General features: G+C 44.3%; 2 protein-coding genes and 1 pseudogene across 3 annotated transcripts; all 3 read left to right on the top strand.

The window, feature by feature from the left end:
* Positions 1-67519: 67519 nt before the first annotated feature.
* ARPIN (actin related protein 2/3 complex inhibitor) lies at positions 67520-76260 on the top strand. Its single transcript, XM_032836937.1, has 6 exons — positions 67520-67665; positions 68955-69030; positions 71573-71705; positions 74551-74757; positions 75133-75296; positions 76227-76260. Exons 1-6 carry the CDS (start codon positions 67574-67576, stop codon positions 76233-76235), a joined length of 681 nt encoding a protein of 226 aa, XP_032692828.1. The 5' UTR covers positions 67520-67573; the 3' UTR covers positions 76236-76260.
* Positions 76261-82232: 5972 nt separating this feature from the next.
* On the top strand, positions 82233-133432 carry LOC116854778 (AP-3 complex subunit sigma-2). 2 transcript variants are annotated; one of them, XM_032836938.1, is made up of 6 exons: positions 82234-82370; positions 86810-86901; positions 87288-87399; positions 102636-102707; positions 130672-130779; positions 132457-133432. In XM_032836938.1, exons 1-6 carry the CDS (start codon positions 82302-82304, stop codon positions 132583-132585), a joined length of 582 nt encoding a protein of 193 aa, XP_032692829.1. In that variant the 5' UTR covers positions 82234-82301; the 3' UTR covers positions 132586-133432. The 2 variants fall into 2 exon arrangements, with proteins under 2 accessions (XP_032692830.1, XP_032692829.1); XM_032836939.1 differs by lacking the exon at positions 102636-102707 and having other exon boundaries at positions 82233-82370.
* On the top strand, positions 90804-90949 carry LOC116854808 (annotated as a pseudogene).
* Positions 133433-143495: the final 10063 nt, after the last annotated feature.

Raw genomic sequence — 143495 nt, 5'->3', positions numbered from 1 at the left:
GTACAGGAGGTTATTCTGTTGCTCCAGATTTGAGGATTACTGCTCTAATCATCTTTCACATAAATGAACATGTGGGTCAGGCATTTTATTGAAAAAGACTAAGGCACAGAGTGGGATGGGCTACTCAGGATAGATAATTGAACGAAAATTTTCGAAGAACAAGAGGCCGTCAAAAAGAGCACTTTGCAGCTGGGCAGTGGTGTGGAGGAAAGGCTGGTCTGGAATTAGGAGTCCAGGGTTCTCATCCCAGATTTGCCACCAATTTTGGGGGATGTTGGACACTGGTCAGTGCCCTTCTCTGTTCTAGGTTTCCTACCCATGAAGTGAAGAGATTGGACAAGACAGTCTCCAGAGTCCCCTTCCCTGCAGCTTTAACATTAGGGGATTCCAAGCCTCTGCTTTCCCATAACCCATCCATGGGCTTGTCAGTGTTTCTGAATGTTTGCCTCCATAGTCGTCGTTTCCTCCCTCCCTCCCCAAACATGTAGTGAGCTTGAAGTGTGAGTTGTATTTTCTGTGAAGAGCATCTGGAAAGGGGATCCTAGGCAGAGGGGTTAATGTGTGCATGGATACATGGAGGCAAGAAATAGCATGGCCACTCCTTGTAGGGGAGGGGCTGTACCTGGCTCAGCATAAGTACAATGGGGAGATTAGGAAGTGTGTCCCAGGCACCTGATGGGAAGTTAGGAGGGTCCAGGCATTAAGAGCCTTGTGAGCCAGTCTAACGAGTTAGGGCTCTGTTCTAGAGGCAGTGAGGAGGCCTGAAGATTTTATATTGGAGAGTGATTCCCTCTAATTTAATTTTAGGAAGACTACCCGAACATAAATATGGGAGGCAAACTGGAGGGAGGCAATACAAGCATAACGGAGACCAGGCAGGAGGCTATGGCTGAAATCTGAGCAAGAAATCCCCACAACATGAATTTAAACAGTGAACTTGATGGGTGCCTGGAAGGCTGAGTTGGTTGAGTGTCCGACTTAGATTTCAGTTCAGGTCACAATCTCGGGATCCTGGGACTGAGTCCCATGTCAGGCTCCATGCCCAGCATGGAACTTTCCCTCCCTCAGCCCTGACTTGGGTTCTCTTTCTCTGAAGTAAATGGATATATCTTCATAAATACAGAAATAACCAGCGAACTTGAAAGAGTAGATGGATTCAAGAGACAATAAGAAGAAATGATCAATGGGGTTGGTAACTGGTCAAGACAGTGAAAGAGATTTTAGTGATGCTTATCTTCTCTGAGCCTTTATGCCAGTGAAATCATCTTAACTATTAAAAAGGCTTTATGCAAAAAAAAAATGTTGATTCCACTGTTACTTAAAAAAAAAAAAGATTTTTTTTTCATTTATTTATTTGACAGAGAGAGAGACAGCGAGAGAGGGAACACAGCATGGAGAGTGGGAGTGGGCGAAGCAGGCTTCCCGCCAAGCAGGGAGCCCAATGAGGGGCTTGATCGCAGGAAGGCAGACGCTCAGCGACTGAGCCACCCGGGTGCCCGATTCCACTGTTGCTTTTGACAGAAGATTAGAACCATTCTGAGCTGCCTTTGAGGTATGTTCCCCCTCAGGCAGCCTGTGGGACTGACAGCTTGGAGGGGCAGTGACTCAGTGAGGCCCCCATTGCTGACTTCCAAGGGGGAAGAGAGCTTGAGGAAGATGGTACAGGGCCACCTAAGCTCTTTGAGGGTCAGAAACATGTCACCCCAGGTCACATGAAACATAATAAAATGCACCTGCCCCCACAATTCAGTATCATTTGAATCTAACTACATGAGAGTCGCATTCCACTTGCCTGTTTGACAAAGGTTACATTTTGCAGGCAAACATTTATTGTGATTATGCTATTTTTAGTCTTGGGAGTCAACCTCTTTTGTTTGCTTGTTGGTCGCTTTGTAGCTTGCAAACGTTTTGCTCAGCCTCAGCGATGCGTGAAGGGAGGCCAGCGGGTGGCAGTTTCGGGGAGCCCCGCTGCATCCACGGAAGGAGCTTTCTACTCACAAGAGAGCTGCTCCACCAGAAGAGCTGCCTGTTCCTGGACATAATTTTATTTCAGGCCAACTAACCTTCATTTAGCACCTGGTACATGCCGGGCACTGTCCCGCCATCAGACCTGTGGCAGGAAGGGTTTCTGGCCTTAATGGGGAACAGGAAAGCATGGTCTCTAGGGTCCCTCGTGTTTAATGATTTCATGGCCGTGAATGCACTGTCCAGCGGCTTGCCACTCAGCAGTGTGATTCCTGGTCCAGCAGCGTTGGCTGGGAGCTTGTTAGAAATGCGGATCTCAGGCCCTGCCTCGCCTCCCACCCCAGCCCTAGGAATCAGAATTCGCCTTTTCACAAGCTCCCAGGTGATTCGAGTACATGGGACTGCTTGAGACGTGCTGTCCTTGTGGCCTGGCAGGCTCCACTGGTCTCACCAGCAGTGGCCTGTCCTGGGCTGACCGCAGCTCTCAGTTTAGGAGCTTATTCGTGACATAGGGGCGTCATGAGCCGATGACCACACATGCATCCCCAGCCAGCAACTCTGGGCCCCTGTGGGGGTGGCTAGAGGCTGTGGGCTGTACAGAAGCTCATGGGGTTCGCTCAGGCAGTGGGGCCGCCGCCTGGGCGAGGAAGGGGCCTGCTGAGGACTCCCTGCCGGCCTCAGGGCCCCCTCCTGTACCCGCAGAAGCCCGTTCTGTCTTGTATGAGTCTCCTCGGCTGACCTGGGATTGGCATGGGGCAGCGTGGGGTTCTCCTCAGCAGGCGGGCCGAGGCCGCCGCTGCTATGAGGGGTCTGTCTCTGGGGAGGGCAGAGCAGTGCCTGAAGGCACCCTGGGCAGCCCAGAATTCTGATTTTCTGTCCTACCACCTGGGGGTTGGGAGGCCACTCAGTCCCTTACTCTCTAAGCATTTGCTAAGCACCCACTGTGTGCCAGGTACTTTGCCAACATCTGGTTAATCTGTGCCCCTCAATATCTCCCAATATCTCCCAAGGAGTGGCTGGGAGCCAAGGCTCAGCCTTGTGAGGTGACTGGCCTAGGCTGCCTGGTGGGCTCCTGTGCAGGCCCACACTGAGGAAGCCCCGGTGCGGGGCCTGGTCTTGGGGAGGGGGGGCAAGCAACGAGGGAGTTATGGGTCCGGTGGGGATTGAAGCGTACGGAGCCCAGCACCAGCACCCATGGGGTGTGCAGCCCTGGGAGTGTTAGGACAAATGCCCCCGTGACTCTGAGGTCGGGTAGAGGATCCCAGAAGGTGAAGCCATGGCTACTGGGTGGTCGCAAAGTACCAAGAACCAGCCACTCTCTTCCAGAGAGCCTGTGGGAAGCCCCGAGCTCACAGGATTATGATGGAGCCAAAGGCAGATGCTTAACCGACCGAGCCACCCAGGTGCCCCTGCCTACTGATTTCTAATGTCCTAGCTCGTTCTTTTTTTTTTTTTTTTGAGTGTATCCATTTTATTATACGGCCTTGTATTGTTCCCAATTATTTTTCTCTTTTAAATGGCCTCATTTTACCTTTTCTCCTCTCCAACCTTTTAAGCCTTCTGGTTTCCTTTCAGAGCTCCTCTTTAGTTATCTGTTTTTATTGTGGTATTTCCCTCCAATTTAAAAAAAAAATCATATTTTCCTGACTCGAAAGTGTAATGCATTTTTATTGCTATATGTTTGGAAAATATAGGAAAAGGGTATAAAGAAGAAAATTAAACTATCCCATTAAGCTCTCCTCTAGGGATAATAAGCACTGTTGCTTTCTTCTCGTCTCTTCAACTACCTTTCTAGCCACACACGCTTGCACATACTGCTGTAACCCTTTGTCCACCATTGCGCTGTAATTATTTTCCCACGATTTGATGTTTGTTGAAAAAGAGTCTTTATTTCCTCATAGCGTGAATGGTCTAGAGCAAACAGTGCACCCACCCCTTCCTCCACACCCACACCCCTGCGCCTCAGAAGACCAGCCCAATGTCAGGACAAGATGCTGTTCCTCTACATCCCTCTAGAATTTGAAAATGCATTTTCATGTATGTTTTAAGCAAGAATTGTATTAGACGCGCGGTTCTGTCTTTTGCTTTTCCCCTCAACAACGTGATAGGTGTCTTTCCACGTGAGCCCCGAGTGGGGCAGAGGTGGGCTTGCGGAGGCTCCACCAGGCAGGGTGGGGTTCACCGCCCCGAGTCAGATAACCCCGGAAGGCCACACTGGCCCATCTATCACCAGGGATGTTCCCGAGGGAGCTCATGTTTGCGGCCCATAAGCCAGAGAGGATCAAAGCACCATTCATTTCATTATTAGCAGAGCAAATGCCTGAAACTGGAGAGGCCTGGGTTTGAAAACCGGCCTGCAACGTGCCTCCTGGCGCTTCCCGGTATTCCAGCAAGTGCAGAGCAGGAGGCCAGCCCACCAGCACTGCTCGGCGGGCACAGGCCGGGGGTGTGGGAGGAGGTGGCTTCTCCAGTTTCCTGGTTCCCACTCAAGACGAGGTGCGAGGGTAGCCAGCTGTCCAGGCTGGAGCCCTGCCTGAGCACCAGCTTTGCTGTAGTCTGTTGGATTCCATCGTGATGATGCTAGCAACACAGAGTGACTGCAGGCCAGGCACAGCTCCGAGCCTGCTTCTTATCTCCTAACTCTTAATCCTTATGAGCACTCTGGAAAGCAAACACGATATGATAGTATTTTCGGATGATAATGTTTTTCAGAGAAGAAATCCGAGGAACAGAGTGGTTAAGTAACTCGTCAGTGGTCACACAGCTGGCTAGAAGTAGACTCTGGATTTGAACCCAGACAGTGTTCCTAACTGTGATGCTGTTCTAGTTTAGTTTCTAATGGCTCTGAGGTATTTACCTCATCCGGCATCTGGGTCCCTGAGTTAACCTCCTACAGCGCGATGCCACATGAGGGTGGTGCCCTCCCTCTCTCGTGGGAGACTGATGAGTAGACATTGAGGCAGTCACACTGCACCCGCGTGAGCACGTGTCCTCGTTCATCTTCTGGGTCAGGAGGCCCAGGAGCCACACCTCACACAGGACTCAAAGGTAGAAGTTGGTCTGCGGTGCATAGCCAGGCTGAGTCTGGGCATCTGGGCAGCCCCAGTGTAAGGGAACCTGAAGGAGATCTCCAGAACCCAGGGTGAGGGACAGCCAGGATGCCCCAAGGTAGCCCAGAAGCTATGAGCCCCCAAAGGTGAACATGGAGGGCAGCCTAGGGAAGAGCAGCCATGGGCGTGACCTCACCCCTACTAGACCAGGTCTGATCAAAGCCTAACAACTCCTCCTCCAGGCTTGGGGTGCGTTGAGAGGAAGTGGCAGAGCAATCTTCCCTGCACGGAAAAGTACACACCGAGCTGACACATTCTTTTTAACCACGGCACATCATGCTGTCAGGAGGTTTAACATACTCATGAACATTTAGCCGCGTGCTCCCTCTCTTTAAACATAAGCGAAGCTCGGGGAGTAAATTCCACTCCTTCTACCGAGTTCTCCATTTTCTCTGAGCTGCTTTTATGTCCTCCAGCAAAGTTGTATGGTTTTTGTCACATAGGAATTTTACATTTCTTGTTAAGTTTATTCCTGGGCATTTTATAGCTGTTATTATTTTGAACTTAGGGTGTTTAAAGCATACACACACACACATATATATACGTGTGTGTATATATATGTATGTACCTATATATATATATGTATTGTGCTTGTATATTGCCAAATATGCCCACCTTTTCCTTTGCACCTGCCAACTCTGATACCAGCCTAGAAAGGTCTTCCCCACTCCAAGATTATGGAGCCATTAGCTTAGATTTTCTTCCAAAACTTTCATATGGTTGTTAGCCAAATTGTTAGCCAGTAGAACCAATGTAATGTATTGAGTTACCCATCTTTCCCCCACTGATTCAAAATCACACCTTTATCACACATCAGATTCTTATATCTAGTGAATCTTCTCAGTTTTGTGTTCTGTTCTATTGATCGGTTAGTTTACTCCCAGGCCGATACTATGAAATGACTTTATATCTTATTAGAAAAGCAATAAAGGCTTATTACAGAAAGATCAGAAAATACGCAGACAGAAACAAACAAAAAACACTCACGATTGTATCCCAGGATAACTAACATTTTACTCTGGTGTTTCTCATTCAAGATCATTTCATTTATATAAACATGTGTAAAGATATATTCATACAGTAAAACTAAGACAACGTTGTACAGTTTCATAAACTTTTTTCATTGTATGATACTTCAAGAATGTTTCCTTGCTAATAAATACTTTTTTTAAGAGGGAGAGAGTGTGGAAGTGGGGGCAGGAGCAGAGGGAAAGAGAGAGAGATAATCTGAAGCAGACTCCGTGCTGACCGTGGAACCTGATGTGGGGGCTCGATCTCCCAACCCTGAGATCATGACCTGAGCTGAAATCGAGTTGGATGAGCCACCCAGGTGCCCCCTGATAAATACTCTTTTAAAAACATTTTTATTGAAAAGTATAACATGCATGCAGTATGGTACACAAAACACACACATTTAACTCAGTGATTTATCACAAAGTGAACACCCATTCTCTTTCACTATCTCAAATAAAAAAAACCTTTTAAAAAAATAAAGATTTTATTATTTTTTTTGAATGAGTGAGAGAGAACAAGGTGGGGAGGGGAAGGACAGAGGAAGAGGGAGGAGCAGACTCCCCGCTGAGCAGGATGCCTGACATGGGGCTCGATCCCTGGACCCTGAGATCATGACCTGAGCTGAAGGCAGACGCTTAACTGACTGAGCCACCCAGGTGCATTGAGAGAGAATCTTAAGCAGATTCCAAACCCAGTGCGGAGCCTGATGTGGGACTCGATCTCATAACCCTGAGATCACAACCTGAGCCAAAATTAAGAGTTGGATGCTCAAACAACTGAGCCACACAGGCGCCCCTGTTTTCCTCTTGTTAATTTTTTTTTTTTTCAGTCTCATTTGCAGAGTCCCAGCCAGTGAACCTAAGATGGGTAGAGGAAAAACTCTTCCTCTCCTACAGTGTGGGCAACTGTGAAGGGCCAGTAAAAGCCTGGGAGGCCCCACTGGTTCTGGAACCTACAGATGAAATCCTGGAACAATGGATAAAACTTGGCAAGAGGTAAGAATTCGTTTTTCATGTCAACCTCCTGGATGTCTGTTTGTGGTAGCTGGTTGCAAGAGGAAGGTAAAAATTCCTCCTTGTCCTCCCCCGCCCCCCAAATTTAGATTAATAGGAGAAAATATTTGTGTGAGATAGTTCTTTGGGTTTGTGCTGTTTTTGCTATTTGCTATTGATCTGATTCTCTCCCAAGGGTAGACATAATTTTTCTTTGTCTTGGTATTTTGTGTCATTTGTCATAGTGGGGAGAATCATAAAACGTAAGTCTAGGTCCTGTAAGCCCCTTGTTTGAGTTAGCCACACAGATTGGTGAGCTGACTTCTCCCCAGAATGATATCTATTTGGACAAACTTTGCTGTGGGTCACCAATAAAAAAAAGAGAGAGAAATGAAATTCTCCTTCTGTTTCATTTCATGTCTTGAGAGTTTGGCTTGGATCTCATGAGTGTATACTTTCCTTGTTTTCTCTGCCTCCCCAGGAGTACAGATTGTTGGGGGTCTGCCTTCATAGATGATGAGACATCAGGCTGGGCCTCTGAGACACTTCCTTACCAACTGTGCCAGCAATCAGGAGAATTTGTCTGGAGAAGGGGTCACAGCCTGTAAGAAGTCTTTGTTGTCTTTAACCCTCTCTGCCTTGGCAGTGCTGGGAAAATCCCATCTGAGCATTGCCTCCCTGGTACTGCAGGTTAGTGGGTCTGCACTTAAAGACATCTAACTTTTGTTGGATGTTGGTGTTTCCTTATTGCATGTGACAACAAAGGTCTTTGCTTTCTTTGACAATCTCTGGGAGTGACCTTTTTGGATCACAGGGGCTACACCATCTACATTTGTTCTGGGGACCCTGTTTATACCCATAGTAAAAATTTATTCTAAGCCTGGAAAGCTGTCTCTGGGTTTTCCCTTAAAAGAGTTTTCTGGGCACCTGGCTTAGTCAGTGGAGTGTGTGACTCTTGAACTTGGGATTGTGAGTTCGAGGCCCATGTTGGTGTAGAGATTACTTAAAAGTAAAATCTTAAAAAAAAAAAAAAAGGCATTCTTGTTTGTGCTACATTTAGAATGAGTATACCTTTGGGAGATCCTACCTATTGATGGCCAGGTAATAGGGTTTTTTTTTTGTTTTTTGTTTGGTAATAGATCTTTTGATTTGAAAACATTTTTATACATTAATGGATTTTTAGAGAGATCTCATTCAAAGTAAGTATCATATTGATACCTATGGAAAGATGGCATTATAAGGAGGGCACATGACACAAGGCTGTACCAATAGTCTAAGGGACTCCCTTAAATTAAAAGGCAAAAGTCAGACATTAGAAGTCAAAGACAGAGAGAAAACTTGGAAATCAGCCGGAGGAAAGTGACCTGTCACATATAAGGGAGAGCCCATAACTTCCACTACCCAAGATCCTGTGGTATTAGTGAATATATATCAATGAAATAGAATAGAGAGCCCCTAAACAGACCCATGTAAATCTAGTCAACTGATCTTTGACAGTGGAATAAAGATGATGCAATGGAGCAAAGATACAATTTCAACAAATTGTGCTGGAACTACTGGACATGTACACGCAAAAGAGTGATGTAGCCACAGACTTCATGCCTTCCATAAAAATTAACTCAAATGGATCACAGATCTAAGTGTAAAACACAAAATTATATAAACCGACTCTGTGAAAGACAATGTCAAGAGAACAAGAAGACAAGCTTCAGACTGGGACACAGTGTCTGTGAAAGCACATCTGATTAAGGACTGTTGTCCAAAATATACAAAGAGCTCTTAAAACCCAATGATAAGGAAAAAACAGCCTGATTTAAAAACAGTCCAAAACCTCAACAGGTACTTTGCCAAAGAAGATAAACAGATGGTAAATAAGCCCATGAAAAGATTCTTCACATCAAGGAAATGTCTCACTTTGATAAGACAACAGTGAGATACCACTACCCACATCTGTTAGAAGGACCCAAATCTGTTAACAGTGACAATACCAAACAGCTCCACCTGTTGGGGAACAACAGGAATTCTCATTTTTGCTGGTGGGAAAGCAACATGGCGGACTCCCTTTGTATTTTCTTACAAAAATAAAAATACTCTCATCCTATGATCCAGTGATTGTGCTCCTTGGTCTTTCCCCAAGAGAGCTGAAAACTTCTGTCCTTAAAACTCCTGAGCAAGGATGTCTATAGCAGCTTTGTTCATCACTGCCAAAACCTGGAAGCAATCAAAATGTCCTCCATTGGGTGAATGGATAAATAAACCATGGGGTATCTAGATAATGGGATATTATTCAGCACTAAATAAGAATGAGCTATCTAGTCATGAAAAGACATGGAAGAAACTTAAATGTATTGGGGTTCAGGATATACTACCCCCCAAATATGGCACACCTTGGGATGTTGAATATTTTAAGCTGAAGGAGCTTGAGAAAACAGCAGAAACAGGAAGGTCTCTGTGACCTCCGCAATCCCTTGTTCTTCTTCCTTGAAACACATCATAAAACAGTCACGTGAGAGGTACCCTCCCTTTAGGTGGAGGAAAGGAGCATCCTTATCTATAGGACTCGGAGAGTTCCTCCAGTTTACTACAATTAGTGGATACTCTTAACCTAGCATACTTTGCCCCTGCTGTCTTTTCTTCAAACCTACCATAGTAACACAGAAGTTTTCATCTCCTTATGAAGGCTCATGTGTCGGGTAACACTCACCTTAGATCATTTTGTTTACCTTTCTCTTAATAACCTGTCTTCGTTGGTGTAATTGTCAGACCCGGTCAGGGACCCTCAAGGGGGTCAAGGAATAACTTTTCTTCCCGTACAAATGCATATTACTAAGTGAAAGAAGTCGATCTGAAAAGGCTGTATATTGTAGGATTCCAACTATGGGACATTCTGGAAAAGACAAAACTATAGAGACAGTGAAAAACAATCAATTGTTATCAGGGGTTTGGAGGGAGGGAAGGATAAGTCATGAATGGCACAGAGGATTTTTAGGGCGGTGAAACTATTCTGGATGATACTGTAATGGGGGGAGCATGTCATTGTACATTCGTCCATTCATGCAGAATATACCATGTCAAAGGGGACTCTAGTGTAAACCATGGACTTGGATGACGATGATGTGTCCATGTAGGCTCATCAGTTGGCCCAAATGTACCCTCTGCTGGGTGATATGGATAATGGGGGAGGCCGTGCATGTGTGGGGACGGAGGCTACATGGGAAATTACCTTCCTTAATTTTGCTGTGAATCTGAAACTATCTAAAAAATAAACTATATTAAAAAAATTTTTTTTAAATGACCCAAATCCTCCTCACCAACTGTAGGAACTTTCTTATTTATCTTAGGACACTGCAGATACTGGAAAAAGCCATGACTTTGGAAAAACAATTGTCCTATGGGTAAGCATACAAGGGAAGGAGGATTAAGCAGTAACGGCCCTAGATTTCCGATACTAGGCCCCCTGAATTCTTTCTCAGAGAAACCCTACATCCTTTCTCTGTCCCTTTGAGATGTAAATTTTACTATACCTTTGAAATATAAACATCCAAGGAGATAACTTTTGGCTATGCAGCCACCTGAGTGGGAAGAAAATAAACATGGACAAAAAAAGAAGCATTTGGACATAAGTCTCCACTTGGTGTTTCCAAAAGGGTCCCTGGCCCAAAATGTAGTCCACACTCTCTGTAATACTGCATCTCGGGGCAAATAAAAATCCTAAAACTCTCCACAGGTATTGGTAAAAGCTTTAGCCCTCATTTAGCAGGTAATCTTAACTTGTTCTGTCTGCCAGAAACAACTCTGATTAAAACCAAAATAAGACTAGGATGAGAATCAACTCATAAAAGTTAGCAAAATTTATGTTTCTATTTTTATACCAAACTCAGCAAAAATTTAGAATAAAAGCTTTAAGATCTCTATTTGCATTTGTATGGTTAGGTATTTAGGTTGTGTACATGTGATATTATTCTAAGTCCGGATGGTATTGCCCAAATTAATTTGTAAGAAATCTCCATTAATTGACTTTTTAAAAAAAAGATGTATTTATATATTTATTTGAGAGAGAGAGAGAGAGAGACAGAGACAGAGCGAGCGAGCATGTGCGAGTGTGGGGAGAGGAGCAGAGGGAGAGAATCTTCACGAGAGCTCCTATCCATGAGATCATGACCTGAGTTGAAACCAAGAGTTGGAGCTTAACTGCACCACCCAGGCCTCCCTCTATTCATTGAGTTTAAAAAATAAACATGTGGGGGCACCTGACTGGCTCCATCGGTGGAGTGTGGGACTTTTGATCTCAGGATTGTGAGTTCAAGCCCCATGTTGGGTGTAGAGATTACTTAAAAAAGAAAAAAAATCTAAAAAAAAAAAAAAGTAAGTGCTCATATAAATTAAGTCTTTCTAACACTTTAAAAGAAAATAAAAATTAACCTCAGTGTTTTCCAAGTTTCCATGATGTGGGATAATCTTTGGTAAATAATTTGGTTAGTTTACAATTGTAAACTAATTGTTTAACTAAAAGTAAGTATGTCTTTAGAATTGACAGCATTAGACAGAATGTAGACATAAAATTTTATTCTGTCTGGGTTTACAAGTCAAGCTTCTCTTACATGTCTAAGATTATAAAATTATCAATTCAACCTAAGAACAAAAGAAACAATAAAGATGAAGGGCTTGATGTATGTCAAACATGGCAGTAAAGACAGAAACGGGGGAGAAGGGAGAGATATATGTTTAACTTTTAGGTTTTTTGCTTCTGTGGCATTTTTTTTTTATAGCTGGATTTATCAACAACCACAAAAAGTCAGGATGATTGTTAGCTTTATTTAATGTCTCATGGAGCTTTCATGAGCAAACCAAACATAGTTGTTAAGGCAAGCAAATTAAATAAATGTAAGTGGGGAAACGTATATAAATGAACATTTATTTATTTAAAGTAATCTCTGCACCCACTGCGGGGCTCAGACTTACAACCCAGAGATCAAGAGTCGCACCGTCCTCCGGCCGAGCCAGCCAGGTGCCCCAGAATGAACTTTTGTTTTTTTTTTAAGATTTTATTTATTTATTTGACAGACAGAGATCACAAGCAGGCAGAGAGGCAGGCTGGGGGTGGGGCGGGGGATAAAGCAGGCTCCCTGCTCAGCTTGATCCCAGGACCCCAAGATCATGACCTGAGCCCAAGGCAGAGGATTTAGCCCACTGAGCCACCCAGATGCCCATCTGTAAATGAACTTTTTAACAGTAATTATGTTTTATAATATATCCACTTAAAAATAGTTTCCAAAATCTTTTTGGTAACTTGAAACCTTAATGTTATACTTTTAGTTAAATGATAGATATTCAGTAACTATCTAGATCATTTAAAAAAAAATACTGAAACATTAATTGCTAAACATAAATATAAGTTTATCTACTTTGGCTTCTCAGTTTTTACAGAGAGGTAAAAGATACTTGGATCTGTTAATAAACATGTCTTTTTTGCCATACCGAAAAATTATACTATGGAAAATTATGTAGAAATTATGAAATGGCATATTAATAAATTTATTAATTTGAAGAATGCTGATCTACGACAATTCACAATTGCCTGCTCCCTAATTTTCTCCAGAAATTAAGGTCAGTAAGACTTAAGAATTCTAAACAATACATGTAAATGAGTTACAAGAATACTATGGGTAAAGGAGAAAACCCTATATGCACAGTGTGCAAGGAAAGTGAGACAGGTTTTTAAGGAAAGATGTAAGGAATGACAGGTGCATTTTCTTTTCTTTTTGGATTTTATTTTTAAGTCATCTCTGCACCCAACATGGGGCTCGAACTCACAACCCCGAGATCAAGAGTCACACGCTCCACCCACTGAGCCAGCCAGGCACCCCACAGTGGGTACATTTTTGTTAAGGGAAAAGGAGAGTAAATTTGTCCTCATTTAAAGGTTATTTAAGGTTGTCTCAGGATAAGAAAGAGGAAAATAGAGGGCAAAATCCTAAAGGGTATAGAAAGTTAAAAAAAGAAAGAGACAGAGAATATCTTACCTCGTGGTGTCAAGCTGGCTAAAGTTCATGGATTTATTATAAGGGTATAAAGAAGCTTTAATATCAATAGAATACCAATGCAAAAGTAGAATTTGATTTTTCTTTCTCTGTTAAAAAGATAGTTTCCTAGGATTATTGGTCTGTTTTTTTTTTTTTTTTAAGATTTTATTTATTTATTAGAGAGACGGAGATTACAAGTAGGCAGAGAGGCAGGCAGAAAGAGAGGAGGAAGCAGGCTCCCTGCTGAGCAGAGAGCCTTGCGGGGCTTGATCCCAAGACCCTGAGACGGTGACCTGAGCCGAAGGCAGAGGGTTTAACCCACTGAGCCACCCAGGTGCTCCTATTGGTCTGATCTTAATAAAAAATTATAAAAGCTGTTTGTTTTTTAATCTACGGAGTAATATGTCTAGGAAGCAGATTGCTTTATCAAAATAATTTCCCACACTTCACGTTATCTCTATCAAGTCTTCAATTAGGAAAGCGAAGTCTTCTCAATATTAACACAGCTAAATCTTTTTTGTTTTGTTTTTCTTTTCCCCTCAGCTATGTTACTTCCTACGTCTGTTTTTGAAATCTTTTATTGCCACGTCGGTAAATGAATAAGTAAGTATTGCTTCATAGTGATCTGTAATCCTATCTACAGATCTTCCTCCATTTACGATGGGGTTATGTCCTGATCAATCTACTGTAAGTGGAAAATCGTAAGTTGAAAATGCATTTAGTGCACCGAAACTCCTGAACCTCGTAACTTAGCCACGCCTACCTTACATGTGCTCGGAGCATTCGTATTAGCCTAAGCTGCGGAAGATCGTCTAATACAAAAAGCCTCTTTTTATAATAAAGTGCTGACTATCTCATGGAATTTTTGAATACTGCCCTGAAAGTGGAAAACTGGAATGGCTGTGTGGATAGACAACAGTTTTAAGTGTGTTTGTCTGTGTTCACCCTTGTGATTGAGAGACTGAGTGAAGCAGTGGCTTGCTCTCGCTGCCCAGCACCGTCAGAGATTACTGGGTATTACTAGCCCTGGGAAAAGATCAAAATTCATGATTTGAAGCATAGTTTCTATTGAATGCATACTGCCTCTGCGCCGTTGTAAAGCAGGGAACCGTCTGCCATCAAGGGCTTAAAACTTTCAGTATTTTCTACAACCTTTACGAAACCAAATTCTAAATAAAGTCTTTGACTTCAAGCTAACTTTGAGGTTCATTTGTTTTTGTTTTTGTTTTTGTTTTGAGGGTCCTTGGGAAATCACCAAGGATTTGTCCTCTCACCTGGTAAAAACAGATGTTAAGCTGATTAGGTTTATTTTATATGTTAAATTACACAGGAAGCATTGTCAAATAAAAAGTGGTTAAACTTTCTTTAGGTTGTAATTGTATGGACATATGTTAATAATGTAAGTGTTCTAGCAATTGCATGAAATTCCCAGAATTGTGTTAATGTTCTTATTATCCATGTACTCAGCCGTAATTTCAATTAAAATCTTGTATGCCACAGAAGTAACAAAATTTCCTTGTCAATTACATTACAATGAACTCTCATCAGACATTTCACTGTGACATTTTAAGCCTTTTGTCATTCATAGACAATTATTGTTTTGCTCTGACACTTCCCAGAGATCTTTTATAATAAGCAGCAATCCGAAAGTACTTACTCCTCAAAGTTCATGGAGAACCCTCTGACAAATTCTCTGGAGCAAAGGTTTCTGATAACTTTGAAAGCATACCACTTGACTGGGTAAGAATTTCCAGAACTCTAGTAAAGAAACAAATAAAACTGTTGGCTCAAGGTCGGATAGAACAACATTGTCTACAATGGCCAAATTATGGAAGCAGCCCAAGTGTCCACTGATAGATGAATGGAGAAACACAATATGGTGTGTATATGCAACGCAATATTACTCAGCCACAAGAAGAATGAAATCTTGCCATTTGCAAGGACCTGGAGGGAGCTGGAGAGTATAACGCTAAGCAAAATAAGTCATATATGGAATTTAAGAGACAAAACAAATGAACAAAAGGGGGTAAAAGAGGAGAGAGAGAAGGACAAACCAAGAAATAGACTCTTAACTGTGGGGTGGGGGGCGCTGCTGGTGACCAGAGTGGAGGTGGGCGGGGGATGGGGGAAACAAGGTGTTGGGGATTAAGGAGTGCACTTGTCCTGATGAGCAGCGGCGGATGTACGGAAGTGTTGAATCACTCTGTTGTACACCTGAAACTAACATAATACTGTATGTTAACTGACTGGTATTAAAGTAAAAACTTAGAAAAGATCAGGCAGAACAAGAATTAATTATATAAGATGAAGATGGTTATACATTTTTATGGCCTTTTTGTTTAAATTATTATTATTTTTTTAAAGATTTTATTTATGTATTTGACAGAGATGAGAAACAGGCACCCTGCTGAGCAGAGAGCCCGATGCGGGGCTTGATCCCAGGACCTGGAGATCATGACCTCAGCCGAAGGCAGAGGCTTAACCCACTGAGCCACCCACTGAGCCACCCAGGTGCCCCCTTTTTGTTTAAATTCTGGCTGGCTCTTTTAACGCTCTATTTTCTGGATATAGGAAACCCTTTTTCTCTTTTCTCATAAGCTATTTGCAACTTACAGCAATGCATAAATTGTATCTTTGTAAACAGAAATAAAATGTTAATTTTTCTCCCAACCTGAAAGACTGGGGTTCCCAGTATGCTGGTATATGGGGGTGAGTCCTCGGGTGGCGATCAGGTCATGAGAGTGGGGGCCTCATGAGTGGAACTAACTAGTGCCAGGACCCGAGAGAGCTCCCTCACTACTTCTGCCACCTGCGGACACAGTGAGAAGACAGCGGTCTGTGAACAAGGAAGACGCTTCTCCCCAGACGCTGAATCTGCCTGCAGCTTGAGCTTGGACTTTCCAGCTTTCAGAAAACTGTGAGAAATAAATTTCTGTTGTCTGTAAGCCTCCTAGTCCATAGGGTTGTTATAGCAGTCTGAATGGACGAAGTCACCGACTGATCCCTCCAGAATTCAGAAATTCTTTTTTTTTTTTTTTAAAGACTCTATTTGTCAGAGAGAGAGGGTGTACAAGTAGGTGGAGGGCACACAGAGGGAGAGGGAGAAGCAGACTCCCTGCCAAGCAAGGAACCCGATGGGGGACTTGATCCTGGGACCCTGGGATCCTGACTCAAGCTGAAGCCCAGACGCTTAACTGACTGAGCCACCTGGGTGTCCCCAGAGTTCAGAAATGCTTACTGAGCCTTGTAACCAACATACCGTGGCAACAGTGGAGTTGCAGGATTTCTGTGGTTGGGTCACGAGAAGGTTTGCCGTTCCTGCCTTTTTCCGTGTCTCCAACACACTCTGTGGCAGCTGCTGTAGGAGAAATCTGGCTACCCTGCAGGGAGGACGATGTGGAGGGACCCTGGGACTACACCTGAGAGGGAGCCGATATTTTCAGCTATTCTTCCCCAAACACTAGGCACATGAAGGAAGTCTTCTTGGGCCTTTGGGCCCAGCCCAGCTGCCAGGTGAAGACCATCCAGCAATGCTTGTCAATGTCATGTGGAAGCTGAAGAATCAGCCTTGCCCCAGTTCTTGATCAAAAATATTGTGAGACATTTAAAGGGCTTTATTATTATTATTATTTTTGATCACTAAGCTTTGGGGTAGTTTGTTACATGGCAATAGCTAGCTGAGACAATATTAATACATGCCAAATACCTTCATTCTCTTTATGTATTTTATCCCAGGTACACAAAATTCAGAGTTTCTTCCTCATTGGTCTGTGCAAATTCTCTTTTATTGTATGATTTTTTTTCTATTTTTCTGTCCTTGTAGGAATTTAATACAGGTATTTAACATGTGCTTTTCCAATCTACCACCTCTGTTTATTTTGATATATGTCTCTTCTTAAAAAATATAGCAAGACCCATTTTTTGTATATACCTTTAAAGTTACAGAATTGTACTATCAATGATGTTCTGTTTTTTACTTTTTTTTTTTCATTCAATTTATAAATTTCTGAGATCTCACAATATTGTGTCATGGAATCCAGGTTGCTTTTCCTGAGTGCTGCATAACCTTCCACCGAAAACACACTCTGTCTTCTCCTCACGCATCCTGCTGGTATGGGAACGAGCAATTTGTTATGACACACAGTTGCGTTGTTGTAAAGGTGACAAACTTTTGCAAGATAGTGTTTCCCGAGAAGTAAGGAGGGGAAGTATTGTTATGTTGCAGGAGTGTGTGTTCTTGTTTTCACTAAGTGCTACCGTGTGGCTCCCCGGAGAGCTGCCCTGCTTTAGAATCTTATCAGCAAGATTGGGGGGGGGGGGGCTTTTTTTCCCCCACCTTCTCCAGAACTTGATAACATCTCACTTCCTGGTTTTAGTGAAGTGGTATCTGTTGTTTTGATTTGCATTGTTCTCATTACTGGTAATGGTACCAGTCCCCTTCAGTGACTTATCTATCAAATCCTTTGCCCGTTTAAAAAATTGGGTTTCTTGTAAAAAAAAAAAAGAAAGAAAGAAAGAAAGAAAGAAAGAAAGAAAGAAAGAAAGAAAGAAAGAAAGAACTGTGTTTCTTGTCTTTTTCTTGCTGATCAGCAGTTCTTGAATGTTCTAGCTATGACTCTATTCTTGACTTTTTGTACAGATTTCGCTCAGGCTGTCATTAGTCCTCTCCCTTGTTGATGGGACCACTCTACTGAACTCAAATCTTTAAATGGTCAAATCCACTGATTTAAAAAAAAAATATGTAATTTAAAAATCTAGTTTAAAAGATCCTGCCTCCCTCCCCACCCAAGGTGATAACGTTGTTTTTCTGTTTTCCCCTGATAGATTTTATCCCTGAACCTGTCACAGTACCATCTGAGACTCAAAGCCTTTTCCCAGCAAATTCTCCAGCATTTTCAACCTTTCCTCCGAAGGCTGCCCTCACCCTCACCTTCTTGCTCTGGAAGAGTCCTGGCTTTCCCCAGGGGATCCTACTGAACTCAGGGTCATGGACTCAACTGTAGAGTGCTATGGGGTAAGTTAGAAAAAGGCAGCCCTTCTGGATGTCAGAGCCCCCAGGCATAGGGATGGTGAGGGGAGTGTGGACCGGGTCTCCTCCCCTGCTGGCACTTTCCCTGCACACCCCCTGCGGGGCACACTCCTGGCCGAAATGTGGTTTTATCCTTGTCCTCATCCTCTCTCACTTCATAAGGCTGAATTCTTGAGGTGCCTGGCTGACTCAGTTGTGAGAGCATGTAACTTTCTCTTGGGGTTGTAAGTTCGAGCTGCACACTGGGTGCAGAGATTACTTAACAATAAAATCTTGACCCAGAAAAAGCTCAGTTCTTAAGCACTGTCCTCTCTGCCCACCTCCTCCCATACTTCCTGTTGCATCAGTGCCCCAAGCCCTGTGGGAACCTCCAAAACACCGATGACCGCTTTCTCAGGGTGCACTCACCATTCCCTCTCTGGACTCCTCCCTCCCAGCTGCCCAGTGACACTGTGTAGCCCCCACCATCACATCATTATAACCATGCCCTTGTACCCCCAACTTGCCTGGAAAAACTCTGTCCCAACTTACCACCAACCTTCCACTAACTCTGTGGCAGCACCTGGACTAAGGGCTGAAAAGTTACGGTCATGCTGAATTAATCTCACTTCTAATTAATGACCAAACATCTCTATGTCCTATTGACTGTTTCTTCCACAAGGAATGGCCCGCCACCAGAGGTTGAATGGTTTTCTCCATTATTTAACTTAGGTCTCTGCTCGGATCACCTCTTTGGAAAGGCCCATATCATGTGATCTAGACTTCCCCTCCCCCAGGACTATCTAGTCCCTGTGACATGGCTTTATTTTTCTTCGTAGCATGTACCATCTCCTAATAATCTTTAATTATTCTCCTTCCCTCACTTGAATGGAAGCTTAGTAAAAGCGACTTGCCTATTCTGTTCTGCGCCATTTCCCCAACCCAAAACCCTCAGGAGGCATTTAATAAATATTTTTGAAATGAATGAATGATGGCTGGCTCCAGGATGGATGTCCCCAAAGTATTAAGAACACTGATATAGTATCTGACATATTTCATAGAATTGAGAGTTTTGGAGTTCCAGTAGAGAATCTGGGTATATATTAGTGATAGGCACCTAGAAAAGCAAGCAAATTTAAAGATAAACCAATTACTAATTGCAGGGGGATAAAAACAACAAAAGGTTGTTTCCAGAAAAGAAATATAATTATAGAACCATACAAGGCACAGCTATGAATGTTTATTTGGTCAGAGTAAGGTAGGCATGGAACAATAATTTAACCTAAAACTGTGACGTATTTATTTTGGCTCAATGGTGACTAGGGACAGAAGAGGAGGGACAGGCATCTCCAGGTCAGCATGGTGGGAGAAGGTGGCTGGGATCTGTATGTGTGCTTTGTGCTTAACCCTCATCTTCTGTGATGGGAAGTCGAATGACAATACACCAAACTGAAAAATCATGAAAGGTCTGTTTACAGATCCTATTGCAAGAAAGATTGTAGGGGAGGGAAAAGCTTTCCTTGACCCTCTTAGGGTCTCTGGCTGGGTCTGAAAATTAAGCTGACAAAGACAGATTAAGAGGAGAAAAGCCTACACATTTTGCTGAATTTTTACATGTACAAAGGAGCCTTCAGAAGAGAATGGATACCCAAAGTAGTGATCAGAGCATGAAGCATGAAGCTTTCATAACTTTTAGACAAACAAACAATATGTGAAGAATTGACAAGACAAAAGGGTAGTATATAATGAAGAAATGGCTAGGGAAGGTGCCTGGGTGGCTCAGTCGGTTAAGCGTCTGCCTTGGGCTCAGGCCATGATCCCAGTGTCCTGGGATCAAGTCCTGCATCAGGCTCCCTGCTCAGTGGGGAGTCTGCTTCTCCCTCTTCTTCTGACTGCTGCTACCCCTGCTAAGTTCTCGCTCTCTCTCTCTCAAATAAGTAAATAAAATCTTTAAAAAAATTTTTAAATAAAATAATAGTTAAGTCTGTTACAATCCAGTTGTACCTTTAATAAATTGGTCCCAGTCAAATGGTTTTTGTTTTTTTTTAAGTGGGCTGGCAATGGAGCCCAACACAGGGCTTGAACTCACGGCCCTAAGATCAAGACCTGAGCTGAGATTAAGAGTCAGACAGTTAACGAGTGAACTACCCAGGTGGCCCTCAAATGATAATTTTCTATAGACCTATAGAAATTTTCTACTTAAACTTTTTGGGTAAAGTTATTAAAATGTAATATTTCTCTAATAATTATTGACAGTATATTAATATATTATGTTTATATTTGCCTAATTTTATTTTTTGATCATCTTGTTTTGGAGATTTCAGACAAAAAACTGTACTGACTTTAAAATTATCTCAATTTAGGCTTCCTGGCTGGCTCAGTTGGAGGAGCGTGTGACTCTTGATCTCAGGGTCATGAGTTCAGGGCCCACACAGGGCATGGAGCTTACTTAAAAATAAAATCTTAAAAAATAAAATAAAATAAAATAATCTCAGTTTCTCCAAAGACTTATGAATAGTTGGTAACAGAATATTGCCTGTGACAGAAGATAAATGATGTCATAGATAAATGTATACACTAAATTTTTAAAATGAGTCCGTATTTACCTATACAACCTGAAAAGCAAAAGTAGAATTTTGCTTATACCTCAAAAGTGTGTATTTCTCTATATTCCAACTTTTATTACTCTTATTAAATTCTATCAACAAATAGGTATTCTCCCTAATATGTCCCTTAGTGTATATTAAAACTTCTTTTATTTTAAAAATAACCGGTGTTGTGTTCAGAATGGTGTTGATCATGAAAGTCATCTAGCTCTATATACTCGAAATCAGAACCAACATATTCAGCCTTAAAAGGAAAGGAAAAGGATTCATGGCCACCCATGGGATCTAACTCTGCATTTTTGTTTTATTTTAAAATATACAGGTTCTTCCTAAACCCAAGATGTTATTAGGTACTTAAACGAGTAAAACTATTAATGTGTTACAGGTTTGACATTATAATTTTACCACTTAAAATTTAATTGTTTTAAAATTATGATTTTTAAAGCTCTAAGTAAGATAATAATTCAATATAGATTGCTATAACAATCTCTCATACATATGTATATTTATATATGTGGGATATATATATATAGAGAGAGAGAGAATAAAATTACTTTGCATTTATTTCTTCCCATTTCCTGAACTATTAATTTGAAAAATTTCTGTTAAATCCCCATACATTTATAAAATTTAGTATACCATATTTCATATGTATGATTGTATACATATGTGAATCAGGATTGAAAGAAACAAGAAAAAGACAAACAAAGAACCTTAATAGTTCAGAATGGGAGGTGTGGCAGTGGAGATACATGTAAAATTTGTTGTTGTTGTTTTAAAGGTTTTATTTGTTTGTCAGAGAGAGAGAGAGAGAACAAGCAGTGGGAGCTGCAGCCCAAGGGAGAAGCACGCAGCCTGATTCGAGAGTTGATCCTAGGACCCTGGGATCACGACCTGAGCCTAAGGCAGATGCTTAACCAACTGAGCCACTCACGCATCCTTAAAGTTTGCTTTTATAAACAGTAGCCAAATGGAGATGATCTCACAAGAATTCTTTATTTTTTAAAAAGATTTTTATTTATTTATTTGAGAGAGAGAGAGAGTGAGAGAGCATGAGCTTGGGGGAGGGGCAGAGGGAGAAACAGGCTCCCTGATGAGCAAGGGACCAGATTCGGGGCTCTATCCCAGCACTCGATCCCAGGACTCCATCTCAGGACCCTGGGATCATGACCTGAGCTGAAGGCAGAGGCTTAACGGACTGAGCCCCCAGGCACCCTCACAAGAATTCTTATGTAGGAACTTTGCACTTGTAACCAGCTCTGAACCAGAGACAGACCCATCCAAGTTCTGTCCATGATGGTGGCCCACATTTTCCATCCATTTCTCTTCACGTTAGCAACTAAATACATCTGCCAAGTAAGAAGTATAAATTGTAACTTACTAGAGCACTATCACCTTTCATTTGAAAATAAATGTGAACAATTGGATCAAGCCAGGCACGTGTTTATACAATCACAGCTGAATGAGGAATTATTACCAATCCCTGTCACCAGGTCGATGGGTTCACCATATGGCTACCAAGGACAGCTATAATACTAAATTTCATTACGCATGCACTATTATATGATCAGTGCTGGGATTATAGTTCATCTCAGGATAAAACAAACAACCAATTATAGTTTTAGTCAAGAGTTTTAATTAAGGCTTACTACTTTATAAAAGGAAAAGGGTAACAAATTTAAACACTGGCAACAAAAGGCTTTGAAAGATCCCATCCCCCAGTGAGAAGGCTCTTGTTCATTGACAGTGTCAGGGCAACGAAGTTTACTGGCCAGATTAGGAAGGGAATCTGCATCCCTCGGAATTAGCAGGAACTTGGGAATACAAAAGAGGATTAAAAAAAAAAAAAAACGGACACGTTTTGCACAGAAACCCAATTCAGACGGCCAGATGCTTTTTCACTCTACAGTCAGCAGAAAGTTGAAACCCTCCCCTTGCAGTCAGGATAAGCCCCTTTGATATTCTCTGTAGACATTTATCAAAGGTAACCATATTCATTGATGTATTGAACACACTCTTGTGTTTTTGAACACACTAAAAGGTTTTTGTTGGGATGGATTGATTATATGTGAACATGACTACGTGCCCAAGAACTTTAAACCAACCCATGAGCACCCCCATCTGAGAAACATAGCATTCTTTAAAATAATGCTATAAATACACTTCCTATGCACATATTTGCCAAAACATGGAATAGATGAGCCACAAAATAAATAAAATGGATTACCTAAATGAGGGGAAGGAAACAAGATGGGAAGGGCAGGGGTAGAAGACGCACTTCTCTGAAACGAGGTAGTTTTGTAGACTTGACTCTAGAGTTATGTGACTGTTTGGCCTAATAGTAAAACAAACTTAAATCAAAATGTATTGGCAGTTTGTGTCTTCCTTTCTTTTTTCTTGATCAGTCTGTCTCCAGGTGGATCAATTTTATTGATCTTTTCAGAGAACCAGCTTTTGGCCTCATTGATTTTCTCTAATGTTCTCTAATGGGTTGATTTTTGCTCTTATCTTATTTCTTTCCCTCTACTTGCTTTGAGTTTAATTTGCCCTTCTTCTTCTAGAAATCTCTTCTTTTTGAATACACGTACTTGCGCAACTATCAATTTCCCTCCAAGAATGTGGCATGTGTGTGAAGATGTTTTTAAATTACAAATCCAATTTCTTTAACAGATATGGGGATATTCTGATCGTCTATTTCTCCTTATTCCAGTTTGGCAATTTGTGATTTTTTTTTCCGGGGACTTTTCAAGGAATACCCGGGCTGTTCAGCATGGCCCCTCCACTCAGGCTCCGCGGAGCTGAACATCTCTGTGCCCTGAATGGCTGTGGGCCTGGTTTGGCTTACAGCTCTTGGACAGTTGTCCCCTGTGTGCCCTGCAGATATGGACGCTAGGTGTGCACATAGCTTTCGGGGAATCACTTCTCCCAGGTCTTCTCAGCAGACAGGGTTAGGGACTATATGTAAGTGTGTATCTTTTTTTTTTTTTTAAGATTTTATTTATTCATTTGACAGACAGAGATCACAAGTAGGCAGAGAGGGAGGGGGAAAGAGGCTCTCCACTGAGCAGAGAGCCCGATGCAGGGCTCAATCCCAGGACCCTGTGATCACGACCTGAACTGAAGGCAGAGGCTTAACCCACTGAGCCACCCAGGTGCCCCTGTAAGTGTGTAGCTACATGCAAACATACATATGTCTGTTTCTTTTCTTTTTTTTCTTTAAAGATTTTATTTATTTATTTATTTATTTATTTATTTATTTATTTAAGAGAGAATGAGAGAGAGAGAACACAAGCAGGGGCAGGGACAGAGGGAAAGGGAGAAGCAGACGCTCTGCTGAGCAGGGAGCCCCATGCTGGATCCCAGGACACGGGGATCATGACCCCAATGGAAGGCAGACGCTTAACTGACTGAGCCACCTAGGTGCCCACGGGTCTGCTTTTATATAGTTAGTTTTAATAATATAGTAAATACTCATTAACACATTGCCTAAAAGGAAAGCAAGAACTGTGACAATATTTTATATCTAATATGTCCCCACCATACCTCTCTTCCAGACTTCTCCCAAGATAAGTATTACCATCTCATTATAGTTCATTCACCTGACTGCTACAGGTAGTTCATTCATAAGACTTAATCATGGTTAATTCGTCTACTCCCCTAGATGGGCATCTAGATTATTTCCAGGTTTTGTTTGTTTGCTTTACAATTTTTCTCTTTTTCTTGGAATTTGGAAACTCATCCTTCGGGATGTGATGGTGTGTGAATCTTTTTTTCACAGACTGTCCCAGTATGTGGAGGATGGTTTCAGACTTGGCCTCTTTTATCTCTTTCAGCATACAGACCCTGTCATGATTATTTGGAAGTTTTTGATATTTTCAATAATGCTGCTCTAAACATTTTTTTATGTGTTTCTCTGGTTGTGAGTGAGCCAGAGTTTCTCTAGAATATTTTTATCTAAGAGTAGATAGTAATGATAACTTTGTTGTTTTCTAAAGTGGTTACAACCATTTATATCCCCACCAGCAATGTTTAAGAGCAATGAGAGATTCACATCTTTTCTAACGCTTGACGGTATCAGACTTTCACAATTTTGCCAATCAGATATATGTAAAATAATCTGTCTATGTGGTCTTGAGTGGCATTTACCAGATCAGTTTTAAATATCTCTTCATAGATTTACTGATATATGTGGTTCCCTTTCTAAAACATCCCTTTTCACATCTTTTACCTATTTTTCTATTGGACTGATTGTCCTTTTTATATTATTTAATGAAAATTCTTTATCCATTTTTTTGTGATGTCAGAGAATGGGATTTTATTTTTTTAATTTTTTATTAACATATAATGTATTATTTGCCTCAGGGGTACAGGTCTGTGAATCATCAGCCTTACACACTTCACAGAACTCACCATAGCACATACCCTCCCCAATGTCTTAATCCATTTTTGAGCTGAATTCTTTGTCAGTGCGTGCCTGTTGTTTTCTTTAGGGTTTCCTTTGAGATAAAAAATCTTAACTTTAATGCAGCTGATTTGTCAATTATATCTTACTGTCAATGTTTCTTGTAGCTTGCTTGAGAAATTTTTCTATACTCCATGTTCCAAAGAGCCGGCCTCTGTATTCTCCTTTCAATCTTTCCCGGTTTGTTTTGAAATTTAAATTCTTAATTGTTCCAGAATTGACTTTTGTGTATGATGTGAGGTAGGGATTTTTTTCTTTAATTTTTTCCTACATAGATAATCATTTTTCTCCTTTCTCACCAACCTGACATACTATCTCTGTCATTTGTGTATTATACATCAATATCAAACAATTTTAATTATAATAAATTCATATTAAACCCTGATATGTGGTAGGGAAAGTCTTACTCTCACCTCTTTGTCTTTAGAAATGTCCTATTTTTGGCTTTTTATTTTTCCATGTACATTTTGGAATAATCTTAAGTTTTATGGCAAACTCTATTGAAATACTGATTATATATGCATCAAATATACAGATCAATCTGGGGAAGATTGATATCTTTATAATAAAACATTTTTCTTTATAATAACACATTTTCCTATCCACGAACATGATACGTCTCTGTATCTATTTAGGTCATCTTTAATATGTCTTAATTGAGATTTATTATTTTCCTTAGAGGTCTCAAATATCTTCTCTTGAATTACATTTTCTAGTTGTTTGCTGTTGGGATATAAAAATGCAACTGACTTTTGTATATTAATAATCTTACATGGGGCGCCTGGTGGCTCAGTGGGTTAAGCCCCTGCCTTCAGCTCAGGTCATGATCTCAGGGTCCTGGGATTGAGCCCCACATCAGGCTCTCAGGGAGCCTGCTTCCCCCTCTCTCTCTACTTGCGATCTCTCTCTCCTGTCAAATAAATAAATAAAATCTTTAAATTAAAAAAAAAAAGAAGATAGACCATACACTTTAAAAAAATAACAATAATCTTACGTTCTTCCATTTTGTTAAAAATCACTTATTGTTTCTGCTACTTACCTGTATATTCTTTTGGGTTTTCTGTGTTAATAATGTATTATCTACAAATAGTGAAAGCTTTGTTTTTTTCTCAATCATTATGCCTCTAATTAACATTTCTCAGATTGTTGCATTGGCTAAGATCTCATATACAGTGTTGAGTGGAAGTGATGACAGTGGGCATCCTTATTCCATGTCTGAAGTTAAAGGGAATATTTTTACATTTTAAAAGCAAGTTTGCTCTGGTTTTTCTGATTTGGAAGTTCTGTTTCTAATTTACTAAGACTTTCTAAAAAAAATTCCCCATGGGTGTTGAAATTTGCAAATACTTTTTTGTATCTATTGACAGTTTACATGGATTTTTCTCTCATAATCTTTTAATATGGTAAATTATATCTGTAGATTTTCTAATCATCCTTTAATTCCCAGGACAAAACTACCTTGGTCATTGTGCATTGTCTTTTTTATACACTTTGGATTTGGTTTGATAATATTTTGTTTAGAATTTTTGCATCAAGGGCACCTGGGTGGCTCAGTGGGTTAAAGCCTCTGCCTTCAGCTCAGGTTGTGATCCCAGAGTCCTGGGATCGAGCCCCCATCAGGCTCTCTGCTCAGCAGGGAGCCTGCTTCCCTTCCTCTCTTTCTCTGCCTGCCTCTCCGCCTACCTGTGATCTCTGTCAAATAAATAAATAAAATCTTAAAAAAAAAAGATGGCATTTTAAAAATGTTTAAAAAAAAGAATTTTTGCATCTATATGTGATTTTCCTTTCTCATAATCTTTGTCTGGTTTTAGCTTCAAGAGTATGTTGGCTCTGTAGAATGAGAGTACTAAATTGGTTTGGTCTGTTCCTTGAAATTTTAAAGTTTCTCTTTGAAGTTTATGGGCCCAGGGATGCCTGGCTGGCTCAGTTGGTGGAACACATGACTCTTGATCTTGAGGTCGTAAGTTTGAGTCCCGTGTCGGACTTGTAAAAAAATTGTGGGCCTAGTCTTTCCTTTGTGGAAAGATTTTTTTTAAAGGATTTTATTTATTTATTTGACAGAGAGAGAGATCACAAGTAGGCAGAGAGGCAGGCAGAGAGAGAGAAGGGGAAGCAGGCTCCCTGTTGAGCAGAGAGCCTGATTCGGGGCTTGATTCCAGGACCCTGGGATCATGACCTGAGCCGAAGGCAGAGGCTTTAACCCACTGAGCCACCCAGGCGCCCCTGTAGAAAGATTTTCAAGCACTGATTAACTTCTTAAAATAGTTTCAGGACCATTTAAGCTTTTTATTTCTTTCTGAGTTAATTATGATTAGTTCTCTTTTTCTAAAAAATCTGAATATTTTGTCCAAGTTCTCAGAATTGTTAATTGTCATCTCTTCTATACTTCCTCTGTATTTTATGTGTAGTTATATCTCTGTTTTCATTCATACTATTTTGTTTCTGTCTTATCACTTTTCTTGACCCAATATGGCTAGAAGTTTGTCAATTTTATTTGTTCTTTTTCAAAGAAACAATGTTTACTTGTTGATCAACTCTGTTGAATCTTTACTTTCTATTTTCTTGGTTTCTGTTTTTATCATCTTTGTCTTTCTAGTCCATTGCTCTTTTTCTAACTTCTTTTTTTTAAAATATTTTATTTATTTATTTGACAGAGAGAGATCACAAGTAGGCAGAGAGGCAGGCAGAGAGTGAGGAGGAAGCAGGCTCCCCACGGAGCAGAGAGCCCAATGCGGGGCTCGATCCCAGGACCCTGAGATCATGACCTGAGCTGAAGGCAGAGGCTTTAACCCACTGAGCCACCCAGGCGCCCCTCTTTTTCTAACTTCTTAACGTGATCACTTAGTTCAGCAAATTTTAAGGCCTTCCTCTCTCTTAATATTTAAGCAACTTGAAGCAAAGATTTGCTGTGCCCTGCACCATCTGAGATACAATGTTTTCATGTTATTCGTTTCTAGTTATTTTAAAAATGTTATGATGACCTCTTTTACCCATGAGTTATGTAGCAAATATGTTTTATAGTTTCCAAATATGTAGGGACTTTTAACCTACTTTTCTGTCATTAACTTCTGTGAGATGATAGAAAATATATATTGGTCTCTGCCCCCAGTTCCCATCACAGAGCTCCTAAAACTTGTCATTTCCTAAGTGACAAGAGCAGTAGGAGCCTCTCTTGTTCTAAGATTAGTCTTTGACCTCTCTCTGCTCCTGACACTGGGCTCCTGAAACCCTTGTGATTTCCTGGGTGAAAGGAATGTCTTATTTTATTGAGGTGACCTTGGCTGGGAGTTGGTCAACCAGAAAGCGCACGCTATGACTGGAAGCTTGGAATTTTCTGCCCCACTCCCCATGTTTTCTTGGGAAGGGTAAGGACTGAAAAGGGAGCTAATGATCAATCATGACCAGAAGGTGAAGGCGCCATCAAAGCAAAGTATGGGGTTGGAGAACTTCTAGGTGGGAGAATGTGTGCAGGTGCTGGGGGAGGGGTGTCCACAGACAGGACATGGAGGCTCCATGTCCCTCTCCTGTACCTCACCCCATGCATCTCTTCCATCTGATGTTTGTCTGTATCCGTTATCATATCTTTTTGTAATAAACTGTAAATGTAACTGTCTCCTTAAGTTCTGAGCCACTCTAGCAAATTAATCAAACCCACGGAGGGGGGGTGGTTGGAACCTTCAATCTATAGCCAGTTGCTTGGAAGCACCGTGACAACCGGGACATGTAGCTGGCCTCTGGAGCATGTGACATGGCAGAGGATGGGGGCTGTCTTGGGGATGGAGCCGTTAACCTGTGGGATGTGACCCTATTCCAGGTGGACAGTGACAGTGTCAGAATTGAGTTAAATTGTAGAACATCTGTCTCACGGCGCAGGGAATTGTATTGTTTGGTGTGGTACAGTGAAGATGCAAATGTTCGGTGTGTCTTTAAGCTATGCATCGAAAAATATGCTGAGGTTTTCTCGATCAGTTTTTGTTAGTGTTTCTCGTGTGACCGAGAAACGAGAATTGCATGCTTTCCTTGTTGGATGCAGGTCTCTCTCTAGACTCATTCGATCCCCTCTGTTTATCGTGTTGTTCAGATCTTTGGTACTTTGGCTGAGGGTTTTCTGCTTGACCTCTCAATAGTCAAGAGAGGGGTGATGAAATCTCCCACTGTGATGGAGGAACATTTAAGAATTTCTCTGTGGTGACTCAGCTGGTTGGGCACCCGACTCTTGGTTTCGGCTGGGGTCATGATCTCGTGGGTGGTGAGATCTCGTGGGTGGTGAGATAGAGCCCTGCCTCTGGCTCCCCACTCAGGGGAGAGTCTGCTTGAAGATTCTCTCCCTCTGCCCCTTCCCCCGCTCACATATGAATGTTCGCTTTCTAAAATAAGTCTTTTAAAAAAGAATTTCTCTTTATATCTTTACCAATGTTTTGTTGATATACTTTATTAGGTGCATACACATTTTAAATTGCTATGACTTCTTGGAGAATTATGTCATTTGTCCTAACACCTTCTTCACCTCTGATAATGCTCTTTGTCTTAAGACTATTTTATCAAACATTAACATGATTATTGCTACCTTTTTTTTAGTTTATATTTGCCTGAGAAGCCTTTTCCCATCCTTTACCTTTAATGTTTATGCCTCCTCATGTTTTTAGGTAGCGTTTTATATAAACAGCATATAACTGGAGTTTTTAAAAAATCCAATATATACCTCTTTATCTTTTAAAATTATTTAAATTATTAATATAATTGGATGTGGTCCTGCCAACTTAATGAATTACTTTAATTTTTCTGTTTCTTTTTATTTTTCTTGTTTTTTTTTAATTGATGCCTACATCTCCCTCCCTCATAAGACAAAAGCTCCCTCATCTTAATATTATAGGTATGTTTATCTTTTAGTTTCATCTTAAATTTTAAGACAAGCTTGATCAAGGACAACTGGGTGTATCAGTTGGTTAAGCGTCTGACTCTTGAGCTCAGCTCAGGTCTCTCTCTCTTTTTTTTTTTAAGATTTTATTTATTTATTTGACAGAGAGATCACAAGCAGGCAGAGAGGCAGGCAGAGAGAGAGAGGGGAAAGCAGGCTCCCTGCTGAGCAGAGCGCCAGATGCGGGGCTCAATCCCAGGACCCTGGGATCATGACCTGAGCCGAAGGCAGAGGCTTTAACCAACTGAGCCACCCAGGCACCCCCGACCCTTTTTTTAAGTAATCTTTACACCCATTGTGGGGCTGTAGCTTACAACCCCAAGATCAAGAGTCGCATGCTCTGTAGACTGAGCCAGCCAGGTGTCCCTCAGCTCAGGTCTTGATCTCAGGGTTGTGAGTTTGAGTCATGCACTGGGCTCCATGCTGGCTGTGGAGCCTGTTTTAAAAAAAAAAAAAAAAAAAGACAAGCTTAACCACATTCTGATTTTATATCTCTTGCACTTCCATTAGATTTGTCTCTGCTACTATTCAAATACTTTATGCAACAGTGTTTCTAGTGTGAACCTGCTATGGTGAATCTTCTCAGGCCTGGTTTACCTCATGAGTTTTTTTGATCATGCCCTTCTACTTGAATGAAACTTGGGCTGGATGTCAAGTTTTCTGTTTCTAAATCCTTTTCCTTCAATTGTTTGAAAAGAAGCCTCTTGCCATCTTGTATCCAGTACCAGTATTGAAAAGTTGATGTAAATCTGATCTCGGTTCCTGTGATAAAATCTGCCTTTTTTCCTGTAAATTTTCAAGTTTCTCTTTGTCTTTGACGTTCTTAAATCTCACTATGATTTCTCTAGGGGTGGGATTTCCTTATCTCTCTTCTGGGGCCCTCATGGCCCAGTTCAATCTGAAACCCTTCTTAGGGTTATTCTAGTAAATGTGTCTTTATTATTTTTCAATTATTTACTCCTCTCTGTTTTCCCCCCCTTTCCAGAGTTTCACCTATTTTTTCTGTCTAACCATGTTTTCTATTGACTATACTTTTTTTCCCATGGGTGGAATAACATCCTCCTGAAGACATTCACCTCCTAATCCCCAGAATAGGTGACTTATGTTACATTACTTGGCAGAGGGGAGTTAAAGCTGCAGATGGAATTTAGATGACTAATCATCTGACTTTGAAATAGGGAGATTATCCTGGATTATCCAGGTAGGGCCAACATAAAAATATGGGCCCCTAAATGTGAAAGAAGGAAGCAGGAGAGTTGTGTTGGTGTTTTGAGATGAGACAGACTCAGCCATGCTGACATGCAATATGGAAGAAGGGCCACAAGCCCAGGAAAAGGGGGGTGGGGGGGGAGTGGGGGTGGGGGTGGGGGTGGGGGTGGGGTGGGGAAGGGGCCTAGAGGCCAGAAAAGGCAAAACAATGGATTCTATCCTAGCGTCTCTAGCCAGGATTGTAGCTCTGCCCTCATCTTGATTTTAGCCTAGTGAGATTTGTTTTGGACTTTTAAACTTCTGGAACTGTAAGCTAACGAATTTGTATTGTTTTAAGACACCCTAAGTTTGTGACAATTTGTGATAGTAGCAAGCTAACACACTTAAAAAAAAAAAAAAAGAAGAAGAAGAAAACAACCTAAGGGCACCTGGGTGGCTCAGTTGGTTAAGTAACTGCCTTTGGCTCAGGTCATGATCTGGGAGTCCAGGGATCGAGTCCCACATTGGGCTCCCAGCTCCACGGGGAGTCTGCTTCTCCCTCTGAACTTCTCCCTTCTCATGCTCTCTCTTACTCTCTCTCTCAAATAAATAAATAAAATCTTTAAAAAAAAAAACCTAATACACTTAAAAATTATTTTTCTTGTTTCTTTTTCTTTCTTAGGGAAGCCATTCTTAAAATTTATTATGTATAAAATTTTAAATAAGCTCTAAACCCAATGTGGGGGGGCTTGAACTCATGACCCCAAGATCAAGAGTCTCGCACTCTACCAAATGATCCAGCCAGGAGCCCCTCTTATTTCTTTATCTACCATTTGTTGGCTTGATTGCATTTTACTTATTCCAGTTCTTTTTTCTTATGGATGGTTTGCCAGATCTATCTCCCATTTTTGTAATTTTGGCGGTTAACCGTAGCGTGTTCACCTTTTTTGCCATGTTGTATATGTGCTTGGTGTCAGAGTCCAATCACCGAACAAGTTTTGTTATGAAAAATAGCAGTCTCTAGGGACACCTGGGTGGCTCGGTTGGTTAAGTGCCTGCCTTCGGCTGGGGTCATGATCCCAGCGTCCTGGGATCAAGTCCCACATGGGGCTCCTTGCTCAGGGGGTGCCTGCTTCTGCCTCTGCCTGCTGTTCTCCCTGCTTGTGCTTGCCCTCTTGATCTCTCTTTCTCTCTCTGACAAATAAGTAAAATCTTAAAAAAAAATAAAAATAAAAATAGTCTCGTCCTTCGCCCCCCCTACCATTTCCTCCTCACCAGCGGAAACCACTTTCACTCCCGTAGCTGATTCATCTCGTATATACTTCTTTATCTCTGAATGTACTGCTCCTTCTTGGTTTTTCAGTTTTGGTCATCATCTGTTGACTTTCCACTGGAGAGGAGGAAGATGGGACACTTCCATCAGCGCATGCGCACAAACACCCGTTTCCAGTCCTCCCAAGCTGGTAGGAGGTAAGAGAAGGAAAAGGATAAACTTTGGTATGTTCACAAAGCTGTGGAGATGAACGAGGCATAGTCTAAGGATGAGAGGAAAAACACACTTCAGAGAACAACAGAGTGACATTCTTTTTTTTTTTTAATTAGATTGTAAACCAAGTAAAACAAAACCACCCATTGTTCAGGAACCCATCTATGCGAGAAAAACCATTTTTAAAAAAGCAAAGAATGATAAACACAAATTTCAGGATGGTGGCTACCCTTCCCTGGGGGTGCTGGGGGATGGGAAAAGCAAGGAGGCGGCAGAGTTGTTGGCTGATGGGTTTACAGGAGTTCATTATGTAAAGAGGAGCACACCGCATGCATTAGTGCAAGTCTAAGTGAATGGTATGAGAGAACGTGCGTGAGCTACGCAGTGAGATCGTGTCCTCAGCTCTTGGAGAAGTGTTCACAGCAGCGCTGTGCTTCATGGCACCAATTCTGGAACATTTCATCAAATTACATTGTTTTGTAGATAGTTTCCGCTCCTCCATTTTCCCAGTTTTCTCTGTGCAGGCTAATTATTGGACCACTGGATCTCCTGGATGGATCCCCTATTTTGTATCTTCTGTCTCTTTTTTATCTCTTGCTCTCTCTGCTGGGAGATTTCTTCTCCTGAATTTCCAACTCTCTGCTCCCACTGTTATGTTTTTAATTTCTGGAAGCTTAGTTTTGATTCCCCAAGTGTTCCTTTTCTATAGAATCTTTTCTTTTTTAGTTTTCAGTGGATTCATTTTTACCTGTCTTAGGATTTCTTTTTTTATCCTTGGTGTCTTGAAATATCACACTGGGTCTAGGTGTGGGTCATTTTTTTTCTTTCCCTCTTGATTGGTCTATTTTTCTGCTCCAGGCTTCATGTTTCAAGTGTGTCCATTCTGACTTTGAGTTTGTTTTTTAATTTTTAATTTATTTTATTTTTTTAAAGATTTTATTCATTTATTTGACAGACAGAGACCACAAGTAGGCAGAGATGCAGGCAGAGAGAGAGGAGGAAGAAGGCTCCCTGCTGAGCAGAGAGCCCGATGCTGGGTGCCATCCCAGGACCCTGAGATCATGACCTGAGCTGAAGGCAGAGGCTTTAACCCACTGAACCACCCAGGCGCCCCAAGTTTGTTTTTTTAGTATCCAATTTGACTTTTTGCCAAAATCTTTAATTATTATTATTCTTGAATACTAACTTCTCTTTTATCTATCTGAGCTTATTACATGTGAGTAATCTAAAGTCTTACTGTTTCTTCTGCTTATTGGGTTTGGGATCTCTGTTTCAAGGTGTTAATTCTCAAGTTTTTCTTGATTCTTTGTTGTGTGATTGTCTCTGTGTTCAAGTGCTACTATTAGCTTCTACGGAAGACTCTGGTAATGGGCTACAAATAGGTGTTCTTCACTTCTTGCTTCCTAACAGAACCTTGATTGTTTTGGGGCAGTCATATGCCCAACCAGCTCAAGTGACAGATCCTGATTGTACTAAATCAATTCTAATTCCAGTGCCTCTTTTTCCTAGCCTCCTCTGCAGTTAAGTCTGGCATGTAACAAACTTCTAGCCAATGAGAAAAAAGTGGAAACATACTGAGAAATTTCTGGGAAATCTTTTTACTTTATTGTAAAAGGAACACTTATATGAGGAAAAGTCAATGGTACTGCCTCTTTTCCTTTCTTCCTTCCTTTGACATGGATGTAATGTCTGGAGCACAGCAGCCATTATGTGACCATGAGGCTATACACTAATGATGTTGAAGTGCAGAGTATGAAATTGATTTGTGGATAGTTTTAATTGGGTCAAACCTGACAAACCTAAAACCACCTCTAGACATCCTATAGTGTGATTTAATGAAATGTTTTGTTTTTGTTTTTGTTTTTTGCTTGAGCACTATTAGTCACACTTGTCATTACTTGTTTAAAGATTTCTGAGAATTGTGGCCAGTGTGTGAACATTGTAACTGTTTCCCACATCCTGAATCCAGGGATTATGGTGGAAGAATGGAAGACTCCACTGGGTGAGGCGAACTAGGAGCTTGCCTTTGACCAAAGTAGCTCCTTGCTCCTATGTGTTGATGGCCTTTCCAGGCACTGACATTATTTTTAATCTCATGTGCTGTCATACGACTGACTGCAGGTGGGTGCCTCTCTTGTCCTCATCTTGACATAATCAGGGGAGGAAAACAGAGAGCCAGTGTCCTGTTCCAGCTGAAATGCCTCAACAAACCACCTTCAAGTAGCCAGACAGCTGTCTTTCTGCTTCCTGTATCTGCCATTTCTGAGCTTAGAACCTCTCAGCTGCTCTTGACTTCTGTGAGCCATCTTCTCTTGCATGTGGTTTCTACTGTGGTTTCCTCCTTCAGTCTAGCCTCATTCTCCTTCTGTATTTTAAGAGTTCCTGATCACTTCTGGTCTGCTGAGAGCCCTTATCACTGTAGTGGGCACATATACACGCACAAGCATGCACTTGTGTCCGCCCACCTCACACTGGATCTGATGGCTACGACTATATTCACACCCACAAAATAGCCAAACTTCTAAATATCTAAACCCTCTTCTAAGAATCTTTTTGAAGAAATAGCAGAAGTGTAGTCAGGGTTTTATACTTCAAGCTTTTCTTTCCGGCAGCATTAATAAGATGAAGAGGATTAGTATCTCAGAAAGTATTAGAATCTTTCCAAGAACATGACTTTCTTTCTGCTTGATTAGAAGCATCTACCTGCCTAGGGGTAGAAGAAGAGGTGTGGGAAGGAGAAATATTAAAGTTGACAATAATTCGTCATTTCTAAGACTTACATTTCTTTGAAATTGGGTGTGTCCCGTAATCGATGTTGGCTGACAGTAGCTGTTGGCTTGGCAACAGTCATGACACGGTTGTCATTGTCGGCATATATGCAAACGTGGTCTGAAAACCTTCTATTAACACCTTCTGTAAGGCTTTTAAAAGGTTGGGGAGGGGCAGCATGAAGACTTCCAAGATGAGTGTCAGCAGTTCGGAAGAAAATTCCAGAGGCAGTGGCAGATCTCTTACTTAGTCTCTGGGTTAAGAGATCCTTCGTCGACAACGCTCTTGATGCGCAGACAACTCTGAGTTGGAAAGGGATTCAGAGGAATCCTCTGCACCAGTCTCTTCTGCAAAGAAGTCTTAGGAACACTTTCCAATTTATTTCATTTCTATTTTCCTTTTTACCGATGCACAGGGGTGATATATGATAAAAACGTATGTCTAAATGAGCCCAAAAAGAGCTTTTTCAGTAAGTATACACCAAAATTCTAAACTGTAAGAAAGCATCACTCATAACTTAATTCGCAGCTTGTTTTTCTTTCTTGGGAGTACCTAAAATAACAGTGCATCTTACAACCCATGGCATTCATTGCAGTGAAATGCAAAATTACAGAAAGAATGAAGAGAGAAAGAAGGAATTAATACCCAGCTTCTGACATTCAGAATAGAATTATGCAGCACATTAGCCTTGCAAAACGGGTGTCTGTCTTAAAAGATCTAAATTATTTCCTTTTGATCCAAGGTACCCCTACAGCCCCCTCCCTCCTTCAGCATTTCAACAGCGGAGCTCAGAGAACTTAGCCTGTGGGGTCCTCCCTAAGTGGAGGAGATAATCCTTCCAGCTCCGGAAGGCAGGCCGGGAGGCTTGATCTACGCGGCAGGGATGGAGGCAGAGCCCAGTGGAAGCCCACCTGTGTCAGGCCCAGGGAAAAGCAGGAAGATGAAAGCAATGAAGGAAGGGGCAGAGGGAGGAGAGCACCTCAGGCAGAATGAGATGGGAGATAGAGAAGTCAGTAACTTCTGACACCCACGATGGGGGGTAAGGGAGCTCTGCCTCTCTTCCTGCTTGGAGCCCCTAGAAGAGGTCACCTCTGAGAAAGCCCTGTAACTAGTCCAGACACAGTCCCAGGTGGAGGGGCTCTGGGTCTGTCTCCCCCAGCCTCTGTTCTGCCCCCACATGGTGTCCAGGAGTAGCTAAGAGGGAGCCGTGATTTGCTGGAGGGGATCACTGTGATGTGGCATCACCTGACCCTCAGAAGGGACCTGAGGAAACCCACGCCCAAGGAACCCCCAGCCTCCCTCCCACCCCTGCCCCTGGGATCCCAGAAGCCACACTCCTTCACCTGCTTCCCAGCCTCCATCTTGGCAATAGTGGAAGATTGGCCATTTATCTTAGAGAGGCTGAGCTTCCCATATAAGGATTATTGACTAGGAAGAATATTTGAAAAGAACCTTTTTCTCCTGAGACTACCCAGAGAACAGGACATGTGGGAGACCAGTAAAAATGAAAGAGCTCCATTTTTGTCTTCATTTCCTAGATATAGTTGAATTTCAAGACCCTGTTACATTTATAAAAGTGAAAGCTGGAAACAATTTTGATGTCTTGCTATAGGAGGATGGTTCAGCTGGTCATTATATGAGCATCGAATGTAACTTTACATGGTTATCAAACTGATCTTTATGCACTATTTTAATGATACGATAATTGGGAATCAGAAGTAAATGTGTATATACTGAAAGACCTCAGTTAGATATAAAAAACAGATCAGAGGAAATTCACTAAAATGTTAAGAGTGGTTACTCTGAAAAGAGAAGTATGGGTAATTTTAATTCTTTATCCTTCACCATAGTTTCTGAATTTTCTACAATGAGTATGTCGAGCCAAAAAAAATAATAGCATTGAAAAACAAAATCTTACATAGCAAATGTCACAAATGGGTTTCTGAAGCCCTTTGCTCTTCTCAAACATAACTACCTGTGACAGGATGTGGGCGACTTGGCTGAGGGAGCGATTGTGGGAAATGATCCCTTTTTCCCTGTTCCCTAATACCCAGCCCAAGTATGACAGTTTCAGGGAAAAACTGGCAGGTTATTTGTATAACACTAACCTTCAAAACAAAAATACAGCAGGACAGTCTCCAGGACTGTCCCCAAACTCTCCCACCCAACACCACCCATTTCTTGATGAACACGTCAGTGATGAATTTCCCATTCATACCATCTCCAGGCTAGCAGCTCTCAGAGGACCCCTGAGTCTGGCATTCTAATCCCCAGCAATAATTTACTTCTCCGTAAGGACCTAAGACAAATAAAGATGTACATATGAACAAAATGTGACCAGATGAAGAGAGCCTATCTGTTTCATCAGCCAGAACAGTGTCTAGCGGTCAGCAGGGGAGCAGGGGAGTGTGGCCAGGGGCCCCTGAAAGGACACTCAGCCGAACCACTCAGGACCTATCCTGCCTCTCTGCTCTGTTAGGTTCCCTTACAGGCAGCATGACAACTTCAAATATGAGGACATTGATTTTCTAAAAGTCAGCATCTTGCAAATAGCACCAAGGATAAAAACACCAAATACCACGTGGGGAGTCTCCAACTCCACATCCCCCTGGGCAGGCCTATGCCTTAGTCTAGGGAAGAAGCAACTTTAATCCCTTTCTTGAAACAGGCAAGTTTCAGGTGCTCTGGGCACACCTGGGTGAGCAGCAGCAGACCGTCATTTGGAAAAGGACCCTCTTTAGCATTCTGGAATGTGAGACTGGCAATAAATGGGAATCCCCTTAACGATACCTTGCTTCCAGGGTTGGAGGACAGCTACTGTCACTCATACTGTGCCTCGGCATGGAGATTCCTGCTGGACAGAGAGATACCTGCTTGGGAGCCCAGCGCCACCACACCCTAAGCTTTGAAGGTCAAGTTTCACCCCAGGGGCTCTAATCTGTCTGGAATAGATCATACCCCTGGGAAAATTGGTGTCGGAGGAAAAATTCAAGGTCAAATGGAGAAGAGTGACAAAGGGAAACTTGCCTTATTGGTTATTGGAATATCTCCTGGAACTATAAAAATCAAAATGGTGTGGTACTACGCAGACAGTTCCGTGGGTCAGAATAAAAAGCCAAGAGATATTTGCAAGTATAGGAAAAAAAGAAAAGAAAGAAAAAACGGAAAGGACAAAGGTGGCATTGCAAGTAGGGATGTATTTAGCTCTGAGTGTAATGATAGATGGGGGAGGGGAGGGATATCAGGAGCTGCTACCAATGGATGAAAATCGGTTCATATTTAGTAACTGTGAACGCCGTAGCTCACATATTGGTAAGTGTACTCTTTAATCCCCACCTCCTATTTCCCCCACCCCGCACCCACCTCTCTTTTGGTAGCCATCAGTTTGTTCTCTATTACTCTCTAGCTCCATCCACGTTATTGCAAATGGCAAGATTTCATTCTTTTCTGTGGCTGAGTGATGGTCCATTGTGTATACACACCGCATCTTCCTTCTCCATCCACCAGTCAGTGGACACGGGCTGCTTCCATAGATCGGCTATTGTAGATAATGCTGCAGTAAACATAAGGGTGCCTGTAGCCCTCTGAATTAGGATTTTCATGGGGCACCTGGGTGGCTCAGTGGGTTAAAGCCTCTGTCTTCGGCTCAGGTCATGATCCCGAAGTCCTGGGATTGAGTACGGCATCGGCATTGGGCTCTCTGCTCAGCAGGGAGCCTGCTCCCCAGCCCACCCCCTGCCTGCCTCTCTGCCTGCTTGTGATCTCTGTCAAATAAATAAAGAAAATCTTTAAAAAAAAGAATTAGGATTTTCGTATGTTTTGGGTAAATACCTAATAGTGCAATTCCTGGATCATAAGATAGTTCTGCTTTTGAGGACCCTCCACGCTGTTCTCCAGAGCCGCTGTCCCAGTTTGCGTTCCCACCAGCAGTGCACGAGGCTCCCCTTTCTCCACATCCTCGCCCACACCTGTTGTCTCTTGTGTTGTTGGTTTTAGCCCTTCTGACAGGTGCGAGGTGATATCTCCTTGTGGTTTTGATTTGCATTTCCCTGAGGTTGAGTGATACCGAGCATCTTTTCATCTGTCTGTTGGCCATCTTCATGTCATATTTGGAGAAGTGACTATTCATGTCTTCTGCCCACTTTTTTAAATATAATTTTTTATTTTTTATTAACATACAATGTATTATTAGCCCCAGGGGTACAGGTCTGTGAATCACCAGGTTTACACACTTCACAGCACTCACTATAGCACATACCCTCCCCAATGTCCATAACCCCACCACCCTCTCCCTCCCTGCCTTCCCCTGGTTACCCTCAGATTCTCTTATGGTTTGTCTCCCTCCCGATCCCATCTTGTTTCATTTATTCTTTTCCTACCCTCCAAACCCCCCACGTTGCGTCTCAAATTCCTCATATCAGGGAGATCATATGATAATTGTCTTTCTCTGATTGACTTATTTTGCTCAGCATAATAACCTCTAGTTCCATCTACATCGTTGCAAATGGCAAGATTTCATTTCTTTTGATGGCTGCATAGTATTCCATTGTGTATATACACCACATCTTCTTTGTCCATTCATCTGTGGATGGACATCTAGGTTCTTTCCACAGTTTGGCTATTGTGGACATTGCTGCTATAAACATTCAGGTGCACGTGCCCCTTCGGATCACTACGTTTGTATCTTTAGGGTAAATACCCAGTAGTTCTGCCCACTTTTATATTAGGTTATTTGTTTTTTGGATATCGAGGGTTTTTTTTTAAAGATTTTATTTATTTATTTGACAGACAGAGAGAGAGACAGCGAGTGCACAAGCAGAGGGGAGGAGCAGAGGGAGAGGGAGAAACAGGGTCCCCTCTGAGCAGGGAGCCCTACATGGCTTCCATCCCTAAGCCAAAGGCAGACACTTAACTGACTGAGCCACTCAGGTGCCCCAAGTGGTATTGAGTTTTATAAGTTCTTTATATATTTTGGAGACTACCCTTTAAATTATCTTCCCCATTCAGTATGTTGCCTTTTAGTTTTGTTGACTGTTTCCTTTACTGTGCAGAAACATTTCATTTTGATGTGGTCCCTATAGTTTATTTTTAGTTTTTTGGGGGAGGGCAGTTTATGTTTAAGTAATCTCTACACCCAGTGTGGGGCTTGAACTTATAACCCTGAGATTAAGAGTCCCGTGCTCTACTGACTGAGCCAGCCAGGCACCCCAGTTTGTCTTGGCTTCTGTTTCCTTTGCCTTAGGAGACATATTTAGAAAGAATTTGCTATGGCTCATGCCAAAGAAGCTATTGCATGTGCTCTCTTCTAGAATGTTTATGGTTTCAGGTCTCACATTTAGGTCTTTAATCCATTTTGAGTTTATTTCTGTGTGTGGTGTAAGAAAGTGTTCCAGTTTCATTCTTTGTCTGGAGCTGTCCAGTTTTCCCAGCACCATTTGTTGAAGAGACTGTCTTTTTCCCATTGCATATTCTTGCTTCCTTTGTTGAATATTAAATTGATTGCATAATTGTGAATTTACTTCGGGGTTATGTTCTAGTCTGTTACTCCATGTGTCTATTTTTATGCCCGTACCATACAGTTTTGATTACTACAGCTTTGTAATACAACTGGGAGTCTGGAACTGTGATGCCCCAGCTTTGTTTCTTTTTCAAGGTTGCTTTGGCTATTAGGGGTCTTTCGCAGTTCCTTCCAATTTTAGTGTATGTGCTGCTGAAGTGAGCACTCCTTCTCAGTTCCATACACATTTTAGGATTGTTTGTTCTAGCTCTGTGAAAAATGCTTTTGGTATTTTGATAAGGATTGCATTAAATGTGTAGATTGCTTTGGTCATTTCGACATTTTAACAATATTTGTTCTTCCAGGGCATCTGGTTGGCTCAGTTGGTAGAGTATACAACTCTTGATCTTGGAGTTGTGAGTTCAAGCTCCACATTGGGTGTAGAAATGACTTAAAAATAAAATCTTAAAAAATTTTTTTGTTCTTCTAACCCATAAGCATGGAATGTCTTTCCATTTCTTTGTGTCATCTTGAATTTCTTTCATCAGTGTTTTAAGTTTTCCGAGTACAGGTCTTTCACAACTCTGGTTAAGTTTATTCCTAGGTATTTTATTTGTTTTTTGGTGTAACAGCAAATGGCATTTTCTTAGTTTCATTTTCTTTTTTTTTAAAGATTTTATTTATTTATTTGACAGACAAGAGATCATAAGTAGGCAGAGAAGCAGGCAGAGAGAGAGGAGGAAGCAGGCTTCCCGTGGAGCAGAGAGCCCGATGCGGGGCTCGATCCCAGGACCCTGGGATCATGACCTGAGCCAAAGGCAGAGGCTTTAACCCACTGAGCCACCCAGGCACCCCTCTTAGTTTCACTTTCTGCTGCTTCATTCTTCATGTATAGGAATAAACAGATTTCTGTACATTGATTTTATGTCCTGCAACTTTACTGAATTCATTTATTAGTTCTAATAGTTGTTTGGTGGAATCTTTAGGGTTTTCTATGTATAATAGCATCTCATCTGCAAGTAGTGACAGTTTTACTTCTTTCTTACCCATTTGGATGCCTTTTATGTCTTTATGTCATCTGATTGCTGTGGTCAGAACTTCCAGTAATATATTGAATAAAAGTGGTAAGAATGCACACCGTTGTCTTATTCCTGACCTTAGGGGTAAAGCTCTGAGCTTTCATCATTCAGTATTTTGTTGGCTGTAGAGTTTTCGTATATGGCCTTTATCGTGTTGAGATATATTCTCTCTAGACCTATTTGCAGAGGGTTTTTATCACGAGTGGTTGTTGTACTATGTCAAGTGCTTTTTCTGCATCTATTTAAATGATCGTATGGTTCTTATCCTACTTCTTATTGATGTGACATATCACATTGGTTGTTTTGCAAATATTAAATCACCTTTGCATCCTGGGAATAAATCCCACTTGATCGTGTAGAATGATTTTCTCAATATATTGTTGGATTCAGTTTGCTAATATTTTGTTGAGGATTTCAGCATCATATTCTTGTTCTCTTTTTCTGTAGTGTCTTTGTTTTTGGTGTCAGGGTAGTGCTGGCTTCATAGAATGAATTTGAAGCTTTACTTCCTCTGGTATTTTTCTGAGTAGTTTGAGAAGAATGGGTATTAACTCTTCTTTAAATGTTTGGTAGAATTGGAGCGCCTGGATGGTTCAGTTGGTTAAGTGTCTGACTCTTGACTTTGGCTCAAGTCATGAGCTTGGGGTCCTGGGATCGAGCCCCATGGAGGTCTTCCTGCTCAGTGGAGTCTGCTTGAGGATTCTCTCTCTTCCTCTCCCTCTGCTCCCCTCCTCTCTCACATAAGTGTGTGCGCTCTATCTCTCTCTTTTTTTTAAGATTTTATTTATTTACTTGCCAGACAGAGATCACAAGTAGGCAAAGAGGCAGGCAGAGAGAGAGGGGGAGGCAGGCTCCCTGCTGAGCAGAGAGCCCGATGCGGGGCTCGATCCCAGGACCCTGGGATCATGACCTGAGCCAAAGGCAGAGGCTTTAACCCACTGAGCCACCCAGGTGCCCCCTGCGCTCTCTCTCTTAAACAAATAAATACATTTTATTTATTTCAGGGGGTGCATAGAGGAAAGGGGAGAGAATCTTAAGCAGACTCCATGCTCAGCCCAACAAGGGGCTCAGTCCCACAACCCTGAGATCATGACCTGAGCTAAAACCAAGAGTGGGACGCTCAGCCACCCAGGAGCCCCTTACATAAATAAATCTTTAAAAATAAATAAATGAATGTTCAGTAGAATTTGCCTGTGAAGCCACCTGGTCCTGGGTTTTTGATTACTGAATCAATTTCATTGCTGGTGATTGATGTGTTCAAATCTCTTTCTTCCTCCTTTGGTTTTCATAGGTTATATGTTTCTAAAAATTAATCTATTTCTTCTAAGTTGTCCAATTTGTTAGAATATCATTTCATAATATTCTGTTAAAATTGTTTGTACTTCAGGGTGCCTGGGTGACTCAGTGGGTTAAAGCCTCTGCCTTCAGCTCAGGTCATGATCACAGAGTCCTGGGATCGAGCCCTGCATTGGGCTCTCTGCTCAGCAGGAAGCCTGCTTCCCTCTCTCTCTCTGCCTGCCTCTCTGCCTACTTGTGATCTCTGTCTGCCAAATAAATAAATAAATCTTTTTAAAAAATTGTTTGTATTTCTGTGGTATTGGTTATTTCTCCTCTTTCATTAGTAATTTTGTTTATTCAGGATTCCCCCCCCCCTTTTTAAATGTATCTTGCTAGAGATGTCTCAATTTTATTATTTTTTCCTTTTTTTAATTTAAATTCTAATTAGCTAATATGTAGTATAATATTAGTTGCAAGAGTAGAATTTTATTAATTTTTTCAAAGAATAAGCTTCTGGTTTTATTGATCTGTTCTATTGTTTTCTTTGTTGTTGTTTTAGTTTTTTTTTTTAAGATTTTATTTATTTATTTGACAGGCAGAGATCACAAGTAGGCAGAGAGGCAGGCAGAGAGAGGAAGGGAAGCAGGCTCCCCGCTGTGCAGAGAGCCCGATGCGGGGCTCGATCCCAGGACCCTGGGATCACGACCTGAGCCGAAGGCAGCGGCTTAACCCACTGAGCCACCCAGGCACCCCAATGTTGTTGTTTTAGTTTTTATATCAATTTTTTTCTGCTCTAATCTTTATTATTTCCTTCCTTTGCTGGGTTTGGGTTTTTGTTTGTTGTTCTTTTTCTAGCTCCTTTAGGTGTAAGTTGGCTTGTTTATTTGAGATTCTTCTTGCTTCTTAAGGTTGGCCTGTGTTGCTATAAACTTCCCTCTTAGAACCACTTTTGTTTCATCCCAAAGGTTTCAGACTGTTGTGTTTTCATTTTCATTTGTCTTCATGTAGTTTTTTATTTCTTCTTTGGTTTCTTGGTTGACGCATTCATTTTTTTAATAAAGATTTTATTTATTTATTTGGCAGAGAGAGACACAGAGAGAGAGGGAATGCAAGTAGGGGGCGTGGGAGAGGGATCAACAGGCTTCCCGCTGAGTAGGGAGCCTGATGTGGGGCTTGATCCCAGGACCCCGGGATCATGACCTGAGCCGAAGGCAGCTGCTTAACGACTGAGCCACCCAGGTGCCCAATCCATTCATTGTTTAATAGCATGTTATTTAACCTCCATGTATTTGGGCTTTTTCTAGATTTTTTTCTTGTGGTTGATTTCTAGTTTCATAGCATTGTGGTCAGAAAAGATACATGGTATTACTTCAGTTTTTTTGAATTTGTGGAGACTTGTTTCAGTGCTTAATATGTGATCTATTCTGGAGAACATTCCATGTGCACTTGAAAAGAATGTATATTCTGCTGTTTTAAGATGGAATTTTCTAAATACGTCTGTTAAATCCATCTGTTCCAGTGTGTCGTTCAAAGCCATTGTTTTCTTGTTGATTTTCTGTTTGGATGATCTGTTCATTGATGTGAGTGGGGTGGAAAAGTCCCCTACTATTATTATATTACTATTGATTGGTTCCTTTATGTTTGTCATTAACTGTTTATGGGTTTGGGTGTTCCCATGTTGGGTGCACAAGTATTTACAATTGTTATATCTTATTGTTGGATTGTCCCCTTAATTATTATATAGTGTCCTTCCTTGTTCTTGTTACAGTCCTAGTTTTTAAAAAAAAATATTTTATTTATTTATTTGACAGAGAAAAAGAGATCACAAGTAGGCAGAGAGGCAGGCAGAAAGAGAGGGGGAAGCGGGCTCCCTGCTGAGCAGAGAGCCCATTGTGGGGCTCGATCCCAGGACCCCAGGACCATAACCTGAGCTGAAGGCAGAGGCTTTAACCCACTGAGCCACCCAGGCACCCCTACATCTCCTCACTTTTAATCTGCAGGTGCCTTTTAGTCTGAAATTAGTCTCTTGTAGGCAGCTTATATATAGGCCTTGTGTGTTTGTTTTTTTTAATCCATTCTGTCACCCTATGACTTTTGATTAGAGTTTTTAGTCCACTTACATTCAAAGTAATTATTGATGGTTATGTATTTTTTTTTAAAGATTTTATTTACTTATTTGACAGAGAGAGATATCCCAAGTAGGCAGAGAGGCAGGCAGAGAGAGAGAGGGGGAAGCAGGCTCCCTGCTGAGCAGAGAGCCCGACTCGGGGCTTGATCCCAGGACCCTGGGATCATGACCTGAGCCGAGGGCAGAGGCTTTAACCCACTGAGCCACCCAGGCGCCCTGATGGTTATGTATTTATTGCTACTTTGTTACTTGTTTTGTGGTTGTTTCTATTGATTTTCTCTGGTCCTTTCTTCTCTTTTTGTCTTTCATTGTTGGCTTTCTTTCCTGATGTACTTGGAATCCTTTCTCTTTATTCTTTGCACATCTATTACTGGTGATTACCATTACATTTGTATTTAACATCTTCTGCACGTAGCAGTCTATATTAAGTTGATGGTCTCTTAGTTTAAGCCCATTCTGTATTCCTCTTCCTCCCACATTTTAGGTGTTTGGTGTCATGTTTTACAGCCTTGTATTTTATGAATCCCTCGACTGATTTTTACAAAACCATTTATTTTTACTGCTTTTGTGATTTTTACTTTTCATACTCTCACTTATGGTCTCCCTTTCCACTCTAAGAATCCCCTTTAATATTTCCTGCAGGGCTGGTTTAGTGGTCAGGAGGTCCTTTAGTTTTTGTTTGTCTGAGCAACTCTTTATCTCTCCTTCAATTCTGAAAGGTAGCCTTGCTGCATGGAGTTTTCTTTGCTGCAGATTTTTCCCTTTCAGCACCGCGAATGTATCATGCCACTCCCGTCTGGCCTATAAAGTTTCTGAGAAAAATCCACTGACAGCCTTATGGGGTTTCCCTTGTTCATAACGATTTTCTCTTCCCTTGCTGCTTTTATTTTTATTATTTTTTAAAAGATTTATTTATTTCAGAGAGAGAGAGAGAAAGTATGAGCCGGTGTGGGGCAGAGGGGCAGAAGGAGAGAGAGAAGCAGACTCTTACTAAGCGCAGAGCCGGATGTGGGGCTCGATTCCATGATCCTGAGATCATGACCTGACCTGAATTCAATTGTCGGGGGCTTAACCAACTGAGCCATCCAGGCACCCCTTCTCTTGCTGCTCTTAAATATTTTTCTTTATTTCTACTTTTTGCCATTATTTGTTTATTTTTAAGGAAACTCTATGCCCCATGTGAGCTTGAACTCATGATCCCAAGATCAAGAGTCACGTGCTCTACCAACTGAGCCAGCCAGGCACCCCACTTTTTTTTTTTAAACCATTTTAATTACGATGTGTCTTGGTGTGGTCCTCCTTTGGCTGAATTTTTGGGGCTATCTCTGTACCTCCTGGGTCTGGATATCTGTTTCTTTCCCCAGATTAGGGAAGTTTTCTGTTATTATTTTTTCAAATGAATTTTCTATCCCCATCTCTCTCTTTGTTTTCTGAGATCCTTATAATGGGGATGTTATTATGCTTGCTGGAGTCCCTGAGTTCCCTAAGACTATTCTTAATTTGCATAATTCTCTTTCTTCTCCTTTCCTCGGCTCGGTTGCTTTCCATTACTCTGTCTTCCAGATCGTTACTCCATTCTGCTTCATCTAGCCTGCTATTTATTCCATCAAGTGTATTTTTAATTTTATTTATTGCATTCTTGATCTCTGATTGGTTCCTTTTTGTCTCTGTGTTAAGGGTCTCACTGATGTTCTCCATTCTGTTCTCAAGTCCAGTGAATATCTTTATGATCATTATTTTTAAAATTTAAAAAAAATTATCTTTTAAAGATTTATTTATTTAATTTAGAGAGAGAGAGTGCATACTTAAGCACGAGCAGAGGGAGGAGCAGAGGGAGAGGGAGAACAAATCTTCAAGCAGGCTCCCTGCAGAGCACAGAGCTGGATGTAGAGCTCAATCCCAGGACCCTAAGATCATAACCTGAATTGAAACCAAGAGCCTAATGCCTAACTGATTGAGCTACCTAGGTGCCCCATGATCATCACTTTAAATTCTCTATCAGGCATATTACTTATATCTGTTTCACTTTGGTCTTATCCTGTGGTTTGTTCTTGTTCTTTCATTTTGACCATATTCTTCTGTCACCTTAATTTGTCTGATTTTCTGCATCTGTTTCTCTGTGTTAGGAACATCTGCTACTTCTCTTGCTCTTTCCAATAATAGCCTCATGATGACGAGGTCCCATAATGCCCTGCAGTGCAATAGCCCTTGTTCCTGAGGGCCTGGCCCTTTAGGGAGTGTCTCCTGCGTGTTACCTGTGTTCTACTGTTGAATCTTGGCCTTTTATTCCTTCAGTCCAGTTGTCTGCAGAAGTTCTGTTTTCCTGTTTGGACAGTGAAGTGTGCAGTAGTCTGCCTGCAAAACCAGTCCTGCCCCCACCACTGCTGGAACCGAGGTCCTCTGTATTCTCACAAGCACCTTCAAACCTTTTGTAGAACTAGACTAGGCATCAGTAATTAAGAGTCAAAAGTTTAAAAAGGTAGATACGGAAAGTACAAAGAACTATGAGCATTTGAGGGAGAAATCACATCTGCTTTTGGAGTTTGGAATAAGCACTAGGGAAAGGGTGGCCTTCCAGATGAGTCTTGGAGGTTGAGTCAAATTTTAGGACATGGAGATGTTGAAGGAATGGCATTCTTGGTGGAAGGAACAGAGAATCTGAAGACACAGAGACAGAAAAGAACTAGGTGTTGTGAGGCGCAGGGAGTGGTTCTGTGAGGAATATGTATTCATTCATTCACTTATTCCGAAATATTTATTGAGGACTTAATATGTACCAGATGCTTGCTCCTAGAGTTGGCTCAGTGGCTTGATTATATGACCAAAGACTTTAGTCCTTTATAGGTTTTCAGTTGTCCATATTCTGTGTATCAACAGCATTTCCCTTTGGGGACACAAAGGCTGCAACTGTCCCTAGCAGCAAATCCTCCTGTGATGACAAGGCAAGAAGGCAGTCTCCTCTCACTTGTCAGTTGATATTAAGGAGGAAAGCTCAGGGGCCACTGCAGACTTCCCTCAGCCCAAGGCCTTGTTTCCTTGCCCAGCCCTATTTATTGCCTCATCTGTTCCCTACCTCCTGCCAGGCTCCCTCCAATACTCACCAATAAATGGAGCTGGGCAAATTGATTGTCCAGATGGAAAAGAAGTATTCAATTGCCTCTCTTCTTCCTCAGCCAATATGAAAATTGATATATAATGGATCTAAGTGCCAGGAGTAAAACTTAAAACCTTTCACAGGGGCGCCTGGGTGGCTCAGTGGGTTAAGCCTCTGCCTTTGGCTCTGGTCATGGTCTCAGGGTCCTGGGATCGAGCCCTGCTAAGCAGAGAGCCCGTTTCCCCCTCTCTCTCCTTGCCTGCCTCTCTGCCTACTTGTGATATCTCTCTGTCAAATAAATGAATAAAATCTTAAAAGAAAAAAACCTTTACAAAGTAATATAGAAATATCTTTCTAATTTTAGAGCAGGGCAAGAGTCCTTAATCCAGATGCGAAAAAGAGTTCTAACTAGAAAAGATTTATACATTTAAAAAAAAGATCTTGTTTATTTGTCAGAGAGAGAGAGAGCGAGCACACAAGCAGGGGCAGGGGGCAGAGGGAGAAGCAGACTCCCACTGAGCAGGGAGTGTGAGGCAGGGCCCCATCCCAGGACCCTGAGATCATGACCCGAGCCGAAGGCATCTGCTTAACTGACTCAGCCACCCAGGTGTCCCCATGAGTCCATTTTATCATATTCTCATCAACTATGAGCTTTATGAGTTTTTCAATCCTTTCTAAAAAATCTTATTTCCCTGATGTTTTAATTTGCATTTCTCTGATTATGACTGAGATGGAATATTATGATGTTTTCAGAGTTTAAAAAATTAAGTAGTTTTTAATTGGAAAAAGTAATTCATGTACATGGTATAAATATCGAACAGCATAGAAACGTACCCTATGAAACATAAGTCTCCTTCCCGTCCTGGAGCTGCAGGCCTCCCCAGGCAGCCGCCGGAATCAGGTTCTTCTTTTTCCTTCCAGAAATATGTGCATAAACAAGCACTCACGCAAGAAAAAAAAATGCATCTAAGTATGTTTACGTCCTCTTGTATATAGCAAGAGCATGTTTTTAGAGGAAAATACAGATCCCCAGCTCTGCCTACGGCTCAGACCCCCTCTGGGGTGCCCTCCCCGCCAGTCACCATACTCCGACGGAACCGGCCATCTCTGCGGCCCTCAGTCTGAGCTCTTTCCTGCCTCGGGCTCTTTTTTCTTGTACCCTGCTGCCTCAGCTCCGAGGATGCCTCCGGAGAAGTCTCCCTGACCACGTGTTCTAAAGCAGCCCGGCTGCCCCCAGTCTGTCGCGGTCACATCTCTGTGCACAGTTCCCACTACAGCATTTACAACTCTCTGAAACGAGCTCATTTCTGGATCTCCTACTTGTCCCTTGCGCTTCTCCTCTGGCAGAATGTAAGCTTGGATCTGAGCCATTCCATGTTTCTCCATTTCTGCAGTGCCGAGGACAGACCATGGCGTAAAGCAAGTCCTCGACTAGTATCTGTTGAATGAGTGATGCTTGGGCACACTGTACTGGATTTTGCTGTTTTGACTTCACAGTGAGTGAAATAGTTCGGTATCGAGTGTGCACACGTATGTATGTTGTGTGTATATGTATGTACCATTCATTTTACTGCTTCGTAAATAATTCATAATTCATTGAGCCTGCTCCCCAGGGATGGACAATTAGCTCGTTTGTAGTATTTTGGTATTTCAAAACATGCTCACATATATGTTAATCCACACACATAGGAATATGTTCCTGGAACTAGAATTGCTGGATAAAGCGGTATGTGTGTTTATGGGTTTTTATATTTTGTTGAGGTGCAATCGACATATACCATTATTTTGGTTTCAGGTGTATGGTGTAATGATTCGTGGATACTGGGGAAGGATCACCACAGTAAGTCTAGTTAACATCCTCCACCACCCACGGTTACAAAATTTTCTTTCTCGGGATGAGAATTTTTAAGATCTGTGTCTGTGCTTTTAATAGATCAAATGCCCTTTCAGAAAAGTCACACCAACTCACATACATATTTCCCCCAAAGACGTATGTGTCTGTTTACCCATGTTGTAACCGAATTCGTATTACCAAATGTTCTGATTTTCCTCAACTAGGGGAAAATATGGACACAAGCAAAAATCAGCTTTCACAGAAAATATAAATGGCTCATAAAACATGTTAAAAAAACGCTCAACTCTACTCAAGCGGTTTTATCACATGACTTTCATGATGAATGAGGAGGAGCACCTTTTGCCGTGTTTACGAGGCAATTATAAATCTAGAGCCGTGCTCCCCCACCTTGTTTTTATGCCATTGGAACGTTGGTGCAGAACTCCTAATTACACGCAATTACAACCCACGCCCCCCTTTTTTTGTGTGGCCGAGATTTTAGGTTTTGAAAAGCCGTACCACTCTGAAGTTATTAAGCTTTTTTTTTTTTTTTTTGGCATGGCTTTTTTTTCCTAGTTTTTTTTTACAGTACTTTAGATTTTTCACTTTTAATTAATTGGGATTCAGTGGTCCTAATATCACTTGCTGATCTGTCCACCTCTTCCCTGCTGGTTTGCAATGGTGCCTTTATCATATACTGGTCTTCCGTTTGTCTACCACACCCTCCTTATGGGGATGTCAAGTCACATATGAATGTGGGAAGCCACCTTCCTAGAGATTTTATTTTGGGGAAGCCTAGGAATCTTGAGGCATAACGCTATGACAAGGGAAAAGAAGTAAGCACCTTTGAGAGCAGCAAGAAGGAGTACGTTCCAAAACTAGAGCTCTCAGTGGGGGGCACTCCTGGCCCTCTATCTCAAGGGCATGGGACAGGTGGCAGGGCCCGAGGGTGTTAGAGCTCGGGAGGTGGCTCAAGGGGAAATTTACAACCTTATAAACTGAGATTTCTAAACCAGATAGAATAAAAACAAAATGGATTTAGCGTTCAGTTCAGGACATTTTTAAAGGAATAACAAAATAAATGTAAGGAAAGCAAAAGGAAGGAAATCATGCAGCTGAGAGGAGAGAGAATAAATTCAATAACAGAAAAATGCCAGAACTGATAAATAGGGTTGGCCTTTGAAGAGAAAAAATTAAAAACTGCTAAACAACAACGAAGAAAACAGGGTAAAGCACACTCATGGCAAAATGCTGATCAGAGATACTGACAAATAACTTGTATCTATTTCATCTGTTCTAGGCTGAAAGAAGTAAATTAGTCTCTCACCTCTCTTGTATTTTTTTAAAGTTTTTATTGAAATTCCAATTAGTTAACATACAGGGTAATATTAATTTCAAGTGTACAATACAGTGATTCAATACGTCCAATACCAGGAGCTCATCACAGGCGCACGCCTTAGTCGGAATCACCTGTCTCCCGCATCCCTCCACCCACTTCCCTTCTGGTAGCCCGCACTTTGGTTTTTGTAGTTTAGCGTCTGTTTCTTGTTCATTTCTCTATTTCTCTCTTTTATTTTTCCCTTGCTCATTTGTTTTGTTTCTTGAATTCCATACATGAGTGAAATCGTATGGTATTTGTCTTTCTCTGGCTGACTTATTTCACTGAGCATGATACTCTCTAGCTCTGTCTGTGTCGTTGCAAATGGCAGGATTTTGTTCTTTCTTATGGTTGAATAATATTCCATTGTACATATACACTACCTCCTCTTTATCCATTCAACGGTCAACGGACATTTGGGCTGTTTCCGCAATTTGGCTATTGTAGATAACGCTGCTATAAACATTACTGTGCATGTATCCCTTTGAATTAGTGCTTTTGTGTTCTTTGGGGACACCCAGTAGCATGATTGCTGGATCATAGGGTAGTTCTATTTTTAACTTTTTGAGGAACCTCTATACGATTTTCCAGAATGGCTGAACCGGTTTGCATTCCCACCAACAGTACACAAGGGTTCTCCTTTCTCCACATCCTCGCCAGCATCTGGTACTTCCTGTGTTGTTGACATTAGCTATTCTGACAGGTGTAAGGTGATTTTGTGGTTTTGATTTGCATTTCCCTGAGGATGAGCTATTTTGAGCATCTTTTCATGTGTCTGTTAGCCATCTTGTATGTCTTATTTGGAAAAATATCTATTCATGTCTTCTGCCCATTTTTTAATTAGGGTATTTGTTTTTTGGGTGTTGATTTGTATAAACTCTTTATGTATTTTGGCTACTAGCCCTTTATTAGTTATGTCATTTGCAAAGATCTTCTCTCATTCAGTAAGTTGTCTTTTAGTTTTGTTGATTGTTTCCTTTACTGTGCAGAAACATTTCATTTTGATGTGGTCCCTATAGTTTTTAATTGTTTTTTTAGAAGTTATTTTTAAGTAATCTCTACACTCGGTGGGGGGCTTCAACTTACAACCCTGAGATTAAGAGTCCCGTGCTCTACTGATTAAGCCAGCTAGGCACCCCAGTTTGTTTTTGCTTCTGTTTCCTTTGCCTCAGGAGAAAAGAATTTGTTTGGCTCATGCCAAAGAAGCTATTGCATGTGCTCTCTTCTAGGATGTTTATGGTTTCGGGTCTCACGTCCAGGTCTTTAATCCATTTTGAGTTTATTTATGTGTGTGGTGTAAGGAAGTGGTCCAGTTTCATTCTTTGTCTGGAGCTGTCTAGTTTTCCCAGGACCATTTGTTGAAGAGACTTGTCTGTCTCCCATTGCATATTCTTCCCTGTTTTGTCAAAGATTAATGGACCATATCATTGTGGGTTCATTTCTGGGTTTTCTCTTCTGTTCCATTGATCTCTGTACCTATGTTTGTGTCTGTGCCATACTGTTCTGATCAGTACAGCTTTGTAGTATGACTTGAAGTCCAGAATTGTGATGCCTCCAGCTTTGCTTTTCTTTTTCAAGGTGGCTGTGGCTATTAAGGTTTTTTTGTGGTTCCGTATGCATTTTAGGATAGTTTGTTGAAGGTCTGCGAAAAAGGCTGTTCGTATTATGATAAGGATTTCCTTGAATATGTAGATTGCTTTGGGTGGTATAGACATTTTAACAATATTTGTTCTTCCAGTCCAGTCCATGGGCATAGAATGTCTTTCTAGTTCTCTGTGTCATCGTCAGTTTCTTTCATCAGTGTTTTATAGTTTTCAGCATACAGGTCTTTCACCTCTTGGGTTAGGTTTATTCCTAGGAATCTTACTATTTTTAGTGCAATTGTAAAAGGGATTGATTCCTTAATTTCTGTTTCTGCTGCTTCATTATGGGTGTATGGAAATGCGCTAGATTTCTGTACATTGATTTTGGATCCTGCAACTTTACTGAGTCCGTTGAGCAGTTCTAGCAGGTTTTTGATGGAGTCTTTCGGGTTTTCTATATGTAATATCGTGTCATCTGCAAATAGTGGAATTTGATTTCTTCCTTGCTGATTTGGATGCCTTTTATTTCTTTTTTTTAATTTATTTTTGGGGATGCCTGGGTGGCTCAGTTGGTTAAGCGGCTGCCTTCGGCTCAGGTCATGGTTCCAGTGTCCTGGGATTGAGTCCCAAATGGGGCACCTTGCTTGGCAGGGAGCCTGCTTCTCTCTGTCTCTGCCTGCCACTCTATCTGCCTGTGCTCACTTGCACGCGCGCTCTCTCTCTCTCTCTGACAAATAAATAAATAAAATCTTTTAAAAAATAAAATTTATTTTTGTTTTTATTTGTTTTTTTCTTTAAGATTTTACTTATTTATTTGTCAGAGAGAGAGAGAGCACAAGCAGAGGGAGTGGTAGGCAGAAGGAGAAGCAGGCTCCTCACTGAGCAAGACCCCTTCCCCCCAATCTGGGAATCAATCCCAGGGCCCTGGGATCATGACCTGAGCTGAAGGCAGATGCTTAACCCACTGAGCCACCCAGGTGTCCCTGGATGGCTTATTTCTTTTTGTTGTCTGCTTGCTGTGGCCATGACTTCCAGAACTATGTTGAGTGATGGTGGTGAAAGTGGGCATCCTTGTCTTATTCCTGACCTTAGAGAGAAAACTCTCAGTTTTTCCTCATTTAGGATGATATTAGCTATATTTCATACATGCCCTTTATTAAATTGAGGTATGTTTCTTCTAAACCTACTTTGTTGAGGGTTTTTTTTTTATCATGAATGGATGTTGTACTTTGTCAGAAGCTTTTTCTGAATCTACTGAAATGATCATATGGTTTTTACCCTTTCCCTTGTTGATGTGATGTATCATGTGGATTGATTTGCAAATATCGAACTACCCTGGCAACCTAGGAATAAATCCCACTTGATTGTAGTAAATGATTTTTTAAATGTACTGTGGGATTAGGTTTTCTGGTATTTTGTTGAAGATTCGTGCCTCTATATTTGTAAGAGATATTGGCTTGTGGTTCTTTTTTTTTGTGGTGTCTTTATTTGGTTTGGGTATCAAGGTAATGCTGGCCTCATAGAATGAATTTAGAAGTTTTCCTTCCTCTTGTATTTTTTGAGACAGTTTGAGAATAGTACTAACTCTTCTTTAAATGTTTAGAATTCACCTGTGAGGCCATCTGGTCCTGGATTTCTGTTTGTTGGGAGTTTTTTTGATTACCGACTCAATTTCTCTGCTGGTTTTCAATCTGTTTAAATTTTCTATTTCTCCCTGTTTCGTTTTTGATAATTTAAGTGTTTCTAGGAATTTACCCATTTCTTCTAGGTTGTCCAATATGTTGGCATACAGGTTTTCATAATACTCTCTTATAATGGTTTGTATTTCTGTGGTATTGTTTGCTATTTCTTCTCTCTCATTTGTGATTTTATTTGTTTGGGATCTTTCTTTTTGCTTTCTGATAAGTCTGGTTAGAAGTTTATCAATTTTATTAATTTTTTCAAAGGAAAAACTCTTGGTTTCTTTGATCTGTTTTTTTTTTTTTTTTTTTTTTTTTAGTTTCTAAATGGTTTATTTCTGCTCTCATCTTTATTATCTCCTTCCTTCCACTGGTTTTAGGCTTTGTTTGTTGTTCTTTTTCTAGCTCCTTTAGGTATAAGGTTATATTGTTTATTTGAGATTTTTCTTGCTTCTTGAGGCGGGACTGTATTGCTGTAAACTTTCCTCTTAGAACTGCTTTTGCTGCGTCCCAAAGGTTTTAGATCATTGTGTTTTCATTTTCATTTGTTTCCATGTAATTTTTAATTGCTTCTTTTGTTTCCTGATTGACACATTTATTGTTTAGTAGCAGTTATTTAATTTCCATGTATTTATGGTCTTTCCAGATTTTTTTCTTGTGATTGAATTCTAGTTTCATAGTGTTGTCAGAAAAAACACATAGTATGACTTTGATCTTCTTGAATCTATCGCGGCCTGTTTTGTGACCTAATAAATGATCTGTTCTGGAGAAGGTGCATATACACTTGAAAAGAATCTGTATTCTGCTCTTTTAGGATGGAATGTTCTGAATATATCTGTTAAATCCATCTGGTCCACTGTGTCCTTCAAAGCCCCTGTTTCCTTGTTGCTTTTCTGTTTAGATAATCTGTCCATTGATGTAAATGGGGTGTTAACGTCCCCTACTATTATTGTATGATTATCTAGTTCCTTGTTATTAGTTATTAATTGTTTTATGTATTTGGATGTTTCCGTGTTGGGTGCATAAATATTGACAATTGTTATACCTCCCTGTTGAATTGTCCTCTTTATTATTATTATTATTGTTTTAAGAGATTTTATTTATTTGACACAGAGAGAGAGATCACAAGTAGGCAGAGAGACAGGCAGAAAGAGAAAGGGAGAAAGCAGGTTCCCTGCTGAGCAGGGAGTCTGATGCGGGACCCTGAGATCATGACCTGAGCCAAAGGCAGAGGCTTAACCCACCAACCTACCCTGAGGTGCCCTGTCCTCTTTGTTGTTATACAGTGTCCTTCTTTGTCTCTTGTTACAGTCTTTGTTTTATTTTATTTATTTTTTAAAGATTTTATTTATTTATCTGACACAGAGAGAGAGAGATCACAAGTAGGCAGAGAGGCAGGCAGAGAGAGAGGGGGAAGCAGGCTTCCTGACCAGCAGAGAGCCCCATGCGGGGCTTGATTCCAGGACCCTGAGACCATGACCCAAGCCGAAGGCAGAGGCCTAACCCTCTGAGCCACCCAGGTGCCCCACAGTCTTTGTTTTAAAGTCTAGATTGTCCCTTATAAGTATTGCTACTCCAGCTTTCTTTTCACATCCCTTTGGATGATAAATATTTTCTATTCCCTCACTTTCTTTCTTTTTTTTTTAAGACTTTATTTATTTATTTGACAGACAGAGATCACAAGTAGGCAGAGAGGCAGGCAGAGAGAGAGAGGGGGAAGCAGGCTCCCCACTAAGCAGAGAGCCTGATGCAAGACTCAATCCCAGGACCCTGAGATCATGACCTGAGCAGAAGGCAGAGGCTTTAACCCACTGAGCCACCCAGGCGCCCCTATCCCCTCACTTTCAGTCTGCAGGTGTCTTCAGTCTAAAATGAGTCTTTTGCAGGCAACATACAGATGGGCCTTGTTTTAGTCCATTTACATTCAAAGTAATTATTTGTAGATATGTCTTTATCGCCATTTTGTTACTTGTTTCATGGTTTTTTCTGGAGACTTTCTCTGATCCTTTTTTATCTTTTTCTCTTGCATGGTTTGCTGATTTTCTTTAGTGATATATTTGGATTTCTTTGTCTTTATTCTTTGCATGTTTATTAGTGGTTTTACCACTAGGTTTGTATATAACCTCTTCTGCATATAGCAATCTTTTTTTTTTTAAGATATTATTTTTTTGCTTGACAGACAGAGATCACAAGTAGGCAGAGAAGCAGGCAGAGAGACAGAGGGGGAAGCAGACTCACCACTGAGCAGAAAGCCTGATGCGGGGCTCGATCCCAGGACCCTGGGATCATGACCTGAGCCGAAGGCAGAGGCTTTAACACACTGAGCCACCCAGGCACCTTTTTTTTTTTTAAGATTTTATTTATTTGATGGGCACCTGGGTGTCTCAGTGGCTTAAAGCCTCTGCCTTCGGCTCAGGTCATGATCCCAGGGTCCTGGGATGGAGCCCTACATCGGCCTCTCTCCTCGGCGGGGAGCCTGCTTCCTCCTCTCTCTCTCTCTCTGCCTGTGTCTCTGCCTACTTGTGATCTCTGTCTGTCAAATAGATAAATAAAATCTTTAAAAAAAAAAGATTTTATTTATTTGAGAGAGAGAAAGAGAGCATGAGAGGGGAGGGGTCAGAGGGAGAAGAAGACTCCCTGCTGAGCAGGGAGCCCGATGTGGGACTTGATCCAGAGACTCCAGGATCATGACGTGAGCTGAAGCCTTAACCAACTGAGCCCCACCAGGCGTCCCTGCATATAGCAATGTATATTAAGTTGACAGTCAGTTAAGTTTGAACCCATTCTTCTCTCCTCCCCAAATTGTGGTATATATGATTATATTTTCTATCCTTTTTTTTTTAATATGAGTTCCTTGAATGATTTTCTTACAGAAATATTTATTTTTATTGATTTTGTGTCTCCTACATTTATACTGTCACTTTTGGTCTCTACTTTCCACTCAAAGGGTCCCTTTTAATATTTCTTGCAGGCCTGGTTTTGTGGTCATGAACTCCTTTAGTTTTTGTTCATCTCTTTATCTCTCCCTCTGTTCTGAATGATAGCTTTGCTGGATTGTGTATTCTTGCCTGCACATTTTCCCCTTTCAGCACTTTGAATATATCACGCCACTCTCTCCCAGCCTGCAAAGTTTCTGTTGAAACTATCTCCAGCGACCCTTATGGGTTTTCCCTTGTAAGTTAATAACTTCTTTTGTCTTGCTACTTTTAGGATTTTTTTTCTTTATCACCATATTTTACCAATTTATTTACAATATGTCTTGGTGTTGGCCTGTTTTTGTGGATTTTGATGGGAGCTCTCTGTGCCTCCTGGATCTGGATGTCTATTTTCTTCTCCAGATTAGGGAAGTTTTTGGCTATTATTTCTTCAAATAAATTTTCTGCCCCCTTTTCTCTTCTACTTCTGGGATTCTTATAATACCAAGGTTATTAAATTTGATGGGGTCAGTGAGTTCCCCAAGTCTATTCTCGTTTTGCATAATTCTCCTTTCTCTCTTTTTTTCAGCTTCATTGCTTTGCTTACTTTGTCTTCTAGGTCACTAATTCGTTTCTCTACTTCTTCCAGCCTGCTGTTCATTGCATCAAGCATGTTTCTAATCTTGTTTATTGCACTCTTCATCTCTGATTGATTCTTTTTTTTTTTTTTTGACTCTTTTATTTCTGGGGTAAGGGTCTCACTGATGTCTTTCATTCTTTTCTCAAGTCCAGTGAGTATCTTTATGATCACGCCTGACATGAACGTATGTTTCACTTAGATCTCTGGTTGTGTTCTTATCTAGTTCTTTTATTTGGGATCAATTCCTCTGTCTTCTCATTCTCTTGTATTTCTAATATACTCATATATAGACGTGTACATTTTTACTTTTTTTTTTTTTTTTTTTTTTTTAGAATGGGGAGGGGCAGAGGGAGAAGGAAAGAGAGAATCTTATGCAGGCTTCATGCCCAGTGCAGAACCTAACACAGGGCTGGATCTCACAACTCTGACATTATGAACTGAGCTGAAATCAAGAGTTGGACACTTAACCAACTGAGCCACCTGGGTGCCCTACAGACATGTCTATTTTAAAATGACATTTCCCCACTAAAAATGCCCAAGGCTGTGGTATATTTAAACCTAAGGAGGGAGTTGCAGAAGACAGAAAATGAAAAGAGATATGTCATAGAAAATAGTCTGAATGATTGGGTCAGAAATAGTTCTGTTTTGGTGTCCAGCCAGTATGCTAACATACAAGGGAACGGGAAACATCCTCTCATTCCTGCATGAAGCAAGGTGTGGCTGCAAAGAACACAGGGCTACACCAGCCTCTCAAGAACTGCATTACCCCCACGGAGTCCAGAAGGGGCAGACATAACTGGAAAAGGCAGCAGTGGTTGGTATGTCAGGGTGGGGGAGGGAAGAAGGGTACCAAATGGCAGCCTGACATCAGAAGCAATGATAAAGTGCCTTCCAGATTCTTTACACACAGCAGGGGCCTCAACAAGAGACATAGAATCAGGCACACTGATCAGGAAAGGATGTCTGGGATGGACGCTATGTGATTGTTGAGGATGGGATTCCTAGAAATAATTAAGAGAGAGTCACAGGGACAATGTGGGATGTGAGGATAGGAATCAATAAAATATGAGTCTGTGATGTTATTACGAGCCATTTCAAGCCCCACACTCATATCCTTAGGAAGTATGGATTACCATAATATTCAGAAAATAAACACATTTAACTGTAAACACATAAATAGATAAAATAAAATGACATTTCCCCTCCATTCACTGTTTCCCCTCTCATTCCAACTCTGTTCCCCTGCCACTCTCATCCTCTAGCACCCACTTTTATGCATTTAACTATGTGTCCTCGGTTGGGTGTGCATCACCAAGTGACACGCAGTGTTATGGTCTGAATTGTATCTCCACCAAAGTTCCTGTATAGAAGTTCTAACCCCCAGAACCTCAGAATGAAGTCTTTAACGAGATAACTAAGTTAAAATGAGGTCTTTAGAATTGCCCCTAATCCAGTATGACTGGTGTGCTTTCAAGAAGAGGATATTTGTATGGACATTGGGGAGGGTTTTTTTTGCTGTGGTGAGTGCTGTGAAGTGTGTAAGCCTGACGACTCACAGACCTGTACCCCTGGGGCAAATAATACATTATATGTATTATATATAAAAATAATTTAAAAAGAAGAGGAAATTTGGACACAGACATGTATATGCACAAAGAAAAGATGACATGAGATGTACGGGGAAGATGGCCATCTACAAGCTAAGGAGAGAGGCCTTGGTAGGGACCAACCCTGCAGACACCTTGATCTCTACGTCTAGCCTCTAGAATTGTGAGGGGATACATGGCTGCTGTCTAAGCTACCAGTGTATTGGACTTTGTTATGGCAGCCTAGTAAACTAAGATACCCAGTGTTGGTGTATGCATGTGTTTGTTTTCTAATTTACATATATCATCTTAGAAATCTGTTTCTTTTTCTTCCCCTTAGTGAGTTTCTAAAAATGTTTTCTTTTTGCTTATCACATTTTCCCACAGTGCATGTGTACATTGATTTTTTTATTGTGGTAAAATATATTTAACATAAAATTTACCAACTTCGCCATTTTTAAATGTACACTTCTGGGTTGTTAAGTGCAGTCACATTCCTGTGATGTTTCCCTCTCCAGAAGTTTTTTATTCTCCCAAACTGAAGCTCTACACCCATTAAACAACAATTCCCCATTCTTCCCTTCCCCCAGCCCGTGGCAACCACCATTCTATTTTCTGTTTCTGTGACTTTGAGACCTCTAGGTATCTCCTATTGGTGGAATCACACAATGTTGTCCTTTTGTGTCTGGTTTATTCCACTGAGCATAAGGTCTTCAAGGTTCATTCGTGTTGTGATATGTGTCTGTATTTCCTTCCTTTTTTTTTTTTTTTTTTAGAGAGAGAGAGGGCACTACAGAGAGAGGGCAGAAAGGGGAGAGAGACTCTCAAGAAGGCTCGAAGCCCAGTGCAGAGCCCAACACGGACCTCGATCTCACAACCCTGAGATCATGGCCTGAGCTGAAATCAAGAATTGGACGCTTAACCAACTGAGCCACCCAGGTGCACCGCATTTCCTTCCTTTTTTAAGGCTGAATAATATTCTGTTGTATGTGTATGCCACATTTTTTTTAGTCCATTCATCCACTGATGGACATTTCATTTGTTTTCACAATTTATCTGTTGTGAATAATGCTGCTGTGAACATGGGTAGAGAAGTAAACGTTTGAGTCCCTGCTCTCGGTTCTCTTGGGTGTACACCCAGAGGTAGAATTGCTAGACCATATGGTAATTCTATGTTTAATTTTTTGAGGACCCTCCATACTGCTTTCCACAGTGGCTGCATCATTTTACATCCCCACCAACAGTGCACAAATGTTCTGATTTCTCTACATTCTCGCCAACATTTGTTATTTTTGTTTTTGTGTTTATATAATAGTAAGTTTAACGAGTGCAAATTTGGATCTCATTGTGATCTTTTTTGATTCTTATTTCATCCTGTAATGTTTTATTTTTGAATTCCAATCCTGCTTTATTTGTCATGTCGATATTATCGTCATTCTGTTACCTTGCGGACTGTAATTTCCAACACTATAAAACCCTATTTTAAAAAACCTGAGTTTATGCAGTTTGTGTTAAGTTCAGCCTTGTCTGCTATTCACGAGTATGACTCTGCCATTTTGGTTTGCATATTTCTCCTCTTTGCCAAGTCCTTTTATTTTTATCTTTCGGGGTCACTTTGTTTTAGAAAATTCTTGTATATGATTGTATTCGATTGGGTTCTTCAAAAAGCACAGCCTGAGACCAAATCTCCCTTGCCACTCCTTTATTAGGGAATGCCATTCCAGGAAAGCCAGAGGAAGGGAACATCCCTGAGGGGCAGGGAAGCAAGACAGGCAAGTCTAAGTGTGCCCTAAGCAGTGGGTCACCACTTGGACATAAGAGGGAGTGCACGTCTGATCTCATGGGATCATCTTCCAAGAGGCCATATGCCTTTTCAGCTGCTTTTCATCATAGTCTGTACAGGGAGAAAAAGGAGGCAGAATTTACCTGGCAGCTTCCATCCCCCCATATTCTCAAATGTTCTCTCCACAGGTATTAACTCTCCTGCACTTCAGGGTCGTGCAAGATTGGTGCCCAGAGGGCCCAGGTGTCTCCTGCTTTGGTATCAATATGGATGCCTCAGGGCGAGAGTGGGAGACACGCACAGGGAAGGGCTCAAGGCACCGCTGGGCCGTCCCCACACGAAGTGAGCTGATGCACGGAGGTTCCATCATCTCAGTGACAGCTGGAACTGAGCGAGCAGCTCTGTCACCCTGACAATCCACTACAGAGCCTGACTTTGAGCAGTTTGCCCTGGAGCTGCAGGAGACAAGAGTCTCCTTAAAGGCTACCTTACAGCTCCCCGGGGCACTTACAGATCCTGACGTGGGCTGTGGGCTACCCCGAGCCTCTCATCTTCTTTCCAGCAGGGTTTCCATTGTTGCTCATACAAAGCTGGCCCATTCCATCTTTCTCATAATTCTCTTTGCCCCCAGACCCATCCCATGCCACAGACATTCCATCTCCCAGCTGAATGTCACCTCCTACCCACACTTCGCCCCGTTGAACCACAGATGAAAACCCCAGGAAATCTGATGCCTCTTTGTGCCGACGGTGACCGCCACCCACTTTCCATAGCAAGCATCCTTCTTGCCAACAGACCTATAGGCAATTCAATGTCACAATCCTACACCCAGAGTCTTCTCCTAAGGGCCACCCTTGGGACCAATGGTCTTTGGAGGCAAGTGTTGAGACGCGGCCTCGAGGCGAGGCACGGAGGATTGTTGCTATGTGAAGTGTGTTGGTACCCAAGCAGGGTGGGTCATCACCGAGAGGCCAGGCCAGGACGGATCAAAGGCCCTGGAGGCGTGTGAAGACCAGCGGCTCTGATGTGGCGTGAAGAGATGTCTGATACAAAGGCACACCATAGATTTTCTTTCCCAACAAGGCTTGTCCTATTTGCATTTATTGATGTAATGTGATGGATAGCTTTAGTTCTCCTTCTGGCATCTTATTTTATATTACGCTTTCTCTCTTCGCTGCTTCTTTTGTTTTGCATCTTTTGCTCTGCGCTGTGTATGTGTTTTCTTCAGGTGATTTCACTGCATCACTCTCTTTCTTCTGGAACCCGCAGACTTTGTCAAGACAAGATGTGTCAGATATGCTAAGATGTGTTGTGATGCATAAAGCCTGAGACCACACACGTGGGCGCTTCTCGCCGGATTTACTGTTGTCTATTTCTGCTGTACAGAAATCCTGGTGAATTCAATTTTGCCCAATGCACACCAAATAGGACAAAAGGGTCGTGGGTTTATAACGACATGGGCGGTGTTAGCGAGAACATTCCTGAGAAAACTTCCATCTTGACTAGGGTTAATAAGACCCAGTCCTCCGCTTACGGTTTCCCCTGTCTGGTGAGTGGGAGGAGTTTCTGTGCACCAGCTTCTCATTCTTCACGTTCTACAGTTTGTTCCTTCTCCTCTCCCCACGTGGGCTCAGTGTGAGGCACTGCAGCACACATTTCTGCTGCAGTGGGACCCCTTTTTCTGCCCCTTCGAGCCCTCCCCTGGCTGAGTCGGCCCAGAGGCTTGTGGGGCCCTCCTGTACCAGGACAGCTTGCAAAAACTGAATGATAGCAGGAAAGACTACAGACCCCGTAAATCTATCCCACAAAACCCAAACTAAACATATCTCATGTCAACCGTTCTCTCATTCCAGTCCTTTCCAATATCATCTGACATGAGGCGAGGGAAAATTTAGGCCAAAAAAAAAATATATATATATATTGGTCTTGAGGCGGCTCAGTTGGTGAAGCATCTGCTTTCAGCAAAGGTCGTGATCCTGGGGTCCTGGGATCGAGTCCCGCTTCTCCCTCCACCCACCCCCGCCCCCCACTTGTGTGTGCACACACACACACTCTCTCTCTCTCAAATAAATAAATAAAATCTTAAAGAAAAAAGATATTGGTCTTAATGGACTGTACCCAAAACTGCCCTGTGAAAAATCTGTAAAAGCATATGCCCTATGAAACATTATTTGGGGTCCTCAACCCTGTCCTTTAAAGGGGCTGTTGAACTGAGGGGCCCAAAGCTTAAGCTGTCTCCATGTTGTACCTCATGGTTTATAATTTAATGTAGAAACATCAGTCACCTACAAATAGGTGTAAGGAAGTCCAACATAGTTCTGGTCTTTTCCCCATGATGATTGGTGTTCTTTAGGAAATACCAAAACCTTTAAAAAAATGTCTTCTTGTTTTTTTAGCTTCCTGTCTTGCTGGTGCCTGGTCTACCAGTTGTACTAATGGGGTACTGATGGAGCCCAAAAAGCAAGAGATTCCTCTTCCCAAGAACGGATTTACAGCAGCTCTGTTCCATCGAACTTTCTGCAATGAAGGAAGTGTCCTGTGTCTGTTCTGTCCAAGGTGGTAGCCACTAGCCACATGTTGCTAGCTATGAAGCCTTTGAAATGTGCCTGGTGAGACTGAATAATTGAATTCGATTTAGGTTTAATGAATTAAAACTAAAATTAAAATAGCCACATGTAGCTGGTAGCTGCCACATAAGGAGTGGAGATTTGAAGCCACCAGAGTTGGAAGTTGATAGAAAGGGGAGGAGATGGGGGGCATGCCATCCACGTGGCTGCAACCAGCCTGAGGTTTTTTGCTTGTTTGTTTGTTCATTTTTTTAAAAAAAGATTTTATTTATTTATTTGACAGACAGAGATCACAAGTAGGCAGAAAGGCAGGCAGAGAGAGAGGAAGAAACAGGTTCCCCACTGAGCAGAGAGCCCTATGCGGGACTCGATCCCATGAGACCATGACCCAAGCTGAAGGCAGAGGCTTTAACACACTGAGCCACCCAGGTGCCCCTTTTGTTTGTTTTTCAAACTATTTTATTGAGGCATAATTGACGTACAAATTGTTGTACATATCTAATGCATACAATTTGATGAGCTTGGCAATAAGTACACACCCAAAAAACTATTCACCATGATCTATGCCATAAACATACCTATTGTCTCCAAAAGTTTATTTATTACTATTATTAGTTATTACTATTATTTTTTAATGTGTCTTATAAGAACACTTAACATAAGATTTACCCTCTTAAGGATGCCTGGGTGGCTCAGTCGGTTAAGCAGCTGCCTTCGGCTCAGGTCTTGATCCCAGGGTCCTGGGATGGAGCCCTGTATCAGGCTCTCTGCTCAGTAGGGAACCTGCTTCTTCCTCTCTCTCTGCCTGCCTCTCTGCCTACTTGTGATCTCTCTTTGTCAAATAAATAAATAAAATCTTTTAAAAATTAAAAAAAATTACCCTTATAGTAAATTTTTAAATATATAAATCAATCTTCACTATAGGCACTACACTGTGCAGTAGAATCTCTAGGTCTTTATTCATCTTGTATACCTGAAACTTTGCACCCCTTTGACTTCTGCCTCCCCCATTTCCCGCTCCCCCCAGCCCCTGACAACCACTATTCTATTCTCTGCTTCTGTGAGTGTGACTATTTTAGATCCCCCATGTAAATGAGATCATGCACTGTTGTCGTCCAGTTGTCTGATTTCTTTCACTTCTGGGTTCATCCTTGTTGTTGCAAATGGCAGGACTTCCTTCTTTTTTAAAAGGCTGAGTAATAGTCCATTGTATGTGCATGCCACATTTCCCCCCATCTATCCATTGGTGAACATTTAGATGGCTTCCCCATCTTGGCTATTGTGAACAACGCAGCAAGGAACATGGGAGGGCAGGCATCCGTTTGAGATCCTGGTTTCAGTTCCTTTGGATGTACACCCAGACGTGTGATTGCTGGATAATATGGTAGTTCTATTTTTAATTTCTTGAAAAAACTATATTGTTTTCCACAGTGGCTATACCAGTTTACATTCCTACCAACAGTGTATCAATTGCTAAATACTTATCTTTTGTCTTTTTGATACCAGCCCTCCTAACAGGTGTGAGATGATACCTCATTGTGGTTTTGGTTTGCATTTCCCTGAGGATTAGTGATGCAGAACAGATTTTCATGTACCTGTTCACCATGTGTATGTCTTCTTTGGAGAAATATCAATACAGTTCCTTTGCCCATCTTTTAATTGGGTTATTTGGGGTTTTGCTATTAAGTTGTAGGAGTTCCTTATATCAGCCAGGGGAGTTTTGAATAGAGAAAGCCCAGAGATAGTTCTGCTTAGAGCCCACTAGGGTTCTTGTCCTTCTCTCTCAGACTTTCTGGAACAGCCAAGTAGGCCAGACTGAGGAGGAAGGAGGGGAGCTAACTAATCCGTTTGACACAGTGCCTAGGACCCATGAAAATGTTTTAGTTTCTTTAAAAAATTAGAAGAAAAAAGGAATTTTTAGGCTGAAGAAAATGTTTTAATATATAATATTAAAATATTCATCTTTATGTCAACCCACACATAAAATATATAATTTTTTTTTTTTTAATCAGGGAAGGAGCCCTTGAAAACAAAAGGGCTTAGGACCCACCAAAGTGGGTCCTAATGTGGTCTGCGTTAATGTGCGTTGGGGGGAAAAGGTGCTTCCTCCACCATTGAGCTCATCTTGGACTCCCATGTATCTCCCAGGCCCCCCCCCCCCCCATTGAATGCTCCCCCAGAGGCCACAGATGAATTCCATGAATGGGTCTAAGAGAACCCAGGCTCTCCAGCAATCCCAGGGTCAGAACAGACTCCTGCCCCCAGGCTTGGAAAATGCCCCTCTCTGCTCTTACATACTTGGGCAGGGGGGAGTAAGGCGCTGGGGAGGGGTTCAAGAGCGGTGCGGGAAGGCAGGGAGGGGAAATGCTCTGTGCTAGAGTGAGTTTACGAAGCCGAACCCGTAGAGAAAGAAGAATGGGCTCAGAGAGGTCGAGACACTTGCTCATGCTCACGCAGCTGGGGTTCAAACCTCATTATGACACCCAAGCACAGATCCCTGGAACCCCTTCCCCAGCCACTGTGGGACCTTGGGCAGAGCACGAAGAGCCCCTTCTGTGCTGACCATCCCGCCATCCCTGAAGACTGTGCCCTTTACTCCATTCCTGCTCCTTCCAGAGCCGATCCTGTAGGATCTCTGGGCCTCAATTTCCCCTTTGTTGGGACGTGCGTTGGGACGGGGTCTCCCTATAGGAACAAGGAAGGCAGGGAAAGAGGAGGACTTGGCTGCCCCTCCAGCCCACAAAGAGGCCCCAACTGTGGGTCTTCCCGGAAGCCCCCCCCCCCCCCCCGAGCGCGCCGTCCCGCGGCAGGAATGGGGCTCGGCCCCTTTAAGTCCCGCCCGGGCCAGCCGGGGCCAGACCGCGCCCTTCCCGGATCCGCGCCTGGGAATCGCTGCCCGGCGCGCGCCCCCCGCGTTCCCCCGCGTCACGCCCGAGACCCCGCGCGCAGCCCGGGAGCGCCAGGCCTGCGGGCGCAGCGGCCGTGCGCGTCATGAGCCGCATCTACCACGACTGCGCCCTCCGGAACAAGGCGGTGCGGAGCGCGCGGCTGCCGGGGGCCTGGGACCCCGCCGCCCACCAGGGGTAGGCCGCTCTGCCCCCGCCTCCCCGACCCCGGGGGCCGGTTTTCCGTCCCCGGCGTGGAACCCGGGCTCCGGGATTGGGGAGGGGACTGAGGTCCGGGTGCGGGGGGTAGGAAAGGCAGACATGGCCATAGCTACCCCACGACTCGCACCCCGGCGCTCCCCTCCGCCCTGCAGCCGGAGCGCACCCCCTAAAACACAGATCGGCTTAAAACTCCCCGCTGCCCCCCGTACCCTTCCCGACGCTCAAAAGCACCGACCTTTGTCTCAACCCCTCCCGGGCTGCGGCTGTGAACTCTAGCTACAGGCCTACGCGCCCTGCCTGCAGGCCTTGGCACAGGCCGCCCCACTTCCCGCCCCTGAAGGGAGGACGTCGTGCAGGGACCCCAGGAGCGCGGGGCAGTTGGCGTGGCCGTGGGAGGGCCGTGCCTGCCTGGTGGCGCGTGTGGGCTCCGGATGGGGAGGGGGTGGCTGTCGTCACCCGCACTGGGGGTTATGAGAACAAATGGACCCTTCCATTTGCAGTTAGAAACGCAAGAATTTGCAGGTGAGGCGATGGGTAGGGTAAGTAAAGTAGAGCGAGTTTCCGTTTTCATCCCCATCCTTTCGTGTCCCCATCCCTCTCCCGTTTCTGTGGCTCTAAAAAGGGAAGCCTCCGGTTCTTTTATGAAAACTAGAAGAGGGAAGCGCCAATCTAGTTCCTCTTGGGCTAGTCATGGAACTTCTAAGCTTGGGTTTTCCCACCTCTAGATGGATACGAGCGAGGAGAAGAATAGAAAGTGCTTTAAGAGAGGTGGCGGGGGGGACCCAAACAGGTGAAAAAGAAAGATACTCTATAGCAGCTTAGACCCCTCCCTCAAATTTGGCTTAATAAAAAAGTAAAATCCTTTATATTTAGTAAGCACTTAATAGTCTATAAATACCTTCACTTACACGATCTTATGCTGTGGTCATCACAGAAGCAGAGTGAGGTGGCTGTTACTCTCCCATTTTCTAGCTAAGAAGACTGAGGCTGTGCATTACAGTAAAGCCTTGCGTGAGGGGCAGCAGCTTGGTCTTGCAGCCTGAGGCTGTCCCCCCTACCCTCTGCACTGCGTCCCAGCCTTTGGGGCCCTCCGAGGAATGGAGGATCTGTTCAGTACCAGGCCTGCTTGGGGGCCAGGCGACTAGGAGACACTTGTGGGCCCTGCTACGGTCCCAGTGCAGGCTCCGACCTGGGCCATTGAACTTGTGGTTCTTCCCTGACGACTGACAGAAGCAGCGGATCCCTTCTTTCTCTCTCATCCCCAGGGGCAACGGCGTCCTGCTGGAGGGAGAACTGGTCGATGTGTCCCGCCACAGCATCTTGGACGCCCATGACAGGAAGGTGAGGATGCTTGCCAGGGGACACCTGCAGGGACTGGCTTCCCGGTCCCCAGCCACCAAGCCATCTCCCTGTGCTCGGCTCTGCCAGTGCGCAGACTTGGGGTGCAGCTCATTCCCGGAGGGGCTCGTGGGACAGGTGGGGGGTGAGTGGGGAGATAGCAGCCCAAAGGGGCCACTGGGTGGAAAGGGGCCAACTGGGACTGTGCTAGGCAGAGGACAGAGGGCAGGACCTGGGTTCTTGCTGATAAGACAGAGCAGCCCTAACCCCATTGGCGCGTTTGGGGCTGGGATTGGGAGGGTGGGAGCAGAAGGGGTAAGGCGACTGGTTCAGGGCTGAGGCTGTGGGTGCTGTGTGGCCGGAAGACTCTGTGAAGAGGCCTGTCACCTTCTGTTTAGAGCGCTGGGAGCCTTACTGGCTGGGCAGGATGAGGGGCTCTTTATTCTGGGAGGGCCGAGGGCCCAGACTCCTGGCTTCTGGTCTGGTGGTCCCCACTGCCCTGGGGCCTAATGGACAAGGGGAGAGCGGGTTAGCAGCCTGTGTGGGTGTGAGGGGCCGGCAGTGACCTTCCCCTTTCTGAGTACCACGTCTGTTCCTGGGAGGCTGCATGTCCTTGGAACTTTTTGGAATTGCATTATTTTAAACGTACTGGTGGAATTTGCTGTTAGAAGGACCCCTCTGCAAAGTAGTGAATCTCTTGGCATGGGCCTGCTCTTCTTTGAGCACCACTGTGTGTGCCTGGGCACTTTGGAAGTCTGGGTTTCTAGGACCTCCTTGTGCATACAGGTGGGGACACTGGGGTGGGAGGTGGGTTGCTGTATGAGGGGCCTTTGTCCAGCCTACAGTCTGCGTTGTTGACCCTCCCCGGGGCTTCAGCTCCCATGTCCTTGTACCTTCTTCCCTTGCCCTCTCATGTCCCTGGGGTCATGCCCTCTGTCACCACGCCATCTCAGGTGTGCTCACACACACCTCTGCTGCTTGCTGGTGTCGCTTTCCAGAGCACTAGTTCTGCATTTCCGCCCCCTTTCATATAGCCCCGCTCTCCTGTGCTGACCACCTTCATTCCTTGATCCCTAAAGCCGAGCTCATCTCGGTGCCCCCGAGGCAGGCCAGAGGCCTGGTGCTGCTCAGCGCCTGTTGCTGTCCTGTGGCCCTAGGGAGAGCCTCCGCTCCCCCACCCCCTCCTTAGTGTGCAAGTCAGGAGGGTAGACAACCAATCCAGAGCCCCCGGCCAGCCTGCCTTGCAACGCCAGTGCTAGTTCACTCCAGCCTGTTGTGGGGCTCTCTTAGCCCTGCCCAAGCTCGCCCCCACTCAGTTCCCCCGCCCTATGATAAGGCAATATACCTCCCAGCTGCTGGCCACAGGCCTGCAAACCTCCACTGTCTCTTACTCCCTTCTCCCCCAGGCAAGCCGTGCCTGGTCCTATTGGCCTCCTCCCTTGACCATCCCTTCCCCACCCTTCCCTTCCTCTTCCCACTGGCCTCAGATGAGCCTCAGGAATTTAGCCTGTCCTCTTCAAACCTTGCACCCTCCCCTCCTGCCTTCTGGCTGCCCCCAACGCTCATCCTTGCCCTGTTGCCAGCTTGTTTCCCGAAAGACCTCTCTTAGGATCTCACTGCCCCTCAGAAATCTTTGAGGATTCCTTCTTGTCTACCAGATCAAGTCCAAACTCTGAATACCAATGCAGGGCCCATCTTGAACTGATGCTACTTGCATTCTCAGCCTGGGTACCCGCGAGGCCCCTGCGTGCCCTGTGTCACTCAGACACGCACATGGGACCTTGACTTTGATTTCGTACCCGTCCCCGGCTTTGAATAGTCTCCCTTCACCCTTCTTCCCCTGCAGTCCTAGGATCTCCACCCTCCGAGACCTCGCCTTTTCTGTTTTTCCCGGGAGGTGGATTCCTCTTCTCCAGTCTCTGGGGGCGTGTATCATCTGCCTGTTTGGCTTAGAGCAGCTGGCAAGCAGCATTGACAGCACCCTCGTGTTTTCCACCGTGCTGCCTCCTCTCTCATCTCCTTGAACCTTTGCAACATTCCTGAAAGCAGACAGTGCATTGTCCCCATGCCACAGGGGAAACTGAGGCTGGGAGGGATTTGCCCCAGGTCCCACATGTGTTGGAAGAGGCACTATGGCTACCCTCACTCAAAACTCCCTTACAGTGCCCTTTCCACGACACTTGGGTTTTTCACTCCTGCGTTGCAGTATTTGGGGTCCTTGGCGCTTGGGTTATGTTTTTTTGTCTGTGTTTTCTGTCTCTGGCTGGGTGGAGACCTTGGGGTCAGGCACGGGGCCTGCCATCTCACGGCTGTCTGCGTGGTTCATTTTGTGTGGCAGGTGCTGTGCTAAGCACATGATTAGATGAATGAATGACTATGGGGGCGGGGGTGGCATCTGCCCAAGCTTGAGTATCTTTCAGCGCTGAGGTGGGATTCAGGATGGAGGGAGATGTTAGGGGGCGGTTTGCCGTGGAGCCCTGTGGGGAGTGTGTGTGTTGGAGGGAGGGGGGAAGGAAGCAGTCCCCCACTCTCTCTCTGGCCCCAGGAGCGCTACTACGTGCTGTACATCAGGCCCAGTCGCATCCATCACCGGAAGTTCGACCCCAAGGGAAATGAGATTGAGCCCAACTTCAGCGCCACCAGGAAGGTCAACACGGGCTTCCTCATGTCGTCCTACAGTAGGTATCATTCCTCCCTCAGGGCCTCCTGAGCCTGTGGCCTTTCTGTGTCTCTAGGGGGTCCCTTGGCCCTAGTGAGTGTCTTCTCAGTGTGGCTGGCCTTGAAGCCCATTTCTGGCCTGAGGGCCCCTGGCTGGACTCCTTCCTGCCCCCACTTTCACTCAGAGGATCCCTAGGGCCCCACCTCAATCCTCAGGGCCTGGCTGGCCTCCCACCTCCTGCCGACTCCTGGAGTCTGGCCGAGTCGTCCGTGTACAGTGCACTCTGGGCTCTCGCTGTCTTCGTGCCCAGGCTCCATTTTCCTGCCCAAATTCCCATGGGATTCTTAGGCCCTTTGTGACTTCATTCCTCTTTCCAGTTTTGGCTCTACAAGGACGTCTTTGCTGTCTGCCCCTGTGGAAGAAGGTTTTAAGGTTGAATGAGAATCCATCCATCCGTGCCTCTGTCGGTTTACTCATTTGTGCTCTCAGTTGTCCATTCATTATCTGATTATTTAATGAGCATCTGTGCTGGACCGGGCCCTGAGCCGCGTGTGGAGCTGCCTGTTGGTCCCTGGACGAACACGACTCGGACCTGCACTCGAGATGTCCTCAGTCTGGTAGCGGAGATGGACGGGCCCGGGACTGGAGCCCAGGCAGGCATGGTCAGGGGCTGCCCCGGAGGAGGGGACAGCAGGACCAAATGCTGAAGGAAAAGCGGGAGTCAGCAGGGTGCCAGGGCTGGGAAGGGCGTTTCAGGAGGGGGCTGTGTACCAAGGCATGCTGGGAGCTGGGGGCCCCTGATGCAGGGGGAGGAGAAGCATCTAGGGATGCAGGGGCCAGGTCGAGAAGGGCCCCAGAAGGGACACTCACCCAAGGGTTCAGGGGAGCCCTGTCATGGGTAGTTTTAAGTAGGAGAGCGACATGATTAGAACGCTTTTTAACAATCCCTGAGGAGAGACCAGCAGGCCTGTTAGGAGGCTGTGGTGGCTGAATTAAGGGCCTGTGGGTGGGGATGGAGAGACTGGATAGATTGGAGACAGAGGAGGGACCGTGGCCTCAGTGCTTCGAGACAAGGAGAGTGAAGGAGGAATCAGGGACGACCCCCCGGGTTTGGGCTTGGCTACAGGTGTGGGGAGAAGCGTTCTGTCTGGGACCTGTGGTCGCAGTTTCAGGTAGAGGGGCCTGCAAGTGCACTGGGGCCTTGGGGCCACAGTTCTAGAACGCAGGAAGCAGGCTGGGCTGGAAGCACATGTTCAGAAGTTGTTATGCATTGCTGGTCCTGAAGCTAGGAAAGTGGATGGAGTTGCCCAGGAGGCCGTCTTGGGGAAGAGCGACCTGGGAGAGGGACCCCTGCAGAGGCCGGGGTTTGGGGGGAAGCCTGTGTGTCTCTGCGGCCCAGTGAAGGTGGGGGTGAGGTAGTGATGAGGTCAGGTGCTGTCTCAGCCCCAGGAAAGTGGGGGCCACTGAGCCTCCAGTGGGTTCACAGTGAAGAGCTCCCAGTGACCCTAGTGGGAGTGGGGGTAGGGGCTTCTGAAGTAGTGGGTGTCAAAGCCAGAATTCAGGAGGGCATTGAGGAAAGATTTGGTAGGGAGAAGGAGAGCCCGGTCCCCGAGGAGGGGGAGTGGATGGGATCTGGAGCCCAGATCTGGGGGAGCTGGCTAGAGGCCGGAGGGGGACCCATGGTCCTTTGAGATGGAAACAGAAGGGAGGAGGAGAGGTTTCATGTGCTTATCAGTAGATTGACAGGCAGGTGGTATTAGGGGGTTCTTGGGAAGTGGAGGTGAGGTGGTTTGGTTCCTCAGGAACATTGAGCAGAGCGAGGGCTGAGGAGTAGGGAGCAGTTCGAAAGCCCTTGGTGGGTGTGAGGTATGTGGGGGATCCCCAAAAAGTGTTCCTGACGGATCTTGGAGGTTTTACACCCTGAATGGAACGCAGTGTGGGCTCCATGGGCCAGCTGGCTGCTCTCTCCAGCCGAGCCCTGCCCCCATCTGTTGGCGTCTGTTGGCATGGAGAGGGCCACCTGAGGGACAGTTTTGGGTCGCTGAGCTGGGGGGTGGCTGTGTACACCTTTGTGAGGTCTCAGGGCCTTGTGAGTCCTCACTTCTCAGTCTGGGACACCACTGCCCACCCCCCACGCCCTGGTCCCCAACCCGGGATCTCCAGTTTGGGACATTCGGGGCTGGCAGGTGAGCCTGTTGGAATTCTCCCTGAGCCTTGAGCTTTGCCGGGACTGGGATGAGCAGGCCAAGGGGGAGGACGGGCATCGCCATGGTTGGCTACTCATTCCAGCAGCTCCAGCCCTACCAGGAGCCCCCGAGAGCCGGGAGAGAACCCTGGCTCATCACTGCGGCCTCCATGGGGAGGCACGTGTGGAGGCTTTGCATCCTGCCTCTTTCCCTGACTAGCTGTGTGACCTTGGGCAACTCACCTGACCTCCCTAAGCCTTCGTTTTCTCCTGTGTCAAAAAGGCATAATTACGACATTTACTTGCATTGAGGGTTTCCCGCATGCCAGGCACCATGCTGACTGCTTTCCGTGTGTTACTTCATGTACACCTCACGTCAGCCCTAGCAGGTGGGTACCGTTTTTATCCCCACCTGTCAGGCCCAGGGAGATTAAGTCACCTGCCCAAGCTCACATGGCTTGCAAACAGATCGGCACCAGGCAGCCTCGCTCCGGGGCCCACGCCCATACCTCCTCTGCCAGGAAGCCCTCGGTGAGTCCTGGCACCATGGGGACGCGGAGCCCTCGATTCAGGTGGTTCTGTGTGTGTAGAGCCCTCCGGCCTCACCTGGCTCCCGAAAGGCCCTCCTGCGTGCTTGCCACTCCAGCAGTAACAACCTTCTCGTGCTGTGTGCCTGCAGAGGTGGAGGCGATGGGGGACACCGACAGGCTCACGCCCGAGGCCCTGAAGGCACTGGTGCAAAAGCCAGAGCTGCTTGCGCTGACAGAGAGCCTTACCCCCGACCAGACAGTGGCGTTCTGGATGCCCGAGTCAGAGATGGAGGCCTTGGACCTGGAGCTGGGGGCCGGGGTACGGCTGAAAACTCGAGGCGACAGCCCCTTCCTGGGTGAGCATGTTCCCGTGGCCTGTAGAGGCTCTTGGCCTTCTGTCTGAGGCTCCCCTACCCCTCCTGCTCAGAGCTCATGGGAGCAGGCCAGGTCTGCTTAGTCCTGACATCTGTTTCTAAGTGTCTGGACAAGTGCCCTGGGGCCAACAGCCTAAACACTCTGGATCCTGGGGGAGCCACCCCATCCCATGGTTCCTGTGGGTGATGTCTCCTGTCTAGCACCTAGATATCACACTCAGAGCCTCCCCGAGGGCACCCAGGTCTGAGAGAACAGTGGTTTAACCCGGGCCTAGGGGACCCCAGCAGATCAGGCCAGCCCCCAGTATGTTTCCAAAATAGGTAGATGGGTCCGTTCAACTTCTTCCCTTCTTTCAGAGTCCTTAGCCAAACTTGAGGCTGGAACAGTGACCAAGTGTAATTTTGCTGGTGATGGAAAGACAGGGGCATCCTGGACAGACAACATTATGGCACAGAAGTCTTCGGCGGGAGCCGTGGAGGAGACCCGAGGGCAGGGGGACGGGGCCGAGGACGAGGAGTGGGTAGGTCACGAGCGATGACTGTTGGCCCGGCGTTGGTACAGTTGATCTCTCGACAGGAATTTTGTCTGTAGGGGGCTGAGGTTGTGTGTAGGACAAGGACATGGCAGCGTACATTGTATGCCCCCAGCTTTGGTGGAATTCCACGGGATTCCCAAGAATGAGTCAGCCTCAGGAAAATTCTTTTCAAGGAGTGAAGGGTGACTACTTGAGACCTTTCTTTTTTGGTGGGTCTGAGCTGTGCCAATCTATAAGAAAGTCCCAAAGATTAATAAAAGCAAGGGATGGAAAAAATGGACCATGGAGGGGAACCGGTGAAACCTGATGCCGTTGGATCTCCAAACATTTTCACTTCAAGTGAATACATTAGCCATGTTGTGGCAGCTGAGCTGAATGAGTTTTTTTTTTTTTTTTTTTTTTTCCCCCTCCTTCGCTCTGGGCTCCCTGCCCAAAGTGGCTGGAAGATGGCTGGCTTGGTCCTCACTAGGTTGTTGTGTGTGTGTGTGTGTGTGCACGCGTGCGTGCCAAAGATCAGCCCCTAGTTGATCTTCAGTCCATCCACAGTGGATGTGTTTTTCTGAAGCTTATTTCACCTGAAGATTTGAATTGATGTCAAAAGGCCCCAAATTGAACATTTAAAACAAAGTCCCAGAAAGATGGGCTATTTATCTAAGTGATGCTGATAATGACATTCGCCGGAGAAAGCAGGGAAGGAAGAATGGAGGGTCTGGATTCCTCTTTGTTGTAGTAAAGTGAGTCTTGGAATGAAACATGATTGGAGCTGCCAGGCCAGTTCCCTGGTCCTCTCAAACAAGGTGAAGCCAAGAAAGGTGGCTGAGGGCTCCATTGGTACCCCTCAGTGGGACCCTTGTTGGACTTGTAGAAGACTTTTATGAAATGCACATTGTTCACTTCTCTTCCCTTAACCCCTAGGATGACTGAGGTGAGTGGGCGTGAAGCGCCCCTGGGGCCACTAGCGCTGCTGAGACTGTGATCTGTCAACATCTACTCTGGAGTTGAAGGGAGCGGTCCACCAAGCCTTCCCTTGTTCTTCCTCCAGCTGCCCCAGAATACTCTTGGAATAAGCACTGCTAAAGTGAAATCCATGACCGTGACATGACCAATGGCGCCCCACGCTGTGGCTCCTGGAGGGGCCCTCCCTGGATGTGAGTCTAGATCTCCTAGACCTTTCCACGGTGGTCCTTGCCCTGAATGGCAGCCTTGTTTCTGGAGGCAGGCAGTGGAATTGAACTTGGTCTTGGTGTACACTTGGGGAATGTCCCTCATCTGCATGCTTTCCCCTGTCCTTGTATATCCTGCCTTCCTCCCACACCTGCCCCCCCCCCCCCCCCCCCGGGCCCTGAGCTGTAGCCTTTGCTCTCCTATTCAAACCTCCTTGTTCCCTCTGTGCCCTTTTCCTTCCCCAGAGCTGCCAGTTCTTTATTCCTCCTCTGGTTCTCTGCAACATTGCGGGGCTTCCTGTCTCCTGACCTCCCTGGCTGCAGTCTGATGGGGATGCTGTTCTCGGGGAGGCCTAGAGTCTTCCCAGGTGTGGCTGGCTGGTCCCCACCTTGCAGGCTCACTCTGCCAGGCCACATTTCGATAACACCTTTGTTGCTATTGTTTTGTACTTTGAGAACTTTTTATGAGTGAGTAAACCTTCAGAAAAGGATTCCTGTGCATTGACTGGGTCATGTCAGGTGTCAACAGTCTTCCAGCTGAGCAATGATCCTATAAGAAGGAAGCTGTGTCTTTTTGATCATGAACATCGCCTTGCTGGGTAGTGTTCCCGCACTCAGATCCGAGATGGGACGTGGAGTCAAATGGGGCAGAGACTTAGTGACATTCGGATCCTGTTGGCCTCAGGGACAAGATAGGGTGGTGGTGAACTAACAATTATTGAGTCCCCTAATATGTCAAACACAGCACTAGATGCTTTCCATGATGGTAACTTAGCCACTGACCTGCTTCCTGGTGTGAGCGCCCATATCCCCCATTTTTCAAAAGTTTATGTTGTAACACTTGGCTTTTATGAAAGACCTATATTAGTACCTGTTTTTCCTAACCAAAAGAAATCTTCAGAGGGTTTTCATTTTTGTGATAATAAGGCCAAAAAAAAGAAAAAAGAAAATGGCATTCAGCATTTGTTTCGCAGGGAGCCATTACAGAGACAGTGTGCACCCCAAGTAGTGAGAGGGACCCCACCCATCTCCTTCCCCAGGAACTGTATGTACCCAAGCATCAAGCCCCCAGAGCTTTGAACTGTGTCTGGGAGCATCTGTGCTTTATTGCAATGGATTTTGTGCACGTGTTAGCAAGATGTGCCCTAAGGTTTCAGAAAAGCCTAAGAGAACGCTCATTTCCCCCATGGAAATTAATGGTGAGTGCTTCCTCACTGCCTCTCATAGGGTTCGTAGGAATGCTGTACTTTTTCGATAGTGGGGGAAACCTGTACTTGCTAAGCGCTTGCAACCTCTTAACTGTCCCAACCATCCTGGGAGGTATGTGTGATTATTCCCGTTTTTAAATTTAATATGATTTTGAAACTTAGAGGCTCCATCCGCAGTATATAGAGGAGAGAGGAATTTCAACCCAGGCAGTCCGATTTCAAACTGTATAATCTTCACTGGGTTATTCTGCTTCCACGTGTATACTACAGGGGAGGAAAGGGGCTCTGGAAAGGTTAAGGCAATTTCCCCAGAGTCACAGCTAGTAAGTGGCACAGCCAGGATTTAAATCCAGGGCTTTGGAAAGCCAAGCTTATGTTCTCCACCTGCCCCCCTCCCCCACCATCCTTTGCTTCCTAGACCTACAGAAGGACCTTGGACACGAGGGCCAGAGGATTCCTGGCCCTGTGAAGTGGGGTTATATCCCTAGATGGTAGGGAACTTGCCTAAACCCTTGACTGCTGATCTGTCCAGGCTGAAATCAGTTCCATTGGTATTAGCAGTTGAGTAGGTAATATTATGCTTCCCGAACTTATTATCATGGTTCCAATTTTCATTTACCTTCTTGCATATTTGAGCCTGGGCTTGACAATATGGCGGTGAGGCTTGGGATTCACGCTTCAGTGAGGCCACCTGAAGTCACGGGTTACTGGTCTGCCTACGGATCTCTTGTGTTCTTGTCGCCCTTTTCTTAGTTTAGATCCCTGTGACCTCTCACCTCGATAATTATAGAAGCTGCCTCTCTGTGTCCTGTGTCTGAATGGGGGTGTCTGGGTGTTGAGCGTGCTGGGACCTCAGTCATGGGGGTGGCCAGGGAAGCGGTTAAGCAGCAGGAGGACTGGAGATACTGACTGGGAGTAGAGACACCCAGTGAGGGCATCCTGCTGCCCATAGCACTAGGGCCAAAGGGTATGGCAAGGTCATACAGGCAGGCCACCATTCCATAAAAGGAGGTCCAGTGTGTCAGTGGGGGAAGCCCTGGACAAAAAATGGGCAGGAGAGAGGTGAAGGAAGGAAGGAAGGAGAGAAGGAGGGGAAGGACAGTGGGATGGAGAAAGGTAAAGGCCTTTGTGGCTGGAGCTCAGAGAACGGGTGGAGATGATGCAGGACATCAGGCATGGTATTTTTAGCATGTTAAGTATTTTAGGACTTTATCCTTAACTTCCTGGAAGCCACTGATTCTGGGGAGAGTGGTACAATTTGATTTGTTTCTATCGAAGATCATTTGACTGCAGAGAAGCTGAAGGCAATGAGCCCAACTGGGAGACTGCCTTAATTGTCACAGTGAGAGGCTAGATAGAGTATGTAGCGAGGGGAGTGGAGATGGAAAGAAGTCCAGGTAGATGGAGGAGAAAAGGGACTTTCCAGCAAGACATGAGCACCTGAAAAGCCATGGAGGTGGGGGTGGGGCCTGCTCCTGGAATATTGTGTCCCTGGTTGTTATACCATACCTACACATAAAACTTGATAATCCTTTTTCAGTTAATGTTATATAATCGCTTCCCACGTTGCTACAGAGTCTTCATAACCATTGTTTTTTAAGATTGACTGCCATTTAGCAGCTCTATCATTGTCCAATTTTGGGGTAATTAATTGACTCCTACTTGGAGCTAATGTAATTAACATGTCAATAAGTGTTCTAGATTATGTAGTTCCCTAAATCTCACCCATACACCCTCCCTGTCCTGCCCCCCCACCATATTTTTGTATCTTGGGGTTATTTCTTTAGAATCAGATTCCCGGGAGTCAGATTACTGGGAATCTAGGAGTCTTCTGCAGAAGTTTTTCTAGATTGTCAAATTGCTTTCCAAAAGGGTTGTTCTGAGTTAAAATTTCACCAGCACTGTAGGAGAGGACCTTTTCCATGCTAACTTTGCCAGAATTGGGTGTAATAACATTTGAAAAATGGTATTTGATAAGGTAAAACAATACTTTAAAGTTAATAATTTGCGATTAGCTTTTCTCCCCCATTAATAGTGAGCTTAAAGATTCTTTCCATGTTCATTACCTAGATATATTTCCTCTTTGCTTACTCAGTTTCTTTACCTGTTGATACACTGAAGGTGGAGGTCTTTTCGGTTATTTATATTTTAAATATAACAACTTACCATATTTTATCAACTTCTGTTTTTAAAAAATTGATTTTTTTACAAACATTAAATCTTTATATAGATATATCTGTTGACTTTTTGTGATGTTTTTATTGCTTCTAGGTTTATATTCTCCTTTCAGATGTTAGATACTCAGTTTCAATTCTTTCATTTTGGTTATTACCTGATTTCACAATTAAGTCCTTAATCCACTCTGCCTTTAATTTGTGAAAGGGTAGGAAGTGAGATGACTAAATAGCTTATTTTCAAATTATTAACCAGTTCTCCCAATACAGTTATTGGCTTCCTTCCCACTCTCAAGTTACGATGTCTCCTACATCACATATTAAAGTTATTTTATACTTAAATTATTATTCTATTTCAATGTCTCCCTATAGTGACAATGTGAACTATCATAGTAGGTTTTAATAGTTGGTAGAGCTAGGTCTCCCTTATTATTCTTCTGTTTTAGTATTTTGTTATTTCTCCTCAACATTTGAAACATTTTGTCAAGTTTCAGTGCATATTAATTGACTTCATATTTTTTTTTTCTAAGTATGCTCCCCACCTGGGGTGTAGTCCAACGCAGGGCTTGAACTCACAGCCCTGAGATCAAGACCTGAGTTGACATCAAGGGTCAGATGCTTAACTCTTGGATATTTTTTAACTTAAAAAATCTGTCTATAAGAGTGATACATATTTATTTTAGAAAATTCGAAAAAATAAAAAACATCAAATTTCACTGCTTTGTTAAATTGCTTATGTACCACTCAGTTAAATGCCATGCATTGCTCCAAGTGCTTACAAACAACTGATTTTGTATTTTTAACCGTCTAAGTGGAATAGTTTTTTTCAAGTAGAAAAGAGCCTAGTTTTAAAGTAAAGGAAACTGGGTGCCTGGGTGGCTCAGTTGGTTAAGCGACTGCCTTCAGCTCAGGTCATGATCCTGGAGTCCCGGGACCGAGTTCCGCATCGGGCTCCCAGCTCCACAGGGAGTCTGCTTCTCCCTCTGACCTTCTCCTCGCTCATGCTCTCTCTCACTGTCTCTCTCTCTCTCAAATAAATAAAAAATAAAACATTTTAAAAACAAATAATAAAGTAAAGGAAACTGATACTATGCCTGTTTTACAGATGAAGGTGCTTGGCCAAAGTACCCAGGTGGTCACCGGAGCCAGGGTTATAACCAGGGCAGTGCTGAACACTGAGTGATGCTGACATTCCACTAGACATGATTATTATTTGTATTTGATTGTATCTACTTAGTCTTTTACACAGTGGGATGTCCATGTACATACCTTGTGTGATCTTTCACTTACAGATAGGCCAAGAACACTTATCTATACTGTAAACATTTCACAGTATTATTTTCAATGACCTTTTAGTATTTCTCATGTGCATGCCAAAAAAGGCATTTAACAAATAACTCGTTTCAGAATAATTTGTTTCCCATTTTCGCCTGCAGTTAACACTGCTGAGATGTACTTTTTTTTTTTTCCTTAAGATTTTATTTATTTATTTGTCAGAGGGAGAGAGCACAAGCAGGGGGAGTGGCAGGCAGGCAGAGGGAGAGAGAGAAGCAGGCTGGGCGGGGAGCCTGATACGAGACTTGATCCCCACCTGAGCTGAAGGCAGATGGTTAAGGGACTGAACCACCTAGGGTCCCTGAGATGCACATTCCTGAGGCTTTTCACACGTCCACAGTCTTTTTATTATAAATTTTAACAGTGGAAACGCTGGGCCTAATGTTCTATATATTTTAAAAGCTTTGATGCCCACTGCCAGTCCTCTGGACAGGGGATTCCAACGTGTAGCTCCAGCTGCAATAAGGGACGTGGCTCCCCCTCGCCCCCACTAAGTTATTAGAAGAAGAAACACAATCTACCACTTGGGATCGCCCCATGGATTGCACTGAGGAGTCCTTAATCCCCCACTCACGACCGACCACGGAAAAACGAAAATGAACTAAACGTTCCCCTTTGCGGACAGTGGCTGGATGAGCCGGCACCTGCACACTGCCAACCGTCCTGCAAGTGTGACGGGGAAAGCAGGACTTGCACGCTTTTCCCCGTCCCGCCTCCCGTTCGCCTGGGAGCGCGGCTGCTTTTGGCAGCTTCGGCGTCGGGCATCTGCTTTTCTGACGTGCTCCGCCCGGGGACTCCGCGGCAAGCGTTCCGTCCGGGCGAGCGGCGGAGGTCCCGGTTCGCGCCCTGCCCAGGCCCGGACTGGCAAGCCGACGCCGGCCGAAGTGACGCCCCGGCCGGGCCCCGGGGTCCGCACGGGTCCGACCCGGCAAGCCCTCCGCCGACCCTGCAGTGCGGGGAAGCCGGACTCTTCGCACTCGGACCCTTGAGCGCGGGGACACGTTTCCGCGGGCCTCGCTCCGCGGCGCACCCAGCGGAAGTGGCCGTGTTGTGACGGAAGGGAGATGCTTTGTGGGAGCTGCCGGCGCTGAAGGAACGTGGCCGGCGAAGATGATTCAAGCGATTCTGGTTTTCAACAACCACGGGAAGCCGCGGCTGGTCCGCTTCTACCAGCGTTTCGTGAGTGCGGCCCAGCTCCGTCATGTCCCTTCGGAGCGCCCGCGCTCCCTCTTCCCTCCCTTCGGCGACTCGGGCCGGTGGACCACCTCGGGCTCCTCCCACCCGAAGTGACCCTCACCCTCTTGACCCTCCTTGCGGGACCCGGGCGGCTGTCGGGCCGTCTGTCCCACCCCGCGCTCCCTCACCGGCTCCTGCACCCCTGCATCTCTCTTCCGTTTGGTGACACCACCCCTTGGGTCTCAGGGCTCGCTGAATGACGGTGGGGGTGTGCCCCACTGAACACGCGACTGATTGAAGGCCCTTTAATCTGTCGGTCCTTAAGCGCGGTTGTACGAGTAGGAAGACCCAGGCCAACTTAGGAAAGTTCTTGCTTCCGCCAGGAGGTTGCAGAAGCGCTTCCTTGGGCTTATTTTGCTTCAGTGCTGGCTGGGACTGCCCAGGGACTGGATGCCCCTCCTCCCGTAGAGTTGAACAAAGTCAGTTTAAGAGTGGGAAGTGATGAGAAATTACACATGCTGCCGCGCGAGGGCTCAGTACATGACAACGTGAATTTGAGTTTTCCCAGAAACTCCTCTGGGAAAGCACAAACGTCATGATTTGCCTCCTGCCCTCTAGGGTTGGATTTCTTCGTGGCAACGTTTCCAAATGTTACAGACATAATTGGTGAAACGAAGGAGGGTAAAGAGTCAGAAAACTCCTGTTCGGGCCTCAGCTCACTTTTTTTTTTTTTTTTTTTTTAACCCCGTGTCTATGGACCCTGTGTTTTTCTCTCTCTTCCCCTCTCTTTATTTCGGTCAAATAGATAGGAACAAAATAATTTTACCTTTTTTGTAGAATTTTTTAAGCTAGATTACATTTTATTAAACAATTATTTTGAGATAAAACTATTAACGTTCAGTACAACGATTCAGTTTGTGTATGCATTTGTGTGTGTGAATTTTTCTGTTTTGTTTTTAGGTGGTATTGAGAAATAAATCACATACATATAGTTCACCTATTTAATGTATACAGTTCGGTGGATTTCAGTATGTTCACAAAGTTGTGGAATCGACCCCATGGTCAATTTTAGGACATTTCCATTTCCCCAAAAAGAAGCCCCTCCCCATTAGGAATCATTCCCTATTTCCTCCCAACTCCCTCAGCCCTAGGCAACCACTAGTCAACTTTCTGTCTCTTTAAATTTGCCTATTCTGGACATTTCATATAAAGGGTATTCAGTATGTGGTATGTGGTCTTTTATGACTGGCTTCTTTCACTTAATATCTTTTTAAGGTTAATCCAGCTTGTAGCATGTATTAGTCATTCCTCTTTGTTGCCAAGTTATATTCCGTTGTATGGATAGACCACATTTTGACTGCCTATCCGTTGTTTCTCCCTGTGGCTCTCGTGGGTAATGTTGCTGTGGACATTTGTGTACATGTTTTTATGTGCACGTATGTTTTCATTTCTCTGGGTTATAAACCTAGGAGTAGAATTGCTGGGTTATCTGGTAACTTTATGGTGAACATTTTGAGGAATTGCCCAGCTGTTTTCCAAAGTGGCTGCACTGTTTTACATTCCCATCAGTAATGTATATGGGTTTCAATTTCTCTGTCTCCCTATCGGCATTTGTTACCTTTTTTTTTAAAGATTTTATTTATTTATTTGACAGAGAAAAAGAGATCACAAGCAGGCAGAGAGGCAGGCAGAGAGAGTGGAAGGGAAGCAGACTCCCTGCTGAGCAGAGAGCCCGATGCGGGGCTCGATCTCAGGACCCTGAGATCATGACCTGAGACGAAGGCAGAGGCTTTAACCCACTGAGCCACCCAGGCGCCCCTTGTTACTATCTTTTTTTTTTTTTAAGATTTTATTTATTTGGCAGAGATCACAAGTAAGCAGAGAGGCAGACAGGGGTGGCAGGAAGGAGGCTCCCTGCCGAGCAGAGAGCCCGATGCAGGGCTCCATCCCAGAACTCTGGGATCATGACCTGAGCTGAAGGCAGAGGCTTTAACCCACTGAGCCGCCCAGGCGCCCTGTTACTATCTTTTTGATAAGAAACTTTAATGGGTATCACGTGAATTCTCATTATGGTTTCAGTTTCCATTTCCCTAGACTAATGACGTTAAGCATCTTTGCATGTCCTTATTGGCCATTTGTAAACCTTCTTTGGAGAACATGGGATTTTTATAAGAACCACATTAGCTCATGAGTGAAAGTTACCTTGAAAACTTAAGAGAACTAAAAGATATGAGGGATTGCTAATGTCGTTGAGGCATGTAAGCAAGTAGTAGTTCACCTTTATGTTGAAATTAGAAATTAGGGGTGCCTTCCGGCTCAGGTCGTGATGCTGAGTCCTGGGATAGAGTCCTGCCTTTGGCTCCTGGCTCACTGGGGAGTCTGCTTCTCCCTCCACCCCTCACCCTGCTAGTGGGTGCTCTCTCGTAAATAAATAAATAAAATCTTTAAAAAATTTTTAAAAAATAAAAAAAAGAGAGAAATTAGCTTCACTGTTTCATTACTACATCCCCTGACTGCTGCCACCTCTCCCTAGGGTCAGAGAAAAGGGTTTAGTTTGAAAGATGTTTTTATCAGGTTAAAAAAGTGCTGATACCTAGCATGTTTTATATTTCCAAGTACACAGAGTTAATCCTTTACAACATCCTGGCATCAGTGAGCTAGCTTTGTGACTTTAAATGGAAACCAGGAAAATAGTGACTGATTGACTCAGACTTACAATGGCTAGTGATTAGCAGATTTTCTTTTTTCTTTTTTTAAGGTTTTATTTACTTATTTTATAGGGATAGCAAGAATACAAGCGGGAGAGTGGCAGGCAGAGGGAGAACCAGGCTCCGGATCAGGGACCCCCACTACGGGACCCCCACTCCCAAGACTGTAGAATCATGACCTGAGCTGAAGGCAGATACTGAACCAGCTGAGCTACCCAGGCGCTTTGCTACTCAAAGTAGGATTCCCCAGACCAGCAGCATTGGTATCACTGGGAAGCTTGTTAGAAGTGCAGTCTCAGGACATACCCCAAACCTACTAAATCAGAACCTGTATTTTAATAACATTCCCAGGTGATCCATTGCACATTGAGATGTGAGAGCATTGGTCTAGAGCTTTCAGTTACTTTTGTGTTAATGATCAGTTTCTTCCTCCTATCATCCTCCTCTCTCTTTTTTTTAAGATTTATTTATTTATTTGAGAGAGTGTGGGGGAGGTGCAGAGAGAATCTGAGGCCGACTTCTGGCTGGGCACACAGCTCGTGGCGGGGCTCAATCCCATGACCCCGAGATCATACCCTGAGCTGAAAGTAAGAGTCAGAGGCTTAACTGACTGAGCCACCCAGGTGCCCCCCATCATCCTTTTTTTTTTCTTTTTTTGTTAACCATACTTATTATGAACCTCCTCTATAAACAGAAATCCGTGTGAGTCATCAAGAGGTGTCATTACAGTTGAGCTTTCTCCTGTATGGTAGTGAAAAAAAAAAAGTATAACTGTTCAAAATTCTAATCTGTAAGTAGAACTTTTTCTGTCAGTAATACTTCATTGGTGAGTAACTCCCTATCTTCAATGTAATACCATATTACCAGTACAGAAGACGGAAAATTCAGTTTTTAAAAACATGATTACATAGTTAAATCTTGCCCTCCTTGAAGGGTTAGACCCATTGATATTTGTTATTTACCTCGGCGTAGATATTTTCTAGGGGAAGGCAAAATATTCCAGGGCTGGGCCTTCTAGTTATTCTTTGACCTTTTATGAGAGTTTATCAGTTCTCCTTTACTTGGTTTTTATTTTTTTAAGATTTTATTGATTCAGGGGCGCCTGGGTAGCTCAGTTAGTTGTATCTGCCTTTGAGCTCGGGTCATGATCCCAGGGTCCTGGGATGAGTCTTGCATCAGGCTCCTTGATCAGTGGGGAGTCTGCTTCTCTCTCTGCCCCTCCCCTCAACTTATTTTCTCTCTCTCTCTTTCTCAAAATCTTTAAAGATTTTATGTATTTGAGAGAGTGTATGCAAGTGGGGGAAGGGGCTGAAGGAGAGAAAATCTCAAGCAGAGCCCATTGTGGGGCTCGATTTCATGACCCCGAGATCACGAGCTGAAACCAAGAGTCATGCCAAACCGACTGCACCACTCAGGCACGTCACTTCTTTCCTTGGTTATTAACCATAAGGAAGTGTGGGCTTACCTATCAGGACAGTAATGGTTACTGACTTGATGTCCAGGTAAATATACCCTAGCTTAAGTCCTGTAACTGAGTCTTATCCATTTTCCATAGATTCCCCTTTTGTTTTTCCTTTACTTATCACTTTTAGTTTTTCTGGAAACCAGTACCAAATGTTCAGATCTTTCCTGCTTGGAAGCACTTCTCTCCCTGTTCATCCCCGTCCGTGGAATGTAATTTGTCAGACCGCCTCCCCCTGCTACTGATTCACTTTTATTTCTTTTATTCCATAGCCAGAAGAAATTCAACAGCAGATTGTTCGAGAGACCTTCCATCTAGTTCTCAAGCGAGATGACAACATCTGTAACTTCTTGGAAGGTGGAAGGTAAATGATGGGCTTCAGCTTTCTGCCTGTGTATCCACTGCTGGGTGCCCTTCATCCCTGTTGCCTCTTGAGGTAGTACTCAAGTGTCAGGTGGGTACCTGAGCTGCTGAGGAAGAGACCCAATTCTGTTTTGGAAGCTCTTGAATGGTTGTGCTTCAGATATTACTCATTTAGGTGTTTGGTTCCTGGGAGGATGGCAGGAGAAAAGGTGAGCTAAAGTGCTTTAGGCACCTCTGCCACACTCGGTTGCTGTTCCCCTGGTAGAAGTGGCCTGTTGTTTGGCCTGGCCTCCCCTTTCTGTTGTATACCGTTCTCATTCTTTCGCATAGGGTTTCTCTTGGATATGTTTAAGACACAGCCATGTAAGTGTTTCCCATCTTCTGCAGTTTGATCGGTGGCTCCGACTACAAGCTGATCTACCGGCACTATGCCACACTCTACTTCGTGTTCTGTGTGGATTCATCAGAGAGCGAACTTGGAATCTTGGACCTCATCCAGGTATGTGTAGTCAGCTAACGATGGCGGCCACCAAAGAGAATTTGCACTGGATTTTTGAGTCACTATCCTGTAGATCTTTTTGTCAGTCTTCTTAATGATACTGGTGAGAGTTGACAGATGTCCACCATATGGTGCTCTAAGAAAGCTCCTAGCAACCCGTAAAAACTCCTGGAGCTTTTGGACTCATTGGTTTCTACCCAGCCCTCTCTCTGACCTTGGTTTTCACGTATGATTCTGATACCAGTTCTGATGTGTATGCTTCCCCCTCCACCACCACCTAGCAGTTAACTCAGTTCTCTGTGGGCAGTGACCAGGTGACCCACAAATTTAACTCAGTCTTGACACTATCTACCTGAAGATAAACACCAATCACAAATCCGGGTTGGTGTCACCTGTGCTTCCAAGTGACTGGCTATGGATCGGAGGTTCCCATGACTTCCTCTTTGGGTTTAATTTGCTAGAGTGGTTCACAGAACTCTCTAGAAGAACATGGTACTTAATGGATTACCTGCTTACTCTAAAAGGTTGGAAGAGATTTATAGGACAAAGAATAGGGAAAGGGCTTCCATGCCCTTTCTAGTCCGGCCACTCTCCAAAGTCCACCAACATGGAAGCTCTCCAAATACTGACTTGTTGGGTTTTTCTGGAGATCAGGGGTAAGACTGAAAGTTCCAGTCCTCCAGTCGCATGGTTGGTTCCCCTAGCAACCAGCCCTCATCTTTAGGTGCCTTCTAAAAGTCACCTTATTAACATAAACAGGTCACCTTTATCATTTAGGAAATTCCAAATTCCTTTAGCACTTAGGAGCTCTATGCCAGAAACAGGGATGAATACCAAATATTTTCTTATTATAAATTATGGTATCATACCATGTTTTGAAATTTTTTTCAACTGTTAAACCAAGTGACATTTAAGAATTCATACTTTTTATTTTCACTTGTAATTCTAGCCTAAGACAGAGACTTAATGTTTTAGTTAGTCTGTGCAATCTTAACTTGGTAAACCTGATTTTTTTTTTTAGGATTTTTGTAAATTAGAATAGATTACAGATCGATCAGTTGATTTTGTTTTTTTTAAGATTTTATTTATTTATTTGACAGGGATCACAAGTAGGTAGAGAGGCAAGCAGAGAGAGAGGAGGAAGCAGGCTCCCTGCTGAGCAGAGAGCCCGATGCGGGGCTCGATCCCAGGACCCTGAGATCATGACCTTAGCTGAAGGCAGAGGCTTTAACCCACTGAGCCACCCAGGTGCCCCTGATTGATTATTTTTAAAAAGATTTTTATTTATCCATTTGAGAGAGAGAGTGTGTGGAGAGAGAGAGCACCAGCCAGGGCCGGGGATTCGAGGGAGGCAGAGGGAGAAGCAGGCTCCCCACTAAGTAGGGAACTTGACGCAGGGCCCCATTCTAGGACACTGGGCCCATGACCTGACCCAAAGGCAGACGCTTAACTGACTCAGCCACCCAGGTGTCCTGTGGGTTACAAATTCTTTTCATCATCTTTAGGAAAACTGAGCTGTGTAGGGACTTTAACTTGGGAACCATTAATTTAGTATAATTCTGTTATTTTAGATTTTTTTCTTAGAAATAACTGCTGAATCCAACATGGGGCTCAAACTCAACCTCGAGAGTGAGAGTCGCATGCTCTACCGACTGAGCCAGCCACTGGCCCTAATTCCATCACTTTATATGTGAAATTTTAGGTACGCTTCCTTTAAGTGACTTGAATAAAGCACTGAAATAGAAGCTTGCATTAAAACCTAATTAACAATTACAGAAAACTCTCTGGCTACAAATGTAAATTTTACATTCAGAAAATGATTTAAGATGATTAATTTAAAAACTCCTACATTATATTCACGTATTGTACATAACAGTATAAATTATCTAAGAAAAATTGTCTCTAAGATAAGATTTAAAAAGCTTTCTTAAAACACCAGAGTCAGATTGGACATTGAGAGTCAATGTACATAACAGAAAGAGCTTAAGATCTAGAATCAGAAAACGTACATTTGAGTCATGGATCTACTGTCTGAATTTAAAAGTAATAGATTATAGGATTCAATTGTGACATTGTATTTTATAGTATGGTAAACTATAGGATGCTATAAAAATGGGCATATAATAAGTGTTTTAGGAAAAAAAAGGAAGTAGTGATAATGTAGTTTAAAAATTGAGATGCAGTTATTGGAGGAAATGCACTTCAAGTATCTGTATTGGCAAGATAAAAAGAAATTAACCCTACAATGTAATGGACATTTATTAAATAGCAGGCATTGGATTTGGGAAGATAGATAAAATGTGGAAATAACAGGAACTAAGGGGTTTGATCCTTGAAAAGACAGCAAAATCAATAAATAGTTGGCCTAATATATTGAGGGTAAAAGTCAGAAAACATCAACTTGTTTTTAGATGATGTACATAGTTGTATTCCTAATGTATTTGAAATAGCTGACTTCAAAATGTAAATACCCAAATTAGTTCAACAACAAGGCACTTAAACCAGTATCAGGATGAAATTCGAAAGGATTTTAAAAAACCTGACTCCGTGATAGATTCAGTAGAATTTTTAAGTGTTGAAGTACAATAAAACCTCTTATTGCATAAGATATTTTTTCTTTCTTTTTTTTTTTTTTTTTAATGAACACAGATTTTGGGGCACCTGGGTGGCTCAGTTGTTAGGTGTCTGCCTTTGGCTCAGGTCATGATCCCAGGGTCCTGGGATTGGGCCCCGCATCAGGCTCCCTGTTCAGCGGGAAGTCTGCTTCTCCCTCTCCCACTCCCCCTGCTTGTGTTCAATTTCTTGTTATGTCTCTCTCTGTCAAATAAATAATATCTTAAAAAAAATTTTTTTTTAATCCTAGATTTTAAAACTTTTCTTTTCTTTTCTTTTCTTTTTTTTTTTTAATTTTATTTATTTATTTGAGAGAGAGAAAGAGAGCACTGAGTTGGTGGGGGGAAGGTCAGAGGGAGAAGCTCTGCTGAGCAGGGAGCCCAGTGTGGGACTTGATCCCAGAACACCAGGATCATGACCTGAGCTGAAGCCAGTCGCTTAACCACCTGAGCCACCCAGAGCGCCGTGTAAGGTATTTCTTAAACTAAGAATTTAAAAAATCACACTATTTAAGTGTCTTTTACTGTGTAAATTGTTAGTAATCCAAAAGCCTCTCAATAGAAATGTTACTCGAAATAGCGTATAGTCTTGGTACAGAATTACTAAAGAAGATCTTAGCCAATAATCACTTGTAGCAAGAAGTCAGAAGACCTGGCTCTTGTTTCTATCTGTCCTAATAATAAGCAGTGTGGTCTTAAATCATTTTATGCTTTTTTTGGCTTAAGGGGTCTTGTTTTATGTTTCGGCTCTTCTCTGTGTTTGTGTGTATCAGTTTACAAGTTTACAAGTTGATCGCTTCTCGGCCTTTTGGCTAAGATCAAGTGTACAAGTTTACAAGTTCTTTTCTAGCTCTGAAATTTCTCTTTCAGGAATACTTCATACTAGAAGAAATATTCATTGTGTCCAAATTGTCTTTATTCTAAGGATGCAAGTTAGTTTAATAAGGGAAAGTTCTTCGACTCTATTACAGCAGTAAGAAAGATAGTGGAGACTGATAGAGTTGCATCAGAGAGAAATGATTATCCAAATTATATTCCCCAAATGCTCTTGAATTGGAATAGGAAGCATTTTTGTTTGATTTTTAGTGCACATTTATTTATTTATCATAAACTATTGTTGAAGAGATAATACATACACGTGGTTCAAAATTCAAAAGGCAAACCAAGAGTATATAGTGAAAAATATTTTTCTCCTTCTTTTCTCCAGTACGTAGTTTATTTTTCTCAGAGCAGCAAATTTTAGTTTTATTTTTCCCCCCAAGATTTTATTTATTTATTTATTTTTATAGAAACCCTTTTATTTTTTTTTAAAAAGATTTTATTTATTTATTTTGAGAGTGAGTATGTGAGCAAGGGGAGGGGCTGGGGGGTAGATAGAGAAAAATCCCAAGCAGACTCCTTGCTGAGCGCAGAACCCATTGCGGGGCTTAATCTCACAACCCTGAGATCAGGACCTGAGCTGAAACCAAGAGCTGGCTGCTTAATTGACTGAGCCATCCAGTTGCCACTTTATTTCTTTATTTATTTATTTTAGGTAAACTCTGCATCCTGAACCCATTGGGCTCAAACTTATCCTGGAACCAAGAGTCACACACTCTACTGACTGAGCCAGCCAGGCACTCCAGCAAATTTTAGTTTTAAAACCAAGAGCCAGTGTTACCTCAGGAGAGAAATTTACAGGCATTCATGAAAACAAGGATCTCTCTTATTGTTTACTCTAATTTGAGTAAACATTTGTAATAAATGATAAAAAAAGAAAGGAACAAGTTACATGGTAAAGGAAGAGAGAACTAAGTTTCACTGTAGGATGGCCTGATTATATACCTAGAAAACCTGGGAAAAACAGCAAGCCTTATAATAATAAGTAATGAATGGTATGAGCAAAATGGCAAAATATGAGATGAATCCATCAAAATTGAGTTTTTCATTTCTGTGAAAATACTTAGAAAAACCGTAATTTAAAAAAACCCTCACAGTAGTGACAAAGGATATTGAGTGTTTGGCAATTAACTTCGTATGGAATACTTGACAATTCCAATAGAATTATGAAATCTTAAAGGAAAAAACACAGGAATAGTTCAAATAAATGGAGCTACAAGTGCTTTCCTTGTTGGGAAAAGTCAACCAAAGATAATAGAGTAATTAACAAATTAAGTGGGAAACCAATTGTAATTCCATCAGGAAATGTTACAGAACTTGTTGAAGGGAAAATTTATCAGGAAAAATGAATGACCAAGAAATGCAAAAGTATGTTTTGAGGGAAAAAGCTCAGTTAATGGGGGATTGGCCTTCCTAGGCTTGCAGAGGAAATTATTACCTACCTAGGAAATCCAAAGCAATCACTGTGAAACAGTTAGAGCTAATAATAGAGTTCAGTACTGGGACACGTCTAATAAGCTTAAAAGTCAATAGCTTTCCCTTAGCAATAATAAGTTAGGAAATACAATATTTAAAGGGACCCACTCATAAAAGCAAAATGGTCCATAAGATATCAAGGAATAAATGTAAAAAATATGCAAGATATATATGAAGAAAACTTCCAAACTCTACTGAAAATATGAAAAAAGCAAAATAAATGGATAAAACATACCCTTTGCCTGTTGAGAAAGCTCATTACAATGTCTATATTTTCAGATTCTAAATTTACTGAAAACCCAATCAAAATCCCTATAAGATTGTTTTTAAAATTTTATTCAGGGGCGCCTGGGTGGCTCAGTCGGTTAAGCGTCCGCCTTCAGCTCAGATCATGATCCCAGGGTCCTGGAATCCAGCCCCACATCGGGCTCCCTGCTCTGCAGGGACCCTGCTTCTCTCTCTGCTTTACCCCTCCTCCCTGCTTGTGCTTTCTCTCTCTGCATTCTCTCAAATAAATAAAAATCTTTAAAATAATAATAAGTTTTTAAACATTGTATTTATTGTGAAACATGTATATACCCCCAAAAATCTGCTAAACATGTCAGTATAGTTTCAAGAATGCTAGTAAAATGAAGCTGTCACTCAGATTAAGGAACAGTGCATTACTAGTTCCATAAAGCTTGTATATACTATTCCTTACTTCCATCCACTCATTCATTGCATCCCTCCTCAGACTTTTGTGTTGCTCATTCCTTTGCTTCTCTTTATTGTTACCATGTGACGTATATTCCCTAACTGGTATTTATCTTAGTTTGGAATGTCTGAGTGGCAAGCACAAAAATTAGCTGTGTAAGGAAAGGGTAACTTGCCACTTTTATAGAATTTATGTATTTATTTGACAGAGAGAGATCACAAGTAGGCAGAGAGGCAGGCAGAGAGAGCGGAGGAAGCAGGCTCTCTGCCGAGCAGAGAGCCTGATGCAGGACTCCATCCCAGGACCCTGAGATCATGACCTGAGCCTAAGGCAGAGGCTTAGCCCAGGTGCCATCAAGGCACCCCGTAACTTGCCACTTTTAGATGAAGGCTCCCAAACAGAAGATGAGCTGAGCACAGTGTGTCGGTCATGGTCTGGCTACAGCATCCCTGAGGGTATATACCTGAGCTCCTTCTGGGGACATCCGAGGGCAAGGTCGTGTGAGTGCGTCCGGAGAAACAGCTCCCCATAGGTGGGACATCGGGTTCTGGCTGTCTGGCAGAAACATGGTCAGGACGAAGGGGCTCCTCCCCACTTTCTTTCTCAGCTTGTCCTGACCATACCCCTGGTTTTCAAGAGTAAGTCAGCACACATTTCAGTGGGAGTATCCTTGGCTAATCCAGGCAACAGAGCGGTAGAAGAGATAATAGATTGTTTCCATCTTTAGCGGTAGAAGAGATAATAGATTGTTTCCATTTTCCTTTTTTTTTTTTTTTTAAGATTTTATTTATTTATTTGACAGAGAGAGAGACCACAAGTAGGCAGAGAGGCAGGCAAAGAGAGAGAGGGAAGCAGGCTCCCTGCTGAGCAGAGAGCCCGATGCTGGGTGCCATCCCAGGACCCTGAGATCACGACCTGAGCCAAAGGCAGAGGCTTAACCCACTGAGCCACCCAGGGGCCCCTAGAATGCTTTTGTTCAAGTTCTTTTCCTCATTAGTTCTTAAGATGACTCTCTTAGCTCTTAAGATGACTCTCTTTATCATTCATGACTCGGCTCAAATGTGGATCTTCTGAGACTTTAATGAAGGCCTGTCTGAAGTGACCCCTGTCCCATCATCCTGCTCATTTCCTTCAGGGCACTTAGGACAATAGAAAAGATGTTTTTTATATGCCTTGTTCTTCCCACACCCAGAACATAAGCCTGGCGAGAGCACTACTTGTTGACTGAGGCAGCCCAGGGTAGAATGGTATGTGTCTACCATGTGGTAGCCACTCACTAAGGTCAGTTGAATAACCATAATTTAGTTTTTGTTTTTACTCATCATTCTGTCCCACTGAGTTGTGTTTCTCTTTCTGCATGAGTTGCACACTGTCTTACTTATTATTGTTAATGTAGGTTCAGATACTCGGTAAGACCAGTTACTCCCCGTGGGCGTGGTTCTTTTTAAATATATTCTCTGATATTTATAACCGTCTGTTCAGCTGTTACATTCTTGAATAATTTGTCATGGTCCCAAAAGTCTCTGTTGGATTTATGCTTAGAAATGAATTAAAGGGGCGCCTGGGTGGCTCAGTGGGTTGAGGCCTCTGCCTTCAGCTCAGGTCATGATCTCAGGGTCCTGGGATCGAGCCCCGCATCAGGCTCTCTGCTCAGCGGGGAGCCTGCTTCCTCTCTCTCTCTCTCTCTCTCTGTCTCTCTCTCTCTCTCGGCCTGCCTCTCTGACTACTTGTAATCTCTACCAAATAAATAAATAAAATCTTAAAAAAAAAAAAGAAATGAATTAAAAACCACATTTTCTTCCATTTATTAATTTCTTCTTTCAGATCTTACGTTCAAGTTTCGTCGTTGCTTTTTTTTTTTTCCAAAGAAGGTCTTAATATACATACAAATTTTACAGTTGTTTGTGTTCTAGTTCTGTGAAAATGCTGTTGGTGTTTTGATGAGGATTGCATTAAATGTGTGGATTTCTTTGGGTGGTATGGCCATTTTAACAGTATTTGTTCTCCTGAGAAAACCATTTTTATCACCATGACCACCCAGTTCATCTGCACTGGATTAGGTAGAAAATGGCCAGATAGGCTACAGAACATCTGTATAACATTTCTTTCATGTTTCAAGAGATGAAAATAACTGCAAGAAGTATAAAAGTACCCAGGATGACATAAATAATCCATGTATGAAATTTTATCCCACCTTCAGCTTTTATATATTTAAAAATTAGAATTAATGAAATAAAAAATTTTTCTTGGAAAGTTTAATGGAAGGAGGTTTAGCCTGATTACAACAGTAACACCAGTGTCACTGATTTGATTTTTATAAAAAATGATTTTCTCCCAGCCTTATTGAGATATAATTGATGGATATAGTGTTGTACAGGTTTAAAGTGTACAGTCTGTTGTTTTGATACACTTATATATTGCAAAATGATTACCACTGAGCATTGGCTAACGCCTCTTATTGCATCACGTAGTTACTACTTTTTTTGTAATAAGGATCTTATTTTTCAATAAATTAAAGTCAGCGTGATACCCACGCAAGCTGGAATGCTAGCCCTCTGGTGAGCAAGCACCTGACCTCAAAACAAGAAGTTTTTAAAGTCCTGAATCTTAGAAGTGTGATCTTTTTCAAAGTGAATCCATTACGATCTTGGCATTTCATACTAGATTTCCAAATACAGTTGACCCTTGAATTGCGCTAGGTCCACGTATACATGGATATTTTTCAATAAATACAGTGCAGTACTATATATTTTCCTTATGATCTCCTTAATAACATTTTTTCTTTAGCTTACTTTATTGTAATAGTACAGTGTATAATACATATAACATGCAAAATGTATGTTGATTGTGTTATTGGTAAGGCTTGCAGCTACCAGCTGTAGGCTACTAGTAGTTAAGTTTTGGGGGAGTCAAGTTATAGATGGATTTTGGATTATGTGGGAAGTGGAGTAGGGTCAGCACTCCTAATCCCCATGTTCTAGAGTCAATCTTACTTCTTCCTATTGCTTAGTCTTGGGACTTCCTTCATCAGCTGAGCTCTCTCCATCTTCATCTTCACTTACAGTGTCATTTACTTTTCTAAATTGGATGTTTTGGTTCTTATTTTCAAAATTCAGTTTAACTCCATATTTAAGCCGGCATGGAATCGTCCCCTTCTTTCTTGCCTTGCTAAAGTGCCTTCTTTTTTTCCCTTGTTCAGCAGGTTTCACTGGATTCACAACTGCAGGGTTGTAATAGCGAGATAAGACCATTCTCATCTCTGAAAAATATTAATTTGGGCTAACATCTGAGCCATAGCTGTCTTAGGTGTCAGAGTAGTCCCCCTTAATGCACGGCTTCACTTTCCGTGCTTCAGTTACCAGCTCAGCCACGACCCAGAGGCATGTCCTCCTTCTGACTTATCAGAGGGTCAGTAGTAGCCTGAGGCTACATCGCAGTGCGTTCATCACTGACCTCACTTCATCTCACCATCAGGCATGTTATCATCTTGTCATCACAGGAAGGGTGGTACAGAACAGTAAGATATTGAGAGAGAGAGAGAGACCACATTATATAACTTTTAATTACAGTATATTGTTATAATTGTTGTAGTTTTATTATTGTTAATCTCTTAGTAGGCCTCATAAACTAAACCATCATAGGTGTGTGCGTATAGGACATAGTCTCTACAGGGTTAGGTACTACCCATGGTTTTAGCACACACAGTGGTCTAGGGGTGCATTGCCATGGACAAGGGGAGCTCGCTGCACTGCCTACAGAGCCACAGCATTGAGAACAGAGCCTCCCATACCTGTGGCTAATTCTTGTTTTTGTTTTCAGCAGTTTCCTCTTCTTGCTCTTTTAATTTCCAGCCTCTGCCCTTTCCAGCTTCCTAGCTAAAGCTTTTTGTGCCCTCGTTGCTATTTCTGCCTCTGAAGAGAGGTAGACTAGGAGTCTGAGTTAAACTTCTGTTAACTCTTCTTGGTTTTTCCATTGTCTTCTCTGTATCTTGACATCTCCTCTAGCGTTGCTCCTGCTTCTACCCCTATACCTGTTGGTGAGCAGGAACTAGATCTGATCCACAGTGTTTCCCCTGCTTCTGGATCATGGTTTCTTCCTCTCTCTGCTTCTGGATTATGACTTCTTCTGTATCTGTTCCTGGATTGAGACATTTCCACTCCTCGCTTCTACTGTAATGATGCCTTTAATGAGATTTCAGTCTTCAATGACTTCTGCCTCTCAGTGACTTAATTTCTTTGTGTTTGTGTCTGTCCTCACCATTTTCAGATATGTTTAATCTCTCCTTTACTTTATAAGAAGAATGTTCTTTGTCAATATGTTCCTCAAATTTGTATTTCTTAGAGGATTTATTTTTAGATACATATCTTATTATTTTGCTCTCTGCGTCTGTAGCTTCTTTATTTTTTTCATACATTAGCATACTCTGCTTCTTCTCTGGCTCCTGCATTTTCTTCCTACATTATCTGACTTTCATGTTCTTTTGATCTTGATCATGATCTCAAATGATGATATCTTGAGGCTCTAGGAGAAACAGATACATCTGACTGCTCTTTTTTTATCTTTATCTGGGGATATCTTTTCTGGAGCTATTCCATCTCATTCTGTTTTACTGGTCTAATTGAGAATCCAGTTGTTATGAACTAAATTGGGTCCCCTCAAATTTATATGTTGAGGCCTTAACCCCCACTTTGACTATATTTAGAGATGGGTGCTTTTAAGGACGTTATTATGGTTAAATGAGTTTATAAGCATGGGGCTCTGAGCCCAAACAACTTGTGTTCTTATAAGACAGGAAGAGATACTATAGATTTCTCTCTTTCCACGTACACAAACCAAAGAAATTCCCATCACCATCAAAGACACAGCAAGAAGGTGGCTGACTGTGAGCTAGGAGGAGAGCCCTCATCAGAACCAGTCCTGCCAGACCTTGATCTGGGATTACTGGCTTCCAACACTAAGAAAATAAATTTCTGTTGTTTAAGTCACACAACCTGTGCTATTTTGTTATGGCAGCCCAAGACAGCTAATACGCTAATCTTAATTTCATTAACCCTCTTTAGTAAAAACAACCCCTTGGCACAGTGATGCTGAGAAACAACGGTCTCCCTTTCCTCACATATGCTCTGGGCATTTTACTCCAGAGTCCTGGCTGCTGGAGCAGCGCTTTTAACAATACCAGCCTCCCAGAAGCTTCCCACAGACTGAATCCGTTCCCATGAGAGACCTGAGTGGCGCAAAGGGGATTTGCCATTGCTTTTTTAGTTTGTTTTTTACACTTAGCTCAGTAATACCTCTAAGGTATTTTATGTCTGTATTGGGATAGGTAACTACCTTTCATTTTTCCCGTGAAGGAAAGCTGTTTGTCCCAACACTGTCAACCAGTGCATCTTTCCCCCACCAACTCAAAATACCACCTTTGTCAAAAATTGTATTTTCTTGGGGTGCCAGGGTGACTCAGTTAAGCATCTGCCTTGGGCTTAGGTCATGATCTCAGGGTCTCTGGTTGGCAGGGAGTCCTCTTCTCCCTCCCTCTCTCCCTCTGTAATCCCTCCCCCCCCAAATAACTAAACAAAAAAACCTTTAAAAAAATTTGTATTTTCTTGGCATGAGAGGCCTCATGTACAATGAAGTGCCCCCACCTTGTAGGACAGGGAAGAGGAGGGGGCTTGCACGGTAGAGGGAGAGGAAGAGGATTTGGGAATACCAACCGCTGGAGGCTACACGAATATGGCACTGGGTGTGGGAGCTCTAGGCATGGAGGCAGCCTGGCGACAGTGGACTGCAGTGACTTTTCCACAGACTGTTATGGCTTTCATGGTTTTGGTCTCCCTAGAGTGCATCTAAAAATATTACACACAAAATCAGCTTCTTAATTTCCTCAAGTTTCAAAACCCAGAGTGCCTGTGATGTGTCCCATCCTTCATTGGATTTCTCAGCAGTGGCTTTTCAGCATAGCTTGTCTGAAATTCTTAAGACTGCAGAATTCAAGACTATGGTAGATTTTATCATGATTGGCTTTTGAATTTAGTTTATTGAGGTTCACAATAAGTGGAAAATAATTTCAGATAATTCATTTTGTTCAGAATTGCATAGAATTCTAGAGCCAGTATTGTTTAGCATTAAAGCAAAAGCCCACCTTTACTTGTTTATGGAAGGTATTGCTTTAAGAGATAGATATGATGCATTTAATCTACATTTGTATTAATTTATGGCAGGTTTTGTATGAATTTTAACCTTTTAACAAATTTCCAAAACTGGATTATGTCTTTGATAATAATTAAAATGATTTATCACATCTGAGAGGGGGAGAGGAATATATTTTCTTATACACGTATATGTTTCAGCATTTTATTTATTTATCTATTATTTATTTATTAAAGATCTTATTTATTAGAGAGAGAGAGAGCACAAGCAGGGTGAGAGGCAGAGACGGGGGAGAAGCAGACTCCCTGCTGAGCAGGGAGCCCAACGCAGGGTTCAGTCCCAGGACCCTGGAACCGTAACCCAAACTGAAGATAGACACTTAACCAACTGAGGCACCCAGGCACCCTGTTTCAGTATTTAATATCCTGTCCCATTGATCCATATTTTATTTCTGTCTTAGTATTTTACTATTTTATTTATTTATTTTTTATTTTGCTTATTTATTTGACAGACAGAGATCACAAGTAGGCAGAGAGGCAGGCAGAGAGAGAGAGGGGGAAGTAGGCTCCATGCTGAGCAGAGAACCCGATGTGGGGCTCGATCCCAGGACCCTGAGATCATGACCTAAGCCAAAGGCAGAAGCTTAACCCAGACTAAAATAGGAGCCCCTATTTTACTATTTTTTTTTTAGATTTTTTATTTATTTATTTGACAGACAGAGATCACAAGTAGACGGAGAGTCAGGCAGAGAGAGAGAGAGAGAGGGAAGCAGGCTTCTCGCTGAGCAGAGAGCCCGATGCGGGACTCGATCCCAGGACCCCGAGATCATGACCTGAGCTGAAGGCAGCGGCTTAACCCACTGAGCCACCCAGGCACCCCCCTATTTTACTATTTTAATGACCAAGGCTTTGCAATGAATTTTGATGTCTAATCATTCCTTACTATCATTGTTTTTCTAAACATTCTTGGCAGAGTATTTTCACGGTTTATTTTCTGTTAAGAATTTTGACTTTGTCAGTTTCTTTTTTTTCTTTTTTTTTTTTTTTGTCCTATTGGGAACTTCCACACTTCTAAGTTCATTTCTTTTCCTCTAAAACTAGAGGACACACACAGACACAGACACACAAGGACAGAACAGTAGAGTAAACAATAGCAAGGAACTTTTGAAAGGAGGATAGAATATGGTAATTGACTTGGCAAGTCCAGGGAAGCCACATCCTGGGCCAGCAGTAGAGAAGGCTGACAGCCAAGCTGCTACACTGTGAAGAAGCCTCACGAGGCACAGAGCTGGCAGCACAGCCGCTGGGTGTGGCGCAGAGTGGGCAGGGAAAGCTGCCTGGGCACCCGTTAGATCCTTAAGTCCTTGCCTCAGTTCAGGGTCTCTGGTTTGGGGGACACCAAACATGGTTGATGGTACACAGCCGGAGGATCAGATGAATGTGTGCCTTGTGAATGTTGTATACTGACTTCCTAGCCTTTTGCCGCCACTCAGCTCCCAAATTTCAGTTAGCTAGTCTTTCTGTCTTCAGGCTGCAGGTTACAATCTCTGTAAGAAATCAGAGCAGACTAAGGGGAAGGAATAAAAAGGCCTAAAGGGATGAAGGGGAGGGTCCCCAGCAGACAGCTAGGGTTGCAGAGCTTCCAGTGAGCCTTTGATTCTTACAAATAAAAAAAAACAAACAAGGATAATCAGTAATCTGAGGAAAGCCTGTAACATGGAATGTGGAGACTAAAGTGAACAAACCGTAAAAAGCAATGTAGAGGAAGTAGAGACCGTAAAAGGAAGGAGAACAATAGAACAACCAAACCCCTGTCTTTAAGCTGCTGGGAAGTAAAACAAAAAAAAACTAAATTAAAAAGAAAGATGGAACAAAATATTCTCTTAGAAATTAAGACCGGAGAGAAAACTGGAAGGGAAAGGATCAGAAAATGAGGAGGTCTCGTACCTTAGCAGAAGCAGCTCCAAAAAGAAAGATTAGGAACAGGAAAAGGGGGAAATTCTCAACTAAAGTATTTGATAAAATTTTCCCAAACTGAGGGACTTGGGTTGCTAGATGATAAGGGCTCACTGAGTCCCCAGCACAGGGATTGAAAATAAACTCCTATGCAAGTATGTTACCTCCACGGAAAAATGTGCAGCCACTGATAAATATGTAAAGAGTTAGGGATAGTGCTGTTATGAAATTACGATATGTGTCTTTTGGCATGTGCTTATATATATGCATTTCTGTTGGGTATGTACGTAGGTATAGAATTGCTGATACAATAAAATAAGAATAAATAATAAGTAAATAAATAATATAAATAATGTCAAAGAGTTTTCCAAATTTGCTAGAAATATGATTTCCATTTCTATTTTTTTTTTAAAGATTTTACTTATTTATTTGACAGAGAGACAGTGAGAGAGGGAACACAAGCAGAGAAAGCAGGAGAGGGAGAAGCAGGCTTCCCATTGAGCAGGGAGCGCGACTCAGGGTTTGATCCCGGGACCTTGGGATCATGACCTGAGCTGAAGGCAGATGCTTAACTGACTGAGCCACCAAGGCAGCCCCATTTCTCTTAGTTTAGAGCCAGTCAAAAGCTAACAACAACTCAGATGTCCCGTCTGTAGGAGAATGCATAAATATTTCTGTGAAATACTATGCAGCAGTGAATATGAACAACCTTTATGACATGGAGTAACACGGAGGAATTCACCAGCACTGTTGAATGAAAGAAGTCAGACGAGAGAGTCCATGTTGTATGTTGCCACCTGTGTAAATTCACAGACAGGCAGAACCAAACTGTGATGATAGGAATCAGGATGGTGGCTACCTTTGGAGGGGGATTTTGTCTGAAGGGGCATGAAGAGAGCATCTAGGAGCTGAGAGTATTCCATTGCAATATCTGGATGGTGGTTGGTTACATGATAGGTTCATTCTGAAAATTCATTAAGCTGGACTCTTACACTTTTCTGTTTAAATGTTATATAAGTTAAAAACAAAGTTGTGAGTATGTTAAGTGATTCATGGAAAGGTGTTTTGAAGTTAATGTTAATTGGAATTAACAGAACAAAACTACGATAACACTGTAATAGTAAAAACTCTTTGTGTGTGTATACACAGAGGCCTGCGGAAAGGACTGCAAGTAGGTGGTATTTCAGTTTGTTATTTTTCTGTGTAAATTAGCACCTTATAGAGGGGGGAAGAAAACCCCATGTGTCTGCCGCTGGTTGTATTGCTATACTAAAAACAAGATTGTATTGTCCTTGACTGTGCCCCCTAAATTGGGGTAGGTAGGGTGATTGCCTAAAGCTGGTAGTTTTTTGGTTTGTTTTGAGATTTATCATAAGGTAAGTAGTATCGTGACTGCCCCCCTTTGCTTTCAGATGTGACATTTATGAAGATGTGAATATGTTCCTGTTTCTTGATCTGTTTTTCCTTGTTTCCTAGGTTTTTGTGGAGACCCTGGATAAGTGTTTTGAAAATGTTTGTGAATTGGATTTGATCTTCCATATGGATAAGGTACCTTCTCTCCCTAACCAGGGTTACCAGAAAACTAAAAGCCTAGGTTATTTCTATCTGCCTCTACTCCTGTATGTTCTTTTTGTGGCTTTTATTCTGGGAGTAGTCCCAGATGTTGTGTTTCATTTAATAACTTAAGTTTAATAGTTTTGGGAGCGTGTTGCTAAGATCTGTTACCAGTTTTAACACACACATGAGATTACTGGGCCTATGTCATCGTTCATGTTTTTATAGACAGACTTCTTTTCTTGGCAGAGAGCAGTGACGTCACTATGATGACTGACCGCCACACCAGTGGCATGAGAAGTTGTTTTATGTTGATTGTAAAATGAGTTCCCTTGGCATAATCCAGTGACAGTGAAACTTTGGAATAATCATGATGTAGACCTAGCTAGTAAAGGTTATAATTTTCCCAAAGAGGAACAGAGTGACTCAGACATTTATAACATCGTTCGAGGTCAGGTGGTATTCTGTAGGGAAGCAGACCGTTGGGCAGAATTGAAGTACAAAGTACATGTTCTCAGGTTTGTGCTGCTGGCATCACTTTGACATGGCCTATGTCTCCATGTGCCAAGTTAAAGGTGGGAGATAGCCAGCAAGGGGATAGGACCTGCCGCATGTATTTTATCCGGCCGGGCTCATGCCGTGTCCAGTGTCATTGACCTTGGGTGTGCCTGCTCCTCATTTCCTTCAGCTGGTTGTCACCGTGCCCCATGGCCCTTGGAGAAAGGGAATGATTTTTTAGGAGACTACAACTCATTGCAAAGCCATGATCCTTTTTACTCTGTTTTCATCCCAACGAGGTAGTTGTTTTTAGATCCATCATCACTAGCATTGCCGTCTGGAGGACCTTCTTGTCATTTTTCAGGAGGATCTTCAGTCTCCGTTAACTCTCCTGAGATGTGGATGACACTCTCCGGGCGAATGCAGTGAGTGCATTCTCAAGGTTGGATGTTGGAGTGAGTGACGTTTTCTCTCTAACAGCTAGGTTAGTGCTGAGACTCCCTGAGCAGCCTGGTACAAGAGAATCACAGAAGCCCATTCTTGCCAGACATACTTTCCTTGGGGCTCCCCGATAGGCTCAAGGCATCCAGAGCTCACTGGTGCTTTTGAGGAGGTCACTCTCCCTTTCCATGTGAAAGAATCTTAGAAACTTCAGAGCGCTCTTCGCCTCCTCTTTGCAAGCATTTAGAGTTGCTTTGAGCTTGTCGATTGTTCAAGATGCTGTCTTGTAATTTCCTTTAAGGAGAGCCATAGGTCAAACCCAGTGTCCCTCTCTGCCGGTGGGCATGGCTTTAAAAGGAAATAAAAAGCCAACAAAATGTTGTTCTTTCTCCTGTGTCTTATCTTTAAGTAAGTTCCATAAAATAGTTTGCTGCTGCTGCACATTCCTTTCACAGTTTATAACCTGTCTATTTTTAGTTGCTCATGTGACGTCAGGAAATTACCCTCCAGATTCCCTGAGATCTTTGGAAAGTGATGGCGCAAGGAGCCAGGGCCTCACGCAGCTCACCTTTACAGTGCAGAAGGGATCTTTCAGCAGGTGACTTTTTTTAGTTCACCTCAGGCTTGTCCTTGCCCTCACATGGAACTCACATAGGTTGCTAATTCAGGCTTATATTCTAGGGCTAGGTAGGCAAAGGACCTGTCAGAAGACAATAGGAATGTCACCTTGAACTCCATCCTTCTGGACTGAAGAAACCTCTCTATCCTAAGTCTCCTCACCTCCTCGCCCTCCCTTTCTTCCTGGCTTAAAGGAAAGTGTGTTTCATCCCATGTGTAGAGCCAGATCCCCTTCCTGTCTCGCCACCATACACCACAGTGACTCGGAGCTGTCTGTATCTGTTCCTTCTCCTGGGGCCACAGTCTCTCACAGAACCCACCTGTTCCCTTGCTTCTGCGTCCTTTTAACTGGTGTCTCATCTCCAGTCTTGCATTTAAGGTGAACATTTTGAGTGCGTGAGTGATTCACATCCAGTCTTGCATTTCTGCTTCATCTGTTCCCTTTCTGGAGCCCTATCTCCTGGTTTTCACTCTCACCCAAAAGGCACTGTAATTTCCTAATCCTGTTTGCCAGTATCACCTTCTGGATGGTTTCTGCAGCATTCAGTACTACTGATTCTTCATGAAGTACTGCCTTCGTAGTCCTTTTTCCACCGGTGCTTCTATTACACAGAACCCTTTCGGCTCTTACTCTCTTCCCACCTCTGTCACTAACTTATGTCATCAGTCATCTCTTAACTCACTCTTCTCGCACTCCTGTTTCTAGCCTAGATCTCATCCTGTTGTCTTACTTAAATTATCCGTCTGGGTCATTCCCAAACTTGTCATTTCTAGTCCAGGATGGCCCGAGTCCCATGCCTGTATTTCCCGTTGCTGGAGGCATTTCTCCCTCCTTTCATTCCAGCATCTTACTTCTTCCCGCCGCTTCTTATCCAGAGCCAGGTTTGGCCTGTGTCTCCTGAAAACCGTTTCTTCCGCCAGCCTTCCTTTTCCACTGGTGCAGCCACCATCCTCTGGCGAGTGCACTCAAAACCTCAAAACTTTGCCTCCCGCTTCTTTGCTAGGAATAGCCAGTCAGTTGCTAAAACCTGTCACTTCTCTCCGTAGACTCCTTATATCTATTCTTACATTCACCAGTTATTAACATTTGTACACTTGCTTTTATATCTCTCTATATGCATATATGGTTTTCTTCTCGACCCATCTGAGTTCGTTGCAGACGTCATGACCTCTCATCCCTAAATACTTGAGCAGACATCTCCTAAGAGCAAGGACATTGTCTTGCATAATTCTGTAATTAAGGCAATATATTAACCACAGCATAATTAACATATTTGAAGTCTAACACCAAAACATACTATTATTCAAAATATAGTTCATATTTAAATTTCCTCCCTTGCCCCACTAATGTCATTTATATTTTTAACACCGATTCCAACTATGGGTCAAGCACTGTCTTTAGTTATGGTGCCTCTTGATTTCAGTTGTGTCTGTCAGGTTTTCTAACCGTACTTCCTCTTCCTTCTTGTTGATCCTGCATGTGGGAAATATATATAAATATATATATATATATTTATATATATTTCCCCCCCCCCCAAAGCCCCCATTAGACTAGCTGCTCCCTTGAGCACAGACCAGTTTTGGTCCTGTTATCAAGCCTTGACCCCCTGGCCAGGCATTCAAGGCTGTCTACAGTTGTCCCTATTCTATCTTGGCCTTGCTTACCATTTCTTCTTGCCAGATACCTCTGCTGTAGCCAGACTGGACCAGTCTTAGTCACGTTGTAATTCCTGCTCAGAGCCTCTGCCTGAATTGCCTTTCACATCTTTTTGTAACTGAATCCAACCTGTCATTCAGGCTCAGCTCACATCCTACTGCCCTAAAGCTTGTCCTCATCACTCTGGGCTATGATGACCTCTATGGACCACGGAGTGCTATTTCTGGCCATATGTTACTTAGTTTATATAAGCTTCTGTGTTTTCCATACTTGATTAGATTATCCTTGTCTTTGTGTTTGCCCTGTCTCCCTCACCAATTCCAGCATGGTACCTGAGTGAGGTTAATCTTCACGGTGAGCGTTCCAAGGATTGCCAGCTACCTAGACTCATCAGGTTGTTCATGGTTTAAGCTGCTACAGGCTGGGTAAAGTCTGATTTCACAGTCTCTGGGGTAGTCTTCAATCCAGACTGTGCCATTTGGAACTTTTTTTGCCTGGGGCATTTGATTCCCTTTTGATTTCAGAGATACCCAAATAGCTCAATGTCATGACTAAGTTGGGTGTTGATGTTAATTATGATCAAATAAAACCATATGGGATGCCTCTCTGCCTACTTATAATCTCTCTCTCTCTCTCTCTCTCTCTCTCTGTCCAATAAATAAATAAATAAATCTTGAAAGAAAAAAAAACGAAAGCATACGGGTAGCATAACATTTTGATCTACGAGTTGCTCATCAGCAAAACTGGATTTGGCACTCAGCTGGACTTTGAGAATTTGGTCATCAGAGTCACAATTCAGTGGCTGCATCAAGGGAGTTTATCCAGCCTTTTTATGGACTTGGGTTTGCCATGGGCTGTCTCAAGAGGGTTGGAACGTATGTTTTTGGGAGGGTCTGAGGCCAAGAAACCTCATAGTATGGAATTTAAAAATCTCTTGTATGGACTGTATAGACTGCTGAAGTGGGAAAATGCTGAGCGCTCAAAATTGGAATGAACTGCTGAGCCCAAGATGAAAGGATCATAAATGTCATAAAGGACGGTGCTTCCTTAATGTCCCTTCTGGGAACAGAGCTTGTGATAACGGGCTCATTAAGGCCCTCCACACCCCGATGACTTTAAGGCCCTCCACACCTTAGTGACGTTGAAGCAGGTATCCTGATTGCTAGTCTCCAAAAATGGAAGACAGTGAGGAGACACATACTTTGTGTGTTTTTAGTGCGGAAGAAGCTACTGTTTTGGCATAGAAGAATAAGACATTCCGTTTGAGTTCTAGTGCTTGAGAAGGTCCTAGTTGGCATGCTGACCATCCCTGGCTACCTGTGTCTTTCTGGCTTACGCCTAAGAGGAAGGAGGGGAGCCTAGGCCAACCTTTGGTCCCATTGCATTCCCAGCCCTTCTCTGCTGATGTTTGATGGATAAGAATTTTGTGGCAGAATATTTTTCAGAGGCCAATATCTTATCCTTTCAGAACAACTGGCAGAGACTAGCAATGACGATTTCTTAAATTTCTAACATCACTATACTTTGTTTAAAGAGAAAGAAAAGCCGAGACTGCTCCAAACCACTCTTACTGTCTGCTGCACTACTTCACGGTCCTTACTTCTTGAACTTTGCACTGCCTCATCATCTGCCACTTGAAATTGCGAGAGCCTGTTTGCTTTGTTTAATCATTCCTTATTAATGGTTAAGGCGTTAAGGGCATTGGGATGATAGTGTATACAACATAGCAAAATCTGACCTTTAGAGCTCTCTGTTTGTTATCCTGCCTTTTCAATAAAACCCAATGTTTGTCCAGACTGTAGTGAGTAGTAAATCTTAATACTAATGATATTACTTGGCTATATTGCAGCTGAAACACATTATATATTACTTTGTTGTTTTGTGGGTACCCTAAAAGTCTGGAAATGAGCTCAGTTTTACTGTTCTTGTGTTATCCTTTGTGATCCAAGAGAGGGTTGACCTATTCTGAAGCAAAACCCAGAATTTCTTGATCCCTAGCTGAGAACCCTTGTCAGGCTTGGTGTTTGTATCGGTCTAAGTAGACAAGGTAATACGTAACTCCAAACTTCCAGTGGCTTATATAGCAACACGGTTTTTCACTCATGCTGTGGTGTCTCTGTTCACTATAGTCACTTGGGTGTTCAGGCTGATGACATCCTCCTCACCATGTACTTGCAGCTGGACTGACATTTCATTGGTCTGGCAAGTCACCTGCCCACACCTACGTGGCTAGGGAAATGCCTTCCTTCCATGTGCCTGGAACGGGGCCGAGGGGCGGGGGTTGGACCTGATATAGTTTTGAATGTTACTAATGACTACCACACTTTCTACTACCACACTTATTTTCTTGGAGGAGAAGCTGACATTTGCTTCAGGATCAATTTATGGGCAGGAACCTAGAAGTTTTGGTATCCGAAAGATAGAGCAATGCTCACGAAAGAGGGAAGCATAGTTGACTCTTAGAAAAAGGCATCTCATGTAGCAGCTTTTCAGTTTTTCTACCAAAATATATGACATTCCTATCCGGTACCTCTCACATGATCCTTAACAGAATAAATTGCTTCCACCTCCTTCCTTAGAGAGGCTTTCCTCAAATCATCTATCCTTACCTTGGCTCTCTGACCTAAAGCACTAATGTCTGTTAAGAATGTTGTTTTATCTTTTTTCCCTTCTGATTATCAGACGAATAAAAAACATTTATTAATGAGGAGGACCCTGTGCTAGATATGGAGATGCAAAGATGGAAAAGAAAATGCCCTACCCTCAAGAAGCTGATAGGCCAGTTAGAAGGGTGGGTCCCTTAGAGATGTTCCTTGGTCTTGGAGGAAGCAACATTTTTGGAAAAGACACCGTAAGTTGAGTATAATTTCTCGGTAGGCATGGTGTTATATGAGTGGGCTCTCGTCTTGCACTACTTTTTATAGAAGTGAGCACAGGCACCGCATTTAGTCCCATGTATATAGTATATCTGCATATTATTGTTACCTTGTAAAATTAAAGTGTATATGAATCATTTATATAGAATAATATAGTTCCTAATCATGAGTTCTGTGATTTAATGATATGTGATCAGTGGTAGAGAAAGAAAAGTGGGACTTTGAAGAGATGTGTTTCTGAGTCTAGGCTCTGAAGTGGAAGTGGCCAGGGACGGTGGCGACCTACCTGCGCTCTTGGCTGGGCATCTGGGGTCCTAGACATGGGAGCACATGTTAGGCAGCCTGCTGAGCACAGCGGCTGTTGCTGAGTCATAACAACACGGGTGAGGCTGGGCAAGTACCACAGGTGTGGCAGCCCAAAGTCAGGTAGCTGGGGAAAAACCCTAGCAGTGTGTGGTAGAAGGTCATTGCTGCCCAAGAGAGGCAGTGAAGGCTGTACAAATTCCTGAGCAGAGACTCACCAAGGGAAGAGATACACAGAAAGGGAAGTTCATATCCATCCAGTCTGGTGCCAGGCATTGCACTAGGCACTTTATGCCCAGTCATCTTTCATAAAGGGGATGGTAATACCCGTGCATAACAGACCAGCAAGCTGACGCTCAGGCTGAAAGGCCCAGAATATTAAAGACCCACATTCTTGGGGCGCCTGGGTGGTTCAGTCACTAAGCATCTACCTGCCTTCGGCTCAGGTTGTGATCCCAGGGTCCTGGGATGGAGCCCTGCATCGGGCTCCCTGCTCAGCGGGAAGCCTGCTTCTCCCACTCCCACTCCCCCTGCTTGTGTTCCCTCTCTCACTGTGTCTCTCTCTGTCCAATAAATAATCGTAAAAAAAAAAAAAGCATGAAGACGGCTGATAAAACAAGTGTGTATATTGTAAACAGCCACATTCTTTGCATTAAAGCTCAGATGTCAGAATTCGAGAGTTTTAAAGCATGAACGTTATATAGATATGTAGACATTTATGAGATTGGTCCATTTTTAATTCCAAAACCAGAATTCTAGGAGGCAAAGCAGTAGGAAGTGAAGGTATGGCAAAAGGTGGGGAGGAGTGTGTGAACATTAGGAGAGACTTGGAACCACCCATAAACTCAGCTCCAGCTACGCAGAGTCAGCCAACGCAGGCGCTGTCGACAGGTCGGGTAGTGCAGTTTTTCATTGAATTGCTGGTATTTACTGTCCCTGACCCCCTCGACTAAATGCCAGCAGGGCCTCTGCCTCATACCTGTGCAGATGCCGTCTGGGGTGAGAGCACAGTGTAAAGGACTGAGGCTGAGCAGACTGGAGAGCCTCGTTGTCTGCGGTGCTGAGTCCAGCGGGCATTTTCCAGGGACCTTCTCATGGAGCTGTTTCCACACTTCCTCCTCCTCAGAGCCATCTTTGTTCTAGTTCCCATGGCACACGTTCTCCTGGTCTTTTATCTACCTTTCTGGCCATTCTGTCTGGCCTTTTAGGCTTCTTGTAGTTTAATCCCGCTTCTCTTTTCTTTTAGACACTCTCTTCTTAGGAAGTCTCATACAGCCATCAGTCTGCTGGTGACTTCTAAATTACCAGCTGAACTCACTTCGTTTTGAACTCCCTCATGTCCAAAACCGAGTCTCTAGCCCCTGCATCTCCAGACCGACAGTCCTGACTTACCCTTCAAGAAAGTCTTCGAAAACCCTTGTTGACATTCCTCTCCCTGCCCATAGATGAAATAAGTATACTTTCCTTGTCCCCCCACAGCACCCCTCAACTACTTTTGTCATTATCTTTAACATCGTGTGTTGTTCTTGCTCGTTTACCTGATTAAGAGCATGGACACCAGAGCCTGCGTGCCTGGGCTTGAGTCCTGGTTCTGCAGTAGGAATTGTATGACTTGTGTCTTAGGAACTGACGCGTGGACGGGAATCAAGAGAGCGCCTAGCCCTTGTTTGCCCCTCACCCACCTCATACCATGTTAAGGTGGGCATCAGACTGTCTCGTTCACCCCTGTGAACCTGGTCAACACAATACTTAGTACATTCTGGTTACTCATTTCTTGTTGAATTCATGTTATCTATCCACTCTTCTAGGTGCCTGGTAAAGTTAAAACATTCCTATCTTTATGAACCTTATATCTGGTAGGGGAAGATAAAATGTATATTAGGTGGTGGTAAGTGCAGGGGAGAAAATAGAGCAGGTCAGAGTTGGGTATATTGGGTGGCTGGGGAAGGCATCTCTGATAAGGTGGCACATGAGTAAATACTTGAAGAAAGTAGAAATGAGGGACGCCTGGGTGGCTCAGTTGGTTGGACAACTGCCTTCGGCCCAGGTCATGATCCCGGAGTCCCAGGATCGAGTCCCGCATCGGGCTCCCAGCTCCACGGGGAGTCTGCTTCTCTCTCTGCCCTTCTCCTCAGTCATGCTCTCTCTCACTGTCTCTCTCTCAAATAAATAAATAAAATCTTTAAAAAAAAATTAAAAAAAAAAAAAGAAAGAAAGTAGAAATGAGCAAGATGTGGCTTTCTGGACGGGAACCTTCTAGGTAGATAGACTAGCAGGTACAAAGACCAAAGAGCTGGAGGCCAGTATGGCTGGATAAAAGTGAGAAAGGTGGGAAGTTCAGTTCAACTGTGTTGAACAACACAGTTTTGACTTTGTGGGCCTACTTATATGCAAGTGTTGTTTTTTTAATAAATACAGTCTAGTACTGTAGATGTATTTTTTTCTTCCTTATAATTTTCTTAAACGTTTTCTTTTCTCCAGCTTACTTTAAGAATATACACTAGAGAGTACATATAACATACAGAATATGTGTTACTTGACTCTTTATATTATTGGTAAGGCTTCCAGTTAATTGTAGGCTATTAGGAGTTGAGTTTTGGAGAAGTCAAAAGTTCCACACAGATTTTTTACTATGTCGGGGTTTGGGGAGGAGTAGTCCGTGCCCCTAACTCCCAAGTCATTCAAGGGTTCTCTGTAATAGGAGTTGAGGTACGGTGGGAAGGAGGATCAGATTGGTCACTGTAAATCATTGTTACAGAAGAACTTGGTAAGAATTTCTGCCTCTGCAGAGGGGAACTGTGTAAGTGTAGGGAATGACTTTCGAGAAATGTACCATGTGCGTGTATTGCCTGTTTATGACTTGGTGTCTTAAGGCCCACTGCACTAAATAATATAGGCAGTTTTCTCTCTCTCCAAGCCTTATTGCCTAGCATGGTAAACAGTTAAATCGCTCTCTGCTGCTCTAAGGCAAAGTCTGAGCTCTAAGCCAAATAAATTAATAGATGGTCTACAAACTAGCCCCTTCACCCTAGCCTAGGAACTATGATTTACACCCAGAGCACAAGTGCGGAGGGCCAAGGGAGTGTGGGCAGAGCAAGGCTAATGGCCCAGAGTGTGCCTTAGGATACGTTTATGAGTCTGAAGGCAGATGGATCTGCAGGCCTGGTGAAAACAATACACTAGATTTAATTCCCAGTCACCGTGAAATCTTTGTGGCCTTACCTGTTAATGACCTCAAGAATCAAGGTTCACGTTCTGTAGAGAACAAATTATCGAACCCATTTGTGATGTTAGCCAGGTCTGTACCATGGTACCATAAGATATTTTCAGCAGCTATAGCAGAGGCCTGCCCTGGCCCAACCCCACTGCTTTATCTGCTGAGACTATTGAAGAAAAGTCATCCTGTCAAAGCCAGGAGCTGAGCATTTCCCTGTGTGGCCCTTTAGATTTTCAGACTCCGCATGCCTGAATTTACCCTGTATGTATCATGTTTAATGATGTTAGTTATGGAAACCTCCAGAAAGGAATGGAAGGCTCTCTGCTGACTGGGCCCAACCTTTTGGACTTTAAGACTGCTACTCCTTTTCTTACCTATAGAGAGAGAAATGGATGTGTGCCCCATATCTCATTTCCCAGGCACCCTGCTGATTTTCTCTTTGTGCATTTACCCTTGAGTGTATGCGTGCTTTAATCTAGATGGGCGGTGGCATCTACATTTCTTTCTTTCTTTCTTTTTTTTTCTTAAAGACTTTGGAATTTTATTTTATTTTAGAGAGAGTGAGAGCGAGAGTGCGGGTACACAAGTGGGGGGAGGGGCAGAGGGAGAGGGAGAGAATCCCAAGCAGACTCCATACTGTGGGCTGAGCCTGACACAGGGCTCAATCCCACAACCCCGAGAACATGACTCGAGTCAAAACCAACAGTCAGACACCCAACCACTGAGCCACCCTGGCGCCCCATGACATCTGCATTTCATTCTGACCAAGCTAATGGCTGTGTTTCCCAGAGTGTGTGATATCCCTTCATGTGGATGACCTGCTACTGCACCAGACCACTCATATTCTCCTCCCTCCTCCACCTCCTTTCCTGCCTACCCTTCACCCACTACCCTCTCCACCCAGTATCTTCTCTCAACATCCCCAGTCTGTCGGCAACATCCTCTCCTTTAACGCATGAAGTCTTGGGATGCCTGCTTTACTTCCTAGTTCTAAGTGATCACCAGGTGATCTCAGTTCTTCGTTCAGTATTTTCTCCAGGTCCACTTTTACCTTTTCTTCTCTTTTCCTTTTTTTTTTTCTCTTTCCGTGACCCAAATCCAGGTAACTAACATAGAGCTCCAGCAACTAAATCCAGTCTTTCCCGCAGCCTTCCTCACTGGTCTGATCCTCCATAGAAAATATTTCTCCCATTGTCCCTTTAATCGATATTCTTCCCTTTTGCTTCCAAGGATTTCTGGATCATGGAGCCTCCTGACCCTTAGGATCTCTGTGCTTGGGGACCCTGGCCACTCAGGCCCATGAGACGTGTCTTCCACACACACAGTGCCAGTTCGCACTTCTTTGCCTGCACCCACACCAGTCCCTCTTCACTCCCAGCACCCTCACATCCCCCTGTCAAGCTTTCCAGGCTTCAAGACCCAACCCAAGTTTTACATTTGATGAATTTTTCTCTGAACTCCAGTGTTGTGGTTCTCCAAGTTACCTTTCTTGGCCTTGCTCTAACGTTTTTAGTCCTAATTGTTTCCACTATATTGAAAACTGTCGGAATAGTGTCAGTTTGTAATGCTGTGTTGGTTTTCTAAACAGCACAGAGCACTCAAACATAGTTGATTAGTCGATGTAATAAATGTCCTAATTCTGTATGTGTTCATGTGGGTGTTTTTTTTTCAATTTTCAAAATACTTTTCAGATACAATGTCTGATTAGCACAGCTAGAGGCCTCTTTTTGTAAACAGATTTTAATTAGTTTTTAACTTTGAAGGTTTCTGACCTGTGCATGCTGGCTAGTTTCAGGGTAGGACTCTCTGAGATTTGCTGTTGCTCCTTTGGGAGATAGATAACCTTTCGATGGATGCAGAAGAGCCCTTTGTTCCTTGAGGGGCTTCTGCCTGAAGTGGCCTTATAGACTTCCAGCTCTGCTGGATTCTAATTGTGTGACTTAGGCAACCTTCTTGAAGACCTCCTTGTGCCTCCCTGTCTTCAGTTGTAAAACAGGAATGATACCATACTTCTTTGATTCTTAGACTCCCATTTTTGGTAATATTTTTTATTTTAACATCTCAAGGCAAGATTTGTCTTACATCACTGGCATTTCATAGTCAAATTGGCAACATTTTTCTCATTTAGTGGTACATAAAATAATGGTGTGTTTTATTGTCGGTGGAGTACGGTAACTTGGCTTTGGTGGAGTACAGTTACAGCCAGCACTCTCGGTTGTTTTGAGGATTGGAGTTCATAATTGCCACTCTCAATACATGGTGATCTTGTCTTTATTTTTACCTTTTCCCCCCACTGTTCTCTCTGGCTCCACTATTACTCCCTTAAATGCAGCCTTTACACACCTGCCTAATGACATTAAAAATATATTTTGACTGTCTCCCTCCCTTGTTTGAATTACTCGGTGGCTCTGTACCCTACACAGCAGTGAGTCTTATAGAAGAGGAGGATATGCCTCACTCCTTGCCCTGCTTCTTATGAACCCTTATGAGTGTGAAATGACACCTGAGTGATTGAGCATGTGTGTCATACAAATGGGTTTTCATGAGTGTAGAAAGAGTTGGGGACCACTGCCAAAGGGATGGTACTGAGTCCCCTTCAGTGTTGTTTACAAAGACCTCTGACATCTGTCCCAGCCTGCCTCTCTAGGCTCAGCTTTCCCCATTTCCTGTTCTGAACTTTGAGCTACAGCAGTATTGAGTTATTGATACAACTTGTCCTTAAAGATGTCATAGCTTCCTAAGTTTCTGACCCAGCTCGTAAGGGGCTGGAGAGGGCGGAGCAGGGTCCATGGCTATCCCAGGAACAATGCTTTAGAAGGAACGGGAACTTTATCTCCTTAGAAACAGGTTTGTGGATCAGAACATGGCATTTGGAATTTTTTCTTGATGGCCAAATACTTGTTTTTCTCTTACCTGACTGTCTGCCATTTGGTTAGATTAAAAAGAGTGATAGAATCCCAGAGGAGAGGACAGGGACTTACTCTTTGCTGCTTCACTGGGCAGAGGTAAGTCCAGGGGATGGAAGTGGTGCCAAGCATGTTGCAGCTCAGAGCAGTTAAGAACATTCTGATGGTTACTGCTGCTCCACAGTACACTGGACAGCTTAGGAACCCAGGGAGCGGTCTCTGCTTAGGTGAAGGATCTGTTCTTTCAAGAGCTAAAGAATAAATCCTGGATGGTTCAGTGGGTTAAAGCCTCTGCCTTTGGCTCAGGTCATGATCCCAGGGTCCTGGGATCAAGCCCTGCATTGGGCTCTCTGGCAGGGAGCCTGCCTCCCCTCTCTCTCTGCCTGCCTCTCTGCCTGCTTGTGATTTCTGTCTGTCAAATAAATAAACAAAATCTTTAAAAAAAAGAATAAATTCCTACTTTAGGAAGGAGGTTGGACCAGATGACTTTGATTGTAATTACTGCATTAACTAGTATTCATCAGGTACTTATTTACATGTCAGGCACATAAGAGCTCAGTGCTTGAAATACAATGTCTCATTTATTTCCTGCATCATCTTACTTTGTCTTTAGGTTAGGCCTCTCAGATGAGAACTCTAGTTCTCCCCATTTTACAGAAGAAACTGAGCTTAGAGATAGGAAACCTCAGTTTCCCTAAGGCGACACAATTCTGATAAGTAGCAGAGACAGAAATCAGACCCTGGACATGCTGATTCCAGAGCCTACACTCTCCCCACGCTGCCCTTCGTGTCCTCTCCTGCTCGAGGATCCTCAGTGTGGAAAGAGATGGGATCTGGGTCACGTTTGTTAGCAGTTAACCAGTCAGAGAGAGGATAAAACTCAAGAGGGCAAGGCCTGGGTCATTTTCTTCACCCAGTACTTTGCTTAACATTTGGGACCTGTATTGCAGAATACTGGGGATAGGCAGGGAATGAAGGAGGATGAAACAGCAGACGAGCAAGAAGAAATCCTGCTGGGACCCTTTAAAAATTGACTGAGAGCCCTGCAACTCACAATAGGCATTCTTTGGGGAAAAGAAAAAAAATTAGGAAAGAAAAAATTAGGAAAGAAGGAATACTATGCAATGAGCATGCTTTGCTGCGGCCAGCTGTACATATACAGTGTCAGGAAGCCAGCGAGTGAGGAATCCTTTTATTAAAAAATTCTTAGCAGGGCATGGAGAATAGTTCATGAGTTGCAGGGTGATGTGCCGTCCCCTCTGCCCAGATGCCTTCTCCATTTACCAGCTCGAGACCCACCCTCTGAACTGCCATAGCGTTTTGTACTTGGGTCATAGTACTGTCACAGCCCACCTTTTATTACAGCTCATTTCCTACATGCTTTATCTTCCTGAACTTGATTTCAAGCTCTTTGAGGACAAGGTTCACATCTTATCTTCCTTTCCTCCTTCTAGCTCTCCCCATTCTGTGATGTTAAGCATATTTGAAAGCAGATGTTGTTACGGGTCACATCCTTTGGGTGAAAATGAGTGAACGCCTCAACCCTCACACATCATCTTGTGTGTAGGGAGAACACTGGACTCGCACATGCATTGTTAGCTTATACGGCTTCGATTTTCACCATCTGGAAAAAAGATGGAGGCGAACAATTCCAGATCCTGAGGGACCCACCCACAATTCTGCTCAGTTCCTGTGTGTCTGGAGTGAGTGTGAAATGGGCTCTTCTTTGTCTCTGCTCTTTCACGCCTGTCATGTGCCTCTCATAAACATCTTCTGGTGCTTGGACTGATTTTCATGCTTAAAGATACAGTACGGCTTTTCGGGCTGTGGCCCCTGCCCGAGCTGGCCACTTCACCAGTGCTGCTGGCGGAGGAGGACTACACACGATGTCAGGGGTGTGGGGCTATGCATGTTTCTGTCTCTGCGGGTGGCTTACAACTGATGTAAGTGGAATCATGAGGTTCCACTAGGCTCATTCATGTTGCGTTGAAAGAATGTGTGATCATACGAGTGTGAGAAAGAGAGAAAATCACGGGCAAGGGATTGAGCTTTGTGGAGTTACGTGACAAGAAGACATCTGGAGAGAACAGTGCAAATGTCCTGTCTCCATCCGAAGATTATGGGAGGTCATACACGTAATTCAGGAGATGCCCATAACAAGGAAAAGAGAAAAATAGAACTTTACGAAGCAGGTTGTTTCTTTGCCTGCTTTCAGACAGCCCTGTGGCCGCGTTCCCAGGGGCATCTCGGAGTCGGAGTGCATTCACTAACGGAAAATAGCAATGAGCAGTGAAGAAAAAAACTAAATTGTGTTCGCCGTATTTTGTTTTAGAAGTCACAGGAATGTGAAGCATACTTCTTTTTGTTTCCTTATCATTCTTTACCCAGTTTATCAAGAGTTTTGTTATGTAATACTTCTCTACAGCATCATTTTTTTGACAGTGCAGATACCTTAGAGTAACAGAATAATAAATAATCCCGGTGCCTCTCTGCTGTCCCTTGTGTCATTGCTGTCATGTATCTCACTTATACACAGGCAAGTGTATACACAAGCGTGCATCGTAAAATGCTTCTTTGGACTTGCTTATCCTTTATCTTTTTATTCTAGCCCGGTGCGTCGATCTCCAAATTCCAGTTTTCTCACCCCTCAAAACAATGTAAGACCTGGAGCTCCTGGTCTTGTGTTAATAATTCTGCATCAGGGGCGCCTGGGTGGCTCAGTGGGTTAAGCCTCTGCCTTCAGCTCAGGTCATGATCCCAGGGTCCTGGGATGGAGTCCCACATCGGGCTCTCTGCTCAGCGGGGAGCCTGCTTCTTCCTCTCTCTCTGCCTGACTCCCTGCCTACTTGTGATCTCTGTCTGTCAAATAAATAAATAAAATCTTTAAAAAAATAATAATAATAATTCTGCTTCAGGTTTTCTGGGATATCTTCTGATCTTTTCAATATATAAAATCGAGTTATATATTTTTTCTATTAATCTTTGAATATCTTTTCTCTCTCCTATTGTTCCATTTCTTTTTCTGGCATACCAGTTATGCACATGTTGTACTGCTCTCTTTTTTTTTTTTATTTTTTAACTTTTTGACCCCCTTGACACATTTCTCCCACCCTCTTCATCATCCCCTTTCCCCTGCTTTTGACAAGCACCATCTGTTCTCTATATTTATGAGCTTGGGGTTTTTTTTGTAATTTGGGTTTGTTTTTTTTTTTTTTAAGATTCCATATATAAGAGGGGCACCTGGATAGCTCAGTCGGTTGAGCGTCTGACTCTTGGTTTCGGCTCGGGTCATGATCTCAGAGTTGTGAGATTGAGCCCTGTGTGGGGCTCCTGCTTGGGATTCTTTCCCTCTCCCTATCCTTCCCCCTCTACCTCTTCCTATCCATTCACAGGTGCATGCAAGCTCTCTCTCTCTCAAATAATTTGTTTTAAAAAAAGGATTCTATATGTAACAGAGATTATACAGTATTTGTCTTTCTCTTTCTAACTTATTTCATTTAGTATAATGCCCTCAAGGTCCATCCATGTTGTCACAAATGGCAAAATTCCCTTTTTGGGGCTGAATAATATTCCACGATATATATATATATATTCCACAATTTCTTTATCTATTCATACATTGATAGACACAGATTTTTTTTCCTTGTCTTGGCTATTGTAAGTAATGCTACAGTGAACATAAGGGTACATGTAACTTTTCAAGTTAGTATTTTCATTTTCTTAAGATAAATATCCAGCAGTGGCATTACTGGATCATAGGATAGTTCTCTTTTTAGTTTTTTGAGGAACCTCCATGCTGTTCTCCATAGTGACTACAAAAGTTTACATTCCTACCAACGGTGCATGACAATTCCCTTTTCTCCACATCCTTGCCAATACTTCTTATTTCTTGTCTCTTTGGTAATAGCCATTCTGAATGATGTGAGGTGATCTCCTTGTGCTTTTTTTTAAGATTTTATTTGTTTATTTGACAGAGAGAGATCACACGTAGGCAGAGTGGCAGGCAAAGAGAGAGAGAGAGGGAAGCAGGCTCCCTGCTGAGCAGAGAGCCCGATGCGGTACTCACTCCCAGGTCCCTGAGATCATGACCTGAGCCGAAGGCAGAGGCTTAACCTACTGAGCCACCCAGGCGCCCTCTCCTTGTGCTTTTGATTTGCATTTCTCTGAGGATTAGAAATTTTGAGCATCTTTCCATGTATGTATTGGTGATCTCTATGTCTTCTTTGGAAAAATGTCTATTCATATCTTCTACATTTTTGAAGGTTTCCATTAAAATAACTTAGTATGGTGATTTAATGGTTGACTCTTTCATGCAGTGTTTTGTCTCTAGCTAGAGAATCAACTTCCCAGTGGAACCAGCTATGCCCAGTACTTCTGTGTGTGGTCCATATTGTTCATTGCAGTTATATCTTCGTAGACACTCAGCAGATGGTTGTTGAGTCTAATTACCATGGTTCATTTGTAGACAGGTGAGATGAAAGGCAAGCCACCGCGATGAGGACGGGCAGTCCTCAGCATGTTTCAAAACACTGATAAAACACTGGACTTTGGAATGAAAGTAGGGAAAAGAGAGAAGACAGCTTAGGTATCAGGTTTCTGAAATGCCTTTTTATGTCCTCTTCCCCTTTTCATTTCTCTCTAAAATTAATAATATGGGATCTAGAGGCTGACTCTGTGCCAAGATGACTCTCAAATGGTTTTCTTTTCCCCTTATCAGTACTGAGCCCACTTACAATGTCCTTTCACACTTTGGCCTGCTCAGAGCCACTACCCTCCAGCATGGACAAAGAGGTGTTGCTCATCTCATCCTACCAAGAATTTCTTCCCTCCTTACTCTCCAGGGGTCTTTCCTAGGAATTAATGAAACCAGCCAAGCCAAGAAGAGGTAAAAAATTTATCAACACTTAGCTTTTTTTTTTTTTAAGTAATCTCTATACCCAGCATGGGGTCGAACTCACAGCCCCGAGATCAAGAGCCACATGCTCTCCTAACTGAGCCAGCAAGGTACCCCAGCACTTAGCTTTCAATGTAGTAGATCTTATCAGTGATTCTTCTCCTTAAAACTTAAGTATTAAAATATTGGTATCCTCCTGTTCCAGTACAAGCACTGTGACCATTCTCTTGTATTTGGTTAGTGTTTTACTGTCTTCTGTGTGATGACACAGTTGTTTTTAGAACAATATGGAAGTGGGGATGGAGCCCTTACCTTTTGTTGTACTACAGGCTTTTGTCCTCCAATGTAAGAACCTAGGAAGGGATTGATCTCATCCAGAGGCTTCTGTGGTCATGATTAAGCTTGGAGTATGGTGTGCCTTAATGTGCCACTGGTGTCTCAGAACATCTTACCAATCCTCTCTGCCTGAGTTCTGCTAGATAGGTTCCTGCTGTCCCAATATAGAACTGCATTTTACTAAAGAAGCAGTATTATTTGTGGTATTTAGATGTAGATGCAAAGCTGCTTGGTGGTACTACATTCTAGGTAGCATTATGGATTTCAGTCCACTTCCGTGGGCTGCTAGCGTGAGAACCTTACTTATTGTATCTGTAGAAAAGTTCATTGTTAAGTTTAGTGCTTAAACTCATGAAACATGGCCAGTTTAAGGTGTGAAGAGTGTGTTTTGATTGGATGAAAAAGTGATGACCTGTTTGTTATCTTTAGGCTCCAGATCAGTTTGCTTTTAATGATGATCTCTGTTGACCTGGGACTGGATTCAGAACTTTTTTGATCTCCGTGAGAGATGTAACCAAGAACAGAACTCTGGCAGATCCTGGAATCCTCTGTCCTTGGATAGAGTTGTTGAAACCAACTAGTCTCCATCCCCGGCAGTTCCAGAGCTGTGTCCCTAAGGAACATCGCTATCCTTGAAGTGATACTTTTTTGTTCCCGCTTAGACTCTCGATCCTGACGTGAAACTAGCAAGTTTATTTTAACCCACTTTTATCTGTAGAGGTAAACTCTGAGTCCTGGGCAGTAGAGCTTGTTTCTCAGTGCCAGAATGGAAAGCCAGGCCAACTCAGAAAGCCCATGTCTTCTCACAGTCAGGACTTTGGACTAAGATGAGCTGCTTTTATCTACTCAGCCAGCATTTATGAAGGCTCTGCTGTTACCAACCACAGTGCTTAGCATCGGAGACCCAGAGATGAATGTGGCATAGAATCTACCCTCAGGGGCGCCAGGGTGGTACATTCGATTGAGCGTCCAACTCCTGGTTTGGCTGAGGACACGATCTCAGGGTTGTGGGATTGAGCCCCACGTTGGACTCTGTGCTCAGTGGGAGTTGGCTTGTCCCTCTCTCTCTGTTCCTCTCCCTGCTTGTGCTCTTTCTCTAAAATAAATAAAATCTTTTTTTTTTAAGATTTTATTTATTTATTAGAGAGAGAGAACATGAGAAGAGAGAGGTCAGTGGGAGAAGCAGACTTCCTGCCTAGCAGGGAGCCCGATGTGGGACTCGATCCTGGGACTCCAGGATCATGACCTGAGCCGAAGGTAGTCACTTAACCAACTGAGCCACCCAAGCGCCCCATAAATAAATAAAAACTTAAAAAAAAAAAAAAAAAAGAAAGGAAAAAGAATCTACTCTCAAGGAAAATCATGGTTGAGGGAAAGAGGCAGACAAGTAAAAAAAGGACTGAATTAAGTACTTCAGTAGAAATGCCCACAGGCCCCAGTACTATCACTGAGAAGAGGGTGATTGTCTTGGCCCAGAGAGCCCTTAGCCTTTCTTGAGTTTACTTGGCCCAAGCTGTGGGTATTCAGCCCCTCCAGTCCTAGAAGAAATGTCTCTGATTTTTACAGAATTGCTCAACAGGATCAGCATAAAGAATGGTAACAGTAGTCCAGGTTAGAATTAGAAATCGCTGAGTCGTCGGCAGTATAAGCCCTTGTTCTAGTTTGCAGAAGGGCTTTCTTTGCTTCAGGGAGTCCCAGCAGGTTCAGTAGTCACTAAACTCCTCTGGTCCTGGTGTCATTTTCCCATTTCTCTGCATCTTTGCAGTGGCACTGCTGGCCAAGCCTTTGTTGGCCCAGAACCTCTGACTCAAGGTCTTCAGAACAGAAGAGTTACACTTCCTTGGAGCCCCAGAACCGTACCTAAGCACTGTGGAATCATCAGCACGCCCCAGATTTGTTCTTCCTATTTCAACTATTCATGAATTGGGTCACAGAAAAACTTCTGGGAGAGCACTATAAGCCACAAACTTGTAGGGCCCCATCCCAAAAGACACTTATTATTGCCTCTAGAGAACAAGACGGGTGAGGTCTCAGACAGTTAACTTGTATTCATACGAAAGAGCAGTGAGGCCAAATTAGATGCCCAGAGGATCCAGTTCTAGAAGTTTTATCTTCAGGGGAGGGAGGACAATGTGACTGCTTCCTAGGAAAGATAAATAAAGGAAGACCACTGTCCAGATGTGTTGGGAGGGTAGTACAGAGGCTTGATAGCAGGCTAGATTGCCTTTAGAGGAATAGACATTTTGTTAAAAGATTTTATTTATTTATTTGAGAGGGAGAGGGAGAGGCAGACTCCCCACTGATCAGGGAGCCAGCCACAGGACTCTATGCCAGGACCCTGAGATCACGACCTGAGCCGAACACAGATGCTTAACTGACTGTGCCACCCAGGCGCTCCAGAGAAATAGGTACTTTGATTCTGGTAATTACAACTGACCCTTGAACAATGTAGAGTTGGGAGCACTGGTCCTCAGCACAAATCCGCATCTAACTTCTGACTGTCCCCAAGCCTTATCAATAATATAAACGGTGGATTAAAACATATTTTGTATGTTATATGTATTCTATACCATATTCTTACCATAAAATGAACCAGAGAAGAGAAAGTGTTACTAAGAAAATCATAAGGAAAAGAAAATACATGAACAGTACTGGAGTGTATTTATGGGGAAAAGAATCCATATATAAGTGGACCCACAGAGTCCAAATCTGTGTTGTTCTGTGGTCAACAGTATTTTACTTTTTGATTGGTCAGAGGGATTTTATTTTATTTTTTTTAATTTTTATTTTTTTAAAGATTTTATTTATTTGATAGACAGAGATCACAAGTAGGTAGAGAGAGAGAGGAAGAGAAGCAGGCTCCCTGCCAAGCAGAGAGCCTGACAAGACACTCGATCCCAGGAGCCTGGGATCATGACCTAAGCTGAAAGCAGAGGCTTTAACCCACTGAGCCACCCAGGAGCCCTGTTTGAGGGATTTTTAAAAGAAAAATTCAAATAGGACCGAAGTATAAACACCAGCTTTTCCTCATTAAAGTGTGGCCATAAATTTGTTTCTTTGATCTTGTAAAATACGAGTTTCCAGCATTTTACCTGTTAAGATTTTGGCTTCATCACCCAAAGTATTTTTTCTGTTGCCTTCCTCTTCATCAAGTTGGCCTTTTGGTTTATTGGGGTTATCTTAATCTCACGTTTGTTGAAACTCTTAAATTGTTACTATTCCTAGGTCAGATTACCATTAGGTTTGCTGAGAACTAAGCACTAAGAAATCAGTAGTGCTTTTGTTTAAATTCTCTTAACAGGTACTTTTGAATGAGTTTTGTTGTTGTCATTGTTTTAGATGGTTATCAAAATAGCAGAGAACAATGAATTATAATTACTTGATAATTCCTGTGCAATTGATGTTAGGCTGGGTTTAGGGCTCTTGAGGGCCTTAAGCTCTTTGCTTTCTTCTGATCTTGTGGTTTTTATTGCCCTCTACATGACTCAGATTTTAGATTTCCTTTTCCCGTGCCTCTTTGTTGGTTTGGTACTTTTAACTCAGTGTTCTCTGATGTACTCATCTGCGTTTCTGCCGTTGTCCTCAAGGTCAGGCCATCTATCACCTCCTGGTCCTTTAACAGGACCATTCTTTGTGATCTGACTATATCTAGTTTCTTAGGTACAGGAGTTTGGTATTGATTCTTTTTTTAAATTCAAGTGTAATTAACAATACAGTGTTCGATTAGTTTCAGGTGTACCATAAAATGGTTCAGCAGTTCTGTACATTACTCAGTGCGCCCCATGGTAAGTGTGCTCTGGATCCTCTCTGTGTTCCATCCCTCCCCCACCACCTCCCCTCTGGCGACCCCTCTGTTCCCTAGTTTTAGGAGTGTGTTTTTTTGTCTCTTTTTTCCTTGTGTTTTTGTTTAGTTTCTTAAGTTTCACATATGATTGAAGTCATATGGTATTTGTTTTTCTCTGTTTGACTTCTTTCACTTAGAACAATACCCTCTAGGTCTGTCATCTGTGTTGTTGCAAATGGCAGGATCTCATTTGTTTTTACTGCTGAGTCATATTCATGTGTGTGTGTGTGTAGCATTGATTCTCGGCTGCCTTCTGTACACACCCATGCTTGGCAGCCTCCAACCTTCTCATGTCCCCTCAGTCTGCACTTGAAGAAATGTCGTTCCTCTTTCACAGTGCACTTCACGTTCAGTGGAAGGGGTCTTCACTGACTTGTCAGATGAACCTGGGCAGCTGGAAAGCTGACCCTTTTAGTTCCTCATCCTTTGCTCGTTTATAGCACATGAGTCACTGTGCTGACCAAACGTCAGCTGTGGCATTCGTAGACCTGGTGATGCCAGTCAAACTGGTATTGTAATTATGTAACTTAATGATATACAGATAAACCATAATGAGCAAAAGAATTGTTCTATGAAAACTAAGGTTCACAAACACTTTGGAAAGGCTAGTTAGGTAAAAAAGGAAAGGAAGCTGAATCGGGTTTGGGCAAGATAGCTGTAGAAGATTAGAGGTGGAGGAAGGAGGACGTACTTACTGCTTCACGGGGTCTGAGTCTCCCTGTGCTTAGAGAAACTGATGCATATGGGTGACTTCAGTGCAGGAAAAGTGGCACGCAGCTCTGGTCAGCAGGAAAGATCTTGCTGGCCCCAAGTCTTCTGATTTTTGCTAGCCTTTCGACGTCATAGGGCACATAGCATGGGCCTCTCTTATTGCTCTGCCCCCTCAGCCTGGCCCTGCCTGTAAGCATACTCTGGTGCTCAGTCTGTCTCCCCTCACTTCTTGGCTGGCAGAGGTGTTTCCTTTTGTAGATTTCTCCGGAAAGACTCTCGGGAACAGTGTTTCCCATGCTGTCACTCCGGCTCAGCAGCCCCCTAGGAGCAGTTCTTGGGTTGTACTTCCTCTCTTTGGGAATTGCGTAGGTAACTGCATCTTTTTCTGCTACCCCTGAATTTTACTATGGGAATTCTCAAGAATTTGTCCCTCATTTATGTGATTTGATCTTTTTGCCTGGGTCTGTCTTGGCACTGACTGTTCTGGGCCAGCTTTTCCTGGGATGCAGTGTCCCTTTCGTACGTGGATACTTTTGTTTCAGAAACATCTTGAAGGAGATCTTCCTGGAATGTTTATGAGCAACTGTGCCTGTTTGTTTGCCGCAGTTACAGTTCTCCTTTCTGTGCATGCTGCAGGCCTTGGCTGTCTTCTGGAACTCCATTTGCTCTCTCTTCTGTTGAACCCCTTTTCTGTTTCATTTTATGTGCTTTTTTCCATGTCCCTCTGTTTTATTCCTTACCGTGCTTTCCGCAGTATCTGTCTCCCTTTTGTTCCTTTTTGTTTTACCCTCGTTTCGGTTTGTTTTTCCCTTCCGCTTCTTCCCTGAGCCGTGCCAGTCACGCCTCTCTTCTCCCTGTCGTCTTCCTGCCTCTCCCATGAGCGCTTGTTCTCCTGCTCTGAGTTCTTGCCTCATGGTTTTCTTTTTTCAGTTTTGCAAAAAAGATTGTATTGCCGTTCATCGGCTCTGTGGCAGCGTTTTCCGGTGTTTAGTCTTAGTCTGCCTTTGGTTTTCCAGTTTCTTCCCTAATTCTTTTTTGTTGTATCTTTTTTTTTTTTTTTAAAGATTTTATTTGTTTATTTGACAGAGAGAGTAGTAGGCAAGTAGGCAGAGAGGCAGGCAGAGAGAGAGGAAGGGAAGCAGGCTTCCTGCTGAGCAGAGAGCCCGATGTGGGACTCGATCCCAGGACCCTGAGATCATGACCTGAGCCGAAGGCAGCGGCTTAACCCACTGAGCCACCCAGGCGCCCCTTGTTGTATCTTTGTATCCTGTGAAGATGTCATTTGATAACTCCTCTTTAAATAGGTGAGGTTTTCGGGGACTGGCTGTTTGCAGGATGCCTGTGTAGAAGAGGTGCCCCGTCTGCGTTCCTCACTGGCTGCCGCTGTCCATGATTGAGGGTCCTGGGTGAAGTCATCTGCCCCCTCTCTCTCTCCCGCCAGCAGAGATGGGCATCTGTGAGGCGAACATAGCTGCTTTGTGTGGTTTCCCAAGTAGTTCCAGCTCCAGGTCCATGAAATTCCTGCCTCTCAAAACAAGGAATCTTTTTGGTCCCAGAGAGCACGTCCTTTACCTACAGGAAGTCTATTTCGGCAGGTCTTTCTCCCCAGCTCCCATGTCCCCTCTCTGTAGTATCCTTTCTTCTTTTCTTTCTCTAAAGGAAAGGAACCTTGTTTGAACTCCCTGCCTTTGACAGCTTTTGTGGCTGTTTTAGAGTCTGGGAGTTTGGTTGTCTTCCAGCTTTGTTGAAAACAAGAGTTTGCATTTTTGTTTCTCCTTTTCGCACTTAGAACACATCTCGAATAGCATTTTAAAATTATGATTTCATGATGCAGTGTTCAAATCAGAAATCTTAACTGACATTTTCTATTAACCAGAGGCTGGTCCCCGTGCTAGTCTGTCTTGGGCCTTCTCCTACACCTTCTCCTTCCAGCGTCCACTGCCACACTGCTGTCCACATTCTAAGCACCTAAAGCCCAGGAATATGCTACTCAGACTTACGAAAAGCCTTTTCATTCAGTCAGCGTGCCTCCTCCTCACTGGGCAGTGTTCTAGGCCTTGGGATAGAGCATGGGAGAATTCATACGAGATCTCCGACAAACCAAAGGCAAGTCTTAAAATGCTTCCGTATGGACTAGGGGTGTGGCGTGGTCAGGGTAAAAGACACAGTTTGGGAGTTTGAGGCGTCCTGGTGGAAACGATGTAGAACGTGAGCTCCAGAGGCAGGCCGACCTAGACTCGGTGCTCTGTGCTGCTACCGATACATGTGACATTGAAATAGTTGATCGACTTTTCCATATTTCACTTCCCTTGTATATGAAGTGAAGGTCATATTACCTACTTCACACGGCTATTCTAAAATTAAAATGAGTTATGTATGACGTGCTCGTCATACAGTAGATGCTCAACAAGTTCTACTTCCCCCACGAAGGAATAAATTATTCCCCCACGAAGGAATAAAATACTAGGAGGACTGGTCAATTTTATGTAACGTAAAGCTTGCCGTCTTCATTTTGAATAGTGTTAAGCATATTTGTGTGGTTGTGCTACCCTTCTGGATCCAGAATTCTTCATCTTGCACAACTGAAACTCTGTTCCCATTAAACAAGTCCCCGTCCCCTCCTCCCTTCAGCCCCAGCAACCACTGTTCTACTTTCTGCCTCTGGTTTTGGCTACTGGGTAGCTCACATAAGGAAGTCATGCCGTATCTGCCCTTCTGTTTCTGGCTTATTTCACTTAGCGTAATGTCTTCAGGGTTCGTCCATGCAGTAGAGGGTGTCCGAGTTTTCTTCCTTTTTAAGACCAAATAATATTCCTTTGTATGCATACGTCAGACTTATCCTTTCATGCACCGATGGGCACTTGGGTTGCTCCTGCCTTTTGGTTATTCTGTGGATAATGCTGCTGTGAAGAGAGGTGTGCAAGTATCTTTTGGAATCCTTGGTTTCAGTTCTGAGTATATGCCCAGTGGTGGAATTGTTTGGTTATATGGCTGTTCTTCTTTAAAAAAATTTTTGAGGAACCACCACATTATGTTCAGAGGCTGATTTCTTGATGGGGAAGTATAAAAACGGTGTAGTTTCCTAATAAATAATTTTAAGATCAGTCTGTTTAACATTTTGTTAGTTACCTAAATATGAGCTTTTTGCTATTAAATCTCCAGTTGCATTAAGTAATGAAATAATTCCTGTTGTATAAAATTTAAGAGTGCTGCATGAGTGTGTCTGTGTAGACAGAAGAGTGATTTGTAGGGGGCGCCTGGGTGGCTCAGTGGGTTAAAGCCAATGCCTTCGGCTCAGGTCATGATCCCAGGGTCCTGGGATCAAGCCCCGAGTCAGGCTCTCTGCTCAGCAGAGAGCCTGCTTCCCCCCCCTCCCCACCCCTGCTCTCTCTGCCTGCTTGTGATCTCTGTCAAATAAATAAATAAATAATCTTTTTTTTCTTTTTAAAGTATTGTTAAAAAAAAAGAAAGAAAGAAAGAGGGGCACCTGGGTGGCTCAGTGGGTTAAAGCCTCTGCCTTCAGCTTGGGTCATGATCCCAGGGTCCTGGGATCCAGTCCCACATCGGGCTCTCTGCTCAGCGGGGAGCCTGCTTCCTCCTCTCTCTCTGCCTGCCTCTCTGCCTAAAATCTTAAAAAAAAAAAAGAAGAAAGAAGAGTGATTTGTAAAGCCCCATGTAAGCATACATACTTTGTGTTTAAACATATGCTTTCTTTTTAAGATTTTATTTACTTATTTGATAGAGAGAAAGAGAGAGAGAAAGCGTGCGCACACATAAGCATGGGGAGGGGCAGGGGGGAGAGGGAGAAGCAGGCTCCCTCCTGAGCAAGGATCCCAATGTGGAATTTAATCCCAGAACCCCAGGAGATGCCCAACTGACTGAGCCACCCAGGTGTCTCTAAACATAAGCTTTTTAAGGTTTTATTTATTTATGTATTTAGAGAGAGAGCATGCAGTGGGGAGGGGCAGAGGGAACGAGAGAGAATCTCAAGCAGACTGCTTGCTGAGCATGCTTTCATTACACTTCCTCCCTGAGGCCAGAAGACGTACCCTGGTTACGTCTTAACGCGCTCCCTCCGCTTAACTCTGGGCAAAAGACAGAGAACTGATGTGCCCGAGAACTGATGTGCCCAAAAATGCACAAACGCACAGACACATCTTTTGTCTTGACTCTTTGTTGCCTACAGAGTAAATTGACGCTCAGATCCTCCACGGTTCAGTCTAGATGCTAGACCCCTGTGTCTTAGCTGGGGATGATTTCGCCAGACCATACGTGACCATGTCTGGAAGCATTTTGGATTGTCACAGCTGGAGAGGTGCTCCTGGAACCTAGTGAGCAGAGCCCAGGGTTGCTGCCAAACATGCTACAATGCACAGGACAGCCCTGCCCCCACCAGAAGAAAATTATCCGTCCCCAAATGGTAGTAGTGCCCAGACTTTAGGCCCAAACTGCCTTGTCAGCATTGTCTCTAGCCTCTTGGTAAATCTGCCATTCCAGCCAGACCCTGATGTTCCTTGTACCCTACACCAGCCAAATTGCTTTCTCCAGTGCCTTTCACCTGACATCCTTCTCCGATGGCAGAGCCCGGCTCAGTCCTCCCACCATCTCAGTGAACACGTCTGGTCTCTCTAACCACTGCCCTCTTCCTTCTCAGACTGCTCATTTAGTGCTTACTTAACAATATGAGGTGGTACCTGTGGTCTTTCCAGCATGACTGAAAGCACCATGAAGGCCATGTTGACAGGGTTTGACTTGAATGAGGAAGTCCCACTCCTGCTTACAGAACCCCTGGATACCTCTGACCTGACCCTCTGGGGGTTTCCGTGGCAGCCCTCCCGCTACCGTGGAGCTCAGTGGTTGAGTCGGCACCGCGGCTCTGCTGGCACACCGAGATTCACCTTTGCTAGGGAGTACTGGCTAGACGGACCCAAGCCCAGGTGTGAGCCTGGTGTCTTACCTGAGCTCTAAGAAAGGGATGAGGACAAGTACAAAGGAACGGGTCCATTTTGCATCCGGTGGAGCCCAGGCGGAAGGTCTGTCTTAGGAACCCTGGGAGACATCCCACTGGGCAGGGCTTATTCTGCCACAGCTGCACTGACGGAATGCATCAGTGAGGATGATGCCAATACTAGTAATGAAGGCCATCCCAGTTCATTCAGAAGCTGCTGTGGGCAGACGCCAGGCCAGGTGTTTGATACAGGTTATCGCATTCAGTCCTCACCACAACTCTGGAAGGAAGCTGGAGAACTGAAAGGATAATTTGCCCAGGATCATCCAGCTAACAGAGAGCAGAGCTGAAATTTAGACAAGGTCTGTCTGACTTCAGAGCCTGTGCTCTTAGCCACCACCTCCCTGCCTTGAGTGAGGCCAGGCAGTTCAGCTGTCACTGCTCGCGGAAGAGATCCGTGTTAGGGAATGCCAGGGTGTGGGGGCCATCTGCTTGGGCTCACTTGGGAGGTCGATAACCCAGGGGCTCAGGTGTCTGTTGGGATTCAGGAGCTGGTGTCGGGTCCGACTGCTGGGCTGGTGCCGGAAAGGCCATGAGGTCTCATATGCCCAAGCCACTCATACCTTCACTTCCCGCATGTGGCCCATTTGGGCCACACCCCAGCTACCACAGGGTGCTCTAACCCTTCTTACTTTTACTTCCCCTTTAGGTGCACTACATCCTTCAGGAGGTGGTGATGGGTGGGATGGTGTTGGAAACCAACATGAATGAAATCGTCGCTCAGGTCGAAGCTCAAAACAGGCTGGAGAAATCCGAGGTGAGTCACATCCGTCCTTTTGCCCTGGCCTGTTTGAAGAGCCTGGGGCAGAAGGAGGAATGGACACATGTGTTGGTTTGTGTTGCTGGGGAACCTTAGGCATGTTTACGGTCCTCTTTCTTCCTTGAGTCCATCAGAACCAATTGATTTGAAGGCCAGTGCTGAAAATAAAACGTAAAAATTAAGGCTAAAAGTGTGAACGGAAAAGTCAGTTGGCTCAGGAAGATGAACAGCTCCGGGCTTGGGGGATTATGGCCCATGTTTGTGGTTTGTCATTCCTCCTTTCAAAGCTATGTGTACCCTGGAGGGAGCCAGAATGCCCTTCTCTGGTCCCAATGTGGTTTCCTAGTGCTATGGCGGTCCAGTCTCCCAGCAGCCATTTCTCATGGTGGCTTTCAGAACCTCACAGATGCCAGTTGCCTTATTTCCAGTTAGCCTTCTCCTCAGCTGTAGCAGAGTTTGGCTGGATTTGCAAATAACATACCCCAGCCCATCCCCGCCTGGTGCTCAGAGTAGGCGTGCCTGGCTGGCTCAGTCGGTGGAGTGTGCGACTCCTAATCTTGGGGTTGTGAGTTCAGGCCCCACATCGGGCATAGAGATTACCTTTTAAAAAAAAAAGCTCACAGTTATTTCCATCCTACCCCTCTGAGGTCTCTCCATCGCCTCCATCAGCCTTCCCAGAGAGCAGAGGCTATGGTCATAAACCTTCACGTGTGGCAGAAACAGCAGAATAAGTTACCACTTCAGTGAGTTAAGTGTCTTCAAGAGCTTGCTTCTTGTAACAGAACTTGATCTTGCAAAACCAGAAATTCCTCTGCCCATGAGGCTTGGCCGTCCTGCTGAAGAACCTTTTCCAGACCACAGTTAGAGTAGCATGATAGTTCTTTTAGGGAGGCAGGCCGGGAAGCTTCCAGGAATAGTAAGTGAGTCAGAGGCAAGGGGTTTGGAAAGCAGAAGAATGGAACATGCTGGAAGAGAGTGGAACTGGAGTCAGTGTCTTGAAAGCAGTCAGTAAGGAGGAAATGGTTCTGAGAATCTTATTGGCTTCTCCCCTTCTCTGTGCACTGTGGGAGAGCCAGAGGGGAGCGCCCACCACGGACGCCTTCCCCTGTGTTTGTTACCAGCCTTTCCATGGCTGTGGGTACATCAGACCTCTGTCCTTCTATCTCGCTGCCACGTGATATTTCCAAAGCCAACTCTTAACCCATCTCACGGTGTTAGTCAGCAAGCATTTGGCCCTAAGGTCTGAATTTCCTTTTCCTTGTAAGAATTTCCCTGTGATTGCACTAGTCTCTAAGACACAGTCTGTTCAGGAAAGGTATTGTGTTGGAGCCTGAAAAGTGCCCCCCATACTATGACTCGGTTGAACCGTCTCAGGTTATTGCAGCAAGCATTTATTGAGCACCTGTGGTGTGCGGGCACTCTCAGATGCTGGGGCTACAGCACTGCATATTGCACAACCCCTTCAGGAGTGCAGAGTGTGGGTCCCTACCCCACGGCCCCTGTCACCCTCGGGATCATCATGCTGGCTACCTTTGGGGAATAAAGAGAAAAAATCAAAGCGTGCATTGTGTGTGCTCAGTGTGGACACTTTCCAGATCTCTGTCACTTTTGTTTCTTACTGTTGGGCAGATGACACTGAGCGTGTGTCTCATGTCCCTTCCCATTTCTCCTCAGGGTGGCCTTTCAGCAGCTCCTGCCCGGGCCGTGTCTGCTGTGAAAAACATCAATCTACCGGAGATTCCTCGGAACATCAACATTGGTGATCTCAACATCAAAGTCCCCAACCTGTCCCAGTTTGTCTGAGGGTCCATGGCTACTGAACTGCAGTCCTTGAAGCAAGCCAAGCCAGTCCTGCCACAGAGCCCACTCTGAGCCTTAGAAGGGTCAGGCCCCGGGGTCCTGCCCCCTGCTGCTGTTGGGGTGCTGGTGGAGTTAGGGGTGGGGGGCGTCCCAGGTTCATGGCTAGCATTGGCTTGGTTTTCACATGTGCCACCTGCCAGCCTGTGATACATGTGGCCACTGCAGATGTGGGAGGACCCTGGCTTCCTCTGTGGGGATCTGCGTGCCCAACCACTCGTACCTTTACTTCCCGCATGTAGCCAATTCAAGGGACCAGGCACTGTCTGGGGGCCCATCTGCTTCCTAGAACCCACCACTAGGACATTCTCTGCCGAGTCTTCATCCTTAGCACCGTCAGGCTTCAGAAATCCTGTGGCATTCACTCTTGCTGACAAGGTGCCGAAGCTAGAACAGGGCCAAACCCTCAGTTAGGGTATGTGGTCAGTGGCAAACAAGGGCCGAGTTTGATGAGAACCAGAGTTGTCCCCTGGCTCTGTTGGGGTTTTCATGCCCAGAGACCTTTTTATAGGCAAGTTTCTGGTTCCCACCGCCTTCAGAATATGTTTCCCTCACTGCCACAGCCCTAGCTCTGTTTGCACAGGACGCAACCCAGTTCATGAACCTGGTGCATGCTAGTAGGGAGAGCACCCCCTTCCCCACGGCCGTTGCTCCAGCACAGCCACAAGGCCCTTCACCAAAGTGGGGAGGCCCCACGTCTGTGGAAGGCAAAGCTGACAATGTGTGGAATATCTCAGATTTCTGACTCTTTCCAGGTTTAAATACATTCTTCTCATGAGGAACAGACAGATCAGTTGCTGTGTTGTAAGTGATGAGTTTCTCCATACAGGAAGGCCACTGCCTTCTGCGCCTGCTTGTGGAGCAGGAGAGCCTGAGCTGGGATCACTCTCATTCTAGAACTGGCACGGGGAAGGTTGGGGCCACGGGAAGTGTGCTAGCTGAGCCTGATGGGAGCGCAGCATCTTCTCCCTCGGGTGGGAGGAGCCCCTCCCTGGTCTCTGCCTCTGGGCCCGCGCTGTGCCCCCCAGGTGACATTGTCCCATAGAAAGGCGTACATTTTCACATGTCATGAGTCTTTATTTCTGTGGTTAACTTAGATCTCAGACTGCACCTTAGAGTAATGCCTCTTCCTGCACTGCCTCGGGGGCCAGGACTCAGGACCTTAGGGAGCTCACTGCATTGTCACGGCACAGTCTCCCAGCCTGGGGGTTTCTCGTGCCTGCTGGCGGGGGCCCAGACTGTTCGCCTGTCTCCTGCTGCTGCTGCTGCTGCTGCTGCAGAGCCCGTCTTAGATGGCACCCATAGGACTGCCATGCTCTGTGCTTAGTGCCCAGTATTCCCCGAAGCCTCTTCTTTTCACCCTTTCAGGCCTTACCTGACTGCCTCGGAGACAGGGGTGGTGATCAGAAGGTTGGCCCTCTTCTGTCCGGAGGAGATGGAGGTTATCTGATGTCACCGCTGATGGCATTCTTTGAAGGCTTAATTTTTTTAAATGGGTATTTCAGGATATTCACATCCCTCTCACATTTGCTGAACGTGGAATAAGAAAGGACGAAAAAGACTGGTATTTACTTTACACATACTGTAAGGCGGTGTGAGCGAGATCCTTCCACAGTCCTTACAAGAGACATTATTGGCTCCGTTTTGCAGGTGAAGAGAGTAAGACTCAGGTCAAGTAACCTGCTTTTGGTCACACAGGGCTAAGAATTGAGACTCTGCTTGCCTAAATCCGAAGTCCATTTTCTTCACTGTTCAATGGCTTTTCCAGATTTAATCCTCTTTGTTGTACATAAGGAAGCAGAGCCTGGTTTGCTCACAGGGCCAGTGACAGTGTCATAGAGGGCAAGCACTGGAGACCCCATATGTGCTCTGTTGTGCTGTTGAGGGAACAGTAGACCAGAGTGTTAAGTGTTGTATTGAGAGTCACAAAGCTAGAACCTAGTCATTTTTCTTGAGTTTCTTTCTTCATTTTGTGGTTTCATGTATTACTTCAGGACAGTTGGATGTCCTGCATTTCCCGGGACAACCTTCCAATGTTCTTAGCTGCCAGAGACCGTTGGTTTCTGCTCTGTTCCCACAAACTACTGACGGGTCCCATAGACACCCCAGCAAGTAAGCATCCCAGTCCCCTCCCAGACAGCCTCTAAAAGTAGCCTAAAACTTCAGCCTGTTGTTTTATTGGAAAGCTCCATCCCTTTGGACAAACCACAGTAATTGTTCATTAAGTACTTGAGGTTGCCTGCAAATCCAGCTAGACCTATTGCTTGCTACCAGCAAAACCATAAATTTCTTTTTTTTTTTTAATTAAAAGGAAATTGTATGCTTTTTTTGAGGAAGGATACAGATTCTGCTGCTTGAGAGATGTGAGTTTTGAAAATAGGGACTGGGTCTAAATTTGGGAGTTCCTGGCCCTGCACAGTTTACACTGAGCGTTTCCTGAAGTGGGACAGAGTACTGGGTTTCCAGTGCTCACTGCCCCTAATTAAAATCTGAAATTCTTCTGTTACACAGTTTCTAAGTGCCTGGTGCATGTTAGACTCAGCTTCTTGATCTTGTCTCTGCTGAGGAGCTCTGAGTGCCCACGTTGAGTGACTAGCAGTCTGAATTTGTAGTGACTCGAATTGGTGACTGTGTTATATGGGATATTTAAAGGACAAAAACCCATTTCCTACTGCCAGCAGCCCCCATCATGCCCTTCTGGCCATGCTCTAACCAGCCTGTCTTAGTTCAAGCTGTGTAACAGAAAGACCTTAGACTGGGTTGTTGAACAAACATCCCTCACAGTTCTGCAGTCCAGTCAAGATCAGGATACCAACAGATTTGATGTCCAGTGGAGGACCTGCTTCCTGTTTCAGAGACTGCCATCTTCTTGCTACGTCCTCACATGGCAGAGAGAGAAGGCTCTGTGTTCTTCTTCTCCTTTATAAGGGTGCCAGTCCCATTATGGGGCTCCACCCCATGACCTCATCCAAATCTAATGACCTCCCAAAGCCCCCCCTAAATACCTTCACTTATGGGGATTAGACTTCCATATCGGAATCTGGGGGACACAGACATTAATCCATAAGGACATCTAGCTACTTACCTTTCCTCTTGGCCTGGTCATAGCCCTTGCTTGTTACATTGACGGTTAAGTTGGGATTTCTTGAGTCTTCTCAGTCCCTGTTACTCAGGCCTCTGCCACTTACAGAGCCACCCCTTCCCCTCCACCCCCCTTCCATGCAGCCACCCTAGCAAAGTGCTCTCTGGCCCCAGCCCCACCAGAGAGCCAGGGGAGCATGCCGACTAAATCCTGTCTCATGGACCAGCCTTTTATTTTTATTTTTTCCAGGATTGATTTATTTACTTGAGACAGAGAGCGCATAAGCTGGGGGAGGGGCAGAGGGAGAGAGAGAGAAGCAGACTCCAGGCCCAGTGGGGAGCCCACCGTGGAGCTTGATCCCACAACCCCAGGATCACGACCCAAGCCAAAACCAAGAGTCGAACCCTCAACCGAGGGTTCAGCCTGGGTTAAGACCCAGGCGCCCCTGGACCAGTCCGTAAGAGGGGGTTTCCTTAGTGTAGCCATCTCTCTGCGGCTTCCCAAATAGGATGCATCAGCGGTGCCTGAAGATAAAAATCGGAGTGAACGTGATAGCCAGGATAGAGAGCCGCTTCAGTATGAGAGAGACCCAGAGGCACTGTTGGCTCCAGCAGGCGCCTGCTCTTCAGCTCCCCACGCCTTCTGCCCTGCCTCCCAGGGGTGCCTGTCTCACTGTGCACGTGGTTCATCAAGTGCCCACACTCCCCTGTGTGCCACCTGGCTGTGCTTACGAGCTGCCAAGTGGCTGTCCCCCTGCTTGAGACTTTGCCCTCAGAGCAGCATGGGAGGGCTCCCATCTGTTGTCTGGCAGACAGTCAGCAGATAGCAGACAGACTCCCTTTAAGGAAATAGTTCCATGGAAATGATTAATCTTTTCAAAAAGGCACATTCTTTCCTATTTCAGTGAATTAATGTTCTAAAAAGGAAACATATTCATGTAGTTCAAAATTTAAGATAACAGAAGGCTGTTCAGCCAGATTGCCACCCTGTTCCCACAAACCACGAAGCCCCTATCTCTGCTAGCAACAAGTGTTTCCAACTCGAAGAATTAAGAAATAAGGCCCCTGGATTTTTATTACCAAAACCAAGAGTGTTCTCTTTCTGTGCGAGTTAGGTTCCTTTTGACTTGGGTGATTGGCCTCAGCCTGTTAGAGCCATGCCACCCTCTGGACAGAGGAGGGGCCTCTCAGACCGTCCCACATGAAGTGGCTCCCCTCTTCTGCATCCCCACCCTTGCTCTGCACTTTTTTTTTCCATGGCCCTCTAGCAGACTGTATTTGGATTGTAGCTCCTGTCTCCCGCTAGGATGTATGCCCCCCAGGGGGGCGGGGTCCATCGCCCATTTGGTGCTGTGTGGACAGTGCCTGGTGTGCACTGCTCAATCAGGAACTGTAGAGTGAGTGATGGTTGAGGCAAACAGCAGTTCCTTCTTACGAGAACGCATAGCTTGTGCTCTCCGGGGCCCTGTGCTCAGTCTTTTGGGAAGGAGAACCAGGCAAAGCCGATGACTGAGGAACCCAAGTGACAGGAGGACCAGTGAAGGCATAACTTGAGAGAGGAGGAGGTATTTTGAGAGGAAGAGAGATCCAGAGTTTGGATGTGGACACATTAGACTGGAGTTCCCTGAGAGTAACTGGGGCAGATGTTCACCAGCCAGCTGGGAGCCTGGGAGTGGGCAGGAGAGGAAATGGGTTGAAGCTGTGGGAGCGAGCAGTGTGGCCAAGAGCGGACAGGAGGGGTGCAGACACAGCCTCTGGGCAGGGGGAGGGAGAGGAGACCGTGGAACAACCTCACCTCAAGGAAGGGGCCTTTAGGGGGAGAGGCCAAGGGGCTGGGGACTAAGAAGGCGTGGCTGTTGAGCTCGCAGTTGTCCCCAAGTGAGGCAGCGCAACTAGGGAACTTGAAGGATGATTCCAGCCAAGTGGCAAGGCGGTCATGTAGGAGTGAGTGAGGGTTACAGCCCCGCCCTGGGATGCCCAGAGCCTGCAGAAGGTCAGTGTCTGCAGCCAGAAAAGCAGGAACCAGGTACTCTTGCCCCGGGGGATGTTGGGGGTTAACAGAGAACTCCTGTAGACCGTGGAGGGCCCCCTAAACTCAGACTGCTGTCATTGTGGGGTGTTTGGCAGACGGAGTGGCAGAAGATGCAGGAAGCCAGGAGGTTTGGCGGTGCTGGGAGGGAAGCCAGGATGGGCCTCCCGAGAGAGGCTGCTGGCCTGGCCCAGAGGTAGAAAAAGTGGGGGAGGCTCTGGAAAGCAAAGCTTTTCGTATAATGAGGAGCAAACTTCTCTGATTGGTAGGACGTGAAGTGTGGGAGATACAGCCCGCAGCTCCCTCCCAGTCTGCAGGGAAGATGCGAGGTGCCGCAGGCACAGTGGAAGGAGTCCTTGTTTGGCCAGGACTGGGATAAGTGCTTCTGGCCAAGCAGGCCTGGCCACCTCCCATGAGAACTGGGATCTTTGGGCATTTGCTAGAGCAAATCTTACAGTGTTACTCAACCCTGACATTAGCCTGGCCTCCTAAGAGCACTTGGGAACAGGGGTGCCCTCCCCTGCCTCCTAGGATTGGGCCACGGCTTCAAGAGAGCAGGTTGAAGGTTGTCTTCTGCATTGCTAAAAATGAGCGGCCCTTTGCAAACTCATGACGTAAGGCACAGCTGAAATGATAAAGAAGAAGAACAGGTGAATTTCTAAGACTGGGGTCCATTGGTCCTCCAGATTGAGGTGATCCTCAAAATATTTACCCACCAGCATGGCTCAGACACTCACTGATCAGAGTGGAGGCACCAGACAGAGAGTGGGGATGTTACCGGTGGTCCATGTTGGTCTGCCTCCAGGAAGGACCTTGCCTCTCCAGAGGCAGCCACTCCTTTTCCAGCCTGGGTGCAGCCAAGATAAGACCCTACGTTTGCCCGTGTGGCCTGGTGAGTCAGCACGCCTCCTCCAGCATGGAGCGGTGCAGCGGAAGGAGGCCCTCCCACGTCCCGTCTCTGAATGCTCACAGGCACGCAGGGAAGCTGGAGGTGAACAGGCAGCCACAAACCCAGGCCACTGCCCCACAGCCAGAGACCACTACTCTGGCCCTGGCAGACTGGGCGGGAAGCTTTCCTCCAGCCTCTCTGTTCTGAGCACTGCGCCTTGAATGCCCTTCCTTTGACTCCTCCCCAAGCCTCCGGGTAGACCCAGCTGGCTGCAGGCCACACGAATCTCACTCAAGCAGCCTGGCATGAGGTAGCTACAAGCCAAAGATGGCGACACTACAGCCTGGGAAGTAATCCTTCCTTGCTAGGGAAACTGAGGCAAGCTAAAGTTTTGGGTTTTTTTGAACTGCCAGCTGCTTAGCCAACTTTCCTGGAACTTCTTTGTGTGGCTGGGAGCTTCTTCCCCAGCACCACTGGGAGGAGACTCCCGCTCAGATGCTGGGCTGGAACACCTTGGGGCATTTTCTGCTGAAATTCCCCTTCTGAGTGTGCCAGCCTCCAACTGCCTCCTCTCCTGCAGCCGGGCCCTCCTGGGCCCTCGGAAGTGCCGACCAACCCACCAGCTGTTTAAAGCGTGTAATGATGTTACAGCATTGGAAGGAAACCCCAAGGTCCAGAGTCTGTACCCAACAGGCAGGTCCCACGGCGATGCTGCCTGGCAACGAGCAGCACCTGGCTCCAGGTGACAGCCCAGAGGGGACCTCCCTGTCAGGCTCAGCTGAGCTGGCGGCTCGGGCTCAGAACTCTTTCCTGTCAGCCACCTCGCTCCCAACTCCCAGCCCAGCCCTGTGGAGCTGCTCTGGGCTCCTGTGCCCCCAGAAAGGCCACGGACCCAAGGTCAGGCTGGGCTCCCCGGGGCCTCCCAGTTACCTCTAGCTCCCGTGTGGCCTCACACGTAGTGCCTTTGTTTTGAGACGGCAGTCCCCGGCCTCACCCCTCGTTGAAGCCTCAGGTGTCCCAGCCCCTGTTTTCACCCTTTCAGAGCCCCCAACACTAAGCCCCCTCTCTGGGAGCCCACTGCCCACCTGTCGCAGATACTGACAACCAACCAACCATCCTGGACCCTGCCGATCATCCCCACGTCCCCGGCACCCTTATCCCCTGCCTGGACACCGTCACAGCCCCTCAGCTGTTGATCTACCCCTCCTTTGCCTCCTCATGGCCCGTTTTATCACCCAGCAGCCAGACCGAACCTTCTGAAGTCTTCATCAGACCACAGAGCACCGCCCTGCAGCGCGTAAAACCTTCCAAAGCCTTCCCACTAGCCCCACAACAAAACGCAAGGCCCTGCCTAGCTGGGCCCCTACCTGTCTCTGTCCTCTCCTGCTGGCCCGTCTGACTTCCCTGCCCCAACCGCACTGACCTTCATGGTCCGCGGACACACCGGGCTCACTGCCACTGAGGGGCATTCTCCCTTGCCTCCCTGCAGCTCTGATGTCTTCAGAGGACCTCCCTGTCCTGCCTGCCTCATCAGTCACTCCCTCTCCCTCACCTGCTTTGTTCCATGGCCCTTGTCACCTGACAGGACAGCATGTGTAATGTCTTCTCTGCTTGCTTCACTATTTGCTGCTACTCTTCTGCTGGTGACCAGCACAGTGCCTGACACCCCCCTCTTAGCTGTCAGTCAATAAAAGATGGCTCGGCCCTTGCATGCACGTTCCTGTTTCCCTCTCAAGTGTGCTGATGCTCCATGCTCACTCCAGGCTTCAGGGCAGGAAGCTCTGTGGTGTGGGAGTCAAGGGGCCTGACTTTATGATTCACTGCATGATCCCAAGTGAGTCACTTAGCTGCCTGCTTCAGGTTGTGGGAATAGTGTATGAAACATGCAGACAGAAAGCCCTAAATAGGGTATAAGCTTGGTTTGAGTCTCGGCTCCAGCAGGTCAGCTGTGTGACCTTGGACAACCTACTTAACCTCTCTGTGCTGTTTTCTCACCTGTGAAATGGTATTAAAATCGTTCCCTTGAATCAGTCAGGGTATGTGGTTGCAAACAGAACCAACCGAGAAGCTTCTTAACGTGCTGTGGGGAAGCTCTCACAGGTTCAAAAGGAAGGTGGAAAGCCCAGAACCAAACTGACCAGGATACAAGGAAAAAAAGTCCTCCAGAAATCATCTCCAACACTGCCAACCCTGGACCCCAGGGCTGCAGACCCTGCCAGCCTTCCTCGAAGACACAGACTCCCAGGCAGGTGCCTTTGATTGGTGAAGCTCAGAGGCGGGGACCGGCAGTAGAGGAGGTGCCCCAGCGTCACACAGTGGGGAGCTTGCCAAGCGAAGTGGAGACAGCTGTCCACCGCATCGCGTGCCACGGGCTGTTGTGCAGATGAAGACTTAATGCAGAACTCTCCTCTACAGCTGGTGGGAAACTGGTGGGATCCACTGGAGTTAACATATGCTTATCCTCTGACTCCGTGGTGCCAAATGAGTGCACGTGTCCAATCAAAAGATGTGCACAGACATGTCGATAGCACGATGCATAATCGCCAAGAATCAGGAACGACCGAATGCCCATTTAAATGGGATGGGCATGCATGAATAAACACCGTTCCCTGGAATAAGCACAGCCCTGAGAGAGAGCCGACGACACCTACATGCGACATCCTGGGCAAACCTAACAAACAATGCCGGGCATAAGAAGCCAGGCACAAAACAATGTTGATTATGTGGTTTCATTTATTTGCCCAGCAAACACCGGCAATGTGAACATATGGTACTAGAAGCTGGGGCAGTGGGTGTCCTAGAAGCAAGAGACAAGGGGACAGGAGCAGGGCTCCTGGGGTGCTGGATGTGTTCACTTTTGATCTGGGAGCTGGTTTTGCTTGTGTGTTCACTTCGTGAAGTTTCATGGAGTTCTTCACTTATGATTTCACATTTTTATCTAGGTTTTTTAAACGTCAATAAAAAAAAAAACATGGATTTGAAAAGGGAAAAAAAAGAATCCATGGGAAGCACTTGGGGTAGTGTCTGGTCCATGGTATGAGCTGAATAAATGTTGGTTCACTGTCATTACTCTTGTCCTTGTCACTGGTTGGTCTTTCCCAGCCCTCCAGTCACCTCCCTGCCCTCTCAGACTGGAAGAGACCCACATGTCCACAACCCTCAGTGGACAGAGCTGGTGCCACCATTCAGAGACTGAGCTCCTTTGCGGGGAGATGGAGAAAACCTCCAGAACTGTACGTTCAGCTCCTTCATTACGGGATTAGATAGCTCCACAAAGGCCAGGGGGCCAGAGAGCATAAGTTTGCGAATTAAGGGCTCTTGAGCAGCTAGAGCAGGTGTGGAGACATTGCGGTAAGGGAGGTGACCAGAGCTGGGGCCTGGCAAGGCTCTCCTGAGTACAGCAGGAAGCCAGCGAGCGACGGTGTGTGTTGGTTGTGCATAGCGGGGGTGATTATGGGTCCCATTTTGCACCCTAGCTTTAGTGCAAAAAATGGAGGGAAAATATCCCAGGAGGCCTTCAGTGGTGGCCCAAACCAGGTCAAGGTGGGACCATGGAGACAGATATGGAGGATGCATGGGACGTCACCAGGTTAGAGCTGGGAAGACTTGCTGCTCATCCTGTGGCATGGAGGGAGGTGATGACCAGGGCCCTGGGCAGCCATGTGGATAATGTGGCCCTGTGTTGTCGGGCACAGTGGGAGGAGCAGGAATGAGGTGGTGGGTAAGTTAGGTTTGGGGAGCAGAGCAAGAAGAGAGGAGATGAAGTAGGCAAAGTACGTGGAGGGCCGGGTCCTGGAAGGGAAGGGAAGCCATGTGCTCAGAGAATGATTAGGAGAGCAGGGGTCACGAAAGGAGGGTTTCTGGGGCTTAGTGGGCAGTGGGGAGGGTGCACAGAATGGGTTGTGGCCAAGGATAACAGAGATGTGGTCCTGGTGGACTTAGCTAATTTCTGTATGTTTCCAAAACAATGGACTGGGTACTAGTGAATTGGAGGACCCCGTCCATGGGGAGAAGAGAGCCCAGCACGGGGTGATGGTGCCTGGGACATCAGGCTGGGCCACATGTGAGGAAAATTTTCATGACCTCCGTATTGTAGAAAGGGTTAATCCGTAACAATGATAATAGTAGGGAAAACATCAGTGGTAGACGTTATTACTGTTCAAAGGATCCATTGCCTCTCTCTGCTCTGGGGGGAACAAGACACTTCCCACAATTTTGCCATCAGGCTTGACGACCTAACCCTAAGTGAGGTGCACCACGTTTAAGAAGAAACTTCAGGAATCATGGTATGGTGCTGCCATGTCTGCTTCCGTCTCTGCCAGGAGACTGGTGGTGTCCCAGGTGAAGGCTGCTCCTTCATCCTGGGTCTCCATGTGGGGCTGACTTAGCTCAGAGCCAACCCACAATGGAGACAGACATGCAGCCTGAGCCTTGTAAGCCGGGAGGAGTTGGGGCTGTTTGTTACTTCAGCATAGTGGGACCTCAGTGGACTGCCTCAGCAGCTCCTGGGTGGGGGGCACTTCCTCTGCACCGGGTCCTGTGGGGTTAATCCTCACCCAACCCTGTGAGCACAGAAGCCAGACATGTGATTGTATTTATGTACAATTGTAGAAACAAACTAATCCATAAAGACGGAAAGCAGGTCAGTGGCTGCCTGGCAATGGGGCCGGGAAGCAGTGGGGTGGGAGGGAGGGATCACAGTGGGGCACGAGGAGACTTTTGGGTCACCAGGTACTTTATGTATCTTCACTGTGTAGAGTGCGGCACTAGTACGCACCTGTCAGGACTTGTGGACTGTAAGCAGTTTCCTGTCTGTCAAGTGTATGTCAGTTTCAACAAAACTGTTCTTAAAGAACA

This window comes from Lontra canadensis, unplaced genomic scaffold, assembly GCF_010015895.1.
Source record: "Lontra canadensis isolate GAN:19392208 unplaced genomic scaffold, GSC_riverotter_1.0 scaffold94, whole genome shotgun sequence".
NCBI lineage: Eukaryota > Metazoa > Chordata > Mammalia > Carnivora > Mustelidae > Lontra > Lontra canadensis.
The sequence above is the reverse complement of the archived record's forward strand: the minus strand, read 5'-3'. Positions and strand labels throughout refer to the sequence as shown.

What these genes read in the sequence shown, in the direction of transcription:
- ARPIN (XM_032836937.1), top strand. Translation starts at nt 67,574, where the DNA reads ATGAGCCGCATCTACCACGACTGCGCCCTCCGGAACAAGGCGGTGCGG. An exon ending in GACCCCGCCGCCCACCAGGG is followed by an intron (nt 67,666 to 68,954) that starts GTAGGCCGCTCT and finishes TCTCATCCCCAG; the next exon opens with GGGCAACGGCGTCCTGCTGG. An exon ending in TGGACGCCCATGACAGGAAG is followed by an intron (nt 69,031 to 71,572) that starts GTGAGGATGCTT and finishes CTCTGGCCCCAG; the next exon opens with GAGCGCTACTACGTGCTGTA.
- LOC116854778 (XM_032836938.1), top strand. Translation starts at nt 82,302, where the DNA reads ATGATTCAAGCGATTCTGGTTTTCAACAACCACGGGAAGCCGCGGCTG. An exon ending in TCCGCTTCTACCAGCGTTTC is followed by an intron (nt 82,371 to 86,809) that starts GTGAGTGCGGCC and finishes TTTATTCCATAG; the next exon opens with CCAGAAGAAATTCAACAGCA. An exon ending in AACTTCTTGGAAGGTGGAAG is followed by an intron (nt 86,902 to 87,287) that starts GTAAATGATGGG and finishes CATCTTCTGCAG; the next exon opens with TTTGATCGGTGGCTCCGACT.